Source organism: Drosophila obscura, unplaced genomic scaffold (genome assembly GCF_018151105.1).
Source record: "Drosophila obscura isolate BZ-5 IFL unplaced genomic scaffold, ASM1815110v1 contig_73, whole genome shotgun sequence".
Taxonomy (NCBI): domain Eukaryota; kingdom Metazoa; phylum Arthropoda; class Insecta; order Diptera; family Drosophilidae; genus Drosophila; species Drosophila obscura.
The window spans coordinates 8600786-8737210 of NW_024542865.1; the positions used below are offsets into that span (position 1 = coordinate 8600786).

The window sequence follows — 136425 nt, forward strand, 5'->3', positions numbered from 1 at the left end:
CAGTTATTTCCTTTGATCCAAATTCCATTTTTCCCATTTATTTTAGGAAAAAAGAAAACTAATTTCGCTATGTTTCGACTGCCTGACGACTCAAAATAGACTGAGAGGAAAATGTCTCGCTGACGCCTCGCTTACATGCACACGTCAGTGTAATGCGCCAGTAGCTATAGGAACTATAGTCGTCTCCCTCTTACGCATTGATTTCTACATATTGCTGTAAGCCATTTTGGGGGTTGTTTTTTGAGCTTCAACCAGAGAAACCAACAAAGTAGCGAGTAAGATTCGCTATGATGTTGTGACATTACACTTATAGTAAAGTATTATTTATTCTAACAAAATCATAAAAAATATTACAATTAAATGTTTTATTTAAAAATGAAAGGCTTAAAACTAATTTGAATATTTGCCAATGACGTAAGGCTGTGGGCTGTGGGATGCCAACGTAGCATATTTTTTGTAAACTTTTAAACTATTTACCTGAATAATTTACCTTACTTGAATAATCTAGTACATTTCGTTAAATGAGCAAAATCAAATTGGATTTTACATTTTACATTCATATTTGAATTTCTCAAAAAATGCACTTCAAGTGCGTGTTTAATTTGCTCACTAGCATGAAGGGCAAAACTAATTCTAGATAATTGTATGGGAAAAAACAACCTTCATAGGGCTGTGCAATGGGTTGGTAAAATCGAGGAACTGCTTATCAAAATTCCCTGGTGACTCAACTGACTCAAGGCGATCTTCAAATAAAATTAGCCACGGACTATCTTGAATTTTAATACCTTTTTGGGATTGTCCTCTTTGGTCATCTTGTTGCTGATATCCCTGAGAATATCGTGCAATGTCTTGGGGCGATCGTGTATGTTAAATTGGCTCTCCTGCTAGGAAGGGGGACAGACCGTCACGGGCACGATTCAGGCCTACTCTTCCTTAATCTTTTTGGCACAGGACACCACTTCAATTGGTTGGCACACGCGATAGGCCTCCCAAATAGGCCTGTATGAGCCATAAGGGCGCAGATTTATTTTTGCAGCCCTGGTTGTCAATCCTCAGCGAGGCCAGTTTCCATTTGCTTAGCACCTCCGGATCGTCGCTGTGGAATAAAGGCCGTAACAATGTGGATGCAACAGAGGACTGTATTGCCTCACAGATCGCCAAGTGGTTCGCTGTTCGAAACGCCACTAACTACTGCCAAGTAGAGCAGTCGATAGTCTCCGAAAGAAGACTCCGAGGCTTTGACTTTGAGCCCATTGAAATCCCTCCCAGACTAAGCCTCTGACCGCATCAGATGCTCCATCTGCCTGGTTTCACGTGTGTGGCAGTGTGTTTGCCCACCTTCCTCTGTGGCTGTCGCTGTCGCTGTGGCTGTGGCAGCTTCTGTGTGTTTTGTGTGCTCTGTGCTGAAAAAAGAATAATCGTATTTCCGATTTGCGATTTGTGATTAGCGTGCGATAAACACTCACCGCCTTCCTCCGGCCTTTGTTCGCCTTCTTTATGCCGCTACCCCCGATGCCCCACCCGTACGAAACGGATGTATCCTCTCAAGCCAGAACCGTTGGTTGCTTATCCCTCGGGAAGGGCTTCCCCGACGCGCACTCGAGCATAAATATTACACGTTGATTTCCAGTGAATTGGAAACTCCCATTTATTCGCATTCTTATGCGCATTCCATTGGTAGGGTATACCCTTGCCTGCAGTGGGTACTACAATATTCAGGGACTGAATATCTAAGCTCCCTGATCTAAGCTGCTGCTGCTGGCCCTCCACAGCCTGATCGATTCGAAAGGGTATTTGCTGCCTCGGACTTGGTAGCTTCCCCTTCGTTTTTTGTTTGCTCTTTATGCCGATTGTTCGAATTTTGTTTATGTGGTGATAAAAGTGCTTCCCTGCATGGCTTTCCACGGCCCGCTGCCGCCTGACCAAACGATGACGACTTGAAATTTCAATTAAACACACAAAAAAAAAAAGAAGAATAAACTTTGTACCCGCAGCAGTGCGGGGGGGGGAGACATTCCTGAATGGTTATTCATAAGCAACGCTACCACAGGCCATGAATCAATTCAGAAAGTCCAAAGTCCAATGGGTCTTGTGGCGTACACGGGAAAGGGGAATGGGCAAGGGGAGAACGGAAAACGTTGGGGCAAGTGACAGTCATTGTAGCAGAAATTATTCTGCTGAAATTTTATCAGTATTCACTTGAACTTTGTGCCCCTGCCACTGCCACTGCCACCCCAAGGGCTATGTCTGGCTAGGGTTGAGTGCGTGATTCCCCCGGGAAATAGTTCCAGCTTGAGATCAGGCGAGGATATCCCGACATCCCGTTACTGTGGAGCGGTTCCTCTTCACTCTGCTGGCGGCTATCTTTGCCCTCCTTCCGCAGAGTGTGTGCCACGGATGTGTCACTCGTGAGTCACGCAACCATCTCGAGGATGCTCAAATGCGTCTCATGTTGCTGACGGAGGTGGCAACATTATCGCCAGCAACATTATTCATTATCGTTTACCCGTCCAGCCTGCCCGCCAGCCCACCCGCCGACCAAGCCCGTTGGCCATTTCAAGTCGGTGACACTGCAACAGATACTCGTACTTCTGCTCTGCCTCAAGTTTTGGCTGGCTTCCTCTAGCTAAGGAAGAGCCCCAGCCCCAGCCTCCTCCACCCTCTCCCGAAAGTCAAAGCTCTGGACAAACTTTTGTGTGCTCTGAAAAAAATAGTCATAAAAGGAAAGGGTGGAGAGGGGAGGGGGCAAGAGCGAAACAGTGAGCAGGAATGGCAAAAGAGGCCAGGAACGGAACCAGACGTCCGACTCGAGTTTTGTGTCCTGGCACTCCAATCAGGCAGAAGGATTCAATGGAATGGACAATATACAGCACACAGAAATTTGATCGATTCTTGTGATGAAATTACATCACGAAATACATACATACATATGTACAGATGTATGTACTATCAAATTTTAAATGAACTTCTATTGGGAATACGCTTGCCATCATTTAAGGGGTAGCAAAGATTCGACTTCTGCCCCCCGGACACACAGATTGTTGCTGGAGTGGCCCGCAAGTGCAGCTGCAACATTTCAAATTTCGTATCCTGCCCGCGGACGGACCTACCCACCATAGGATACCCTGCCGTCCCCTCCACCAGCAGTGGGATTTTCATAGCTCGCACAGTTTGAGCCTTAAATATTTTGCATTTATGCAAAAAGCCAATGTCTTTCCCACTCTGGCAAAACTTCAGACTTGCTGTGACATTTTTGTATATTCCGCTTTGGGCCACCAACTGGGACTGAACCCTTCTACTGTATACATAAAAATGTACCTGCCTGTCTCAACGCATACATACATACATACATATGTACATATGTATACTTACAATTGTTGGGGTACATTTTGTTTGGGCAGCAATAATTTTTCGTAATTCGATAGCTTCCGTTTCGCGTTCGAACAGGAACTTCACTTACTTACATTACACATCTGCTATATGGAAAGCGCTAGAATCGAGAGGCACGAAATAGAGTGAGCAGAATTCTAGGCATAGCTCTCCCGCTCTGAGCAGAGCACAGTTTTGGTCTCTTCGCTTGTTTTATCTGTTAAGTGTCTTCGGGTTGAGCCGAGAGCCGAGACACGCTCGTGTCTCACAATAACAACCTAAAGAGGCACATTGGATCAAGCGCTCGCAGAAAGAGTCTGTACACGAGCAGAATAAAACAAGTGTCTGCGAGAAGTGTTTTTAGTTTTTAGTTTTGTTCGTGTTTATGCCCTAATAATATCTGGAAAATCGATCATGTACATATATAATTTTGCAGGTACATATGAATTGGAGCCCTGCGCGAATGCATTCGTTGTCGGCTACTTTCCAAATACTCTATACACCGTATTTTGTATTTGTTTGCTACCTTAAAATCAGCTTCACACGAACAAAGCAAGCACCAAGCACAACAAGCTTCGGTAAAAACGAAAATCGAACGAGCACGAAGAAATAAGAACGAGAGCAAAAGAAACAACCAAATACAGTAGTACTTGCGGGTTGACTTGGTTCTTCCAAGGATGTGTGCCGATAACGAGTCTTGTGATCGTTCATGCATTTTTCGATGTCTCTTTTGATTGGGGTCATTTGGTCACACGCAACTGTGTCAAATTAAAAAAAAAATTAATTAAACGAGAAGGAACGTGTGAGTCGCTTCTGGGGACGCGACTCTACTTATACCCGTACTCAGTCAGTATATACATTTTTGAGCTTATGATTTTTTAGAATTTTAGAAAAAAAAAAAATTAACATTTTACATTTTTTTGCTACGTCTGCTCTCTACATACATCTACATATACAATGTATATTCTACATCTAACATGTAGACTGTACATGTTCCAATTAGATTCTACATCTCCTCCGCTAGGGGTTGCTCGCGCACTGAACGCGGCAGAGTGTGCGAGCGAGAAGGAAAATGAGTTACGTTGTCGTTTGATGGAGGGGGGGCAGGGGAGCCAACTGAAAATTAATTTCTTCATTCTGGCTATAATTATGATCCGATCTAATTCAGATTCGGCAATCAGGTAGATATGGCCATTCTCTACGATACTGCGTTTTTAGTTTTGTCGTATCTTTAAAAATGTGCCTGCCACAGATTTTCGTCCTTTGTGTGGGCGGAAGGGGGCGGGGCGAAATACACTTGTAGCAGTGTGATATCACATGAGTCTGGAAACCAAATTTGGTTCCTCTAGCTTTTATCCAGGCGTCAAACAAGACGGACAGACGTACAGACAGGCATGGCTCTATCGACTCGGCTATTGATGCTGATCAAGAATATATATACTTTATGGAGTCGGAAACGTTTCCTTCTCTGCCTTGCACACATCCACTTTTACCACAAATCTAATATACCCCTTAACTCTTTTTTGAGTACGGGTATAAGAAATGGAAAACCCGTCTTAAAATCTTAGTGAAGAAAATGTAAATTATATGTAACAGGTTGATATTAAGATTTAACAGAGTTAGGCTTAACCACTAGCAAGGAATTCAGATTCTCCGCACTCCGCACTTAGAGAGCAAAAGACACTTATTCGTTCGCTCGTGGCGTCGTTGCTCAGTGAAAAACAGCAACAAAACAGAATTGCAAAGTCGGGTCTTTGCTTGAGCGATGAGCGAAATGAACAAAGACAGATTTGATCGGGTCTTTTCTCTCCCATTCGCAATGTGTCCGTAAATGTGAAATTTTTTCAGACAGCCCGAAAGTGTTGACTGTTTTTTGGGAGCTTTGGTTCTAGACATAAGTTTGTAGTGCACGCATAAGAGTCTCCATGGGGGCTGGGAAGTTCCGCTTAAAGGTCCAGACCAGGCCATAATCATGAAAAGTCAATAAAAACCGATTTTCATACACTTTTGTGCCAATATTATATTTTAATTTTGTGGAAAGGTAATTAATTCCAATGGCCATATGAAATGAAATTAACTTTGATGCGAAAACCTATTCAAACAAGCAACAGTTCACGTTCACCGATATTTTTACAGTCATGTTTTCTTTTACTGTCATCTCGTAGAAAAAAGATGATTCTTGATAAAAGTGTCTCCTCAAAGTGTCTCTCACATATTGAACTACCTTGAAAAATGGCCAGAAAATTTGTTCAATCTCGACTAACATTATATTTTTAAGCTTTTATTATCGCGCGGAATTTGGTAACGCAACGGCAGCAAGTCCTCCAAGGACTTTTGTATAACAACAGGTTAACAGAAAAAGTTTTTAAATTTAATATTTTTGAAAATGAACACCACTTACATGTGTATTTCATATAAATATATGCACAAAAAATGTTTATACAAATAGTCCAACCCAATTAGCAGAGTTTGCTTTTTCATTATCTTTTCAACATTTTGTCGTATGAATGTGACGTAACGCCAGAAGGGAACTGCCCATATGTTCATAAATATGTACATATGTAGGTATTCTTGATTATCACGAATTGTAAAGAAATGCCATATGAGTATTTATTTTGAAATAAATGCTTCATTCCTATTGCGTCTGTATTAGTTACAAATTTCGTTCACTAATAGAGAGAGAGAGAGTGAGAAATCTTGCCGCTGCAAACATACATTTATGTACATACATAGGTAAGTGTATGTTCCATTCAACAGTTCAGGTGGAAATTTCCTAAAATAAGTAAGTACTTACGTAACTAATTACCCACTAGCTACATGCAAAGGAAACAATATAGTAATCCCTCTCGAATTCCACAATTTTCCCAGCCTACAACTGCAATCTGCTAAGCAAACGCCGACAGATGAAAAGACGAAGTCGAAAAGTGAAAAAACTTCGGCTTTGTCTGCGCCCTGCCCTGGCTACAAATTTGTCGTTTTGTAGCAGCAACTGAATTATGTCTCTATATAGTTAATAATTTAAAATTCATAAATCATATTTATTTGTTCATATTTACATACATACATACATACATACATATGCATATGGGCATTGCGCACCTTATGCAGAACAAGGAATATCAAACGGAACGCAGCAACAGCAACCCGCGTACCTTCTGTCCTTGTTGTCAACATTTTCCCTCGTACGTACGTAGACTGCAGTTTCCATTTATTCCACAAATCTCCGACAAATAAACACATATGTATGTATGTATGTACATGCTGCATATACAGTAATTATGATATTGATAAGCGTTTTGTGCAATTAATAAAGCATCTAGCGATGGGTATTAAATACATATACATATATGTACATATGTATGTGTGTATTTACACATATTCATTTGTTGGGTTTTGCATCTGTAGCGTCGCGGGTTTTTCAAATGTGGCTTGGAAATGCCACAACTCAACTGGAGAATCGTGGAGAACTGGTTGTGGCTGGGGTGGTTCAGCCACCGGCAAAAAGTCTGGGGAATAATTCTGGATGCATGGATGCATATGTATGTACATATCTATGTGCATGCGTATGAAATTAATCATATGTAAGTGAAATGATTGTTCAAGAGTGACCCAAAGTGAGAAAGTTAGCATTCGTTTAAACTGGAAAGAGCCCTCCGTATCACTCCGTCTCGCTCGAATTGCTCTGCAGTCGAGGAATCTAATCGTGCACTTTATGGCCTGATAACTGAAAACTGCAACGGAATCAACAAACAATCCCATGCTCTTACTTATTACATATGTATGTATGTGCGAGAATGGGTATATATGTACATATGTATGTGGTAATTGTCGAATGAATACGTAGCTGAGTAATTATCGTACAAGCATTGGAAGGCAGGCAGCTGGAAGCGCAACAGAGACTGAGACTGAGATTGAGATTGAGACTGGAACTGGAAGCCAATGTGGAACGGGTTTTCCCTGGCCCACTACTGCAATCAATGAGTATCGATCGTGCTAATCGGCTGATCAATGAGGCAGGCCCCGCCCTCCCCTGCATCCATAGCTCTGTAGACCTGTGGAAAAGCCAAGCTTGGCGGGTTGGGGGCTACAGCACGAGGCCGTCGCAACGCTCAGCCGAGCAAATCGCATCGCCAATTGATAGCCACTAGTCGATCGTCAGCGTCCGAGGCGGCAGCTACAAAAGCCAGAACAAAACAAGCAAGGAAATATCAGCAAATTCGCAAAATGCTGCGTCTCCACGGATCTGGGATGCTGATGCACTTCCTGCTGGCACTGATTGTTGGCCAACTGCAGCTGCTGGCCTTCGCCCAGCGATGGGAAAGTAAGTATTGGCACTGCACTCTCTGAATGATGATCCAACTAAGGCTTACCCCTCACCCGTTACCCGTTACCCATTACGCGTGCAGAGACAAGAACTCACTTTGGGAACTGCCACACGGCGGACTATGGCCGCGGCACATGCGTCGATCCGGGCAACTGTGACTTCTACGACGTGGACAAACTGGACGCATCCAGCAAGCGGCAGTGCTACTCACGGCAGAGGCCAGACCTGGTAAGTGATGTGATGACTTGGTATTGATACTGATGCTGATACTGGACCTGATTCAGGTCTGCTGTCCGCGAGAGAGCAACATCATACCCGTGCTGGGGGTGCGCATCACCGACAGGGGAACCAACACCACAACCACGGAACGACCTTTGCTGCGACTGGTGGCAGCGACCAACCAGAATGGCACGCCGCAAGCCCGACCTCAGCCCCGACCACCCACCAGCCCGGACCAGCTGCCCGAGCATCCGTACTGCGGCACGGCATTCGCGTCGCGTGTGTTCGGCGGCACCGTGGCGGGCATCCTCGAGTTCCCCTGGACCACGCTGCTGGAGTACTCCGAGGAGGGCGGCAACAAGAGCCATGTCTGTGGGGCTGCCTTCATTGCCCAGCGCTGGCTGGTGACGGCCGCCCACTGCACTCACGTGTACTTCATGGGACCCGGGCGGCGGCTGACGGGCGCGCGGCTGGGCGAATGGAACAAGGCCACCGATCCCGACTGCATAACCAACTTGAACGGCAGGCGGGAGTGCGTGCCGCAGCATATTCGGGTGGACATCGATCGCATCCTGCCGCACGAGCAGTTCAACGTCAGGAATCTGAGCAACGACATTGCCCTGCTGCGGCTGGCACGGCCCGTCAATTGGTTGCAGATGCAGCACGTGGAGCCCGTCTGCCTGCCGCCGGCACGCGGTGCAGAGGCCAACCAGCTGGTGGGCTCCGCCGTCGATGTCTCCGGCTGGGGGCGAACGGAGAACAGCGAGTCGAGCAACTTCAAGCGCAAGGCCATGCTGATGGTTCAGCCCCTCGACCAGTGCCAGGCGGCCTTCCAAAAGGACGGCCATGTGCTGAGCGATAGCCAGCTGTGTGCCAGCGGCGGCATTGGCGTTGATTCCTGCAACGGCGATTCCGGTGGACCGCTCACCGTCGAGGCCAACACACCGCAGCGGGATCGGTTCGTCTACCTTGCGGGCGTCGTCTCGTTTGGGCGCGAGGAGTGCGGCGAGGCGGAGTTCTCCGGCGTCTACACAAGGATCAGCAGCTACATGGACTGGATCGAGCAGACCATACGAGCGAATCGCATTTAGTTCTTCCTTTGGGGACTCCCTCTAGCTTTCTATAAATATTCTTCATTTTATTTTTAATTTTAATGCTTTTTTTTTTTTTTGTGCTGTATTTATCTGTGTAATTCCGTGCGACGCGACGTCATGGTGTCATCGCTCACGTCACTGATTTCCGCCGGGGCGTGCAATTTGTCAAACATGTTGTGTTGTCGGCCTCCCCATATCGGCCCGGTTCGGATCGCAATCTAGCCGTAGATTAAATTTCTTTGCTCATGACACGCAAAAGTATATTGATGGCTCACCCAAAAAGGGCATGGGGCGGACCAGACCGGACCGGGACTTACCCAACAAGCCGAGCGAAATAGAGAGAGCAAGAGAGAGAGAGGTATGTGGGTTGAGATCTGAGATCATGCGGAGATCGCTGATGGCTGATCGCTGATCTCAGTGGAGTGAATGTATAGAAAAGAATTTGTACCAAAATAAAATAAGATTCACATGCCATGCAACATTCTGCTATAATTCAGTCAGATATCAGGTTGATATATCTGCCATATCTTCAACTCTAATTGAACGACTTTGCCTAACTCCAGCAGATGATTCCTTGCTTGTGTTGATCGGTATGTTTTAAGCACAAACGAAGCTATCTTTTGGCAATTGATGAGTCCATTGTATGGGGGCTCTCTGAGGCCATAAAACTTTCCACAGACTATCGTATCGTATCTTTACTTCGATTTCAGTTTATTATGCGTCGAATGTACATACATACAGACATACAAATACACATGTATGTATGTATCTAGCGACTGTTTCGTAACCAGCTACAAATAAATAACGTAATAAATACAGGAATAAACCTATGAAACTATTTCTAGGAGCGTGGAGCAATAAATTAGCTTACAAATAAGTCGAACAAACAAAAAAAAATATAGACAATATAGACGAGGAGATTTGATTGTTGCCGTCGATTGGGCGCCGCCGTCTCAGGTGCTGCGGCCAAAGATGAGCGCTCGACGACAGCGGTCCCGATGGTCCCGCATCTTGCCGGCGGGACAAGGTCGCGGCAGTTTCCGCGAGACGAGCAGCTGGCTGTGCAGGGTGCGGCTCTGCGGATTGAAGAAGATCAGCCGACGGGCCTCCGTTGTCCTTTCCTTTTGCGCCACGATGAGGCAGAGGATCAGCACGGCAGTGAGCAGGAGGCGTTGCAGCTTCATTTCTCGATGGTGGCTAATTTTTATTGAACTTTCTGTTGGCTGCTTGTTGCCTTGTTTTGTCGAGGTTTTTGTCGTGCTTCTATTTTTGTTGGAGGGCACGCGCGGTTGGCTTGGCTTGGCTCGGCTTGGAGATTGTTTCGCTAGCACTTCGCTTTTATGACTGGGAGCGTTTCCCGATGTTGTGCCTGTCGATATTCAGTGTCGATAGCCCACAAGACGGCGACCGCCGTGCACAAATCGATAAGATAAGCCCCCCTAAAGGCATTCCACAGCCACCGATAAGATAGACTCTCCCGGGCCGCATACTCCCCCATTGGAATATACAAATATCTATTGTGTGGCGGCATGGCACGGCCCCAGCACGGCCCGCTGGTCGGTTGCTATATACAAAGTTGTCTACGGTCTGGGCTGTCGTCGGGTCTTTGGACTGGGGCTCTCAGTCTCTGTGGGCTCTGGCTCTGTTCTGTAGACTGCCGCAAGTGGTCCCCCTGGTGGCTATTTTCGTCCCTTACCCATCTCGCTCTATGACGAAGTCGCTCGACGCACATTCCCGCGGCATGTGTCGCAGCAGTTCGACAGAAGTTGGCTGGGGCTTTCAGTTAGGACTTCGTCATACGGTGGTGGATCACTGACCAGCGAACGTGTTGTGTCGGCCCCCCCTTATCAGTGACGCCTCTCATCCGGTCTGAAGAAAACGAAAACGATTCCCCGGATACACACCATTCCTCGTTGCTCAGCCTGAAGTTATGCCATGCTCCATGCATTGAAATATTGAAATGAATGTAGAATGTAGAATGTCGAGCAGCTATGTCGCTCCTCTCCAACACTCTTACGAGTATATACATGTGTACATATGTATGCATCCCATGGATAGCATTTTGCACGCTTGTGAAATGAGAATGAAATGCGAGTTTTTCATTCACTAATTGTCTCCGAGTGTGTGACATGTCGATAAGGTCGTTTGATGAATCCGATTCGAAGCCGAATCACCTGCACGCTGATGGAACAGTCACTGGCACTCCCACCCTACTGCGCCCATTCGATTACATGTCCACCCCCAGTGACAGCCACTGCCACAGCCCCAGCCCCAGCCCCAGCCCTGCCCCTACATCTGACGTAGTATGTCCAATAATGCGTTGGGGTCCAAAGTTTCATGCGGATCTAGCCATTGGCTTGTCGGAGGGATTTGGCCGGCCTTTTCTTGGCACGTTCAAGTGATCGATAGAGCGGGCCGGGTCGTTTGCCGGCGAGCTTCTGGTAGATTCGGTTTAGATTTCGAGCACCTTCCGAGTAAACCTTCAGGTTATCCGGTAAATCGGCCTCCCCCACCTCCATTTTCATAAATAGCTAGTCTAGTCTGCTCTTTCATAATTAAGGGCTGTTTCGAAGTACATTTTTGTTAGTTTCGGAGTATAGTCGGAGTACATTTCGGATTAAAGTTCGGAGTAAATTATTTTGAATTTCGGATTAATTTTTTCTGCGTTGCGAAGTATATTCGGAGTAAAGTTTTGAGAAATTCGGAGTTAAAATTATCTACGAATTACAGTTCGGAGTAAATTTTTCGAAAATTTCGGAGAAATGTTGGGCCTGAAATTCGGAAAAATATCACTTCATTTAAAGCATGAATTAAAAAATAGAATCAGGGGTGCCACAGACTGTCAATCCGACCGAATTCCAACTGAGTTGGTTTGCTAGGTGCCACAGCATGCTGTCTCGGTTACTCGGTTGGTTTTAATATCTCTAGTATTATGTATTAGTATTAGCATTAAATACACTTTGCTCATTTTACTATCTGCATTAGAACAATTTAAGAATTCACTTGGTTTATTTCCATTTTACGAAATCTCTAGTCAAATCTCTAGTAGAATTGCCATTCGGTGTCGACGTCCAAACCCAACTCAAAGGTAAATCTGGCCACCTAGTTTTTCTGACAATTTAATTTTTTTCGAATGATATTATGCATTTAATGGTTTTAAATTAGAGATACAAAAAATATCTTAAGTTTACATCATTTAAATTTCCAGCAGAAAAAAAAGTGCGTAATTAATGAAGATTCTGAATGCTCAAAGGTATGAGCGAAGAGTGGCCAAATGCAAAAGTTGTTGTGGGTAACTTTATACAAAACAATCCTTCTCAGATCCCTAACCAAAAACAAGTAAATAAACAAAGACCAGCATATAACAAAATTATTTTTGAAAGACTACAACTCTGAGCTACAATTCTCATTGTTGTGCGTGAGCTCCGAAAAAAGTTTCCGGAAAATGAAATCTCTAAATATCCTGTGGCACCTACGGATTTTTCGGTTGATTTGACAAATCTCTCGAGTCAAAATCTCTAGAGATTTCTGTGGCACCCCTGAATGAGACGATTCATGTTAGGTTCTATTAATTCCGAATGGTTGTCTTTGGTTAAGATGTTGAGTTTTTTCTCAGATGATTTTGAGCTATAACTAAGGAATCTTTCCAATATACGAATATGCAAAGCGGATAACTTATTCTGAGTGCAAACAACAAATGTTATTTCGGAGTAGACTACTTAATATGGCTCTAAAGATTCTACATTTTGTCCAGCGAAGAGTCTCTTTTGATAATCTCATCGTTCCCGAATTAATTCGGTTCGAATCTCCCTCCCATTGGCCATTTGGGGACACTGTATGTACGAGGAAATCCTAGATAATGCGGCATGCAGCCATGCAGCCATGATATATGTATGTATGTATGTACGTATACGGCAGCGTTTACGTCCAGTCGGCATTATAATTGGAAAATCAAATATTTCCGATTCCACTCAAGAGGCTGATATCATAGACGCCTTTAGACCAGCCCCAGCCCCATTAGAACATGCCAGAGCCAAAAGGTTGGAGGCCTGGAAATCCCATGCGTAATGTGTTTTTAATTGATAAGATAGAGGGACTCCGAAGCGATGAGAGAGAGTTCATGAAACTGTCATTCGAATTCCCGATATCATTCAAGGGTGAGTGATATGCAAATTTATGCATCACACTTGTTGGGTGTCCCACACCATGTGTGATAGGTGGTGGGCTGTTGGTGGGGTGTCGAAACATATTTTCAAAATTGCGTTTGCATCGATGCATCGATGTTTTTGTGTGCATTTATCAGTAATTAACTGGCAGCAATTACAATGCCAAGACACGAGTGGCAGCCTGGAATTCCAATGCACAATCGATAATTCACAAAAATAAAATTATAACAAAAAATAAGGCACACACACACACACACAGACACTGCGTTTAATTCAACTATAGATATTTGTATTTTGTTTTTGTTTTTGTATTTTATTTGGTATTACTCGTAGGTATTTTTATGGGTAAGTAGTATGTGTAGTATTCTAGAGCGTGTGCGAGGCTGATAAATAACATAAATAAATAGAGCACGAATAATGCTGTTGGTTTGAGAGAGGTGGAGATTCGTTGCGATGCATTGGTTTGGTTTTGGTTTTGCTTTCAATTTTGGGCGCTTTCACTGGCTCATTCCCTTCTCAGCAGCGCACGCCATCTGCAAGACAGAGACAGAAACAATAGATACGATAGCACTTTTTGTCGAGTAGTAGTAATCTGAAAGCGGTTGACGCTTAACGCTTAACGGCTGACGGTTGACGGGTTGACATCTTCGCGTCGATTCCATGACCGGCGATGACGCACTCGCATACGACTACGTATACGTAATATTCACCTGCATTGTACGAAATGATGCGACGACAATTGCCGCGATGATCGTGCATGTGACACTGGGGGCATGGCTTCTCCATGCCATGCGTGGCCAAGATCTGTCCGCGATGGATGCCATTGGGGGCCATAAAGATGACACGACGCGACTCGCTACCCGCCGGTGCACAAACCACAATCACCGCGAGCAGACAGATCGAATACAGGAGCAGCTGATGAACGCGTTGCAGCGACATGTCGATCTCGTTTTGGGTAGTTTTTGGTGGGGGTTTATCTCCGAGAGAATGCGTGTCCGAATGACGAGAACGTGAACGGGTACGAGAACGAGAATAATTTGATTTGATTTGAGCCAACCGTAGCGATCCTCTAACTGGCGTGCTCAAATGCCGGCAGTTAACTGATTATATACGATTCAGGGGTAGCACTTCTTAAGTGTGGTTCGCTTGTCTTTTTCATTGAATTGATAAAACCTCAACAGAGACCGAGAAACCGAAACCGAAACCAAAACAGGGTGCTCCTTTTCAACAGCCAAACCCAACCACAGCTGGCATACCTTTTGGAAGTCTCGATCGACACTCGCCCTGTATGCAGCGCTTTGGGAATCTTATCTGGCGGTGCTCCGTCCTCCCTGTCACTTGCAATCTGTGTAATTGAGTGTTTCGCCAGACCAAGCAAGACCCAAACCCAGACCCGGGCACTGATTCTGATTCTCACCCGAAGATACAGATACAGATAAGTCTAAGGCTAGTAGCCGAGTGGCTAGTATATCAGATATCAGATCGTGCACTGTAGCTGATAATATCATCACACACGTTATCACGTTAGCCACAATGCATTTGCATAGGACGTGGCCCGGAGTCGCCCTAACCTTAACCCATTCCACACCTTAGCAGGCAGATGTGGCCAAGTGTGTGTGTGTGTGATGGGTTAATAGCTGGGGGGATTTTTCTATTGCTTTCTGGGAATGTTCAATCTGCTTTTTTTGGGAAAATTCTTAGTACAATAAAAAGGTTTCAAGGTAAAATAGGGAATGAAATAAAACGTACAAATAATAAAAAAAATTGAGAAGGAACGTTTGAGTCGTTTCTGTGGTCGCGACTCTACTTTTATACCCGTAGTATTACTTAGCTTATGATTCATGCAGAGTTTTAAAATAGTTTACATTTTATATTTTTTTGCTACATCTGTACATACATGTACCATTTAGATTCTACATTTTTTCTTTGCTGGATTTTCGTCCTTTGTAGTGGTGGAAGGGGGCGGGGCGTGTGTGATATTACATGAGTCTGGAAATAAAATTTTGTTACTCCAGCTCTTATAGTCTCTGAGAACTAGGCGCTCATCTAGACGGAGAAATGAACGGAAGCATTAATTCTTCGAGCACGGGTATAAAAAATAAATTTAAAAAAAAATATATTAAAATTATTAAATTAATATATTAAAATGAAGAAAATTAAAGACTAAAAAAAACTATCTCATGATTTCGAAACAATAAAATATATGTTAAAAATCTCTTAAAATAAAATTTTTTAATAAATTTAAAATTTTTATGGCGAACTTAAATTGTTAAGATCCAAATATATCCAACAAGTATATCCCAAAGAACTCTCATGCACATATAACCAATTATGAAAGAAAATAAATCACAAATCAAAGTTCCGTCTAATAAAACCCCTTGAAATTTAACGTCATTCGGGGCGGGGGATTGCTGGTAGATTGTTATTTTTAAAACTGAGTAAGTGAATGGGTTAATTGGTTCGCTATTTTTATTTTGAAGATCCAAAACAGGAGATACTGACAGCTAATAGCAATTGGTGCGATTGGTACGTTTTTATGGCCAGGTAATGCTCGACGTCGCTCTCCCTGTGAGTCGTGAGCCATGCCAAATTCTGTATAAATTTTCGGGGCGCGACCACGCGACTCCACACAATTGACAGCGATTAGGGGGCAGACGTTCCCTGTCGCATGGCCTGATGGCTAATTTTTGATGGCCTTCCCCACGTTGGACGAACGACAAGCGGCCTCAACGTCACGGATCAACATACGGCATAAGGCAATCGGCATACGGCATACCGGCATACGGCACATACGGTCTTTATCGGAGGTGCCTGAAATTTCCCGAAAATATGACTGCAAAACCCATCATCATAGTTGCCAACGGTGGGGGAGTAGGTAGGCCCCCCCCACACATTAATAGCTATATGAGTCAGACGGTGCTCCATTATCTGTTGTCGAGTTGTATCTTGTTGGTCGTACAATAATGTATCTAGACATCTGGAACACGTTGTACGTCCCATAGCAGTCCCGGAGCAGTCCCATAATTTCATCATAATGGCACGTGATGTGACGCAGCTGCTGACACCCTCTGGGTTCTGCTTTTGGGGTCAAGGTCCGTGGATACGGCTAAAGATCCCCTCAATGGAACCTAGGGTAATGCTCACAGCAACACAATTTTCGGCATACTTTTGGGCTGCAAAAGCCCACTCCCTCCCTCCCCTAACCATCTGCTCTTTTTTTTTGTTGTTTTTTCTTATCTGTATCTTTGTATCTGAAGGCAGTGTAGATTGGTTTTTCATTTCACTTTAATCTCTACAAAAAGAGCACACAAAAACAACAACAATTTTAAGCGTAGACATCACTGATTGGGGGTGGCATGGATGACAATGGCCTAGACAATCTGCAAGCGAAAGATTGGTTCGATTCAACCTATCCAACAATCCAATATCCACATGAATGGCAGACACTACTCACCCTCCGGCAACGGCCGTGATGATCGTGCATGTACCCGCGATGGCAGTGGCCGCGTCCCACATCGAACAGCATTCCCTTGCCCAGCCGATCCGTCGCATTCTTGTCCGCCTGGAGCGTTTGGTTCTCTTTCAGCTGGTTAAAGTATATCACCCGACCCGCTCCATGCCCGGGCAGGGGCAGTCGGAGCAGGAACAGCAGCAACACCACAAACACACCGGCCGGCAGCAGCAGCAATCGCATCTCGTTCCAAATGCCTCGATTGGACTGAGCGCGCAACTCGCGGCCGCCTGCCGTCTGGCCTGCCGTCCGGCGACGGCGATCCAGCTTATCAGCTCTGATTAGCCTCTGGCTATCTCGTAGCCTCTCTGGCTGCTCCATAGCTATCATCATCCCACACATTTGTGGCATGCCATTGGGCTGCGATGGTTAAAGAATCATTCGAATACTAGAATATCCGATGTACGTATCATCTGTGGGGTATTTCCACCAAGAAAGGCAACAACAGGCGGAGGCATCCACCCTTTAAGCCCATTTATCTTTGCTATTCTGGGTGCACCTTTAAAATAGGTAAAATATTTTACATGCCTTTGAGTGAAAAGGTTGACAGACCTTTTTGGCAAACGATTGCACTGTGGCACTTAAAAATACCTACAATATATATTTCGTGCTGCCAAAGATTATGAATTGCACCTATGGGATGCCACTCGATATGGGATGCTCTTGGCATAAAGTTCATATTTATATTACTAGCAATAATCACAGATGTATCTATGTTCGGTAATTATCTTCTCTTTGCTTAAATATTGTCTGAGTACTTTCTTCCAGAACCAGTGTTGGGTAACGTACTATGAGTGTTATTTTATATGGCATTTTTTATTCATCTAGTGTACATCTTCATCGACTTACATCACAAGGAGGAACTCTAGTTATTTCTTTCTACTTCTTCCATACTTTCTCTCTCCCCTTTTTCTGCTTTGTGGCTCTTTCCGCCTTTCTTTCTCTTTTCTTCTTTATTGATCCTTCTTCCGGTGCTTTCGTTTCCTTAGCGTGCCGTGGCGCCCGGCGCCGCACGATAGACACAATTGTCGGGATCAACCGTGATGAGTTCTGTTGGGATTGGAGGAGAGGTTCCGTTCCAGATTAGCTGTATGCATTATACTCTTCTTCTTCGACTCACCCTGGGCCACATCCTTGACGCAGCTGCGCTGCGTCCGTCTGCCGCGCGACTGTCGCCCGTGGCTGGGGCGTGGCTTCTCCTCCAGCTGCTCCTCCTCCGATGTGGAGATGGCCGCCGCCGCCGCCGCCGCTGCCTCCTGATGACGCCTCCGTGTCGTGGCCTGCACGGCACTCTGGGCACTCTGGGCGCTCTCCGGACGCCCATCCTGGAGGATGTTCTCGCTGGACGAGTGCTTGGGCGGCCGGCGGCGACGCTGCCGCATCCGGCTGAAGCTCTCTTCGCGGATGACCAGGGTGCCCGCCTTGCTGGTCCGCAGATAGTAGCGTGGCGCCATCTCTATGTCCCGCTCCTGGGCGTACTCCGGCGAGGAGTGGCGCCCACGTGACATGCTGAAACGCTCCAAAATGGAGCTGTGGGAGCGCCGGTAGCGCCGCTTCTCCCGCGGTCCCGACGACGACGAGTTGGCCGTGGTGGTGGTCATTGTGGTCGTGGAGGTGGATGGCGGCGTGGGATACACGGGCAGCTCCACCTCCTCCTCCTGCTCCTCCTCCTCCTGCTCAACGAGCGGCTGTGGCGACTCCAGGAATCGAACGCCACGCAGCGAGCTGGAGCGCCGGGAGCTGCCACTGACGCTGCCGGGCTCCCAGTTGGGCAGCTCGTGGGTATTGATCTCGATGCAGCTGCCGCTGCCGGTGCCCGTGTGCGAGCGCTCCCGGCTCCTGCTCGGACTGGGCGTGGCCTCGGCGATGTGCAGGCCATGAAAGTCATGCGCCAGGCTGCCGCTCAGATTGGAGGTGGCCGATCTCTTGCGGCGCCTCTGTGGCTCTCGCCACAGGCCCTGTCCAGGGCCCTGTGCATCGGTGGATCGATAGGTCTGCTCGCTGCTGCCCTGGGCGTCAACTAGAAGGGCTCCGGTGTGATCGTACAGCAGGATGCGTGGCAGGGCGATGTTGCTGCAACTGCGGGAGGTGCTCAGCTCCCAGTTCCAGTGCGGCGGCTTGCGTAACTGCAGGCTGAGCAGATTGGACAGCGGATCGGCCTCCGCCTGCTCCTGCTCCTGCTCCTCATCTGAGGACTGGGACATCCCAAGGCATCAACTGGAACTCTCTCTCTCTCTCTCTAAGAGGGTGGGGGGATGGATATGTCTTGGGGTCTTCCTTCCACCTGTTGGTTGTCTGTTGACTGTTTGATCTTCCTCTGGTTCTGATCTTCGCTTCTTCGTTGCTTCTTTTGCTTTGGCCTCTGGCCAATTAATTGTTTATCCCAACTATGTGTTCACAGTGGGCCCTCGCTGGGTTGGATCAGTCTTTTCTGTTGTTTGGGGCAGGCACTTTTTGGCACTTGATTTTGTTAATTTTTGAGAGTTTTTTTGGTTGTAAAATTTCAAGTTGGAGTTTTATTAGTTTTTTTTTTTTGAATTTATTTTGGCTTGTACTTTTCTCGCTCTTTTTTCGGTGTGTTCTTCCCCTGCGGTGTGCACTGTTCTCCTGCCCACGCTTTCAATTATTTTTGGCTTTTCCTTCACATTCACTCACTTGGCTTCTGTCTGTTTCATGTTCCACCACCCCATCTATTTATAGGCGGAATCGCTCCCTGATCTAGATGATCGCAGCTCCCATTCCCAGTTGCCAGTTCCCAGTTTGGTGCCCCTGTCCCTGCCCCATGCCACCCCACAGGCCTTCGCCTGCACCAAGTGACATTTAAGTGCGTGCCACTGTGCCACTTTTCAACGCTCCGCCGCACAAAGCACAAAAAACGCACAAAACTATAACCAAAACAGAGAATTCTGCTGTGTCCTCTCTCTCTCTCTCTCACTGTCTGTCTCTCTTTCGCTTACACTCGCACTCTGTGGCTTTTGCTCTCTCTCTCTCTCTCTCTCTCTCTCTTTCCTATGCTACACTCTGACGTGCCTCTCGCTCTTTTTTGTGTGTGTTCCGCGATCAGCTGTGATCGCTGCCAGCTCCGCTTTTGTCCGCCCGCTAACGCGATTCGTTGCCAACTGTTCGGCTTGGCCGCATCTTTGGCCCCAAGAAACAGCCAAACACATTTGTCCCTCTCCCGCCCCACCCCACCCCTGGCAATCATAGCTAACCCCACCCACCCAGCCTGCCCCTGGCTGATCATATTCATATATGTATGTACGTATGTATGTATTACCTGGGGGGGCATTGGGTATATGGGTGGGTAACTAAATATAAAGATAAAAACATATCAATTGTGATTTATCTGGATTATAGATAGATATACCAGCTGCAGGTATTATCTCTACTAATGGATAGCTCTTACACCCCAATGTGTGTATGCACGTGTAATGGGTATCTCTGTAGTTTTGTATTATGCTTTTAAATGATTTCTTGATTTTTGCATGCATATTTCACGCTCTCACAAACGAAGTGAATTTTCGTACAGAATTTTCTGTGTGTTTCTTTTGCGTTCATGCGGGGCCCCGTTCAACATTCTTTTTTGTTGCTTTTTGTTTATCTATTCCGAGCCACATCCCCCCTCGCTATGCCCCACGACCCCCCCTCCACATCCTGACCCACCCAAACTGAGCAAAATACACAGATATTTTCTGTTATGTTATTGGGAAATGCCTGAACATATGTGGCAGCCGTCAGTCGGTCGGTCGGTCTGTCGGTCTGTTGGTCGACTAATTTGCTCCTCGACTCTCCTCCCATTGCCGACAGATATTCTGCCATTGAAAAATGACAAACAAACCAAGGAGAAGAAATAACAAGAAAAAGCAAAATTCAAAAGGCAAAAAGACAAGAAAAAATATGAGAAAAAGCTAGAAGGAAAGCCAGCAACGAACATATGTACATACATACTTATGTATGATATGTGCGAGTATGTAGGCACATACTTATGTTTGTACGAGGAAAACGACAATTCGCATATTTTTCATCAGAAACAAATTGGCCGTTTGGGGCATATCGATGGACGAGAAACCAAGAATGATGGCGGGGATGCGGGGAGTAGTCGTGTCTTGACACTTGTGGATGAGTCAGCTGTGTAGGCATTTGAGCTATCGAATGGCTATCGATTACCCAGAGGGTATTTAGCGGGAATGCTGGCACTTAACACTGCTTAACATTTTCAGCTATCAACATCCATAGAAATCAATAGTCACCGCCTAAAGACATTTGCAATCGATTAAGAGCTTCGATTATTTATCGAAAACAGCCCGCTGATCGATTGTTTAATTCTCTGAGATTTATTCTTGAATTCTTTACGATTTCAATAGCAATTTTGAGGGTTCGGTTCTACTATCGAAAATAACTCTGCATAAAAATTCATTCAAATCGAATTGCGAGCCTATGGACTCATCCAAAATGCAGCAGAGTGCGGTGCGAGTGCCTCTTCCACCTCCTGGCATGACGTGTTTGGCATGGCAATGCGGTTGGCGAAGGGTGGATGGGGGCGGATGGGGGCGGATGAGGCGTGGAAATTATGTTTGCGGCCAATTTGTTGGCTGGCACGAGGAAATCTAATTTATGTAGCCACCGACATTGATGCATCGTCATGAGGCGTGAGCGGCAATTAACGGCAACAGCCCGAGAGTATGCCACACACTCGTGCCAGGCCGTGCCAGGCCGTGCCTCACGGCGGCACATGCTCTCGCACGCGGAGCCAGGGTCGGACGGAGGGTTATCGCAATTGATAAGCTTCCGCCATAGATTCTTCCAAGCTCGAAGCTCCTCCAGCCGCGACCACTAAGTGCCTGAGCAGTTGAGTGCGCGACAACGCAATGAATAGATCCCTGGCCATCCTCCTTGTGGTGATAATCGGCTGCGGCAGCCTGGAGCTGCTACAGGCCCGCACCGCCCCACTACTGTCTGCGGACAAAACGCACAAGCGCTGGGTGCGCCGCCGTGTGGCGCGCTACGATCCCGACCTGGAGATTGTCGAGGTGAAGGACGTCTACTATGTGCGGCGGCCCAAGAAGGTGGTGACCAATCCCATCAGCGAGGACGAAATGGACAAGCGAGTGCGTTGCGACTTCGAGCCGCAGCGCAGTGAATGTGAGTGTGGCAGGGAATCAGTTCTACGATCAGCCAAGTACTAATCTCTCCTGTCCCCCCAACAGGCCAGGACCTGCGCCCCACGACCACCACCACCACCACCACCACTGAAGACTCCTTGGATCGGCGCATCCGCTGCGACTTTGACCCCACGGCAGCTGATTGTAAGTTGCGTCTGGGCAGCGTTTATTAACTTCCGGCTATGGCTAAGACTTAACTTTTTGCAGGCCAGGCAGCAGCGACCACACAGCGAACGCCACGAAGCACCACACGAGCCACCACCACAACGAGCAGCACCACCATCGGCACCACAGCCAGCACTAGCACCAGCAGAAGCACAAGCAGCACAACCACGGATTTGCCACTGCTGCCCGAACTCACTGAACCCGAGGAGGTGACTGAAGAGGTGCCGGAGGAGGTGCCGGAGGAGGTGCCGGAGGAGGTGCCGGAGGAGGTGCCGGAAGAGGTGCCGGAGGAGGTGCCGGAGGAGAAGCAGACGACTACAGAGGCTGATTTCATGCTGCCCGAAGAAGATGAGGAAGATCCAGATGCCAGCAAGAACACCGATGCGTATGAAGATGGCACAGATGGGGACGTGGACGAGGAGGACGACTACGACACTGATGTCGATGAAACCACCGGTTCGATTGGCAATAACGACATAACGAGCGAGTGGAATATACGCTAATCCACGCGGAAGTTCGCATTCGCTCTCCACTCGCTTTAACGTACGAATATCTTCCTTGATGTGCGCCATTTGAGGCTGCGGCGCAATTAACTTGAATTAAGCGCGAAATTCCGGAGAGCTGAACGAGCTGAAATAAAATTGCAATGACGGAAATCAGTGTCTGTCCTAAGCGAGGGGAGATCGAACTGAAACATAGTGGAATTAAATGTTTAAACACATTTGGGCATCGCTTTGGGGATCAGTCGTTCTTTTTCTGTCAACTATAAATGCAGATAACTTTTAGAAACTTTATATTTGTATTTCTATCGGTAAATCGATCTACATAAATCGTTCTCGATCGATTGCTTGCTTAATGCTTATCGCTTAATGAGTCGTTGATGCATTATAAATCCCTGAATTCAGGAGATTTTTGTATGCCATCCATTCTGCCATTTGACTTCTAATTTAATTTCCCTTTCTTCTACCAAATGCATCCAAAGGATGACTCAGAATTCCCTGGATATGCCACAAATAAAGTGCCTGCAATCCATTATCAAATAAAAATAATGACTCATCAGGCATGATAGATATATGATGCCTGATGAATCATTTATTGCCCCGCATCAGATGACCTGAGCCCATCATATATCTGAATCGCGTGATTGTATCATTCGCTTAATCTGCTTATCATATTCTAGGCATACTTAAGCCTTTTCCCCCTTTGGGGGTCTCTGCTAGCATAGCCAATTGCCGCTGTGCACCGTGTGCCCATTGTGGGTCACTTCATGCCCCGCTAAGATGAGTGTAAACCAATTGAACGCATCTCGTACAGAGAGACTGTAGACTATATATAGTACTCGTACTCGTACTCGTACACGTACATGTACTTGTATGCCACATTAGTCAGTGCTTCCGGCTAAAAACAAACAAACAAACAATAGCGAATAGTCGAAAACACGACTTGAACATGCGCCAGTCGAGGGATGATCCCGGTGGCTTATCTGTGGTTATCTTTTTTAGTCAGGACAGCCTTGACCCGCCGCAGTGTGCCCAGTCGAGCGTATCTGCGTATTTTCGGGGGGTGTTCTCCGCCCAAGAGTCTCAGTCTAACGACATTTCTTTGCTCCTTCTTTGTACTTTTTGGCCCCCTTTGTTGATGCTTAAATCAAGTCACAATTGGGCACGATCTGGTGGCATTATTGTTGCTGTGCTGTGCCTTGCCTTGCCTTGCCTTGCCTTGCCTCTGTCGCAAATTGAATTACATTACTGCTGGGGGGGAATGGAGGAGGAGAATCGAGAATGGAAAATGCGAGCAAGTGACGCGCGATTGCGGCAACAAAAGGCCACCGAGCTCGTCAGAGTCGGAGGCGACTGAATAAATTGCCTGGCGATCGAGGAGGCCCAGGTCAGTGCGAACAAGTCGAGTCAACGCTGAGGTTCAGTCTGGTGCCGCCCCGAAAGCCAAAGGAACCCCGTCAATCAAATATCAAAAAAAAAAATGAATCATCTGCAAGGATCCCTGCTGCTGGTGTTGCTCCTCCTGGCCGCCGCCGCGCCCAGCCGGGCGGGGCTCTTCGACTGTGAGGACAAGGTGCCCGGCCTGAGCGATCTGAGTGAGAAGATCTCGGAGATCTCCGGCGGCAGTGGCAGCAGCGAGCACGAGGTGCGCGACTTCTTCAAGAACTTTGGCTGCCAAATCAAGCAGGGGGCCAAGAAGCTGGGCGAGAAGGCCAAGGATCTGGGCACCGAGCTGAAGGAGGGCGCCCAGAAGCTGGGCGAGAAGGCCAAGGTCCTGGGCAGCGACATCAAGGATCGCTTCGACGGCTTCCGCGAGAAGCTCTCCAAGGACTCTGTCGAAGAGATGTCCAAGGATCGCAGCTTCCTCGCCAATGTCGAGGTCATCAATCCGGACATCCTCAAGGGCGAACAGCAATGCGGCCACGGACACATCCTCGATGCCTTGGGCAACTGCAGCAAATTGAGGAAGTAGAAAAAGGGAGGTGCCACACCCACCCCCACTCTCCCAGTAGGCAGTCCACTAGGGACTCCTCCTTGTACATATTTTTTAAGAATTGTGAGCGACTTTTATTTTATTATTTTAATTTTTTTTTTCATTATGATTTTTGTCCTTTGTCTGAGTGCGTTTTTTTTTGTTTAATAAATAAAAAGAGAAAGTGAAAAATTGTTGAAAAATATTTAATGGGATATTCTTTGGGTGCCAATCAATCCACGGAGTAAGGAAACTTATCTGTGTATTTATTGGGTTAATATTTGTGGACTCTTTCCGATATATTCACACTATCTTAGGCTCCCACATCATTCCTCATTCAGGCATCTATTTGTTGTTGTTCCACTTAATCCATCAATTTGTTTTTTAATTTATTTATTTATTCACCTCACTCGGCGCCAATTGATCTTCTTCAGAGCTCTATAAATAATCCAAAGATCATTCTTCTTCTCGCTCTGGAGAATTCTGCGCTGCTGCTGACATTCCCTTCTCCATTTCCATTTCCCCCCTGCCCGTTGCCCCCCTCTTTCACTGATCATTCTGGTTGGAAATGCATTTCGTTGGTTGCTCGACGACTTTCTCGCAGATCTTGGATCTACCCCACACCCGATGCTCGATGGCCGCTGGCAGGGGCCAGAACTTGGTCAAGTGGCTGCCTGGCTGCCTGGCTGCCTGGCTGCAAACGGGTTTCAGTCGAGTTTGGGGTCTCAGCGGCGACACACACAGCGACCACAGAGCTGCCACATACCCATGATGATGATGTTGATGACTAATACCCAGATGTACCTCAGTGCTGGCATCGTCGTCTGCCTGTGCCTGTGCCTCGGCCAGCTGCAGGCAGCGGCCATACTCTGTGGCACGGAGGCCAAGTCTCTGGAGGATTCGGCCACGACCCCAAAGCCACCCAGCGAGGTCACAAAGTTCGTGCACAGTGTTCAGTGCACCTTGGAGAAGGCCAAGCCCTGGATCGAGAACATTGAGAAGGAAGCCAAGCTGCTGGAGGAGAAGGCCAGGGATGTGACACGCTCGCTGCTCCAACGGATCACACTCTTTGTCAATGTCCTCACGCTGCCCAAGCCAGAGAAGCCGGAGCAGGCAGAGCAGCCGGAGCAGCCAGACAACAGCCAGCAGGACAAAGACAAGGACTCAAAGAAGGAAAGCTCCACCACTGAGGGCATCCCCACTTCCCCCAGCACTGGGCCAACCGAGGAGACGACAACATCAGCTGCAACACCCGCGAATATCGAGTGGCTGGGAGACGATGCCAACGAGGTCGACAACGAGGTTCAGCACGGAATGAATCAGTAGTTTCCACACTTACACATAGCTGCATATATGCATATACATATATACTACTCTATATATTGGTTAATAAATTATAAAAGTAGTTTTATTTAACAATTAAATTTGGTGCCACATTTATTTTGGATTACTTTGCGGAAAACGTTCTCCAAAGAGCTCTTTTCTTCTCTGAACTCTTTTTCGCCCTCACATCTCTCTCTCTCTCTCTCTCTCCCGCTTGCATATGAATATGTGTGTATGTATATTTCCTGCTCCCGTTGGCTCTTCTTTTCTCATTTCGCTGCCATTCTCGTACCTGACTTTCTCTTCTCGTCTTTTGTCTGTTTATTCTTGACCAGAAATAAACAAATCCAAGCCGAAGCGAACCCTCAGCCGGTTTTTGCGTGTGAGTCACCTGCTCAAGAGAGAGGAGAAAGGAGTGGTGGAGTGGTGGAGTGGTGCAGTGGTGGAGTGGTGCAGTGGACGTGCAGCGCCCTGTGGCAGCCTTCAGTTGCCTGCAGCCTTTCGGGTGAAAATGTTGCTGCTGAGGACCTGCGGACTCCTGATCTTCAGCGCTTTGGTCATGGCCATGGCTGGGCTTGGGACTCCTGCGGAGGCCATCGTCTGGACGGGCCTCAACTGTTCGACGTGGGATCATCGCGGCTGCTGCTTCAGCTGGCGGCGGGCAAAGCCGCAGCGTATAAGGCCGCCCTGTGCCGCCCCAGCCGCCCCCAAGAGATCAGACGACAAGTCGCACCAGTCGCAAAAATAAAGTCACACGCACACACGCACACACACACACACGCACACACACGCACACATTCAAAACTTGATTGAGATTTATTATTGTTCACTTCATTGCTGTCTGGTTTGGGGGGCGGGAGGTCTGATGTGGGTGGGGTGTGGTGAGGGGGGAACATAACCGGTTGCCTAGACTCCGTCGCTATCGCCAGAGCGACGACTTCGATGCCAATGTTCGACAGAGCCGAGCTTCAGTCTCATTGCCCCACTCAAAGCGTCGAGATGAAATCGTTTGTGCTGTGCTCCCTGATCGCCCTCCTGCTGATCGATGCCGCCGTGGTCCAGGTGCGGGCCGACTGCGACGAGACCAAGAGTCCGGACGACAGCGACTTCAAGCACTTCTTCAAGAGTCTCGGCTGCAAGGTGAAGCAGGGTGCCGAGGATGTGGCCGAGGCGGCCAAGCCGTACACCGACAAGATCGGTGAGGGCGCCAAGGACTTTGGCAGCTCCGTGGCCCACAAATACGACGAGCTGAAGCATCGCCTCAGCGATGACACCTCCTCGCCGAAGCCGCCGTCGGCGGTGCCCTTCGATGCGCCCACCGAGAAGGTGCCCCTGGCTCCCATTGCACCCTCCCATCCGCCAGCTCTATAGGAAACGCCTCTGCAGCAGCGTACATTTCTTTGTTGTTTCTTTTTTTTTTTTGATTGTGATCCATACGAAAATAAATGAATATGTTTATTAAAGTGATTGTGCGCCGCTGGTCGTGATCTCTGGTTTTGCAATCGCAGTTGATAGGCAGCTGATCGGGGCCTGGATCAGTGCTTATCAGTTAGAAGCTAATTAAAGCCTAGGGAAAACAACTAAATCAAAGTTCAAGCAGTTCACGATGAAGGAAACTACTCTAGCGAGAGGGAAGAATCATTTAGATGGCGAAAAAACTGATCATTTAATGGTGAATGCAGCTCTCGAAGGTAGAAATCATAGGAGTAGATTGGCTGATCACAGCAATGGAGACTGAATGGAGAATTCCAATATTTTAAGCTGCTAACACTCAAGTTATGGTTTCGCAAACTTTTTATGGTAATTATTGAAGTGTAGGCGATTTCTGGGAACTCCAATATGTGATTCCCCATGTACTACATCAGCATATATACATATGTGTGAAAGATCTGCTCTAAACAAATATTCTCGACACTCAACCGACAATCAGCACAAATTATATGCCAGAGAAGCGATTCGGATCAACTACCATGACGGGCCCCATTTCAGTTATTTCCATCTGTTTGTTCTGTTTAGCTCCAACCTGTAATTTATGAAACTTTTATGCAATTTTTGCGTGTTTTTTGTTTGGGGATCTATGCCATATTGTGGCTTTAAATATTTGAAAGACATTTTTAAATATTTATTCAGCGCAGGCCCCCCCGTATAATCTCGTAGTTGCTGCCATTTCCAGGGTATTTCCACCATCGTTTCTACCTCTTGCTTTCCTTTGCTTGTTTTTCTTTACTCGAGATTTGTTGATTTTAGTTTGTCATTTCGATTGTTTACTTTGCGATCGTCTTGCCATTTATTTGGCTGATTCATTTATCATTCATTACCTATGCAATGTCATTCACGTAAATCACACGATATAACCTCTTGACGAACACCGCTCAAAGGTTGGCATACATTAGAATACATACATATAATGTATGCCAAGACGATATCTGCATGCCAATTGCCAACTTCCCATTCGATTGACTGGAATTGAACCCAATTAAATGAGAGTTTGCTTCCGCTGCCAATTGAAGGCGAGCATCGTCTGAGTTTTGTTTTAATTTATTTGCTGATCGTCTGAACTTTTGCTGGCGTCGGAAATGTTGCTGTCAGACTTACATAAGTCCCCGTATAGAGTCATCGCTGGGATGAGGCTGAGGCGACATTTGGCTGGACTTTTGCCACTCATTTTCATTTAAAACTTCCGCAAAAGTGTTTTGTTGTTTATACTTTTTTTTCTGACAGAGTTGAGCCAGTTTTTATTGCTCTATTTTTTGTGGGACTGTTAAACTAATTGTTCTATTGTTGAAATTACCCATAATTGCCAGCAGCCAGCAGTCCAGGCCAGCGGACAGTCCAGGTCTCGTTTGTCAGCCCCAAAAAAACCCAGAAACAATTAAAGCAGCAATCAACACGTTTGACTCACTGTCATAATCAACAAAACAAACTCGAAACGAGAATAAACACCAAATAAATCAGATTATCACATTGAAATGTCGAAATGGGCTGCCTGCCATAAAGGGGCAATCCGAATCGGATATCTCTTTGTCTGACAGATAGATCTTTATGTCTTTCGAAGAAAACAAAGTGGAAGCTGTTTATGTATGAATTTTAAAGCGTGTATCTGTGTCTGTTTATTTGCAGGATATTGAAACTGGCTTTTGGATCAGCCATCACCATGTTGCAGCGTCCCCAAAATGCAACTTCAACTCGAACTCCACTTTCCACTTTCCACTTTCGATAAGTTTCCGGCCAAATATTCGCCTGCCTGATATTTTCTTTTTCTATTTTCCGTTGTTTTTTTTCCACAGAACTTTGCAGACAGGCAGGTTGCTCATACGCACAGTTGCACCGCACGACTGTTGTCGGTTGTTGTTGTTGCTTTTGTTGTGAGAGGCCTGAGGACCACGGACTAAGGACCAAGGACCAAGGACTGGGGCCCGACTGAGGGCGAACGACAGTCATTACCGCCAAAGTTTTGTCGGCCAACGTACTTTCGAGACAGCCATCTCATGGGCATCGAATTATGACACTTTTAGTGGTTTCTGCTAACTATTCCAGGGACCCAACCAACGGGCGGGGGGGCATACGGGCGTAGAGTAGTGGCCCGGAGAGAGCAGACAGCAGACCCAAAACTGTCTTTGTATTTTAGCAAGTTTTGCCTTTTGGATTTGTTTGCAACTTTACTTCGATTTCAGGCAACAGCAACTTGCATTCATGTGTATGTGTGACAAAGGGAAAAATAAAGAGAGAGCGGGAGAGAAGGAGAGATATGTATATAGATACGTAAGGCTATTCTGCTGTTGGTTTTCGCTGCGAATATCGAGAGATTTTTATACCCGTACTCGGAGAGTTAAGGGGTAGAAGTGGATGTGTGCAACGCAGAGAAGGAAACGTTTCCGGCCGCATAAAGTATATATATTCTTGATCAGCATCAATAGCCGCGTCTCTGTCTGTCAGTCCGTCTCTTCGCTTAGTATAATTTGATGGTATTTATATGGAAAATACTGCAAAATGTCATACCATGATTTTAGAGTATTATCTGATTTTATATACAAAGTATTGAATTCTATTTTCTGATGGAGTTCCTTAGGAATGATTTGTATAAGAAAATGACCAAAAAATACACTCCACAAAGCCTTTTCAGAATATTTAAGTATTTTATTGATAATTCAGTGTTCTTATGGCGTTAAACTAAATTCTCCAAGAATTAACGCGATGCTGAATGCTGGAATGCACCGGCCCAAAACCATTTTCATGTTTTATACCCCACAACTTTGCTGCTTTCTTTCTTTGTGTTCCATCGTACTGAGTGTTTCCTGTTTCTTTTTCGAGCTGCTGCTTCTTCATCTATGTGTTTGTTTGGGGGGGTTTGTTTTCCATTTTTGGCCAGTGTTACAGTTTCGTGCGATGCTTTTTTACTTAAAAGTTTATCAATAAAATTATGACAGAAAACTTTTTAATATGACGCAAAAATAGTCGCAGACACACACTACCACACACATACATACATATTTCGCATGCGCTTGGGGACACTCGCATTCGCATTCACATTCCCCACTTTATTTCATAACCAAACAAAGACAAACTGACAAATAAATAACCATAAAAAAAAAGAACAGAATAGATATATATATTTATGCAGGAAGTCTATCACAGAGACAACTACTATCAGGCACTGGTGAAGGGGGTGGAAGGTGGTTGAAGGTGGTGAAGCTTCTACAAGTGTCAGCCCTTGAGCATCTTCAGTTTGTTCTTCTTCTCGACAGCCAAGCTGTTGGCGAACTGCTGATCCGCCTCGGCCTTGTACTCCTTCAGATTGTACTTGGTGGCCTGCGGATGAGTAAGGGATTAAAGATTGAGGATTAAGGATTAAGGGGCCCAAAGAGGGACTCACATTGAGGGCCACTCCAAACTCGCTCATCGCCAGGCGCTGCAAGCCGCGGAAGTTGCGACCCAGGATACGGCCCAGCTCGTAACGGGATATCCTGTATGCTTCTGTGGTTGTGGGTTCATCGCTGCTGCTGCTCCCACCCCCGCTCTCCTCCCCACTGACGGACTGTGTGGGGTGAATTGAGTGGCATGAAGATAAGTCATCGCTTTAAGAGAGGATCTGAAGAGTACTTACCGACTTCTCGGTTGTGCTGCGTGGAAGACTGGTGGGCTTTGCCGGGCCCGGATCGCTGAACTGCTCATTGACCGTGTTGTAAATGTCATTCAGGGTGTTCCTGGTGTCCGTGTATTGCTGTAGATCCACAAAAGGAGTATGTTTAGGATTATTCTATGACTTGTCGGCTGCTCGTACTCACATCCACTATAAGGTTTTTGGTGACGACCATTTTCTGGAAAAAGTCCCAGAATATGCCACGCTTGTGCCGCACATGGGGGGCGTTCGCGGAGCGATCCTCCTGGGCCATGGCCAGGCCCATTAACAGCAGACTGCCCAGCAGTATTACGTACACGGACTTACTGTGTTGCATGCTGAAAAAATATTAATAAGCGAAATAAATACAACAGCAATAGGAGTATCACTTTTAAAAGCAATTAAAAAAGCATTGAATTAAATAATAAACCTACTGAAAAAGTACTTTATTACACTGCATCCCACTGGATAACGTTCTGTGTACCTAAGCCCTGCTTAAGGCATTAATAAATGCAGTTGCATTTTTCATTTGATTTAGCATAATTGCATTAGAAAGAAGAAAATTTACCCGTCCTCCGCTCTGCTCTGCTCTGCTCTGCTGTCGGAAATTGCGTGACAAACAAATTTTAAAAATAAAAGTCAACTTTTTTCAACATCCCCCCACCCCACCGCACAGAACATTCCATCTACATAATTGTGTAAATTTTCATTTTGTTTTGCTTTTTAATGTGCGTAATTAGGAAAATTGCAAAAGTAGCTTAATAATTTTCTACATTTTAATTGTATTTTTGTCAGGGAAATATCGTATCCAAATAACCAAATAACCAAATATCCAAATGCCATTTAATACACCTGACAGTGTGTGACTGTGTGTGTGTGTGCGTGTGGTGTGTGTTTGTGTCGGACTTTTAAGCCTCTTGGGGCCAAAGAGTTAATAGAAACTAGCAATTGTGCCGCGGGCCACAGGGTGGGGGCAGAAGCCAGAAACGGTCTGCTTAATTGTTTGACCATAATTTTCAATGCAATGTGAAAATAACTTAAATTATTTCAATGCCAAAATTACCTCTGCTCTCCCGCTCCCACTACCTCTCTCTCAGTGCAATAAAAACAGTGTTATTTGCTGCATTTTGTGTGCCGTGCCTGATTATGCTGCAATTGAAAATACAATGACCTTTTGCCAGCCAATTGGAAATGGTGCTGTGGGAAAGCTTTGGGGGAGAATGCGAGTATGTAAATTTCAGGCTAAATTGATGAAATTATAGCTAGAATAAATTGTTAGCTAGAGCGAAGGCCAGCCGAAGCTTTAAATACACTTGTAAAATTATTTATTGTAGATGTCCCCCCACCAACTAATTATTTTCAGTACAAGTCTCCTAGTGAGACTAGTGCTAGCTAGTTGTCAACAAAAAAGAACAAAGAGCGCAACGGATCAAACACACTCTCTTCTATACATGGCAAACTTCTCTAAGAAATACGGTTACTCTTACGCTAAAGGGTATACAAATACATGTAGGTACAGTTAGAAAAAAAGCATGGAAACTATGGGAAACATTTCCACAGCTGTAGCTGCATTGATGCGCCTTCATTCCCCGCTTTTCACTGTACTTATTCGGTTTGAGAAATCTGGCTGGAAATGAGTGAATATATTGGCCTGGCTAATTGAGCGGCAGACAGGCGGACAGTCAAACAGGCAAACAGTGGGATGGATGGTTAGAGCCATTTGCCAGAAACGTTGGCACTTCATTTCTCTGATTGATGGGATAGATAGAACGAGAGAGCGAGCGAAAGAGAATGGAATTGGGATGCCTCGGAGAGGGGGGCATGGTTATAGCCCCATAAATATCCCAGTTTGATGGCTGATTGGAGTTGAGCAGCAAAACGAAATTTCTCAATCAGAGCCACAGCCAGAAAGAGATCTCCTTCTTCTCGTACGTACATACCTTGGCAACGAAGAGAATCGAATCGAATCGAATCGCACACTCAGTCTCCCTCTTCCTCCTAAACAATCGTTTGATGCTTTAATGCTACTCAAGAGCTCAAACTCTATTGCCAGGCCAATGATGATGCAACAACAACAACAACAACAACTACAGTAACGACAGTGGAACCCCCGAAAAAAAAACCAAGCATAACGAAAAAACTACTTGAAGTGAAAACTTTTGCTTTTTCGAGTGAGAGCTTTCCATGTACTTCTGCTATCCATTCCTTCTGCTGCCATAAAAATGCATGGCACACACACACTCACACTCACACGTATGCATATCTTTATTCCCATAGATTGCCTGTTGTACCGTAAGGCAATCATCAGGCTGGTAGGCAGCAGAGCGGTGAAAAAGAGAGGGAAAACACAAGAGGAAGGGCCAGCCGAAACTTTGGATACCCTTCCCCAGCCGAGACACTATGAACTCTTGGGAGAAGCATGGGAACTCTCAAAGAAGTGACGCACAAAATCAAAATTTCATAATTTTATAACTTAAAGTAAACCCATTAAGCAGGTACATACATATACATATATACTTATTAATGTATATACTTCCATTTCTGCAAAATCCATATACCCTCTGCTAGGTATATACATATGTATGTATTGATAACATCTTGAGTATACTTCAGCTCTGCCAGCGTCTTTCAAGCATAAGTTTTACTCTGCCGCAGCGGCTTTAGCCTCCGCTTCTGCTTCGGCCATCCCTCTGCTGCTCTCCTTCGTTTAGCATATGAGCGAAATGATTGCTTAATTGCCAAAATTCATTGCATAGATTGCCAGTGCAGAGTGATATATGTATGTAGTCAGAGGGAGAGAGAACGAGAGAAGCAGACAGATGCAGGGAGAGAGAGAGAGCCTTGCGGAGAGCGAAGTAGTGTATGCTATGATTTGTTTTTCCAATTCCCGACAGAATACAAGTAAATTGAGTAAATGACGAAGGCAGTGCGTAAATTGAACAAGCACTGAAATATGTACAACTTCTGCAGTAATTACTACTGTCTTAGGCATTCATATTAAATTTGATTCGCTATGCATCTGTGGTCACTCACTGCACTTCATAATTAACTCTTATTGAAACGCCACTGTCGCTATCATTTAAGCTGTAGCCACAGTAATCTGTTCACCCTCTGGTTAAGCCTCTTTCCCTTGCAGCGATCCTCTCATTTGTAGCTCTCCCTCTCATGGTGTTGGCAGTGCTTCAATTTCGTTCTCATTGTGCCGTTTTCGCATGCAAGTAAATATAACTGTTGTTTCGCAGTCCAACTCACACATCGCCCACACAAGGCAAATCAAGTAGACAAAAGCTGCGGCCACAAGCTACAATAAATAAAAGGTAAGGCAGTCTTGTAGATAAGCTTTTTCTGCTTCTCCACTCCTAGGCCTTGTTCCTGTTGTAACACACATTTACAAAAGTCTGCAATGCAACGAAAACAATTTTGGTTGCGCTGGCTGGTGTCTTTGGTAGCCTTACCTTTAACATAAAATAGTTTGCGCCCTAAGCTCTCTCTCTCTCTCTCTCAGTCGGCCTTAGAAAAGTTGTCGCTGCTCTCTCACACTCCCCGCTCGATACGTACCTGTTTCTTCTTCTTCGTTTTGTTTTCATTATCAGCGCTTTCGTTGCAATTGTTGTTGTTCTTGCTGTCTCTGCCTTTGCTACTTGAGCATTTTAATTATGCCCTAATGGCGCATATTAGCTGTCCCTGTCTCTCTGCTTTCATTGCTTCTGACTGTCTCATTACGGACCAACGGCATCGGTATTTGGGCAGCGCTCTCCTGCCCTTCGCTTTCTCTTCTACCGATGCAACTTTGCCCATTTTTCGACTAGATTTCCAGTTAAGTTTGTCTGCTCCGTCAGACCTGCTCTGTCTTACGGTGCTCCCCCTGCACTGCTCTCCTCGGCACTCCACTGTCTCAGGTAAATTTGCACTGGCCCGCAGCTGGGCAACCCCTTTTTTTCTAGCACGATTACCCTGTAAGTACTGCCAGAAGTCAGGCTGTTTAAACAAGAGTTTTGAATGGGTATGCCAGTTTCTTATTTCGCACAGGATCATTTTTCCCAGCTCAGTACATACATATGTATATGTTTCTGTACCTGTTTAAACATGAACCTTCATATGTACACCTACAATTAAAGGGTGTCCATAATTCTTTACCATACCTTCTATCTCTCTATCTGTCTTCCCATTGCCCTGTGCTTTTTGGCTTCCTCTTGCTTTCAGCTGATGGCATTTTCCTACCCCGCCACTACCGCTCGCCCTGCCCTTCTTCCACATTGCCTGGATTTTGCTTACTTTTGTAACCAGTTTTTCGGCAATTCCCGTTGCACTTTTGTGCACGCTTTGATTATTTTATTGCCCATCCGACTGTCCTGCCCGCACCGTTCCGCTCCACTCCGCATCCCTCCCTCCGTCCCTGCACAAACTTCATTTGAAATTAAAACTTTTTCGGATAGAAGAAGAGCGAAAATGGAGGGAGAGAGTGAGAATCGCATTCTTGATTATGTTTTCCAACGGGCTCATCAACTGGCCAACGGTACTTTGTAATTATAGTATCAATGGGTTGGTGTGGGTGTGGTGGGCTTGGGCTTGGGCGGATGGTTTGCCAGCGGAGGCGGAGGGGTTCACTGGAAAAGCCAAAAATCAATCAATTTTCTATGTCCGTCTGCTCTCAAAATATTTTTGCATGGCATTTCAATTAAATTTGATTTGATTCGATTCGATGCGATGCGATTCTCTTTCAAGCACACCAAGTGGATGTCCCTCTTTCTCTGTCTCCCAAGCTCTCTCTCCGCCTCTCTCTCTCTCTCTCTCTCTCTCTCACACTGTTTGCGTGAGTAAGTACAATTGCACATAAGATGGGCAAAGTGACTAGAAATGCAAGAGGGGGGAACGGAAGATAACACACAGTTATGTGTCTCGGAGTCGACCTTTTTATACCCTTCCAGATCAATTGTTGCAATGTGAATCGTGCCAATAACCAGAGTGTGACATGTTAAACTGTCAATTAAGTCGCTCTCTTTGCTCTCTGAGCAAGAACTTAATGCTGCAAATATGTGGTCAAAGTCATAATAGCCAAGGCAAATGCAAGGGTGTCATGTATGTATGTAACTAATGATACACACAGTCGAGCGTGTGCTCACAAGCATGCATAAGCACACAAAATGAGACAAAGAGATTGAGAGTGAGAGTGAGAGTGAGAGACATAGACATGGACATGAGAGGGAGAGAGGGAGCGCGACAATTGCTGCCTGGGATCTCTGCCTCATTTCGCATTTGCATGCTAAGTACCAATTAAACGGGACTTAAGAGCGATTTAAATGTCCTCGATATGTGGTCGACGCGTCGGCTGCGCTGCCAGCAGCGAAGTCGGCAGCGATTTGTGTGTGTGTAGCCCCCATGGGCGGTCTCCCACAAAATTTATGCTACACCTAAAACCCACCTACATATGGGTGACGAAAAGAGATTGTAAAATGGTTATGGTATAGGGTCCGGCCGAGATTATTGGACACTCAACCACTGGAACAGTCTCCCCCACAAGAGTTATTCTAATCAGGAAATCATCTGCCGTATATTATGTAGATGAGAATAGACAGTCTCCCACAGAAGTTTGGACACCTTCGAAATACTTAGTGGGGAACCTGAGAATGAATACTGCAGCGGCTTAATGGTAACAAATATCGACATGTACATCTACATCTACATGCTTGGATTTGTACATTTCTTTAATGGATCAAGCCTGAAAGTATGCTACGATTTTGTTTGTGTTACTTGTATTGGAAAAGCAAAGAACGGCCAATATTTAAATTCAGAATTTGTATTTCTTTTGCCAAATAATGGCATTATATTTTGCGAAATTTGAGTAGATTACACACCCATAGACAGCATTGCCTGTCCTCCCCCCAATAGATTCCTTTCGTTGAGTTTTAAGCTTGGCCTTCGCATTTGCAAAACTCGTCATGAAATGGAAGGTAAATAAATCCAACTCGGGCCAAAAACCTGAGGCCTGAGGTGGCCGTAAACCTGGGAGTCATAAAATGTGCGTTTATTGAAATTAAAACATGGCCAAGAGGCTACAGTGTGATGGGGCGGGGGGTGGGCCAGGTGTCGAGGTGGAAGTGATCGTAAAACTAAAACACAGACAGAAACTTGACCCAACAGAAGTCTTGCATAATAAATGCTAATAAAGCTTTATGACGATGTTCTATGCGGTGGGTTTTGCGATGGGTCGGAGGGTGGGAAAGGGTGACCCCAAGTTAACCCGCAAACAGCTGCCAAGGACGCCCCAAAAACACATGTGTGTGTGTGTCATAGAGGGGGGGAGGGAGGTAGGGGCTACCATCCATTCGCTTCCATGACTTTGGCGCCACGTAAAAGTTAAACAACACGAAATTCCATTAAGCGAATGGATTGCCATTCATAACTGTCCTCGTGTGTGCGTATCTCTCAGTGTGTGTGTGTGTGTGGGGGGGGGGGGGGTGTGTGTGTGTGTGTGTGTGAGTGTAAACAACGATATACCGACCAGGGATACGAGAGTTGCCTGCAAATGAAAGGGAACCCCATTTATTGATATCTGGCGGGGGCCGGGCAGGGCAGGGCAGGGTAGGCATACATATGTATCTTTGAAATGCAAACAAGAGAGGCAGAGAATAGATAAGGGTTGAGAGAGAGGAATAGAGATCGTTAACATCCTAAACTATATTTTATTCAAAATATATGCTCCATATATTCCACAGATCGAATAAACTGACTCTCGAATCCGTATTCCAGCCAAACCTCTTTCGAACCTGAACCACTTTCACAGCTGAACTGGAAAAACCATCAACAAACACCCCCTGTACTCCATCCATACCATATTTCCACCCACCCCACCCCCGGTGTGACCGTTCAGCTGAGCATTGCTTTCATATGTTTACTTTGGGCATCCCATAAAGGTGACCAGACTCTGTGATATGTCATTTATTTTCAGCGCCGGAACCGGGGCAACCGGGTACGCAGGGACGGGGAAGCGACGCGACGGTACGGTACCGCGCCCGCCATTTGTAAACTCAACCGGAAAATTGCTTTTCTCAGCGCGTACCAGCCCTGCCCACACTCCTCAGTATGCCATTGCAGTTTTCCCTTTAGTTTTGGCCCCTGCTAATGGCCGCACACACAAACACACACACACACACACACACACACACAAATGGAAAGGAAAAATATCATAAAAAACAAAAGGAAAAACTGTTTTGTTTGTGTCTCTTTTGAGGGGTGGTGGGGTGCGCACAGAGGGGGTGGCCAGAGAAAATTGTTTACAGTTGTAATTAAATTTGCAATCGTGGTGGAAGGGCAGGGGTTGGGGTTGGGGTTGGGGTTGGGGTGTTCCTCTTCCCCCGTATTTAATTGTTTGGCATTAACATTACTTCACAGGAAAATTCAGAGTGGATAGGGGGAAACATAGAGCAATGAGGGAGGACCAAGAACACCCAGAGCCATGGGGGAGGCGGCTACGTGATCGTCGAGTCGGGCTCATAATTCATATTGTACGTATACGCCCCATCGTCTTGGTACATTTTATGCGGCCGACTCTCCCGTTGCCTCTGTTGCTGCTTCTTGGCCAAGACTACGTGCCAACTTTCAAAAGGCGGCATCCTGCCGTTCAGGGAGTCCAAAAGAGAGTCAATAAATAAAACATACTCGTACATATTGATATAGAGAGAGAGGGAGAGAGAGAGAGAGTGGGCATTGCCGGAATATGGCGGAGTCTTTAAGTTAAAACGCCCAGAAGAAAAAAAGAACCTGCTTCTGCGTGTATATTACAAGCAAAAGTTTGTAGTCCGGAAAAGTGTATAAATTCCAGATGAAAATAAAGCCTTGCCCTTGAAATTCATATCTGCAAAGCGTATCTATGGCTCCGACTTTCGCAAAGGAACTTTCTCTATTTTTTTTTTTTAATTTTTCTTTCCTTTGCTGATATTTTTGTTGACCCTATTGCTTGCTGCTTCTAGTTTTACCGCAGCTGCATAAATACATTTGTTGGTCACTAGATTTCCCATTTATGAAGCGAACGGATAATTCTGCTGTTGCAACTGCCGCGTTCCCACGGATAGAGCAAAACACTCGCCCTGCTACCCTTACCGCGAAGAGAAGTCCATTGAAACTGAAATGTCTATGAAAACCGAAGAACAGGTAAGGACATGCCGTACATTCGGAAAAGTTAATTTTTAAGTTAACTTTTGAGCTATAATTTCATGTTCAGTAAGTGTATAAACACCGTTGGGAACTTGCCCATTGATTGAAGAATTTAATTCGCCAATAAACAGAGAGAGAGACCCCCTACAGCCTTCGAGTAATAGTTTTTATTTTCATTTTCTGTGAAACTGCAAAAATGAAAGAAGTGCCAACAAAAGATGAAACAAGAGTATTATGAAGAGTATCCATTTGTCGTTAAATGAAAGATTTAACATAGAAACACATTAAAGTACGAGTTTTACAGACTCTTGGGTAATGTGTAAGCAATTCGCAGAAAATAAATTATTGTTCATTCCTTTCCGAACTGTATTCTTTTGACAACAAGTCTACATAGGTTTTGTATTTGTATTATTTTGTCAGTCAATCTCAACCTGTTCGAGAACAGAACGAATTTCAGCTAAGCAAAATAGAAAATCGGGAAGATTGTATTCAATCTTCTGCAAAGTGCGTATTGGTTGGTTGACGTATTTCATTCTCCTATTACAGATGGAGATGATTGGTTTTGAAGTTCTCACAAGCGTCCCCGACGATCCGGACACGGGAAGGTTTGTCGGCCAGTCACGTTACTTGAAGCTGGAAATACCAGCCGTCGTGGAGGGTGTCCGTCGCTTTCTGCACGGCGTGGCCGTCAAGCAGACATTCACCGGCGATGTGGTGATGGAGGACGCTGTGGAAATGACTGCTAAAACTGTGCTCCACTACCGCGGAATCGTTAAGGTGCCGCGCGCAGCCATAGTCCAGTTTATATACCCGAAACACTTCTTTTTGCCAGAGTTTGAATAATTCCTAACCTACGCTTACTTGCACTCACACTTACGCATGCACTGCACACGGGAAATAATTCCTCATTCGTCGTGGCTCATCAATTTGTGCCCCTCCCCCGCCACAATGATTGTCGCAAAATTCAATAGACAAAAACAATTAAAATGAACCCTCAAAATGTAATCAAAAACAAAAAATAAAGGCCCCTCAGCAAATGCTAGTCAACTGGCAACAAAAAAAAAAAACTATCAATGACCGAAGCTTGAGATACACTTGCAGATTTAGCGGAGCTATTGGGAAACACACATACATATGTATGTATGTACGGTTGTGTATGATAAAGTGAGCCCTTCTTGAGGCTTCCTTCCCTCTAATAAAAATCAGGTTTGCTTCCCGCTCCCTTGGGCAAACATCTAAGCGATTGGGCTCTTACCTTTGCAAGGGTATTGAAACTATCAGCGATAATACTCAAATGGGTATACAATATAAAACACAAAACTCGACCTTGACTTTCATACAAACAAAATAAAACAAACAAACAAACAAAAAACCCCAAGCCATCAAGGTCGCGCATGGGTCTTGCCCAACTCTGTAAGTTTTTGGCGGTTTTCTTCATTAATTTTGACCAAATTCTTTGGGCCAATTGGTCGGAGCAGGCCCTAAATGGTAGCCGGCAAGACGGATCCAACATTGACAGGTGGTAATTGATGGCCCGAGGGTCGATTGGCTGTTGTTTTCTGCTTTTGGCCAGGTTTTCGTTGCGCTTTGATTAGCAGTCAATTGGCGACTTCAGCAATTGAAACTATTATTGGCCAGCTTTTGGGGGACAGTATGTGGGAGCTTCTTAGCGGCATTTAGTTGGTAATTGGCTTAAATTGGCTTGGAGGAAATAGACTGCAATGTGGGTTAATCATTGCCTTAAAAATTATGTTCTCCCAGAATTTTGTTCGCTCTTTCAGTCTTTCAGTCTCTCCCTTTGAGCTGCTTCTCATGATGTCAGCTCTATCAATTTGCACAAATTGCCTGTTGCATCTTTCATCTTTTTAGCGTTGCATAATCGACTGCAGTTGGGGGCAGTTGGGGGCAGCCGGGGGCACGTTTGGGCAGCTGCATAAGCTGTGAAGGCGAACACGAACGCGTCAATCTGCCACAGCCTGAGTGGTCTGAGGGGAGCGGTGAGGCAAGTGGAGCTCGGCAATTGGGTCAAAATTGTTTACACTCCGCTGCGCATGCGTCGCCGTCGCCGTCTCGGTTTTGGTTTCAGTTTCAGTCTCGGCGTCTCGCCGCCCCTCCCTCCGTCATCCATCGGCCTTCTTAAGCAAACGAGAGACCCATTCGAAACCGATTCGGAATCCGCCAAAAATCAACCTTTTTAACATTTTTATTTATTTGCTTATTTCTGTGTGGATTTTGGTCGGAATTTTGTTTTTGTTTATCTTTACGCATTTGTTTGGATCTCAAGGCCGTTGGAGATTTCGATGGATTTTGTTGAAATTTCCCATGATACACGGCGGTATCGCGGCGCACCTGTCTGGCCCCGAACTGGACCAAGCAAAACCTGATCTCTAAGAAAAATGCATTCCCATCGTGTTGCTGGGGTCAAGACCGAATTTATTAAATCCCATTACTGGTTTATTGAATGCTGCAAAACTTACTTCGAAGCGAGAAACATTTTTTTTGATTTGATTTTCTGGATAATCAAAAGAAGTGTTCTTCGCATAACTTATGTATGTATGGGGTAGTAGTTGAGTTTATAGATACAAATTTAGTTTCGAGTGAATTTTTGAGTTGCCAAAAAAAAACATATTCCGTTTCGGCACACGCACTCTTGCCCAATTGTTGTGGAGGGTCAGTCAGGGGTTAACGGCTTTACAGCGGTTGCCCAACACACAGCCACATAAAAAAAATGGACGTTGAAAAAATATTTCCAAAAATATTTGTACATAATTCGGAATGCAACACAAGAAGCACAAAAATCACACAAAAAGTACCAGCAATGTAAATGTTAAAGGCAAACACTGAAACTCACTTTCACGCGGCTCGCTAATCAATCGGTCAATCAATCAATCAATCAGTTCGGAAAGGGATGCACAATACCTCGAGGGCAACCCAAATCGAAAGTGGATCTATAGCACTCGATATCAACCGAAAACGCAATCGAACAAAAAATAAATCAATATCACTCGCAGGAAACCGATATCGAAACTGAAACCTTATTTGAATCTTTTGAATCGAAAACAGTTCTATAACGAAATTGTCGTGGCGCCGCGTTTGGAAAATATTTTTTGGCCGGACTACCTGGTTACTGGGTTTTGGCGCACGCGAAAGAGAACTAAGCGGCGGCCAAATTGTTTAAACTTCAAAAATAAGCTACACAAAAAAATGCTATGTAAGTTTGTAGTTGCCAGCAGCGGCTTCAGCGCCGAGCCGATATCGACCGAGGCAGCGCAAGGCGGGGCGGCCCGAACCGGACTGCGGCACAGTGGATGCCGTCCGCCTGTCAGCCATAGATAAAAGCCATACCGAACAACAACAACATATTCAAAATCAATGCAAATTAGTAGAAAAGTAATCCTTAATACTAGTAGGTGAAAATCTTGTGTACACAATACATGAAAGCCCCACCGAGCCCCACGTCAATGTGTTTTTCTCACTGCCGCAATGCCAGACATGCCCACTGTGCCAAGTCGAGCTTCAAACTGCAGGCAGAGACGTTAGCAGCGACAGAGGCAGCGGGAGAGCAACTCCAAGCCCAAAGCTCTCGTCAGAGAGCCGGCTGGCAGAGTAGGCGCTGCAAACGGCACAAGCTGCAAGTGCTGCAGAGGTGGCGGCTGTAAGAGAGTGCTGCCTGCTGCTGCTGCATTGCATAAGAGCCAGCAGCAGAGTCAGCAGCAGATCCGCCAGCAGAGCCAGCAGCAGATCCGCCAGCAGTGTAATGTTATGCATACAAGTACAATGCTCAGCAAAAGCATATCCAGAGATCAGAGATCAGGGGGTCCCTGATGCGCCCCAGACACGCATTCCTAATTCTTGGGCCAAAGAAAAACATAATCGCATGCGTACATACATATGTACGTATGGTATGTCTGCTGAATGGTCTTCATACACGGCCAAATGGTGTCAGGTGATTTTCCTCCTTCGTCCGAAAGTTCCTAGCTGTCACCGATCCCAACAATTAACAATGCAAAGGCATCTACAGTACATCTACATACATAGGTACATAAGTACATATCTATATGGTCTTCCTCGACCAGAGAGACTCACTCTATGAGAAGGTAAAGTGAGTTATAAACGTCAAACGGCTAACAAATAAACACTGAAGCACTTACAAAACGGTCGAAAGAAAGGGGCGTTGAGGAGGGGAAGCGAGCGAAACAAACGAAACAAATTGCAGGCGACAAAAACGATTTTGGGTTTGTTGCTTTTGTTGCCTTATGTAATAATCGCACTAATTGAAACGTTTTGTCAGAAGCAACGACTAAAAAACAACGCCAGCGATAACACCATCAAACACAGAGCCAGAGACCCCCACAGCCAGGCCCCCTCTCTCTTCGTGTGATAGTTTTTATTTTCATTTTCATTTTCTGTGATACTGCAAAAATGACAGAAGTGCCAACAAAAGATGAAACAAAAGCTATTATTAATGTTGAAGCACTAGTAGATGCCCTTCCCATGTCCAAGATGTACACATTTAAGTAGAGCTGCAAAAACATCAATGCTTATCGATAGTGATGATATATCGGGATGTAAGATTTAAACAAAAAATATTGTTAAGCAAATTTAATAGCCTAAATATTTTCCTGCACATGCTAATCATGTTGCTGGCCACGGATAATGATGATGAGGCCAACATTGACTGAGAGGAGATATAAGAATGGATATCTGTTTTAAAAACATTGGTGTTTGGGGTTTGTGATTGTGACTGCTTCTGCTAAATCCAACCAAAGTTTTAAGTAAAACTATTTACGTTATTCTTTTGAAAAAGCCGTTCGGGAATACGATGTGCCCGAAAACAACGAGGAAAGTTTTAGAACGAAGGGTCTTGCTTTTCCGCTGCTTAATCGTTTGGAAGTGCTATAGAAGAAGGACATGAGCTGCCGAGCCGCAATTTCTTTTGGAAAAGCATACGTAAATGTCGATATCGAACCGGCTATTGATGCTGATCAAGAATATTTGTACTTTATGGGGTCGCTCACATCTCTCCGTTGCACACATCCAATTTTACCACATATTTGCTCTAAAAAAGTAAAAACAAAACATTATCTGGCTTATATATAAGAAATAAATTTGTGCTTAGTTACATTTTTTGGCATGACGACAGGCTCTGCATCTAAATCGGGATGTAGCTCTGCGTTTCTCACTTTTACCACTATCGAACTATCGGAAACAAAAACCCCGATAGTCGAATCAGTGATGGCGCCATCGATACTATCGATAGTGGCTCGATGTTTTTGCAGCTCTACATTAAAGTATCCGAGACTTTTGAGTAATCTGTGAATTACTGTTCATTCCTTTCCGATCTGTATTCATTTGATAAGAAGTCTACATAGGTTTTGTATTTGTATTATTTTGTCAGTCAATCTCAACCTGTTCGAGAACAGAACAAATTTACAGCTCAACAAAATAGAAGCTACTCGGGCGAAAACCGTAAAAATTTCATTCATTGTGTCGCAAACTCTTCTGCAAAGTGCGTGTATAAACACAAGTGAAAGCTTGCGAACCCGTGGAATAATTTCATTCTGTTGTTACAGATAGAGACCATGGATTTTGAGGTTCTCACAAGCGTCCCCGACGATCCTGACACGGGAAAGTTTCCGGACAAACCATATGTGAAGCTCGAGATACCATCAAACGTAGAGGGCGTTAGGCGCTTCCTTCAAGGCAAGGCCGTCAAGGAGACATTCACCGGCGACGTGGTGATGGAGGACGCTGTAGAAATAGCCACCAACACTGTGGTGGACTACCACGGCACCGTAAAGGTGCCACATTCATCTATTATCCAATGCATATACCCCAAAAACCCCCTCAAACGCCCTCACCCGGACTAGACACTACACTTGTATTTTTATACCACCGCAACATATTTGGAACACTAACTGAACACTACTCCGTAATTCCGTATTCTCCCTCGTTCAATGCGATACAAGAAATCGATTTGAATAAGTCCTGCAAATAAATGTATTAAAATTAAGAAAAATTTACGTGCTGCTGTAGCGGAAGTCTCCTCAAAATAGCAATACCCAGCCTCTGTTAGGGTGACATTTTTTGCAATTTATTTTCGGATAAAACTAAACATTTTTTGATATGTTTATCATAGCGAAAAAGAAGCGAAAAAAGAAACCATAAGCCCACGGTAAAAAAAAATTATAAATAAAATTAAAAAAAGAAACATTTGCACTCCGGAAATGTGCTCGAATTGTAAGTTTTGGCCTGACATTTAAAAACCGGAACAAAAGTGGTTTGAATTTACAGAATGCGCCACGTGAGTGGATCGACCTGTTGGCTGCCCTGTATTTAAAACGGGGTATAACCTGGTCACAATATACCCCGCTATGAACCGCTCTAAGCTCTGAGGCGAATTTCCAGAGAAATTTTGCGGCTGTAAGTGGAATGCATGCGGATTCTATAGAAGTAAAACAGTACATCTGAGTGCAGAGACTAAGAAGCTGTTTCTTTGCTCCATTTGAAACTGAAAGTAAAGTGTAAAGTGCCAGCCAAAGGATTCCTACCATATACCATAAAATGTGCGATAAATTCCTTAACCAATTTACATGTTTTTCCCGCCTTTCCAGGCGCTTTGCTTTCATCCTGCCATCACCCCATTTTTTGTGTGATTAATTAAGTAAAGTGTGGACGTAGTCGAGCCGAGTCGAGTCGAGTCGAGTCCAGTCGAGTCGAGTCGAGAGTGAAGTTGGAGAAATGTAAACGAGAGCAAAATTGCACAAAATGGTCTCAATTAAGTTCGTTGATTCGCCTTCTGTCCCTGACTCTCTGTCTCTCTGTCGGTGTGTCCATCTGTCTTTCTGTCCGTTTTGTCCGTTTTGTCCGTCTGTGTGTGTAAACAAATAAATTTTTATTTAATTAAAATACTGAAAATAAAAGTAGCAATTCCCCACACACACCATGCCTCCCAGCGACACATTTGCAGATAAACTTTTATGGCATTAAATGCAAAAATGCCGACAGATGCAGATGCAATGCCCGTATGCCCTGCACAAGTTTGGGTGCATATGCCGCATGGTTTAGAATGAATCATTGATTCTTATGCACCACAGAATAATCCCAGAAATTTGTTCAAAGATCAATAGGATCTACAGAGGTTTCACCACATTAATTGGGTGAATGCAAAAAAGTTCTGAGTAATGAGATTTAACCTCGGAGATCTGCCACGTAGAGTATCCGAAGTTTTTAGTTCGAGCCGTGAATACTCCGTCGGAACCGGGCAAAGCCATGCAATCCCCTTGGTGCGGCCGGAGTCCCTGTGGGTCCTGCATTGTGTATTTGTTTTGGGCATAAATGAAATATGCATAACGTAATATGCAGTTGGTAAAATGTCGGTTTTTGGTATTTGTTAAAGTATTTTGTCGGCCTTTTTCATATTATTGTTATATAACCACCTCTACATCCACTCCACCTCACCTCACCTCACCCCATTCCAACCCAACCCAACCCAACCCAACCATCTCTCTGTCTCTCCCTCTCTATTTCTCTATTTCTCTCTCTGTGTTGAGGAGTTTATACCCCAATATTTTTGCATATTTTAAATATATTAATTTTGCAAAAACAACTAGCAAAAATAAAAGTGAGCCAAAGTCGAGAGCGTAAGCAAAATCAAATAGAAATGCAACTTTTTTGTGTTGCACTATTTTTGTTAGATTTGAAATTGTATCGCATTGTCCAGCAGCAAACATTTTGCTTCCATCTCTCTCCGTGTGCTTTTTGTCGCTTTCATTTTGTTTCGTCTCGTCTTCTGCATCTTATATATATTTTATGCCAAATTTGTATACCTTTGCCGAGGGTATATTCAAATTGTGTTGAAGTTTGTAACCCAACAGAAGGAAGCTTTGGCTCAGTCTGTAGCAGTTGGCTGGGGGGGTGCGCAAAGTTGTGCTCCGACTGAACAGTAGCGTGGTGTGATGCATGTAAATACAAGCGGATTATACATACCGCTGATCATATTAGGTATTGGTAAGTAAGTAACATCAGCTTGGAAGGTCTCAGAGAGAGGTTAACAGTGCGCTGTAACAAAGGCTGTTAACAAAGAGTGCTGCTCGAGAGCGGTAACATGATCCATTAACAGCGCTGTTGCTCTGTTACAGCTGCAGCTCGTTCAATTGAGGGAGCCTGCAAGAGAGAGAGAGAGGAGAGAGATTGTCTGAAGGAATCAAAGGGAATTTACCAGTGTCCAATATTCAGGTTTCTCCGAGCAACAGTAGTCTTTGTTTTTCTAATATATATTCAAGGCAAATACAAGTAAACCTCATCACAATCAAATAGGATCTCCAACTATATATTTGAAAACTACACACACTCCGAAATAAACGACGGTTAATACGGGCTTTTGACATTATTTATATTAATTGGTAAACAATTAAAGACAAAAACCATGACAGAACCGCAATATATCGCTATGTACGCATTGTTTGGGGCGACGGGCTTCGTTTGCGGTGCCCTTCTGCAGCAGGAGTTGTCCATCAAGAATCTATTCGATGCGGTCAAGCGGGATCCGTATGTGTATCTCAATCGTCAGAAGTTTTATCCTGTGGTACGTAAATAAAAAAAATAAATCTTGTGCCCCTCCAACCACCAACCCCAAACCCTCCTCAACAGCTCTCAACCTTCAGCACTGAGCACGAGACTAGACTGTGGAATCGCTCGGTTGGGCTGAAGGACAAGATATGCCAGTTCCTAGTCGCACCAATATTCAAATATTTTGTGCCAAAGCCGCTGGAGGAAGTGGAAGAGCCTCCCATGCCGAATATGATGGATCTGCTCAAGTACGGCTTGCCCAGTGCCGAAAATTTATTGGTGCACAAGGACTATATAATGTCGCGGGGCATTGAGACGAACAGCGCCACGTGGATATGCGAACACTTTCGCAGCGGATCAATGCCAGATGAGTCGTCCCAGTATCTTCGATACGACGATGTCTTCTTGCTGAGCACGGCCGCCGCAGATGTTGGCAGGGTGTTCACGCGGCCCATCTGGCAGAAGCTGGAGCAGTATGTGAAGTGGAAGGTGCAGCAGTGCGGATCGGTGTATGCCTACACGGGTCCCATTTACGCACCGAAAAACAATGCCAGCAATAAGTGTTGGCTGGAGTACAGGCAGTGTGCAGATACTACAGTGCCAGTGCCAGTGCCCTCGCACTACTTCAAGGTGTTGATCGTTGAGGAGTCACAGGGGCCCATGGCACCCGAACCCCCGACCGTGGAGCCAACCCTTGAGGCATATATCATCCGAAATGGGTGCACAGAAACATTTGAGAAGTTGTGCGACTATCGTGTCAGCATCCAAGACATCGTAGCACAGACTGGGCTGCGGTTCAGCACGGATCTGCAGGCGCCAAAGGTGCTTTCGAACAATGGCAAAATCGAGATAGATCTGAGCCTTGCAAGCATATCCGCGCCAATGCTAATTGATTAAAAAATACTCGCATATTTTTCTATTTCTCTAGAGCATTTCATCTTCGGTGCGCCGCTGTTGGCACTCGAACTGTGGTTTTTTGTGTTAAATAAAATGTATCCCAGCGTGTGGCAGGCAGAAAGCTGTCCAAAATACTCATGCTGACAATAAAATTTGATATTTAGCAAATTTGCATTTAATTGGGCCTTTACCAACAGCAAAAAAGGTGAATTAGCCAAAAGAATTTGTTGGCTGTTTGTTGGCCAGAGAGAAATCTTCGCCTGGGAAAACAGATGTCAAATGTGCATTGCCGCAAGACAAGTGAAAATGGTTTTGTGCTCACAGGCAATCAAAACTAATACAAATGCGGAATATCCATTCAGACTTCATTCAATTTTTCTCTTTGGCTTTGGCTTTGGCTTTGTCTTTGTCTTTGTCTGGGTCGTGCATTTATTTGTACATTTAAATTTAATCCTTAACAATCACATCAATTGACAGCACATTCTGCATGGACACTGGGACGCTGCCCAGGAACATGGGCGGGGCTACAGATCCCACCACAATCTGAACGCAATTGCTCAGCAGCACTTTGACCAGCGGCACGGCGGCCTCAAAGCGCCCAATGAGCAGTGTGCCATCCTGCAGGGTCACCTTCACCCAGCTGCCCAGCCATGGCCCCAATGAATAGATTGCTCCCCATTCGGTTTCCGTTATGCCAATTGCCATTCTGCTAAGCTGCCAAACTGCTAATCTGAATGCAAGTGTGAGAGATAATTGTGTGAGAATACAGAGAGCTCCTATTAACTTACCCCCACACGTACTTAGATTTAGTTTCGGTTTCGATTTAGTTTGTGGAATTATTTAGGCTCTGAAATGTGTGTGAATGATGACTGGATGCCTGGATGCCAGAAAGATGTGTAGCTAGTGGCCAAATATACTCGTATACATATATTGAAAATCATGCCAGGCCATATTCTTAGTGGAATGACAGTTTCTGTTGCTGTCATTGAAAACAGACAGGCACAGTCAGTAATGTTTCAGTGTGTGTGTATTGGAGATACACAAAATAGTTGCTTAATTTAACTCTCAAAAATAAGGTTACTATTGTGTTTAATTATTACATTTTCGCTTACTACCAACACTAAACAAATGCCAACAGTTCAGGCGCATACGCGAAGGAACCTTTCGGTGTGCATCCAGCGTACATTTTTGCTTAGCTCTTAAAACAAAAAGGTAATTAAACTCTACTAGCTCTAACCATAATTAATAGTTATTAATAAAATAATAATTAATTAATAATAATTATTAATATTTTTATTATAATTATTAATATATTTAAATATATGTACTATATAATTATTAATATAATAATAATATATAATAAAAGAAACATTAATAATAATTCTTAATATACTTTTTATTATAATTATTAATTAGTATTAATATATATAAAATATATATAATTATTAATATAATAATAATAATATATATTATTAGATAATAATTAATAATAATTATTAATTTTATTTTTATTATAATTATTAATTATTATTAAAATAATTACATAATTATTAATTATTAATATAATAATAATATACATAATAAAATAATAATTAATTAATAATTAAATATTTTATATTCTTTTTATTGCCTTGCAGCTATACAAAATGACAGTCCAAAATGAGAATAATCCGCTATATGCGCCCCTATACGAAATTATTCCCAACGTCCCCGAACATGTTGAGGTCGTTGCCGAGAGCTTTGGCTTGGGTTATTTGAATATTTTGCCATTTTTTGGCGAAATGATTGAGCTTGCTTTGCTCGGTAAAAATGGTGACCAGGGGAGGATTTTTGGCAAACTGGAAATGCTGACGGCCAAAGGCGAACTTATTCTGAGCCATTGCTGCGCGATTGTCTTCTACAATACATGGAGCGAGAAGGAGTTCCCTGTGGGCATCGTCAAGGTTCCACACCAGCATCTCTGCTCCATCTACTGGGAAGCTCCAAAGGACTCGGACTCATCGGGCACAGACTCTGATTCCGGGTCGCAGTCGAACACGCAGCAACAGTAAAAATTTCATATGATCCCATGTACACAAACATACACACATACATACATATTTTGGGTTTCTATGTTCAAATAAAAATTGTCGGCACCCAAGAATCTTTTTTTTCCTCCCACCCAAACCACTAGCCAATGCTTCACTTCCAGTGGTGGCCTTCCAGTGACCAACTGTTGCTTCCCACACCCACTTCCACCCACTTCCACTCGCTGCAAACACACCACACACTCGGCAAATCCACCACAGGACCGAGCATCGGAGGACCCACGAAACATGGGCACTCGGCAGCTCGGGGCTCAGTCGCTCGGCGCTGGCCACGCAGCACAAAGCACAAATGGGCGGCATTTCGCTTTCCACCGGAAGGATTTGTGGCACGAAGACTAGAGGGAGCCGTGTGGCAGGGCAGCTTGGGGGCAAGCAAGGTGGCGTGTCCGTTGGGTGGTGGGGGAGGTGGTACATAACAATGAAAATATAATTTTAGGGCCTAGTAAAAATCCATGGCCATGGATAAAAATGTTCGTTACGCTTCCGCACGCTGCCTTTTCTTTACAATTTCCAAACTCCAGGAACATAAAAAATTGCCAAAAACTATGCATGTAAATATGTATGTCTGTATGTACGAGTATGTATGTATGTAGTTTCGCTGGCCACACTGTTTTTTGTTTTGTTTTATTATTATTAGAATGGAAACCCCCTTTCCGGCCACTTCCCTGCAGTAGGGAAAAACTATGAAAATGAAAATGATATTGGAAGCAAGTCAAATTTAATTTCACGCTTTGCTAAGCCACGCGGGGGGAAAGCAGAAAGGAGTCCAGAGGAGCTGTAATAAAATGAAAGAGAGAGAGGGGATTCTCTTGGCTGCGAGGGTGCCAGAAACTGATTTGAACTGAAGGATCATCTCCAAACGGGCTGGCTCATCATCGGAACTAGATACAAATTCCCAGCCATTTGTGGATCCTTAATGAAGACTCCCTTTTGTGTGTTCCTTTTGCTTGCAGAACATTGAAAATATTAGCAGCCAAAATTCGCCCAATAAAAAATACCCAAAAGTAGTTTTTGCCCGAAGTGGAGCATCGCTTTGCTGCCAGAACTGTTTTGCCCAGTGAAAGTGAAAGTGGCAGATGAAAGTGAAACTAAATTTTATTTATGGGAGGCACAAGTCGAGGTCTGAAGAAGCGTAAGTGCTGCGCGAGTAGCTGGGGCAGGGGCAGGGGCAGGAGCAGGCGAAAGGGCAGGGGCGGCCTAACACAAAATTGCCCGGCATTATGGCAAGCAAATTGCAAAACACAAAGACACCAGGAGAAAGGGAAACAAAAGGAGTGGCGGAGGCAGTGGCAGAGGAGTGAAGAGAAAGAGAAGAAACAGGGAGAGAGAGAGAGAGAGAGACAGACACACACATGTAGCCGAAGCCTGGCTATAAACAATGAAATTTGTTGCTTACTTTTATGAGTTCCTTCCCTCAAAGAGCCCCCAAAGAAAGGAGCAGGGGGCAGGATTTAGTTGTGTGCGGCTGTGTGGCAGAAGGAGGTGTTGCAAGCACAGTGGTGGAGAGCGGTGGGTGGAGGTGGCACAGCATCAACATACTACTTGCCGTGTCCCGTTTGGCCGTTGAGTCCTTTTAGCCAATTTTAGTGTCTTACAATTTTCCGCATTGTCTCCGGTTTTGTGCTTATCCGCTATATGCCGCCCCTCCCCACCCTCCCACCTCCCTCGTAGCCCAACACACACATACACCCCTTTTTGCCGCTCTCTCTTTTGGCCACTTTCACGCCACTGTCATTGCTAAGCTTAAGTTGTTGGAGCATTTTTGTTGCTGCTGCTGCTGCTGCTGCTGCTGTTATCCCCGGTTGTTGTTTGGTTAAAAGCATCCTCCGAGCCAGGACACATCAACTGGCAGGACACACGCAGAGAGAGAGAGAGAGAGAGAGAGAGAGAGATACGTATGGGGCAGATGGAAAGGAGATGGCAATGCATGTAAGCGTTTTAGAGATGGTCACTTGAAGGACATTCTTCTCATACCTTAAATTAATTATGGTCGAAATTCTTCGAGTGCAATTCAGCAGTTTTCCCTTTGCTCGTTTATCGGTTAACGAAACTCATCGATAGTCAGTCACTTGGATTGGATTGTCTGCGGCATGCCCCAGCACCAAGCGGGTGCTTTCGTTCCTTCCATTTAGAATCATTTCCCTGGCTACCTAGTCCTAATCTGCTGCGCTTAGTTTATTGCTAGCCATTTGTTAAAGCCCACCAAGAGTGCTGTCAGAGAGAGAGCCAAAGAAGAGAGAGGGAGAGAGAGACAGGGAAGAGAATAACGGACAGAGAGTTTATGAGGCGCTTTGCTTAAAAGTTATTAACTAAATTGTATGCACTGGAAATTGAATGCTGCCTAGCAGCTCCCTCTCGCCCCGTGCCTCTCTCTCTACTCTCTCGCGGAAATTTAATCATCTCGAGTGCACAAAGCAAGAGCAAAGCCTAGAGCTAAAGAGATAAAGAGAGACGAAGAGAGAAGCAGCGGAAGGTCAGGTGTCCAAATGGTCAGGCTGCAAACTGCTGCCTTTTGGAATGGCAGAATGATAATCAGGCAAAGGCTGCAACACAATATTTTAGTGTCGCAGTCACAAGAGAGAGACAGAGAGAGAGAGAGACCAGCAGCAGCATAGAGCAGCATGCCACAGAGGATGGATAGACAACTGTGAGAGTCAGATGCCAAGCCGATCAAGTGCTTGCGTCTCAGGTTATCGCTTGCATCTCCTTAGATCTTGCCAGGGTAGCGGAGGGGGCAGCAGCAACACATGCTGCAATTACAAGCAGGACATCATGCTGTCCTGAAAGGTCGGCAGGGGGGGGGGGGGGAGAATATCCCATAACTTTTGTCAAGCGCCGGCCATGTTGCAGCACGCCACAGAGGAGAGACAGAGAGAGGTGACAGAGGGAGGAGGGCTGCACTCAGCAATGTTGTTGCCACTGGCCCATGATGGTCGACTGGGGAATGCAGCGCCACAAGAGAAAGAGCAAGAGAAGAGATACGACCAGCCAGCGAAAGAAAAAAGAGTTGAACGGGCCACGGATACACTCCACTGAGCACGAAACTCGGTGCATACTTTTGGGCGCTGCTCAAGATTTGACGGTCTTGGATGGTCTTGGATTTTATGCTATAAAAATGTTGACAAACTTCCCAAAAACTATATTTCGCTTGCTTTTTTGTTTGCAGTGTAGCTGGCCTGTAACTTGCTGACTTGACCAAGTTTTTGCCGCCTGCTGCCTGCCGCCTGCTGCCTGCCGCCTGCCACTGGCCGTTGCCATTTTTTGTGTCTGTTTTGGCGGATATGCGCTCTTAGCGAAAATTGCATTTGGCCAAATGAGTGCACTGCAGCGTGAGGAAGGGGAAGGGGAAGTGTGGCAGGGAGGCAGGACGGAGAAGCCCTAAGGAGTCACGGACCGACAAAAAACCAAAGTCCAAGACGACTCTTAATATTTCATCTTTCATGCTCATTTGCACTTATGGGGAAGAGGAGGATAGTCGCAGGCAGGCAGGACAGACAGTGGCAGTGGGTGGCAGTGGGTGGCAGTGGGTGGCAGTAGGGATAGTGGGGCTGAGTGTGGGTGAACAATGGAGGAGACCACACGGCGTGTAATCAAAAGAAAACGTTGCCGCAAGCTGCAGCTCCATTTCGCCAGTCCAGTGTTTGTCTCAACACACACACACACACACACACTCTCTCGCCCTCTGTGTCTGTCTGTGGTGTTTCACCTTCTTGCTGGCAACATTGATGACGTCTTTAGACGGGGCACGGTGCACGGTGTACGGTGCACGGTGTACGGACGGGGGCACCTGCTGCGAGTTATTTACAGCCACTGGAGGGCATTCGAAGCCAGGACAAGAGGAGCAGGAGTCCGGAGCTAGCAGCTAGGAGCTAGGAGCTGGGAGCTGGGAGCCCAGGACCTGCTCGTCCTTGTACAGCTATTACACATTGCCGGAAGCATTTGAATGTGTTTATGTGTAAGCGTCTATCGTATCGCTCAGCCGCCCCGTGGTCCTGCCCGTCCAACAGCAACTAAAATGTTTCCGTTATTAAGCTAAAGAAACACTTAACTTTTGCACAAGGATCGGCAGGAGTAGGAGCAGCAGCAGCAGCAGCAGCAGCAGCAGGACGACGTCGACGCCAGGTGCAATGAATATGCACAGTCAGAAGGAAAGAGCGGGACAGCCGCAGAGCGAGAGAGAGCGAAGGAAGGAAGGAAGGGAATGAGCCATTGAGAACACGAAACTTTTGAGGTGTTTAAAACGTTAATTTGCTTTAGATTTAAGCTCCCATCGCCCCCCCCCTCGCTCACGCTCTCCCTCTCTCTCTCTCTTTGGCTACGTTGTAACTTCTGCCTCTCTTCCACTGAGTGTGAGTGTGTGTGTGTGTGTGTGAATGATTTTCGCATTAACGCTTGCCACTTTGTTGGTTCGAGTCAACAGTAGAAAAAATGACTACTTGTTCTATGCTCCACCACCAGCAGTCCTGCTCCCAGTCCTCCCACCACCCCACCTGCCCACCTGCCCACCTTCCTTGCTTTCAGTGCCTTTTTTATGCTTTCCTCTTTGTTTGCTATTCGTGTCTGCACTCGAGCCGATGACTGCCAACTTGTTCCGAAAATTAAGCACCACCAAAAACACATTCTAAATTACACACAAACATTGCCATTACCATTACCAGTCAGGTTGGGTGGGTGGGGTGGGGGTCACGGTTTAGGGCGAATTTCAATGGAATTTACCACAAAACTTTATACAAAAATAAACTTTAAAAATTGTTAGCTTATTCAGTTGCAAGCACCATTCAATTTTAATTAAAATTCATTAATAAGATTCTTCAGCAAATTGTTAAAAAATGTGCATAAAAATGCCTGCACTGTGGTACGTGAATATTTATGGCATAAATAGTTTTAATTCTGTGAAATTAATAACCAATTAAATTCAATTAAAAAAGTAAATCATTTATGTTTTTAAGTTATGTTTAATAGCACATAAATAATCCGTTGACTCTTTAAGCAGCATTTATCGTGTTATTTCTGTGCTCAAAAAAATGCAAATAAAAACCTAAATAAATAAATTTAAAAAAAAAAACAGCTCTTGCATTTCCATTGCCCTATCTACCCATCAAAATAACATAAATATACATACATACATACATATGTGTACATACGTGTACATCTCTTTCCCTTAATTCATTTCGAGAGCTACACATTCCAGGACTCCTCTCTCCCTTCGCTCCTGCTCTTTGTCTGCCTCTTGAAATGTTTTGTGAGAATCAACTTTCATAATTAAATGGCAAGTCCGAACCACCTATTAGAAGTGGCCCTGTGTGTGCACCTCTTGCCACCGCTTGGCCCCGACACCATCGCGGGCACACCCCGGCCCCGGCCCCGGCCCCGGCCCCGCAACCCGCGTCCCGCACATGCATGCATAAAACAATTTAACACTTAACGTGGCCAGGAGCTGAAATAAAAAGCGCATAACTCATGCGAGAAGTCGACGGGGCAGCAGCGACGACGGCGCCATAAATTTCAAAAACAGCTACAAAACAGGAAGCAGCCGGCAGAGCAACAACAAGCAGAGCCGGAGTAGGAACAAGAGGGAGCCAGAGGAAGCCAGAGGAGCAGGAACAGCCAGAGGAGTAGGAGCAGCAGGAACAGAAGCAGCAGGAACAGGAGGAGCAGTGCAGCCAGAGGAGCAGCAACTGGAGGAGCAACAAGAACAAGAACAACTCGAGTGGAATGTACAACGGAAAATGGCGGAGACTGAAGCCAGGGCAGAGAGAGAGAGGGTGAGCCACGGTGCTCGCATACTCGCACAAAAAACAAAAACAAAAACAGAAAGCAAAACAAAAGGTGAGGCATTCAACAAAATTAAAAACGAAATATAAATAGGAGACCTTACCTTCAAAGTTGCACATACCCTGCGCATAGGGTGGGCGAGGGGGTGGTAGATGGGAGATTCTGGCCAGCAATGGACTGCAAAAATATTAACTACCTTTTAGCGCAAAAAGCGGGCCAAGCTGACGTCAAGTTTTGTAGAAAATTATGTTTTACAATGCGAAAATTGAATTTCAGTTTATTGTTTTTCGTTTCTTGTTGCTCGTTGCACGTTGCACGTTGCTCGCTGCTGCTGCTGTTCCTGTCCTGTTATTGCTCCTTCGCTTCGCTTTTTCTCATTTTTGTTTTACGATTAACTGTTAAATGCAGCCCCGACTTCTGCGTGTATCCAACCCACACCCACCCCACACCCATTCCACCCACTCGTTGTTGCAAGTCAACGACTTGGCCATGTGTAGTGGCAGTGTGGGATGTGGTTGAGTGTTTCGTTTTGGCCAACATGCAATTCAGAATGAAAGGAAATTTCGGAGCCTGCCAAATTGAACGGAAATATTTACGGGCCAGCAGCGGGGGGGGCGCGGGGCAGTAAGAAACGAAAGCAGCCAGGCGGGCAGGCAGGCGGGCAGGGTAGTCAGTCAGTCCTGTAAGGCTAGCGCACAGAGATCGTTCTCTTATTGGATAATCGCAGAAGAGAACGAGAGCGCGGGCCAAGATGCTCTCTTCGTGTGATCAGACAGACAAACAGACGCCTTGTAAGGTGGCGCAGCGATCTCCGAAGATCGTTCCACATATGGCTTGCGGGAGTGCAGCAACCACTTGACGATAGTCGCGTCTTGCTTGCACAGCCGCGACTTACGGCTGAAGAGAGTTTGTGCTTTGCGCTGAGCTGCTTCGGCTACTCTCTCTCTCTCTTCGTTGGTTACGATTCAAGAGAATACTCTGTTTGGTCTGGCTTCGTTGACTCTCTCTTCCCGGGTCCAGCTTCGTTGACTCTCTCTTCCCGCATCGGCTCTCGCCTTCGTTTTGCTTCGAGTGCATTTCATCCCTGCGACTCTCTCTCTCTCTCTCTTTTACATACTTTTCGGCTGGAAATATATTTGACTGCAAAACATAACACTAACAAAAAAAAACATAAATTAAACGCTAGGAACTACGGCCACCGGCACAGATCTCGCTGTCGGCTGCGCTCTCGACTCCGCGCCCGACTCCGCTCCCGGTCGCGACTGGCGGCGCCCCGCCGCCAACCGCTCGTCCAGAGGCGCAGCATCAGGCGGCCACCGGCCTTGCCCGGCTGGCTGGCGGCGCCAGAGGCGGAGTCTATCTGGCGACCCACGCCGCTCAGCCAACCGTTCTGGCGCCGCTGCACATAGGGCTGCTGGGAGGAGGTCTTGAAGTAGAAGCTGCCCTGCGCCCTCCGCTGCGAGTGGATGCCGAAGCGGGCACGACGGTTCTGGTCGCAATATCCGGCGGCGAACTCCCGATAGCTGCCGCACTCGTAGCCCACGAACGGGTACTGCGGGTCCATCGACTGCCGGAAGAAGATGGCGGCCGCCGAATGGCTGCAGGCAATGGGATCTAAAAATAATAAATGCGAAGAATAAACAATTGTTGCTGGTTTCTGGTTGCAGGTTGCAGGTGGCAGGTTTCTGGTTGCAGGGATCCCCACTCCACTCACTTGTGTTCTGCATGTCGCGCAGATTGGCGAACATCTTGCAGTTGGTCTGAGGTGCCCGTCCGCCGTTCGGGATAGAAGTCGGCGTGGCCGCACTTGAGGCTCGTGCCCAGCGAGCCGCCGGAGGTGTGCAGCACCTGAACGAACTGGGCATCGCTGGGGTCCAGGCGGTACTTGGGCGATACCTCGGCGGGCAGCGAGAAGAGCGGCCCGGCCGGATCCAGGCCGATGATCTGCTCCACCTGGCCCCCGAGCACCGCTCCGGCATAGCCGGCGGCATGGGCCCCCAGACTGTAGCCGGCCAGGGTGACGTTGCGGCGATGGAACTGGCTGGGACGCAGCTCCTCCAGGGCCATGATGATTCCGGCCACCGTGAGGCCCACATCGAAGATGGACATGGAAGCGCTCTTGTAGTCGTTCTGCGACAAGTTGCCCCAGTCCACGACGCACACGTTGTAGCTGGCATCGAAAAGAGTCCATGCTGTGGCGGGGATGGGATGGGCAGCAGAAAGAGAAGAAGAGTGAGCAGTAGAGTCCCAAAAAGATAGAGGAAACACCCCCAAGTGGCCTTACTCAGCAACAGCTCCTGCACCCAGTCCTTGCTGCCCTTGTCGTTCCAGCCATGCAGGAAGAGGGCCAACTTCTTGTTGGCATCCAGCTGTCGGAATCCCCGCAGATCTCCCAGCTGCAGCAGGAAGTGCACCTCGTTGCCAAAGTCCCTGTCCGAGCTGCGGGGGAAATCAATCATCAATCTGTTTCCAAGCGAGGGCTGGGCTGGGCTGGGCCACTGCGACTTACATGGTGCGGCACTCAAAGACAATGCCGTGATTGAGATGGGCCCGCTCCAGGCTGTTCCTCAGCATTGTCTCTTGCAGATAGCGAAAGGTCTTCATCATGATGCTATGGCGGTGGAAGCCCTGCACGGCAGTGCCATCGCCGAGGAGCAGCAGCCCGGCAATGAGCAGCACCAGAGCACCGGGCAAGGTCTGCCGCCGGGACACGTGACTGCCAGGCATGCAGAATACAAACACACAAGACACACGAAGGCCACAGACCGCAGAAGAATTTTCTAAGCCGAGAGAGAGAGTGAGAGAGGAGAGAGACCGCCTGGCTTGCCACTTGGCTGGCTACTGAAGACACCGAGCCGCTTGTAACCCAGCAGCCAACAGCCAACAGCCAGCCGCAGCAGCACCAGCAGCAGCAGCAGCAGCAGGTGATTATGATGATGATGATGATGATCATCCCATCCCATCCCAGCAAATGATGCTGATGACCCTCTGTGGCAGCTTCGTTCTTGGCTCGCTTCTTGTGTGTGTTTGCACAAGTGAAAGTACAACAAGAAAGATGCCGAGATCTATGCTGTGGGTCGACGCCACAGATACCCTAACAGATCGCGATGGTGGGAGGCTGAAAGCGCAGCAGCAATCTCTAAAACATATTCTCTTCGCTGGTAGCCGCACCCCGCCGGCAAGGGCAGCAGCAGCACAAAGCCTGTAACAACTCTTCGAATTCGACTTTGGAGTTCGATTTCGATTTCTTTCGGTTCTGTCGGTCTCTCGGGTCCACAGAGCCATCGTTAGCATCTCCATTCCCGCCACTCCACGCCACTCTACCGTACTCCACTGATCTTGACATAGAAGCAAAACGGTAGCTCATGGCTGTTCGGCTGTTCGGCTGTTTCGGTTTCAGTTTCGAGTTCTGTGTGGCTGCGAGTATTGCTGTGTTTCTCGTTTCTAGTTTATCTGTTGATTGTTTACAGCTGGGCAAACTCCATCAACAGAAATCGATAATAATAAAAACGCCCCAACTCACTACAGGGGGACACCATTCATTCCCATGCCCGTGGCTCGATCGTATAATATATATTTTTTATACTCGTTTATTCTTACTAGTGGAACCATAAACTATGCTGGGCGTTTTTGTCAGGCGCTTTCATAATGCACTGTGAGAAAAACAAAATCATTGAAGATATTTTTGTATACAAATTGGAATTTAATAAATAATTAATAAATAAAAATATTTCCGTAAGTTTTAAGCAGCTCCAAAAGATTCTAAGAAATAGTAACAAAAATTTCAACACCTGTTAAATAATTATCATACCCGTGGAGATTCTCACAGTGCACAAACCAAATCAAATAATTTACAAACTTTGACCCAAAACGCTTTTTTATGTGGCGCCCATAAAGATGTTCAGCTTACAGCAGATAAACCATAAAATCATCTATTATTTTTGTATATCACCCTCCGCTCCGCCGCTCTTTCTCGCTCGTGGCTTGTCTCTGTTGCTCCAGAGCAAAGCTTTCTAACCAAAAAATGTGTTGAAAAGGCAGACAAAGAGTGGAGAAATGAAGAAAGAGTAGAAAGAGCGTGGCTTACGCTAATGATGGCTAAGTAAAGTGCCAAATGAATTTCGTTTCATATTTTTTTAATCAGCGAAACAGAAGTCCCAGCCTCAGCCCCTCAACTCCCCACTCCACTCCACTCCACTCCACTCCGATCTTCTTTCTGTCTGCCTGTCTTCGATCTTCTGTGTTTTGGCAGTCCATCAATTTGCATATCTATCTGTGTATCTGTATCTTTGTGTGCGTGTGTGTGTGTGTGTGTGCAACACCTGTACGAGTATCTGCTCGTCTCTATCTGTCTATTTCGGTGTTTCTTGCCTTTGGCCTGGCCCCAATGTCAACTTTATGTTCGGCAAGAATTCCGATATCAATCGAGACCCAGAAAGAGACAGCGGCAGAGAAAGAGAGAGATAGAGTGATGGAGAGAGGGGGTATAGATAGATATTCCGATTGGAATTTAACTCAAAGTGGCGGGGAAATAGTAAAGCGAATGCGAAATGAATGAAGAGTTGAACTTTGCTTTGAAATTTCATTTAAAATTAAAATATATAAATATAACAGGGAGTGAGCGAGTCGGCCCACTGAAGGAGCATTGGTTAACAGCAGTAACAGCAGTAACAGCAGAGCAGCAGTAACAGCAGAGCAGCAGTAACAGCAGAGCAGCAGTAACATTAGATGAACAGCAGTAACAGCAGAACGAGAAGCAAGAGCAGATAAGCAGCAAAGGCAGAGGAAGAACACAGCAGAGATGAAGATCAGCAGAAGGAGAGTAGTAAGAAGATAATCGAAGCAGCTACAGAAAGCCCAACCCAATTATTCTTAACATGACCTGTGCAACGCGATTTAATATCAATAAAACTATACCTAAATAATATCTTACATACATACATACATACATACATACATACATACATCGATACGATTGTGATTGGCGGGATTATCGTTTCAGGCTATCAATATTCCAGAATTGAATACGTTTATGCTGCAAGAAAGAACTCATCTGCGCTCGCAGTTTCGTTGCAGTTAAATCAGATGCCAAAAGCGCTGTAAACTGTTTGCCGAATAATCGCAAAGTCGATCAATATCTAGGATTTTATATTGAAAATACCAGAATCACTAGCGACCAGGCCCTAGGTCTTCTTAATTGGGGTATATGAGTGATCCAAGAGCGATTTAGTCACGAGTAAATGTCTCATTCCGACTGAGCTTAGCACAGAGCTATAGCGTCTATAAATGTTATAAATTATTGGGCAGCAACCAAAACTTGTTGCATATTTAAAGGCGGAAGGCGGCCACTTTTAAGCCATTTTGTGTGACAATTGAGAGTGCATAACGCATACGCCGCTACTGCTGCTGCTGCTGCTGCTGCTGCGGATTCATTAAATGTTATAAACTCATTAAGACCTTTTTGTCTACGCGAATATGGGTGTATCGGTGTGGTGGAGCGGTGTGGTGTGGTGTATCGGTGGAATGGGTTCTTGTGGGTTTTGCTGTAATAACCGCAGAACATCTGCGAGGCCGCAGACAAAACCCCCACAAAACGTATACATGTGTATGTACATAGCCAACACCACCCTCACACACGCACTCACACAAATGGAAATCTTTGTGCAGAATTAATTAAGTAAACAATACGAAAATTGTGGAAATTGCTTTGAATGCGTCCCCAAACAGTACACAAACACACAAACACCGATGCACAGATGCACAGACACTCTCCACAAACAGATAACCATACACATAGATACACATACTTACACATATGCAAAAGTTATTGCCAGCAGCTGTTGTTGTTGCTACACATTATTATTATGATGCTGCTTAATAGGCAAACGAGTGTAGCCAGGGGGTATCAGCGATGGGGTGGCTGGAAGGGGGATCCCTTTCCCTTCTCCCATTGTCTGTGGCAACAATTAAGCCGTACTTTCGCCTTAATGATAGAGAGACACATGATGAAAATGGCCAGAACAAAAGGCGCGCAGGCAGGCAGGCAGCCAGCCAGCCTCTCAAGACTCTCTGAAGGAGTGAATGGGGGGGGAGGGAACAGAGCGAACCAAGACAAGCAAAAGAATGAAAAGGAGCAGCCCAAAGTGCGGCGAGAGGAAATGAAAAGAAAGTAAAGGAAATGAAATAAAAAGGAAAGGAAAAGTAGGAGCCCAACCCACACCCACCCCCTTGCCACCGCCATCTGTCGAGGGAAAACTTTTGATCATTCATGAATAATAAATGGGGGTGGTGGGAAAACACCGCCGCCTCCAACGATTCGCTTAAGATTCATAATTAATTCATAATTGTATGCCAGAGATTTATGCCATGAATCGCAGATACTTGCAATCGTGCAGGATTGACTCTGGTCTGACTCTGGTTGACTCTCCATGATCGCTGGCATCTACCAGATACTCTCGTACGCATATCTTTTGCATAGTGAGATGCCCAATCATCAACTCCTCCACTCATCCACTCCAGGCAGACGTTCGCCCCGCATTGAGCGGAGTTCAGGGTTCACATGTCAGGCGTGGCTCTCTTCCGGCACTGACTGCGATTCCATACGATTTCCTTTCGATTGTCAGTGCTTCAAGAAGGCGTATAAAGGGGGCGTGGCTGCTGCATTGACTTTCGATTTGTGGCTGCTGCTTCTGCTGCTGCTGTTGTTTCTGAGGGAAACTATTTTACCGCTCAATTGATTTTGCAATTTATTTGCGCGCATTATGCGAACAGCAATGGGGAAGGGGAAAGGGGATGGAGACTGAGACTGAGTTTGAGTTTGAGACCGGGAAGCCCACACACACGTGTGTACTGGGCCTTGGCAAACGGATACACGGATACAGGGATACAGGGATAGGGGGTGGCATTTTCAATTCTATTTACTCCCAATAATCATCATCAATGTCAGTTTCGCTGGCACTAAAATAAAAATAAAACTAAACCAAGCAAACAATTTTTGTTCACCCCCTCCCCACGCCGCGTTCACCTCGTTTGCTTCGCTTTCTGCCTTCTGTTTGTGCTCCTGGTAAAAGTAACGAAACGTCAACAGGATCATTGGCAGCATTGGCAGCATTGGCAGCTCTGACACACAGCAACACAACAGCAACAATGCTGCCAAGAGTGTGGGGTGGCAGAAGGCAGACGAGGCAGAAAAAGGGAGACAAACGCATTGAGAGTTGATGTTTATATCGATTGCTGGCAATTTCGTGAATTACAACAGACAAACACTTGCCAGAAAAGCAAAAAGAGAGACGGAGTGAATAAGAGGGAGAGGTAGAGGTAAAAAAAAAAAAAAAAACGAGACGAGAAAGAACGACACACCATTCAGTTATATTCGCATGGGGGACACACTTGAGACACGTCGCCAGCGACGTGAGCATGTTGCTCCATTCCATTCCCCAACTGCTTCACATTGTTGTTGTTGTTGTTGTTGTTGTTGTTGTTGCTGTTGTTGAAACTACCGTTGTTGCCATGTCGCTGGCGTTTGTTGAATTGCTGCCTCCATGGTGCCTGTTGTGGAGTGGTTTCGGAGGACAAGTATCGTCGGGGTCACCAATTCAGCAGTCACCAGTCAGCAGTCACACTATATCCTCTCTCTCTCTCTCGCTCTCTATCACCGTAAGCATCAACGTTACTGTCACACACACGAGGACAGGGAGACAGGGAGACAGATAGACAGACACAGCGACATAGCAGACACACATAGCGGGGACGGTAATCACAATGCTACTACGTACTCGTACTGTGTAGAGTCTCTCTCTCTCTCTCTCTCTGTCTCTCTGTCTCCCAGGCACAGGCGACAAATGCGCACATATCGATCTGCTTGGCTCGCACACAAAAACTCTCGCATTAAATCAGCTTAAAATTACTTTGCTTTCGACCAATTTTGTCGCCTGTTGCATGCCCCGTGACTGCCGTGCTGTGCTGCTCCGCCGCTGCTGTTGCGATTTTCCACGCCTCGGATGCCTTGGTGGATACTTGACTCTTCTCCTCGCTTCTCTAGTTCGCTGCTCGTTCCCCTTCACGCACACACACACGCAGTGTAGTGGCAAGGGCAAGGGAAAACGGGAAAACTAAAACAACAAATTACGCTAAATCAGTTTTTGTTCTTGCTTTTTTTGTATGTGTGTGTGTGTGTGTGTGTGTGTGTGGGTATATGTCCTTTATCTTTATCCCTTTACCACCCAACCCCGAACCCCACCCAACCCCAACCCCAAACCATCCTTATCCACCCTTTTGTTTTGTTTTTTACGCTGACGCAAGAAAGTGTTGCATACTTTTCGGCTGGCATTCGTTTTTATGCGCACGTTTCACGTGGCATGGCCATGCATGGGGCAGGGGCAGGGGCAGGGGCAGCCCCGTTATGTGCTTGATTGAAGTTTGTCTCAGCTTCCGTTTCCGTTTTCGTTTCCGTTGCGCTCTTAAAGTGTGTGCCGCGAAGCATTGAAAAATATATCGTATATCCTCGAATATACTAAATAACAAAAAAAATAAACACAACAACAGCAACAACAACAACAACAACAACAACAACACTCTGCGTGTATGATGTGTACAGCGCGGAACATTATGATTGCTTACATCATAAAGATTATTTTGTGGCAGAGTCTGGGGCAGCTTAGCGACAAATCCGCTTGTCGGGCAAACACACACACAAATGTGCATAGATACAAATAAAAAATTAACAACAACAACAACAGCAAACATGGCGGACAAACGGCAGTCGATCGCCGTGGGGAGGGGCGCAGGGCAACGGTGGGAACCGCGGGGCAGCAGGGCTTGTAAGCAGCTCACGCGCTAAGCTCGAATAATTTGCACAAAAATACACAAACACTTGCATAACATGCTTAAAAATAGATTACAATGGTATAAAGTTAACAATGCCCACACACACACACACACACACACACACGCGGGTGGAGGGGGGGGGCGGCTAACCTGCCACGCCTACCCAACCAACCCCCCGTATTTCTGCCGCTTACACAAGCTAAAAGTGAATGCGGGAGGGGAGGGGTGGGGAGGGGGTACTGGGGATTTGCTGTGGGATTGTAAATTCACTCGCGGGTCGCAGAACGCGCTAAAAACGCAAACAAAAATTTGCAGCTTTCTATCGCATAAATAAAGTTTAAAATAAAGTGCGAATGAAGAAGAACTGCAAAAGAGGGGCGCAGAAAGGGCGAGAGAACTGGGGAGAACTGGGGGGGGGCAACCGCAAAGTTCACACGCAGAGGCGTGCGCCACCACGCCCCCAAACAAACGTCATTTAAAAGTTATTTGGACGCTAGTTGGTGTTTATGTAAAAGTAGCTCAACGTTGCCTCAGGCCACAGCAGAACAAGAAAGCTCACAGAAATGGAAACATATCGAAGATCTGGACACCCTACACCATGTGGGTCCACTACTATACATATGTATAAAGTGCACATAAGGTGCTGCTACGGTTGCTAGGCAAGAAAACTTTTATGCTTAGACTTTTGCCTAGCAATAAACACAAATTTAAATAGAAAATTGCATAAATCTGATAATTAAGAATATATGTTTATGTACGAGTGTGTATGTATGTATTGTATCTATTATTCAACCATCATCCATACCCTTTCGATAGGGCACAAAGAGCGAGCGAGAGTTGGTTGCATAGATCCAGAAAGGGGCAAAGCCGAAAAAAAAAAAGTAGAAGGCAACTTCTGCTTTGGGATTTTGTTTAAACAAACATACACATAGCAACACATATGCACTTACATTGAGTAACACACTCACACACACACACACACACACCGACATACAATCATTCACACTAGCGGCACGCGAATGAGCACGCACATACAATGAACTAAACGCTACGTGCTGATTACTGCTAACGCAAGGATTTTCCACAGCACATATCCACATATCCACATATCCACATACCCATACAGACACACACCTTACCTACTATACGTATGTATGTGTGTGTGTGTGTGTGTGTGCAGCAGGAGTCAGCCTGAGGACAGCATCAGAGCAACAAAGCAATTTGCAGTCGAGTGCTAGCGAATGGCAGGGAAAGAGCAGACTCCGCGGCTACCCTGGATGAAGGAAATCGGCGAGTTATGCCAAAAGGGTCTCGTCTCAGTAGGTTTTCCCACTGGTTTCCAGATGCAGAAAGAAGACTGGTCGGGCGTTCCAATCAAAAGTAGTCATAGAAATCTGTAGGTAAAATTTCCTATAACTTCTCGCTGTGCTCTCTGTGCCCAGACAACTCTCAGCGCTGCGAGGCTTCTGTAGTACTGGGTATGACGAAAAAGGCGTCGCCAGAAATTACTGCAGGTCCTTATTGTTAGTTTAGTAGTTGTTTGCCGAGCATTTCACACGCGACACACACAACACACAACACACAAAACACAAAACACCCAACAACCAAACAAGCAACGCAAACAACCAGGCAAACACGCACACACACAGAGCCAGAAGAGACATGGGCAGGGGCGGGGGCAGGGACAGGGGTATTGGGTATGGGGATACAGAATGGAAGGGATAAATGGATGGACAGTGCTTGGCAAAATATTTAGCATGTGTGTAAGTTTTAATACCGCTGCTCGTTCGCTCTGTTCGCTCACCTTTTTGGCAGCATTTTCGGATTTGAAAAATCAACACAAACAACAGACAAACAAACAAGACCAGAGAAAAACAACAACAACAAACACAAAAAGTTTGTGGGGGAAAATGGGTCAAATGCAGATTTCTTTTGCAAGGAAAAACAAAAGAAAGCTTTCTTAGTGCCAGCAGAAGAGCAGCAGAAAAGTGTTTGGATCTAGGCTTTGGCTTTGGCTTTGGCATGTTTGTGGAATGGATTCTATGGATCAATGGATCTGTGGATGGTATGTTCTAAGTAAGCAAAAGAGGATGCTCAGTGGGGATTTGCTTTTAAATTTTGTATGCCTAAATTATAACCATATTGAGTGATTTTTATTGATGCGCTTTGGCATGGAAATTCTATCTTAAATTCGACAGTCTTTCAATTTTAATCCAAATATTGTTCTCTTAAAGGCAATAATTCTTTCGGCATTTATTTTGCATTGTAAGTACCCAAAATGAATGTACATTGAAGCCTGAATATGTATCACAGCTCATAGGTCATAGATACATAGATATAGATACATATGCACGCAGGTATGTATATACTTGTACGAGGATGTGTATTCTATTAATATGTAATGGCACTTGAAATCACTTAAATGAGCCCTCCAGACACACAGAGCTTCGAGAGGCAGACAAAGGGGCCGCCATCTCAGTCGACAGACACAATTGGCCTCTCTATGTAGTCCCTAATAATAAGGCTTATAAATCACACAGACACGCAGACATTGACGCCTACATATATGTACGTGCAAGAAACATGCTGTTTTGCCTTTTGATGTTTTTGGCATTTAATTTGTCAGTTTTTGGCGCCTGTGAAAGGCTGTGGCCCCAGCCAACAGCCAACAGCCAACAGCAGGAGGCATTAGGCATTAGGCATTGAGCATTAGGCATTAGGCAGCAGAGAATCCCCCCGCCAGAGGGGGATGGCCAACACATTAATTGGTAATTTGATACAATTTGCATTGCTTAGTTGCAGGAATTATTTTAATTGGCTGTAATTTTACGGTCGCATCGCACTGAACCGGCCAAGTGCCGCTGGCTTAAAACCTCACAAGCTGCCTGCCACATGCTGCCGCCCAACAAAGTATCTGTGTATCTGTGTATCTCTGCATACATCTGTGTGCGTCTCTCTGCGTGTGTATCCAATTTCGAACTTTGCAGATTGAACCCCAAAAGAGCAGCAACAGAATGCAGCAGCATTTTGGGTTTCTACCATTGGAAATTGCCTTGAAATTGGGAGGCTTTATTGGGGCTTCCATGTGGCTGGCCGTGGCAGGCCGTACCAAGCCGACTGTGTCCTGATTTTGTCTGGCTAATCCCTGATTTTGCAAGGTATCCAATTGACAAATTGCCAAAGGTTCTTTACCCATTTATGCAGCTTTGAGTTTTGAGTTTTTAGCTTTGAGCCAAGCAATCAAAAACGAAAGATAAATCTATAAAAATTGTATTGAATAATGCCATCACTTGCATCTCATGGATAATGCATGGATAAGGCATGAGGCAAATCATTTGGCAGTTGTCGCTGTCTTTGTGTCTGTCTTCGTTCTTGTTAATTTCTAAAACGTTTTTCTTTGCTTTTCCAGCCACACTTCACTCACTTTCTTTGCCACATTGTGTGGTAGAGCGGGAGTGCAAGTGGGTGTGGGAGTGCAAGTGGGTGTAAGTGTGGGAGTGCTAGTGGGTGTGGGTGTGGGAGTGGCTTATCCAATCATGGTCAAAACTGTTGCATACTTCTAGGCCTGCGTCTCCTATCTCTCGTCTGTTGTTTTTTTTGTGTCGTTCGCTCTCTCTCTCTCTCTCTCTCTCTCTGTCTCTTTGCGTGCGTCGACAAGCGAGCAATTAGCTGCCATTCATTCATTCCCCGTTGTCAGAAGCCAACACAATGCATGTGCCACTGTGCCCCACGTTGATGCTGCTGCTGCTGCTGCTGCTGCTGTTTGCCCCATTATATCGTCAAACGCCATTGACAGGCATTTAAAAAAGGACTCGACGCTACTCTCTACTCTCTCTCTTTCTGCTCTCTCTCTCTCTCCGTCACTCTTTCCCCATGCATTTGTATCCGAGCCAGAGGCTGACTTTGTGTGTGTGTGTGTGAGTGAGGGAATGTCTCTGGATCTGCATTTGAATGGCAGCCATGACTGCGGCTGTGATTGATTGATTGGCTGCATGATTTATTGGCTATTTAGTTGGGCCGTGGGGGTGGTGGGCGGTGGGCGGTGAGCCATTCGCACAGCAACAAATTAGCTGCATAAACCAAATTCTAAATGCTGCGTAACCCTGCACCCCATCCCACCACCCCACTCTCAACTGAATCAGCGCCCAAAAAGTGCCTGTCTCTCCCCCTCTCTCTTCTGCTGTCACTATTTCTGTGTCTATGTGTGTGTGTGTCTTTAAGCACTTAACAAAGTTTTGCGTAGGCAAAGTTTACCCAGCTTTTGGTTGGTGGGTGGCGTGGTGCTGGCTGTAGCGCGGACCGTTGGGCCACTCTAAACAAGCAATTGCAACTCATTAAGCGTTGACTCTGCCGCAACGTCAAAGTTTTCAGCAGGTAGCCGCCACAGCGAGGGGCGCCACAAAAGTTCCCAAAACAATCCGAAAGGCAGCGCGCATGGCCTGTGCCAGAACTGCTCGTTCAACTCCCCTCCGAGGTGCCAGACAACGAAAAGCAACGTTTTGCTGGGGGACGGAATCAGCAGCAAAAACAAGTTGGTTCTTTCCTTTTTGCCTTTGCCTTTGCCTTCCCCTGGCTCCGCCACTAACTAAGCAAACTTTGTGCTCTTCTAGCCATTGGTCCATCCCTTTCCCATGTCCAATATCCTGCGCCCCCCCCCCCCCGTGTTCCTCCTCCCGTGTTTCACTCCACTTTTTGTTGTGTAATTTGCACCTATCGATGCTGGGAAGTTTTTGGAATCGGAAAACGTTGCAGGGGGTGGGGGGAAAAAGGAAGAACTTTTTTAATGAAATGCCGAATGATATGGTGGCGGAGGGGGGGGTGGGGGCTATGGAGGGGCTGTAAATGGTGAATGCCAGAAGAGAATCGTTCGATTGTCTGTCTGTCTGTTTGCGTTTCTTGGGGCTGCTTTCTGGCCAATAGACTTCACATTAAATTTCACTAATAAAGCAAACAATGCGTGGCATTCAGCATTCAGCATTCAGCGGGGGTGGGGTGGGGTGGGGGGTGGACAGACAAGTAGAAGGTAGACAACAGATGAGAAATTGCTCTGAGAAAAACAGAGAAGAGAGAGGAGAGAGTGAGAGAGAGTGGAGCGTCTCCTGTCAGTGGCAGTCGCCTGTATGCTGAGGCAAACGTGCAACACTCATACGTCATGTTGTACGCGATGCGAGAGTGAGTGAATGAGAGACACACACACACACACACACACAGAAGCAGGACAGAAAGACAGAGAGAGAGGCATGGGATGGGGGGGTGTGGTGTGTGATGGGAGGGGGGGGGAGAGAGACAGAGCGAGACAGCAACGAAACACGCACAATGTAATGGCATTTTTATGTTGCATCACGTACTGGTCATAAGTCATGTTTAGAGCACTGACTGCTGCTGCTGCTGCTGCTGCTGCCACTGCCACTGCCACCAGCCCCCCCCCTCCCTCTCTGGCAACTCAAATGAACTGTAGCTAAATTGGCCCTGTCCCCGTGGCCACCCCTCGGCCGTGTCGCCTGTCCAACTGTCAGTCAGTCAGGCAGCGGGGCCAGCTTAAACGGATATTACAAGGTGTTGGCCAAACATTGACCGTACATGAGCTTAAAGCAAAATTAACTAACTAACAGAGAGATGTGCGAAGAAAGTGGCGGGGCGGTGGGGAAAGTGTGAGGGAAGAGTGGTGGTGGGGGGAGAAAATTGCCTTTGCTTTGGACTTAAATGCTGCTCAAGCGGATTTTCTGACCAAACAAAATCAAAGCGCGAGCCAGGCGACAAATTGTGGCAGCAGCAAAGGGCAGGGCAGGAAAAGGAAAAGGAAGTGAAGGAAGGGAGCGGGCAGAGAGAGGTGTAACGGGGATGTCTATATATGCAGTAGATATGTATATTTCAATAGATTTGTTGATAGTTCCTGTAGATTTCTTGGGTTCTGCTGCACTCTGCGGAGCTCTGTCTTGCCGCTTCATCAATTTAGTTTTCGCTGCCACATTAAAGGCAGCTTCTGGTGGCAGACACAACTCGACTGGCGACTAGTACTAGTCCATGGCCATAACATAATGTTACACACACCCCACACCCCACACCCCACCCCTTTGGGCTTGGCCTGCCGAGTTTTGATTTATTTTCCTTGAGCATTTAGATACAAAAGCCGCGGGAAGAGCCGCTCGCCGCTCGCCGCTTACTGTTGATGAGATGGGTGGATACCCAATGCCCTGCCCCACCCCACTCCACGGGTTCCAGCTCCATTCTAAGCATCTTTTCACTGCAGACAGTGTGGAGGCGTATGGGGGGCGTGGACCAGGGCCAAAATCATAAACCACATGGCTCGACAATTGCGAGAGGGTTTTGTGTGTGTTTGTCTGTGTATGTGTGTGTGTGTGTGTGTGTGTGGTTCGACGATAAATAATTTCCATGTTGTTCAGACATTTCCTTCCCCTCACTGCCCGTGCCTTACCATAACTGCTCTGTTCTGCGGTTGTTCTTGTTCTTGTTCTTGTTCTCGTTCTTTCATAATTCCGGAAGCTTTGATCAGACGTCAGTCGGGCCCTAAGCCTATTGCCGTGAAGCACTTGGCCACAGCCCACTGGGCCACGCCCAGCCAGAACCAGAACCAAAACCAAAACCAGAGCCAGAGCCAGAGCCAACCAAACGTACGCCCACCACTTGAACTTCGAACTCTGGCTGGGGACTCTGCGCTCCTTTGGCTGCTTGAATACTTTTCTCGTTTCTCGCTTTGCCGTTTCCCGCTTTCTTTATGCCTCCTTTATGATTTACGCAGAAGGAATGAATATTCCTTCTTGTTCTGGATTACCCCTTTGGGGTATGCCTGGATGGGTATATGCGCTGGATCCTTCCCTCTGCTTCAGTTGGGAAATATCTGAAGCAGTTACCTTTGAGCTCTGCCCATGGGCTGCTCCAGGGGTATCCCCAGCGTCGACAGTTTCTGTATTAAGTTCTCGGAACTTTAGTTGCTGGTCTCTTTGGTCTTTGGGCACAGAAAACTCTTTGGTCAATTGGACAGCTCCCGTCCCACCACCCCATTGTGGGTGTGTTTTCCAACGGCTTTTGTCTGTGTTCTGTGTTCTGCTCTCGAACTTGAATTTCATTTTGTGGCTCGCTGATTAATGAATTTGATAAAAAGAAATTTCCACATGGCAGCAGTGGGAGGGAGAGAGAGAGAGAGAGAGAGAATCTCTCTCTATCCACATTTTGCTAATTAACATGAGTTTCTTGCCCCTATAATGAATGCCCCCTACCCACCCCCTATATCCACTATATACATAATATATATATGTTTATTTCTGGGACATTTTCATTATGAATCAAATGATTTGTGCGCTGCGATAAGCGCACCTTTGGCCAGAGTTCAGAGTTCACAGCTTAGAGCTCAGGGAGAGCTGAGCTGCCAGAGCTTCACCCAGCTATTGATTCAAGATGAAGTTGGATTTTTTAATTAATTAAGTGGTTAGCTGTGCCAGTGGATGTGCATGGAGATCGAGATGTAGATGGAGCGACTGTGTGGCAGGGTCTGGGGGCTAAGCAGTTTTGCTGGCTCAGCAAAAGAAAACACAGGAGGGGGAGGAGAGCCAGAGGCCACACTCTTTTAGATGCGAATCACTTGGATTCATGGCGCCGGGAACAAATGCTGGTACAACTCCCAGGCAACTCCTTCTGATCAAGTGGGCCCCAAGGAGTCGTAAACATGGCCAGGACTCCAAACGTGTCCACACACACACACGCACACACGTGGACACACACACACACACACACACACACACACACACACACACTCTCGCTCGCTGTACGTGAGGTGTCGCCCATTTTTGAGTCCAAGCCAAAGGAAGACAAAACTTTTTTTCACGCAGCATAATATTTTTTTGTTTTTTGTTTGTTTTGGTGTGTGTTTTGCCTCTTGCCACCGCATACTGGCTGCGGCTCTGGCTGTGGCTGGGGCTGAGGGGCCCAACACTTGTTGGGCTCTGGAGACGGGGGCTGTCCAGGCCGCAGGATAAAACGCTCTCCGAGGACACTGTCCGATAAAGCCACTCCGCAGTGGATGATTCAACTCGTATGAATACTCGTATGCGTGCATTCATTCTAAGCAATAACATTAATATATATCCACAAGGCAGTAAGGCCTCGAAAGGCATTTACAGATCCCCCAAAACATGGCAAATACAGAAATACTTTTGTACCTGTACTTGAACATCGGAGAATCAGCACTCAAAGCATTCGGAATGATTGCTTCATGGGTTGTCACAACAATTTGCATATGCTCAGACAGCACACAGACGCAGACACTCATTCACTGGCATTCGCCCATTCACCCATTCAACCATTCACCCATTCAACCATTCATTCGGGCATTTGCAGATTAGTGTCAAGGCAGGAGAGGCCACAAAATCCAAAATCCTTTTCCCAAAAGCCCATGGTCCGTTCTACGGTGCTATGCTGCTGCATTTGCACGTGTCTTGGACATAAAATTGAAGCTCTCTCCAGTCCGAAACCCAAAACGATATTCGTGCCAGATATTCGTACCTTTTTGGGGATAGAGGAAGGAGCTGTGGGCTCCTGGGGGGGGGGGTCCTGTGCTCTGATGTTAGCTGATTCAGCAGAAGGCGAGAGTCATTTGCGGCAATTGCAGACTGGCGTGTATCTTACGGATGCGAATGTATCTTTTGTGCCCCATTGAGGCTCCCAAGTAATTGTTATGAACTTCATTCCGAATCAGTCGAATGTGTGTGCGTGCCTCGACTGCTGAGAGTTGCAAGGGGGACGGGAACGGGGGACAGGCAGGGACAGCGGCAGGGACAGGCAGTGGCCTTTCAGCAAATTGCTTTGATAATTGTTAACATCTCATGCGCGGCACCTAAGCTCCCTCGCTACACTCTCTTGGGTGGGCGGAAGGGTCTCCTGGGTCTCCTGGGTCTCCCTGCAACTGCGCCCCAGTTGGGCTGTCGGCTGTTGCATCACTGTGTGTGGTCCTGTGCCTGGGCGTGGCACTTAACACGGTAACTTGTTATTTTGTGGTTGACTAATTGCATGTGGGGCAGAACCCAGCAACGCACCAAAGGAATTCAAACCGAAATCACAATCAGATGGGCGCGGGGGTGCCTGCTGCCTGCTGCCTGGTGCCTGGTACATGGCAACATGAGCATCAGGATCAGGCAGCGGCAGCGGCAGCTGCAACTGCAACTCCAAATCCAAACAGGAGCCACTTGCTCCACAGTTGCCGACACGAGATTTATGCTGCCAGTGATATGCCCAAACAGGAGGAGTTGCACTGCCACTGCCACTGCCACTGGCAGAGCAGATCCGTAGCGTAGCCCATGAGGGGCCCATGATGTCCGAGTCATAATCCGAGCTACACTCCAGCAAAAGGGATCCATGGATAGCCACAATAGTTGATGTCTTTTTTGGGGTTCATTTTACTAGGGTTTCGAAGGCTTTCCCTGTGACCTGAGCGACAGAAAGCTTCTGGGATTTTTCCCAATTGCTGCCAAAGGGCTGCTCAAATTTCTCCCAGTGTTGCAGTGGGGTACGGTACCCCCCAAAATGCAATGCGCTTTTCAAAAACCGAGGACTAAATCAACGGCATGCACCCCTCCGGTCTCCGGTCTCCGGCCTCCCTTACCCGTGCGATGTGCAACTGTTCTGCTAGCTCATGTTTCGGGTATGGCGAGTGGGGTTTCTGGGGGCTGGTGGGGGCTGCCACTTCCTGCCATGCCCGGTGTGCAGACAGTGCGTATGCGTGATGCCCGGGCGTCCAACCACCCAGGCTCTAAAATATACTTTGCATGTGCCTGGGTTATGGCTTTTGCGGTTGAATTTTGCAATTTTGCAAATGATAAAGTGATCCAAGCGAAGGCTACCAGCCCACCCTGCACCCCTCCTTCCCCTTTTCAGTGGGTGTCAGCGGCAATGGTTCAAGTGGTCACAGCATGACCACCTCCCAAAGATGAATGAGCCATCGGCCACAATGCTGGATGGAATGGAGACTGTTGCTACACGACGACGGCGACGACTGCAGTTGAAGTTGGGTGCTGGGTGCTGGGGTTTTGCAGCGTGTAGAAGGCCAAGGCATGTTTCCGTTGGGTTGCTGATGCTGCTGCTGCTGCTGATGCTGGTGCTGGGGCACAAACACCGCACATAAAACAATCAGGCGGCGACCACAGGCTGACACGAAACGCCGGAAGAAGCAGCAAAATGAAGTCACAGACAGAGGCAGAGGCAGAGGCAGGAACACAGTCAGAGAATGGGTCCCAGGAACAGGGCGAGGCAGGAGCTGGCAACTGCAACTGGAACTGGGAAAAAGCATAGGACACAATTCATACATGAATGCCTTCATTTGTGAATGGAGGAGAGGCCGAGGTGGAGTGGCAGAGTGGCAGAGTGGTGAGTGGGGGAGTGCGGAGTCCGAGAGCGAAGGGAGTATGCAATCTAATCAGTTTATTTGCCTTTGGGGGAAAGTAATTGGAAGTTGTTGCACTCAATTACAGTTAATGTGCGTTTCGGACTCCGGACTCATGCCCCAATGAGTGCACTCATCTAAGAGGCGTTTCCCCATCGCAGAGACTGAATGCACCGAAAAGTATTTGTGGCTTTCAACGACTACACAGTTTAGTTTTACTCAATTACAGCAAACGAAGATGATTACAGGAAAAACATTAAAAAAAAAACAGATTACAGATTATAGATACATGTAGTATGTAGAATGTAGCATGTAGCATGTAGCATGTATTAGGTATCGACAATGATTCAGATTCGTGGCCTACAACTTGCTCTTGATGGTGCGCAGAATGGGGAACTTGTCGTGGCCGGTGCAGCCGCCGCGGAAATCATCGAAGCTCAGATCGAGGAGGGCCACGCCGCCGAGTCCCTCGCGCTTCACGTACTCGGCCTTGATGCCGGCCGTGTCCGGATCCTCGTAGCCCACCCACACGCCGTTCTCGCCGGCATCGTCGGCCGAGCGGTAGGCATAGCTGCCGAAGCGCTTGGTCGGATCGCCCACCTTGCGCAGCGGCCCATCGGCGCCCTTCAGATGCTGATTGGCCGGATTGGGCAGCTTGGCGCACACCTCCGGCCAGCTGAGGAGTCCATCGACCTGGGTCTGGAGTCCGGCCGGTGCAACGCCATCGGTCTCGACCACTGGGGGCAGGCCGGTCAGGCCGGAGTCCTTGGTCAGCTTCCAGGCACGGCCGTAGGCGGCGATGACGACGTTGATCTTGGAGGCCGGGGCGCGGTTGTTCACCCAGTACTTGACCTGGTAGTTGACATTCAGCTCGGGATTGCGCTCGTTCGCCTCGTAGATGGGGGCGGGGAAGTCGGCCACCTCCTTGTTGCGCTCGGGGGTCTGGAAGTCGTAGGCGTGCAGGTTCACGTAGTCCAAATTGTTGATCACGGCGGGAACATCGAAGAAAACTGCCAAAAAACAAAGCACAAATCGATCGATCAGTCGATTATAATCGATCTACTATCGATTGATTGATTGATTGATGGACACTTACGCGATGAGTTGACATTGGGCAGGACACTGAGGCCCAGGAGATAGCCATCGGGCCGGAAGGCGTTCTTCAGCTCACGCACCAGGGCGGTGAACTCCTCCTTGTGCTCCTCGGACTTCTCGTCGACGATGTGGTCGCCGCTGAAGATCTTCTTGAATCCCTTCCAGAACTTGCCAATGCTGCCGTGCACCTTCTTGGGCTTGTTCTTGGGGAACTGCCAGGCGAGATCGAGGCCATCGAAGCCGTAGGTCTTCACCAGCGAGTGGGCGCTGTTGATGAACGGAATGCGGGCATTGCTGCTCTCCAGCAGGGTCAAATACTTGTTGTTCTCCGGATCGACAATGTCCTTGTCGCCGCCCACACTCAGCAGCACCTTGAGGGCGGGGTACTTCCGCTTCAGGCTGGTCACCTGCCGGAACAGGCTGCTGCCCAGATCCAGGTCGAGCTTCTCGTTGGTGCTCACCAGCTTGTTGCTGCTGGGATTGATGCCCGCATATCCGTAGATCAAATGGCTGCAGTACTGCAGAGCAGGCTCCAGATCGTTGAGGGTTAGCTTCGAGAGACCTACGGACAGGGAAGGAGAAGAACAGCAGAGCAGTGAGCAGGGAGGGGAATGACAGTGACAGAGGCCCAACCCAAGCAGAAAAACAAAAATAAACCCCGTTTACATAATCAATTAACGCATCTCAAAGTGGCAGAGCCTCCCGTGACTCATTGACGACATCGACGACATCTGATTCCCATTTCCAATTTCCAATTAGCCAAAAGTCAACGCTTGTGTGGGTTTTACCGCTGGCCGAGTGGTGGCGGCGGCGGCGGCGGCGGCGGCTCGAGTGGGGGTCGCTGCAATTTACTTAAATTACTTGCAAAACTTCCCCCCCTACGCCCCGCGCAACCCCACTACCAATTAACGGGCTGTGAGAAGTGAGCACTTTTCAGCTTTTAGCATGCGGCTATGAAAAGTGAAAATCATCTAATGGAATATTGTCCCACTGCTTGTCTCTCTCTCTCTCTCTCTCTCTCTCTCTCTATCTATCTGGGAGACAGCGACAGAGAGCCCCAGCGATAACCTCCTTATCTGGTGCAGGCCGAGCCGAAGCAAAGTTCCCCCTCGATCTGGGTTGAGACACTTACCCTCGCGGACAAAGCTGGAGCCGTCGTAGTAGCAGAGCAGATGATGGGAGCCGGCGGCAGCGCTGATCTGGCCAATGGCCAGGCAGCCCACGAGCAGGGAGAGCAGGGCGTAGAGCTTCATGTCCAGCTGTAAAAAAAAACAGAGCCGCCAAAGGCAAGAAAGAGGAACAGCAGATTAGAGATAAGAAGCTGGAAGAAGCTCGACTCAAACGGCAAGGGTATAGAAATTTCTGGAACGAACTCGACTACAAAACAATAATTAATATTTCTTGCAATAAGAAATAATTAAATTAATTAATTTTAAGCATCGTTTGCGGAACTTTTCGTAGAAATCAAAGCAGCAAAAATTATAAGCAAAGATATTTAAGCTACAGAAAAAAAAAGTCTCAAGTCTGGAATATTCTGTGAATAAAGCGCTCAAGTCGTAGGATATCTAGGATTCACATAAATCACAATAAACAGAACAGCCTCACATTATGACACACTGGGGAAGCAACAAACAAAACACAATAGAAAAAAAAAACAAGACACCAGCAAATAAAAAAGTATAGCTCTAAAATAAATGTGTATGAATTATTCAAATGGCTTCACTGACTTGTGATCGCGTTAAACGTAAAACTGGAACTGTCCGAGAGTCGAGGTGATCCGAACTTTAAGTGAACTCGATGTCGAGAATACGAATACTCGCACCAGATGAAAACTAAAACTAAGGTGAAGACGAAAACGAAAACGAAAACAGAGCGAAGCGAAGCTTCAGGCTAGAGATGAGTGCGTGAGTGCGTATATCGTATGGATCGCTATACATCCCAAAGAATAAATGTAAAATAAACAAGTCTGGCACTTGGAGTAATTCTCCTTTCTGTCTTGCAAGAGTCACGCAGTGCCGTGAGCCTTTGCCCATCTCTACTATTAGAAGAGAGACAGACAGAGATGGGGAGAGACAAACAGTCATATCAGCAGCGACTGCGCAGCGGCAGCGCGAGCGATGAGAATGAAACGCGGCTTGAAGCCCGAATGTGGAGTGAGAGAGCAGTGCACTGAGCGGTGTGTGGGGGAGGGGGAAAAAACCAAAGCAAAGCTGTGAAACGAGGGGCGATTGAGAAGATAATAGCAAAGATACGATTTCACATGCATCAATCGATCAGCTCCAGTCTCCAATCGAACCTCGCTAAGCCGCAGTTTATTTTTTGTTGGTTTTTGTTTTTGTTTTTTTGCAATTGACAAAATGTTTATTTCTTGCTGGATTATATTCGTATGCGGCCCGTTGTCTCGTTCGCCGAGCCAGCGAGAGGGGTGAATGAGCGAGGTGTGAGGTGTGATGAAGTGTTTGTCATTGTTGTAATGTGTTGCTGTTGCTGTTGTTGGCTTTTGGGTCTGGTTGTTGTTTCGTTTGGCTTCCTTTTCGAGCCTGTTTCATTCGCCTACCGCTGTGTGCCGCTCGCTGCTCTTGTGATGTCATCATTACTGGGAATCGGTGGAGCAATTATACAATCAGGCCAGCACCAGCACCAGCGCCAGCTGCGAGCATTAAGTATATCGTTTGTGCTCGTCTGTGCATATATCCCCATTAAAGTGACAGTGTGGCGTGGCGTGGCGTGGCGTAGCGCGGCGCGGCTGGCTGGTGTTGGGGGGCTGGGGGCGTCAGTGTTTTCTCATCTTGTTTTTCTTGCGTCGAGGATAAATCTGACATAAAAATAAAATATCATCATGCATATAAATCGCAAATTGACAAAGTAAACCCAAACCAAACCCAACACCAAACCCAAACCGAGTTGGCTGTGTATGTTGATTTCTGTGTGATTTTTTTTCCACGATTTCAGCGCTAGAGCTGAAGCTGGAGCTGTGGTGTGGCTGTGGCTGTGGCCTTTGCTCTATTAATTTGTGTTAAAATTGATTTTAATAAATAAACACTTTGAATCGTTCAGCGTTTGCCTTCGTTTTCGTTTTCATTTTCATTTCATTCTCAAATGTTGACACACGGGCAAAAGGAGAGGCGGCATCGGCATCGGAATCGGTGTTTGTCATGAAATCGCCAATCGAGCGACTTTATCAATTTATGTCAGCCGGAGAGGTCAAATACAGACCCAAATGCTCGTGTGTATGCTGTCCGGAGTGGCTTTGTTTTTCGCTCGCCCTCCCTCCCTCCCTCCACCCATATTTAGTTTTAATTTGCTGGCGCGGCACTGCCTCTTCCTCTGTCCTGCACTCCCCTTCTCCACAGTTTGACAGCGACGTGACTGCGACTTATCTGCGGCTTGTGACTGAGGGATTTGGTTGGGGATTTTCGATGGGTTGGTCTCTGGGTTGGGCTAAACCCCTTACCTACCTCTCTCCCACTCTCTCTCTCTCCCTCTCGGCCACTCTGCCAACTAATGGGTCAACTGACTGAATGTCAACTCCATTGTGAGACTGGTGGGAGGCTCAGGCTCAGGATCAGGTTGAGGCTTATGGCCAAATGCTCTCGTCCAACGAGATACATTGAATGCGAAACTACGGGCTCTCAACGGGTTTTAATGAACTCCCTTTTGATACATGATCGAGGTTAAATGGCTGACTAAAATTCCTCAGTCAAAATAATTCCACTCTTCCCTGAATTGCTGTGGTGGAGAAATATGAATTTTATTATTCATTTAAATGCGCCGCATTTATTGGAAGCCCAAAAGTATGCAGCCCTTTGCGCCCTGCATTTCTTTGCACTCAAATATGAAACCGAACCCAAGAAGAACAGAAATAACATTAGCAGGGCAGACCGAAAGGAGAGATACCCTGCTGCATACAGAATTAGTTTTGTTGGTAAAATGTAAAGGTAAAAGTAGTGGTCTGATCATCATAGGGCGCATACCTTTCATCGCTTTGAAATTATCCAATTTTAAATCTGTGGAAATTAGCAAACTTCTCTGGATTTCATTTACTATTCTCATTTAAAATGTTGTACAAATTCAACCAAAAAAAAAACGATCTGGTCTAGCGATAAATGCCAATAATGTAAGTGGGCCGTAAATGTCTGTAATAATACATTTCCATATAATTATATTGCGATATTATAGTCTAAATTTAATGAACGACAACCAATTTACCCCATTGACTTATAATTTCATTAACTTTACTGTAAAAACCTATTTAAATAAGCAAAAGTTGACTTTTTCGGTATATTTTGGTATTTATTTTGCTTTTAGCCATGTTTTTTATTACTATTATCTCTTATACAAAAGATGATTAAAAAAATCTCGGCTAAACCGTTAGCCGTTTTTAACTGTTATTAACCTAGGAATTTATGTCCCGTGCGACATGTCCCGTGCGAATATTGTCTTAATTAAATTTAAAGAAAAACTGTGGACTATATTTGCGTAAAACAATAACCATTTTAAAGAGACACAAATGCACAACGTGAACAGAAATTTGCATATTTTTCCCTTGTTCCCGTTAGGGTTAGTCCAAAGGTGTGTTATAATGGTAAAACACTTTTGAAAATCCGTAATATTTTGACCTTTCTACCTTTTTACTTGAAATGCGTGCGACTTCAGAGAAATGCCCTGCATATGGGAATGCACATACACCAGATATTCCCTGTATATGTTTGCAATTGTAATTAAAACCACGTTAATCAAGTGAATGGATATATGTACAGTGTACATATGCCTCAGTGCGTGGGTGGGCAGAGCCGGGGTTCTGGCAGGTCAAACAAGTAATAATTAAGTAACAAAGTGAAAAACACACTCAAAAACATGACAGAAAAACGAGATGAACAAAAATAGTCCAATGAGGGGACAAGGATAAATGATTTAACAATCTTTAGAGGGTATAAACATACATGCGCATGTACATTGGTATGAGTGTATGTAAATATGGGGGCGTTGCATTAAATACATCCATTTATAGGGGAGTATTGTTGCTGAATTTTATTTATTTTTGTTATTAAATTTGTAATCAGTGAGAAGTAAACAATTATAAATGTTGATATCACGGGCTCTCGATTCCAATTTCACTTTGACTTATCTCTCCGTCCCTGTCTCTGTCTCGCTCTCTCTTTCTGATAGCTGTCGCTGTCTCATTTTCTGATTTCTGTTTACCCATCTCTCCGCTGCACAAATAGCTCTGCTGTGTAATTTAAACCAATTAAACACTCACCGAATAAACAAGCAAAAAAACACCAGCAGCAGCCACACCCCCTCCCACCGCACTTCCTTCTGGTGTGTGTGTGTGTGTGCGTGTATGTCCAGCCAACATGTTAAGTATGATTTACAAAATGGCTGCGTGCAGCAGCAGCAACAGCAACACCCATCATCAGCATAAATATAATAAAAAAACGAGAAGGAACGTGTGAGTCGCTTCTGGGGACGCGACTCTACATATACCCGTACTCAGTCAGTATATACATTTTTGAGCATATAATTTTTTAGAATTTTAGAATTAAAAAAATTTTATTTTAAATTTGTTTGCTACATCTGTTATCTACATCTACTATGTATATTCTACATCTAACATGTAGATTATAGATGTACCATTTATATTCTACATCTCCTCCGCTAGGGGTTGCTCGCGCACTGAACGTGACAGAGTGTGCGAGCGAGACAGAGATAGAGTAGCGTGTCTCTGGCTGGTGGAGGCGGGGGGAAGCAACTGCAAATTTCTTCATTCTGGCTATAATTATGATCCGATCTGATTCAGATTCGGCAATCTGGTAGATATAGGCATTCTCTACGATACTGCGCTTTCAGTTTTAAAGATGTGCCTGCCACAGATTTTCGGTTTTTGTGGGGGCGTAAGGCGGCGGGGCAAAATTGTGAAATAAACTTGTTGCAGTGTGATATAACATGAGTCTGGAAACCAAATTTGGTTGCCCTTGCTCTTATAGTCTCTGAGATCCAGGCGACAAACAAGACGGACAGACGGTCAGACGGACAGTTAGACATGGTTCTATCAACTCGGCTATTGATGCTGATCAAGAATATATACACTTTATGGGGTCGGAAACGTTTCCTTCTCTGCGTTACACACATCCACTTTTACCACAAATCTAATATACCCCTTAACTATTTTTTGAGTACGAGTATAATAAAATAAAATGGGAAAGAAAGCGGCAACGGTATTCATGAAAGACAGCTGCGGTAATCAATGGTGGTGGGTGGGGTGGCCATTCGCTACGAAAAACTGAAACGGAAATGAGCATCAAAGGCCACAACGGCATATCCTTGAACAATTGGAAACTGAAACATGAAACGTGGAATAGTGGAACTGTGGAGCTGAATGCAGAGCGATCGCATGCCTCAAAGGGATTACCGGATTGTTGTTGCCATGGGCAAATCGTTGTACAATATTTTCACAGCCAATTTGTGCGATTCAATTCAATTCTCTTAAACAAAACAAAATATGTAAAAAACCATTGAAAATACTTGTAACAAATGTAACATTTTATTTTTGAAAATGTTGCAAAAAAGTATTATCAAATTGTTACGCATTCAAAGATTAGTTACGGATCAAATATGAATGCCAGACAACTATTTGCTGACCATTGAAAAGTTAACCAGAATTACTTTCCCCCCGCCAATACAAAAATTACAATTATAATTCACTGGCATTTTTATATTTGTGTCATAAATCGATTAATTAATGTTTCTGTCCGGAGCTGTGCAATTTTCCCCGTTTTCCATTGCTTTGTTTCGGGCTCTAATTAAATGTGCAGCATATTTGAAATGTCTGCCATTCGTGGCATTGAAATTAATCGTTTCGTGCTCTATTTTGTTTTCAATTTTTTTATGCATTTTTTCTGCTATATTTTGGAAGCCGCAAAGACTCCAAGTTCTGGACAATTCCTGGGGGAAAGTGGGAGGAGAAGAGTGGCAACAAAAGTCGACAGGAATATCGACTTGACGTTGCAGTTGCTGTTGCTCTGTCATAAATCCAACGACAAAATAAAAACTGCATAAGGAATAAGAATGCAGCAAAAGAAATGGGAAAATGGGGAAAAATAAAAGAAAAAGACAAAGCTGAAAACTCGCAACAAAAAAATGGAAATAAAATTACGTGGAACAGACGCAGACGACGACGATGGCGACAGCAGTCGGATAAATATATGTACAAAACATATACTCACACATACATACATGCATATATCCGTACAAACACTCGAGTAGGAGTACGGGTATATGGCGGGTCCGTGTATATTTATTTTGCATGTCGCCTAACTTATATTTGTTTGTTTCTTTCGTTTTCGTTTTCTTTTCGTTTCTTTTCATGACTTTTGTACATTTTCCTCGTTTGTTTTTTTTTCGTGACGTTTTGGGATCATTGCATGGCTGAAATGCCAGTGAGTGGGTTGGAAAAGTTGCGCCTGGCACAAAGTCAATGATGCACAAAACTACGAGAGGCAGCAGCAGCAGCAACAGCAACAATGAAACATCGCCAGAAATGCCTTATAGCCGCGCAAAAGAACGAAGCTCAAAGCCTCTACCAAAGGAAGATAGAACAAGGCCCTAAGGAGCGTTGCTCGCGTAAGGGTATATGTATAGTGAGATAGCCAGGGTGCAGAGCATATTTGAAGCAGTCGAGCCGTGGAGTACCGACCATCAGGCCTGCATCCTACACTGAGGGGACGTTCTGGGCACGTGCACATTGCGCATACGCCTCATCGCACATCGGGGTGCCGGGAAATTGGTGGAGGTGTGGGGGGGCCTTATCTTAAACAAGTATATATATACTCGTATGCATATAAATAACTGAGAAATATTGTTTAATATACCACGCAGACAGAGGGAAGGGAGTGGAAGGGGAGCAGCCCTTGAGGAGTCATTGGAGATTGTCAATTGATCATAGGGCCCTATGAGAGGGGTATACTCGTATCAAATTGGCTGGGGAATGGGCCAATATATATTCCATCGTGATCCGAGGCATGCTTCGCTGAATGTCAAGGCCTGGCTACCCCCCACATGGCAGTAGTGCCTATGCCTGTGCCTGTGCCTGCCACATGCCCCATGGGATTTTGATCGATGACTTGGTCTGAACTGATTGACTGACTGGCTCGCACAGCGATTGACTGACTGACTGAGTGAGTGAATGATTGAGTGAGTGAGTGAAAGACCATCTACGAGCAGACCTAACAAATGATGTTGGCCTCTGGCAAAACAAAGGACTTGCCCCGTATCAAATCAGCCTCACTGGCGACTGGCGACTGGCCACTGTCCTGTCTGTCACGACTTGGTCTTGGACTTTGAATTATGGTAAGAGCGAAAAAGTTTTCTGGCTTAGCAGCAGGGTCAGGGGCCACGCACAGATAAGCTGCGATGTCGAAAGTTTTGATTGAAATTAATAATTTCCAATTGGTATTTTAGGCGGCACTTTCTACCCCCTCCCTTGCTTATCCTGCGGGCCCCTTTGAGGGCCAGAAGTTTTCAATTTACGCCAAGTCTCTTGGCCGTGTACAGTGGGTCATTCAGGTGTTGTCTGGCACTCCATTTTCATGCCATATCCTTGGCCTACTCGTGCACCACTGTGCCAAGTACTTTCCCCATTTGCATTGCCATTTCCTCGTACCCGTACCCGTGCCCGTACTTCTACCCGTCACCGTCTCCGTTTCCTTTTCCGACTGCTCTGACTATCCAAAACTAAAGTCTAAATATCCTGGCACGCCTCAACTGCTTCCTTCTGGCTGCTGCTGCTGTGGCTGTTGCTGCTTCTGCAGTTGCTTTGTCCGCAGTTGCAGGGATGGCTAAAAGTTTCCATTGGTTTGTTCCCAGCTTCTCATCAACACGAGTAAGGGTAGTGAGATGGAGCGGGGCCCTCACTTTAAGCCGGATATCGAGTCAGCCATTCCCGCAGTTGTTGCTGTTGTTTATCGTGACATATTTGTGGCATCCAATGGAGGGAGGAGCCGAGCCGAGCCCAGCCCAGCCCAGCCCAGGCGAGCCGAGTATGCAGCCGGAAGTATGCTTTTCTTTGGCTTGTTTCCTGTTCGTCTTCCCCATTTTCCCCGTCTCCAGCTGATGTTTGCTCCTGCTGCAGTTCCACACAGCAACATCTCCATCTCGATTTCATTTGCCTGCTGCTCAGAGGCAACTCCAGCGGACTCTGTGTGGAGGGGGGCATTGAAATTTCCAATCAAATTCAGTCAGCGTGAAACCAGAAATGTTGCCCCAACAGCTCCTCCGTGCTGCAGTGGCTTCAGCTGGCTTCAGCTGGCACAACTTTACTTTCCATTCGACAGCAAACAGCAAAACACTTCAAAAAATGGCGCACTGCATAAATTTCCATTTGTATTTGTATTCGATGGGAAAACAAAAAAAAATCGCAACATCGGCCATCGATAGCCAAGGGCTGGGGGCTGAGAGCCGCGATACCAATTATAAAGTGATAATCGAAAAGCCGATAAGGGGCAGAATCTCAGATAGGGTTCAATGTCTGTCTAAGTTTTCGGGTGGACTCAAAGCTCAATGCGGTGCGATGCGGTGCGATGCGGTGCGGTGCGGTGAGGCCTTCTGTTTTTGGTGTTTGCTTTGGCAATTTGCAGCTGCCACCCACATAGACTCACAGACCAACAGACAGACAGACAGAGGCCACAGTGCCACAGACAGAGGCAGACACACACGCACAGATACAGATACAGGTACAGATACAGGTACAGGTACAGACAGGTGCATTTGTGGTTGCACGCAAATTGGTGCAAGTTGCCAATTGCCGATTATCCCAGGCAGTCAGTTGCAACAAGCAACGAGCAGCGTGCAATTGGCAACTGGCAACTGGCAGCTCGCTTCTCTCTGCTGCATGCACCCCCTTGCTGCCGCATTCTTGGCTGCCTGCACACTCTAGAATTTTTAGAGCTTCTCAAACGCTGGCCCCCCCCTCTCAATGCATGCCCCAAAGGAGCTGGAGCAGGAGCAAAAGTAGAAGCAGAAGCAGAAGCAGGAGCAGGAGCCTGCCTTGCCAGCACACATCCCTCATTAGCCAGATTCCATTCGATTGATTGGCCGTCTTAAGATTTCCCCATCTCATTTGCCATTCAATGGCATTCTTCTTGCCAATCAACTGTTTCTCCTTGCCCGCCCACTTCACAGTCTGCTGCACCCGGGCACCCTTTTTTTTTTGTAGCCTTCCAAGGGGCATATCACACATTAGTGGCCTGGCCTCCTATCAATGCTTTAAATACATTTATTTATTTGAACATTAGCCAAAAGCGAACATAAATTAACATAAGGAAACTGAGGAACTGGAACTAGAGGACTTTTTAACTCTGTTTTCTGTTTGTTTGACTGTGGTAAATATCAGCTCGGAAGTATCGGCTGACTGTTCGGTTAATAAGTGGATATAATGTTGCTGACGGGCAGGCGAACGAGGCCCATGAAGCAATTGTATATAGTGTAGCCAATGATTATCGAGGCCTCGCAATCGCGTAGCACCAGATCGCGTCCGGCAGTTTCCTTGACGATTTGCCCGGTTAGCAAACGGAGCATAGTCCCATTCAATGGCTGGATCTCGAACTGGATGTAGTAACGTTGAACCAAACGCGGATTCTCGTTCAAGAAAATCCCAACGCTTGGCCCGGCTGGCACGTCTGCAATGATTTCGAACAGGTCCCCCTTGATGCTAGTCAAATGAAGTGACTGTAGACGGTGCATCTTAAACTAGAGTAGAAAATCCATAAACATACATATAACTATGGATAGCTGGGATATATACATATATACATTTGTGAACTTACCATTTTGATTTATTTTGAAATTATTCGTTTTTAAGCAGCAAATAAGTGGACTGACTCCGTTCGGAACTATACTGAATAGAGAATGGAAATTACAAGTCACACTTGGAGACTTGTTCTAAAAGGGCTTCTGGGTTTCAGTATGTACGTAGGTTGCTATACAAGTTTTGAACAATATTCTCCAGCAATACGAAACCTTACTTTACATTTCAAATGGTTTAACTTATTTTCGCAGCACTTTTGCCACTCAGGAGAAAGGCCTATAAAACCTGTCTTAATAAGCCTCTTTCGCTTGTTTATAATCAATAATTATTGATGTTTTTTTCGATTCGTCACTTTATTATTATTATTATTAATTATTATTATTTATTATTAATCTTATTTATTGAAAATTTTCTATTCTTAAATTTGGTGGGTTCCCCAGCTAGCATCCCTTTTTTACCACGAAGCGATCATGGAAAATCCTATTAATGGTCGTCATACTAATGCCCAAGGATGCCTCAATCTCGCGGTTTGTGACATGTCGATCTTGTACAATCGTTTCGCGTACAGCATCGATATTTTTGGCATAAAAATAAATTTTAAACGACCTGCACGAAGTTCGTCCTGCAGCGAAGGACGTCCGCGATAGAATTCGCGATACCAGTTTTCTAATTTGGCAATGCATGGTACTAAGATGATCTAAGCATTCTTGGCCTAAAAATCCAGCTCGAATTTGGCAGAAAATCATGACACAGACATTTTTATGTGTAAATTTCAAGTTTTCGCGAGATGAATATTTGATTTATCGTTGATCGACATCAAACGTGGTCGTACACGAACAAGTTGTATGTGGGTTTAATCCATAAAAGTTCAAACTTTTTTATGCAACTGACCAATTGGTCCAACTATGGCTAGAAGTGATCTAGGCCAGAGTAAAAATAGCACCACCCCTCGTATATGTATTTACGTATGAAAATGCAATGTATCGATAAGCGACACACTTCTCTGATTTGAATGCTTCTTTAAAGTATCGATAATTCGTTAGTTCCTTAGCTTCTTTCGCTTCTCTTTGCCCCCCATTTTTTGGGTTGGGTTGGGTTGGGTTGGTGCGTATGCATCGCAATCAAGTTGGAGGCAAAAAAAAAAACAAAAAAAGACGCGGCAAATGGGCCAAAAGAAACTTGAGCAATGACCATTCATTTTGTTGCACTTGCCTCCCCAACCCCCAGCACCCCTCTAAAGATGCATTGCAATTGTTTCTCTATTCTTGTCTTGTTCTTGCTCTTTCTCTTCTCCTCTCCTCTCCTCTCCTCTCCACTCCTCTCGTTTCTTTTCTTTTGCTCTTTTCTCTGGCAACGATTTCTCTTCTTCTGGTACGTTGGCTGGGCCATTACTTTTGCTTTAACTTGCACTTAGCCGCTGACAAAGCAGCTGCAACGTTGAGGCAGCGCCCTTCTATGGCAGCGGAAGGGTGGTGGGGAGGGGGGGGAACGTGCATCATTACTCTTGGCAAGGCGCAGTGGAGCGCATGAGTTGACAACTCCACTGTATTGGCCACCATTCCTGTTCAGTTCTGCCCCGTCCCAAAGGCGAGCGAGGGGACAAATATTGCACATGTCATTCGACGTGACCCCATAACAGTGCTGCAGCCAGCCATCGTTCAAAATAATATTTCCAACCCTCGAAGAGGCCTGCTAAAAGTTGAGAATGTTGCAAGCATTTTTCCCTCTTGCCAATGGATCATTTTCCATGCTAGATTTTCCGATAACTCCGTTTGCTTGGGCTTCTGTTGTAAAGCCTATTTCAAGCTAGATTTTGCGATAGCCTGCTTTGCCCTGTGCCTCGGCCGTGATTGCTTTTGGCCACATTGACATCTCCGAGCATTTTTGGCCATGACTTATTCATGTCAACCGCTGACAAACGGCGGCCAACAGCAGCTGAAACCAAGGGCTGCAACGGAAACGAAATCGAAATCGAAATCGAAATTGGAAGATGGAGTTGCAGTTGGAGTCCAGCAGATGGAAATGGAGATGGAGATGGAGATGGAGATGAAGCCGAAGACTGAGCCTTCAATCAGCAGCAGGCAGAAGGAGCAGGAGGAGAAGCACGAGAAGCAGCAGGAGGAGAAGGAGGACCCATCCCATTCACATGTAGGGTGCCAGGAATCACTTTTCCATACTAATGAACTGTCACACGCACAAGATTCTCTCTCTTTCGCACTCGCTGTGGCTACCGCTCCTTTGCTGTGTGTGAGTGTGTGTGTGTGTGTGTCTCGCTCTCTTTCTCGTCTGAAGTGCTCATATATCTTTCAGGCAGAGTCGGGGGCGCTTAAATTACACTAAATCACAGGCAAACAAATTGAATTTTAAGTTGGCCATAGAAAAACCGCAATGCAGCCGCCTTCTGGATGGAAATCACTTGAAAAGGCCACAAGGAGTGGTGTGTAGAGCAGGCTGGGGGGTGGTGGCTGCTGCGGCAGTCAGCAGAGGTCCTTGCCAAAATGACGAAGCATCCAGCAGCAGCAGCGGCAGCAGCATCAGAACTCTCTGGTCTGCTCTGCGGCCCTCCTTCAGGTGTCTTTCATCTTCATCTTATTGTATTTTTGAAGCAGACCTCACCCTGCTCCCTTTTGGGTGAACCAACCAACCAACCAACCAGCCAACCAGCCAGCCAGCCACCCGCAACAGACATTAGGCTGACAAACAATGCGGCCATCCTGCTCCTCCTTTTTGGCCGTGTTTGGCCAGATTGATGTCAGGCGGCAGCCAACACTCGAAATTGCACTTGGTGGCCAGCATCGGAATCCAGAGAGAGGGAGAAGGAGGCACAGCAACTGGCACTGCCACTGCCACTGGCACTGGCAGTAGCAGTGGAGCAGTGGATGGAGCAGATGCAGGACAAGAAGCCAGAGCAGCACTTGGCTATGCAAAAAAGCGGAAAAGTAAGGATTCAGCAGCAGCAGCAGCAGCCCTCGAGCAACCTCGAACCGGAAGCACCAGGAAGCGGAAGCGGAAGCGGAAACGGAAGAGGCACTAACCCAGCCACACAGCCACACAGCCACAGCCTCGTCTATGGCGTTGACACACTGTGACTAAGTGAAATTGTAGAACAAATTATGCAATTCTTCGGCTAGCAGCCATTAAAGACCCGGCTGAGGCCTGCCTGATACCTGATTCTGGGACTGACTTGGGGGAAAATCTGCAGATTTCAAATTGAATTTCAATTCGAACTCGAAATATAAAGCCGCGTCGTCTTTTTGTCTCTCTGGGGCATTCCATCACTCCCATTGGCGATCCTGCAGGACCCCACTGGCTCATCTTTGCCCCTCTGCACTTATCCCCCAGTCCCTCAATTCCCGCTTTTGGCGGCGTTGACTAACGAACACTATCAGTTAAATCTTGAAATTGCACTTGGCAAGCGTTCAACATGCCGCACCTTCCTTGGCGGCGCCACTCCTGGCCGCATCTGCATGTCCTTCTGCTTCTGCTGCTGCTCCTGCTCCTGCTCACCGCATTGGCATGGTTGACATGCAAACATGCAGCCAAGGGCCAGCCAGGACCAGCACCAGCACCAGGACGACACCACTTAGCAAAGCTGTCCCAAAGGTGGAGGGCTCCAGCTCCAGCTCCACTGGATTCTGCAGGGCAGGGCAGGAGGCATCCTAAAGAGTGAGATTCGGTAGAAGCAGAAGGAGCATGCGGGCGGGGGGCCAGGGGCCATTCTAAATTGCTTCGCATTACACGCCGTTCAGGGCGCGAAGGATGTTCGGGCTCTGCTCCCGGCTGCAAATCTTTTGTGCCTCTCCTGTCTTGGCTTTTTGCGCAATTTTCATTTCATTTTTTGGTTCGTTTTTTAACTGCTCACCGCAGATGCTATCAATATTTATCTTCCTCTTCCGCCGGCCCGTTGTTCTCTCTGTAGCAGCGGCAGCAGCTCCTTGGTGGCAAGCAAGGACAAGGGCCCTGGTCGTGCCACTGCCACTGCCACTGGCACTGGCACTTCTTTCACTGTGTTGTTCCTTCCCCCCGTTCCTTTTTTTCGCAACAATATTTTTCCCTGAGATTTCATATCATTTATCAGGCTCGACGACAAATTTGTCATTCTGAATCTGTCAATTTCTGCTTTATTAATATTATACGAGGGCCAACAACCAGGCCAGGCCAGGCCAGGCCAAGCGACCCTTCCTACTTGGGCTCCTCGTCTCTGTGTCTCCTTGTCTATGGCTGGAATTTTCACTTACAGAGATTTGATGAGACCGCCCGCCCGCCCGCCGCCCGAACCACAGAACCGCAAACGTCTTCGACTTGGACCCCCAACCATGCCACACCACACCACACATGCCACATGCTGTCGTGGGCGTGGGCATGGGCGTGGCTGTCAGGCAGTGGCAGTTGACTTGCTGCTAACAGTTGTCTCTCTGTGCCTGTGTGCCACAGAGTCACCTACCTGTGTGGCAGTGGCAGTGGCAGAGGCAGAGGCAACTAAGAAGAATTGTTGCCCCATTTCGATGGGACGGCGGCGGAAGAGTGAGAGGATAGATGGATGTGGAGGTTGCTCGATTTATTGCCATCAACCCCCGCATCCGAAATGGAAATGCTCGCATAATTCAGCAGATGAGTTTTTAGTTGACAGCTGGAGCCGGTAATGAAGGGGCAGGCGTGACCCCGGACACACCCAAAACCAAACTTCAGGCTGGGCTTAATTGAGCTGGTGCACAGGCAGTACAGTGAGCATTGGATATGAGTGCCAAAATGGGGGACAAGTGGTATATATTTGCATGTATAATTATATATTTTTTTTCCAGGATCCGTAGGACTTCTAATTTGTATAAAGAAAAATTATGAAATAAGAATTAAATTTTTGATTTTAATTTTAAAAATAAAATATCTAAAATATACATATGTATAATATAATTTATAATTTAAAGTTTCTAAATAATTATTTCTTTATCTTCGGGGCAAAGATTTCCTCGGACCCTACTTGAGCTCTTTCTACTCCTTTCTTAGTGTTCCCCCAATATTCAATATTCAGCTGCAACTGCAACCGCATTCACAGTTATTTATGCGCGGCCTTTGTAGCCAATCATCACTGTACCTAACCCAACCCGAGCCGAGCCATCATTTATGTAAATTGCCAAACGATTTCTAATCAAATTGAGCGAAGTGCTGTGAGAAATATAATGCCATAAACAGACTTTTTGGCACGACATAATTTGGCTCACTCCCCCCAACACCACCGCCCAACCGCTATATGTTTCACCCTCACCTGGTTGGGAAAGAATTGCAAACGTTTACGCCAGTGAATTTTATTGATGGCATAAATAACGAAATAAAAAGGGACACCGGAACACCGCAAATACAAACACAAGCACACACAGAGCCAGAGACAGTTAATGGCAGGTAAGGGTAAGGAGAAGGGCGTATGGAGGCCGTAGTATATATGTTGGACTGCGAAAGGACTACGACGGTAGGGATCGGGATCCATGCCATCAGCCTTTGGCCTACCCAATCGCCTCTGATTATGGCCAGCTGCCGGACAGGACATTGGCTAATCCGGCTGTTCATTGGGCATTGTCCTTGTCCCATGCATGTCCCATGTCCCCCTTCGCATATCAATTCTCCCCCTTGTTGAAATGTTGTTAAATTGACATTTCCTCGAGGTCTTTGCACCCCATCCTTCCCTCCTTTCGGATGCCTGCTCAACTTTTTCTAATAACATAAACATGCCACACACCCAACGAACGAGACAGCAAATAGACAGCCAACGGAGACACAGGAGCAGATAGAGATAGCGATAGAGAAAAGCGAGGGGGGAGCGTGTGGAGGCGGTTAGTGGAGCTCTTCCCGTTTTGCCGCCATAAACCAATCAAAGAATAATTCAATGAATTTTTATTGCCAAATTATGTTAAAAGTGATTTGAATGCGACAAATGCGACGGGCCATTTATGGAGATTATGATGATGGCAGCAACTGAAGGGGAATCTCTTTAGTAGAAAAACAAGTAAGAAATGGCGAAGGCAAAAGAGTGAGAGTGAAAGTGAAAGTGAGAGAAATTGGCAAATCTTTTGACAGCTTTGCTTAAAGCAACAGCCATTGAGCATTTAATATTATTCAGCATTCGCAATGGTTGTCCCTCAGACATATGTACACATATCCCTTATAGCCATTTGGCCTGCCATTTGGGAGTATTAATTTTATAGTTTAACCAGTTAAATAAACATTTAAATGCGCTTTTTAAATCCTAATATCCTTCACAACACATCACATCATCACATCCTTCTGCATCTTTCAGCCACATATCCCCCTGCCATTTGGATGGCAAAACTTTGGATCTTCATTGCAGTGCAACATTTTCTTGAGCCAATTAAATTTTTGAATCTTTCCGACAGCACAAACAGCTCCTACCCTACCCTGCCCCGCTCCCCCCTGAAAGTGTATCATTAACAAAAAAAACTACAACAACAAAGTATAATAGTTTTCCATGTGGTGGCGGGTGGCGTCGGTAGTTGGGGGCTGTCTGCTGTGGGATGGGCGCTCGTAGGTTGAAATATTTTTGGGTTTTGGCATAAAGTTTTTCTGATTGTTGTTCTTGGTTGTTCTGGCAACAACTTTCCTGTTGACAGTCGGCAGGCAGCCAGGCAGGCAGCCAGGCAGGCAAGCAGCGCCTTTCGCCTGTCTCTCTCTCTCTGACTCTATGTCTCTATCTCCTTCCAACGAACTGCATCTGTCTCCCTCGTTTGATGTGTTTTGCTTACATATTTTTCGTCAACTTGAGGGACAACAACGATGGATAGAAGCCTGTGCAAATTAATTTAAGCGCCGCATGCAACGAACTTGCACGCAAAGCAAAAGTCTGCTCTTCGCACCTTGTCGCTGTAGGGGGCAACGGAAGCGCCCACTGGAGGGACAGACACCTCTCCACTGTGGCTTAAGTTAAAGTCTGAGAGGTACACGTGACACGAAAACTTCACATTTATTTATTCTCTACATTCAAGTCAAGATCCTCCCTACGCAGAGGTTTTTTTGTGCCCCGAATTCAGAACCAAAACCAAAACCAAACCAAATTTATGTATAAATCATAGCTAACTCTCAGCCTGAGCTTGGCTCACGGAATCATCTCCATGCGTGATTACGTATACGCAGCGTTGCTCATTAGAATGCCACCGAGTTGGGCCCCGTCATCAGCCGTACTCGTTCGCGCTCCTGTCAATGATATCGCCCCATCCCAATTCCACGAAACAGCCAAAAACTTTTCACATATTTGCTTAGAACAGAACCGAGCAAACTCTCTGCAATAAATCATATGCAGTCCCTGTCCCTGTCCCTGGCTCTAGCTCTGGCTCTGGCTCTGTCCTTTTTCCAGCCGCTTTTCCCGACGCTGCCGCCGCCGAATACTGTAGTCTGTACTTGTTGTTCATCTTCACTAAATGGGAAAAGTTCAACTTAATTAGCGTTTTTGGGGGGCATAAAGTTGTTTCCTCCGTTCGTTCGTTCGTTTCTCGTTCTTTTTTTTTGGCAAATCGCCTCCACAATAAAAATAAAAATGTCACTGAGGAGACAGCCGCAAGAAGCATTTCTGGTGTGGGCAAAAGTGTAAATAACATTCAAGTTATAAAGGTAGGTAAACGGATAACCGAAGCAGAAGCAGAAGTTGGAGCACAGTTCGCAGATTGATTACTTTTTTTTTAGAGATTTATTTAACCTAAATTTGGGATGCATGGCAGGGTGTTTGTGAAGATATTTTAGGTATTTCTAAGGCAGATTTCTGTGCCGATCAGGTACATTCACATGGCCCAGAACATGGGCAGTTCCTGTGGCGAATCATCACTGCAAGTACTCGAGTGCCACACACCCCTACCTCCCTCCATTCCTCCCTCCCTCACTCTATCGTCTTACAGTCAATAGCAATTGCAATCCAAATCCAAAAGTTGTACGACCAAAGACCAACTTGAAATGGGAACTTGGGCTAATGTGGCACGCTGTCTGCTTACTCGGAATTGTTTTTGTTGTTGTTGTTGCTGTTGCTGCAGCTGCCTCGGAGCTGTTTGTTGCTGTGGATAAAGTGGGGGATCTCGGTAGCTCGGTAGCTCGATAGGACCAGCATTATGCAGGCTCGCCCAAGCACAAGACAACCAAAAACCAACAATGGCAAGAACAAAATGCAACAACGAAGAAGAGGCCAAGGGGCAAACAGCAGCAGCAGCAGCAGCAGCAAAAGCAGCAGCACAAGTAGAAGGAGAGAAAAATCAAATAAATAAACATTCATGTAGAGGAATGTTGCATGCAACCAGGCAGTCGCCACACACACACACACAGACATAGCGAGGACTCCACTCATTGTCCTTCCATGGCCATGGATGGCTCCTGCTGCTGCTTCCTTTCGGCTGCTGTGCCACAGTGGCTGTGTGGCTGTGTGTGGCAACGAAACGATGGGAGAGAAGGAAAGTTTTTGTGCCGCAAGGCTGCTTCAAATGTTTTATAGGTGATAGAAAAATATTTTGCGAACGTGATGAGAATTTATCGTTTTGCCATCGGGGGAGCAACATCAAATGGACTGAGCACAAAAACGAATATCGACAGCATCCTGGGACGGGGTGGAGGATGGAAGTGCCCCAGGATAGAGCCCCAGCAAAATATGGCATCCAGAGACGGCATCCAGGCAACGGGCCAAACGCTTAAATAAACTGACTGTAAATGATATGAGGGGCTGCTTGCCTGCCGCCTGAATGCAGTGCCCCACTCCGAGGCCCCACCCCCCACAAATAGAGCCCAAATGGAGCCCAAATGGAGCCCAAATGGAGCAACATTTCAGCGGGGAACGGAAACAGAAGTAACTCTCCCGTGGGACTCTGAGCGGGAGTTCCCCTCCACGATCACGATCATTGGCGGAACTTATTCATTTCAATCGAAGGAGCAGGCTGGTCCATCATTGTCCAAAAATGTGGTATAGCCCATTGAATGCTCGCACACCTGCAACTCCTTTCTGGAGCGTAGCCTTTGCCATGACTGCTGTCTGTGTGTCTGTGTGTGTCCTTGCTTGGCTTGCCCACTTGTCAATTAATTCCAGTTAGATTTTCTTTTCGAGTTCAGAGCTCTAATTAATATTCATTTGTCTCAGACTCGAAGGAGCCCCTTTCGCCCTTGTACTCCGCTTGCCTGCTGGCGACAGCAGATTGGAGCACAGCCCAAAGCCAGGAGCCAGGAGCCAAGCAGCCAAGCAGCCGAGCAGCCAAGCAGCCAAGGAGCCATGATATTTGCAGTTGAAGACAAAACGTTTCTGGGCCAGGGACTGACACATTTGAAGAACTTAACAAACCGTAAGAAATGAACATTAAACGGGATGTGGACGGATGGAAGGACTCTCGTGTGTGTGTGTGTGTGTGTGTGTGTGTGTGTGTGTGTGTGTGTGCCCAGGCTCCTCAGGCTCCTCAGGGTTCTCTTCAGCTCCTCTGGCTGTATCTTTGATTGTACTGCTGCTCGCATGGGTCTTGGGGGTGCGATTGGGATTGGTATTGGGCATTGGGCATTGGGCGTTGGGTGAGGAGCGTAGAGGCGAGGAGAGCCTTCTGGTGGGGTTGTGTGAAGGTCGCTGGCAGGTCAACGTCTCAGCCAGCAATTCAAATAAAGTCCTCGACAGCAATGAACCTTTACAAATTGAAACGATGATCCTTCTGGGGGCAAGACGACACATTTTTGACACTTGCGGTGCGAGTGGCAGCAGGAGTCTGCGGCAGGGGGAGGTCACTGGATGGGTCCCTGTTCTGTTCTGTTCTGCTCCGCTCTGGTCTGCTCTGGTCTGCTCTGCGTGTGGACATTGTTGACTTTTTGTTATTTGTTCGCTTGTTAACTTTAAACGCTGTAAATGGCTTTGAAAACTGCCAGAGACCAGTGAGAGATAACCCCGTAAAAAAGAAAAAGAAAATAAAAGAAAAGAAAAGGAAATTATGGGAGGGTTAGAGATGAAAGCGTGAGCCCCTAAATGGAAATGGAATCGAAACTACTGCTAGCTCGTGAGTCCATCAGCAGGACAGAGGCAGAGGTAGGGCAGGGGCAAAGGCAAAGGCAGAGGTAGAGGCTCACGGCGTGTTTGTGCCACCAACAAATTGGACACAAATAAAAATACTATTGACACAGTTTGTCAAAATGCCAACTGTCCTTTGTCCCTTTTGCCACTCTGCCTCCCCCTCTCCCTCTCTCTGTGTGTGTCCTGTATGTGGGTATTGTGTGTGAGTGTGTCCTGTTTGGTTCTGTTCTGTTCTGTTCTGTTTGCCCATCGAAATAAGCTTGATAGAGTTGTTATGGCTGCTGCCATTTGTGCTCATAGCTGTTGATTTGTTTTGGCTCCTCAAGGGTACTGGGACTGTCACTGGGAGTGGTACGGGGACTGGTACAGGGACTGGTACGGGGACTGGTACTGGGTCTGATGTCCGGGTTAAAAGGGGCCAAGAGAAATGAACAGTTCTCCGTTCTACGTCCAGTGGAGTGTATTAAATGTTTGTTCAAAAAGTTGCCTCCCCTCTGGCATCTGGCATCTGGCAGTACCCCCTTTACTACATCCCCCCCTCCCCAGCCCCCCTGGTGACAATGACGAAGTGTTGACAAATGTGTTAAGGGATTTGCGGTCGGTTGGGCTCCCTCATTCTCATTGATGCGCTCTCTCTCTCTCTCCCTCTCTCTGTGTGTCTATGGCCTTTGATTCGATTCGATTCCCTCATCCAGTGCTGGAGGGGTGCGGAGGGGCAACTGACAATTGCGCTCTAAAACTATATCAATGATCCACTGGCAGCCCCACTAAACATTCAGCAATCTTTAGCTAATAGAAAAAGGCTCAGCTCTAACTTTAGCTTTGGTTCTATTTCTGGCTCTGTCTTTGGCTCTTTCTTTAGCCTAGTCTTTGGCTATGTCTTTCGCTTTGTCTTTGGCTCTTTCTTTAGCTACTGCAGATGAAATTCATTTTTAATAAATAGCAAATGAGAGAGAGAGAGAGAGAGCAGGAGAGCTTCGATGCCATGGCCCTCTGGCATGCATTTTGATGGACATTTCTAAGCATCTTTCGTGCCCTCTGTTTTGTCCTGTGGTTTATCCAAATGTTAAGCTCGTCTTACAGTCCTGTTTTCAGATTGAGCATTTATATATGTGTAGATGTGTAGATATCTGGGTACAAGCCGCGTACCTACTTTGTGGCTTACATGGTCCACCTTAATCTTTCCATATGGCAGGGACAGGCTCATATGGTTGGTTGTCCGTTGGCCAAAACTGTATTTAACACTCAACAAAGACCGCATTAAGTGTCCAGGGGCTGGGCGTTAGGACAAAAGCACTGAAGGACCAGACCCAGAAGCAGCAGTAGCAGCAGCAGCAGCAGTAGCAGCAGGACCAGAGCCCAAACCAGGGCCAGGGGCAGCGGGCAGCAGGGGCAGTACTTTGGCGGTGGGTGGCGGGTGGGTGGACAAAGTTTGCCGGCATTGAATTGCATTTAATGCATGGCCAACATAATTTTAATGAGTTTTTGCTCTTAATCCGTTTGCAAGATGTTGTCAATGAGCCTGTGGCTCCTCCGGCTGCTGCCCCCTCTTGCCACACTGCTGGTGCTGCTGCTGCTGCTGCTGCTGCTGCTGCTACCCCTCTGCTGCTGCTTTTCGTTGTCCCCTCAGACCCGCGGCACTGCCAGCGGTTTTTATGTCCCTTCTCGGCTGCTTTCCGGTTGCATTTTTTCCCCTGTTTTACCATTTTACATACCCTTGCTGGCGGTATTTTAGTTGCTCCATAAAAGTTCACCCATAAAAGCCACGAATATGCGAGGGTATCGTCAGCTTCGGCCTTTCTTTCAGATACTTCTTTTTTTTTGTGTGTTTTTTTTTTGTTTGTAAAATTCTTTCATAATGCGCTGCCGTCGCGACGGCCTGTCAGCATGTGAGTGTCTGTTTGTCTGTATATATTAATGTGTGTGTGTGTGTGTGTGTGTGTGTGAGTGCTCATGTTTTCTTTCTATCTGCGCTGCAACAATTTCCCTTATGGCCTCTGGCAGCCTTGCAGTCACCGCTGCTCCCCTGCTCCCCTGCTTCCCTGCTCCACTGTTTGCCATAATTTTCCGCTTTTTTGCAGCATTTTAATTTGATTCGAGAGAACAGAAGGCTCTCCCAGATGGTCCTACCGCCCCTATTCTTTACTCTTTCCCATGGCCCAGCCCTTAGCCCCTATATATGCATTTTGTCAAGAGAGTGTAGCCCATTCGACTGTATCCTGTATCCCGTGCTGATGGCTCCGGACTCTGCCTCTGCCTCTGTCTCTGTCTCTGCCCCTGTCTCTGGGCTCTTTGGCGTGACACTTTTCCGCTTTTCGTTTGTTGCCAGCACTCGTCTATTATTCGTCTCGCTTTTGGGCATTTGCAATGTTTAATCTCGGCAAACGAGTCCAACTGCCAAAAGAGATTTCTACGGGGATGCAGGCCCAGTTCCGAGCCAATGCAAAGCAAAGCAAAGCAAACCCCAAGATGTTGGCCGAGCAGAAGCTGAAGCTCAAGCCGAAATACCGAAATCAAAATGATTGAAATGCCAATTAACCAATAAATGTTGTAGCTTTGGGGAGGGGGCGGTGCGGAATGCCCCCAATTCAAGCCTTCGAGCCAAATACGCAATCAAAGCGCATTTCCGGGGCAATGCTAAGAATTTTTGGCCTGTACAACGGCCTCTCCTGCTGGACCTGCTGCTCGGTCGATGGATGGATGGCGGCTGACTGTTGTGGTTGGACCCAAAATCAAAATCAAAATCAAAGCGCGCCAAAGCACAAGCACAGCCCACAAGGCAGAAGGAGGCGGTGGCGGTGGCGTGGGCGTGGGCGTGGGCGGAGGACGAGTAAAAACTGTTGCATACTTAAGCGGGCAGCGGGAAAATGTAAAATATTTTCAATTAATTCGCCGCCACAATTTCATTTCAATTTGAATCCCGAATTTTGGCAAAAGAATTAGAATATTTCCATTTGAATCTGTCTTTCATCTCGTTCAGCGTCTCACCAGCCCGAGCCCCCTACCACTCACCCACCCACCCGTTCGCCAACCCTTTTTTTGTGGTTTTCATTTAATTTTGGGCTGCCTCTTGTTTGTGCAACACTTGAGAGGCGCCAGGAGTCAGGAGTCAGAAGCGAGAAGCGAGAAGCCAGGTGCCCAGGACTCTGATTTCGAATCTCTTCTTCCTCCTTTCTGGCGGGGGAAAACTAATAACTTTCCCCTTTGCTTTTCCGGTTCTTGTTTATTCATGAGTTTGATTTCTGTGGCCGGCAAAGACTTCTGTAACTTTTTGAGCCGCTCAGGTGAAAGTTCAGCCCGCGGAGTCTTAGCGGTTGGAGCTAGAACAAAATAAAATAAAAATAAAAACCCAAGGAAACGCATTGAGGCCTGCAAAACGCATAATTATTGTGTGTACCCCCGGCCAGAGAATATTTCCATTGAATTTTGAGAGTCAACGAACCGAACCGAACCGACAGAGCCCAAATGACATTTGAATAAATGTTGAATTGTTAACAGACAAACGAAGCACAAGCACCAAAAATGAACTGAAAAAATGTACAAAAATATTTCACTCATATGCGTTTAGTTATAAATCAAACCCAATGGAATAGAATCTCCCCAGCCCTCATTCAACACAAACTCCTGAGCGTGAAAGCAACTTTCCGTAGTTTTTCCAGTATATATTAAAATTCATTTTTTTGACTACAAATTTTGTCGGAAAAAAACCGAAAAGGTAACAAAACAAAATAGTATCCAAATTTAAAATATATTTGTTTTAAAAATAGTTAATAAATTTTGATATTTTTTCAAAGGATCCACTAAAGCAATTATGACGTGCCCGATTGATGAAGCACCTGAGCCGCGTCCCAAGCCAGTAGCCCCGCAGACCACAATGAACGCAGCTGGCATTACTCTGATTGGCACCGTGGCCCCCAAGCATGAGGATCCCCTTGTGATCCGCGATTGCGTTGCCTACGCGGCTGGCAGCCAGGCTCCGCGCTACCTGGGTACCATCAATGTGCCACACTATCTCATTGATTCCATAATGCTGTTTTTGTAAGCAAGGATCGCTCCCGGAGCGGCCAATGTTCGATAGTAGCCCAGCCATCAAGCTGATCCGTTTTCAGGCTGCTATCCAAATAAAATAAAATCAAAATCATCGGCACCCATCCGAGTGCAATGTTACTTCGTTTTCTGGTTTAAACTTGGGCTCAGCCGAGTTGTTTTTCCCCGGATAATGCTCCAAAGGGTTGCCATAGAACACAATGCGGGCCTTTGGCCGATAATGGGAGCTTATCTTGGGGCGTATACGGTCACGGATACAGCCGTAGGCAAATACATACACACACACACAGGCACATGGGGCGTGTGGGGGCAAAATTGTATTATGTACGGCATAAATTCGCATCGTCTGCCATTTGCCACAACGACAACGCCAACGACATCGACATCATTGACATTCATTGGATTTGGTGGCCATTCGCACCTGATGCCACTCCACCCAGCCACCCAGCCACACATATACGGCCATGGGAATGCCACCATCACCTTTCGGTGGCACAAAGTGTTTTATGGTTATTCAAATGCGGCCAGTCGACGCGACCCCATAACCGTAAAATGATTTGCCAGCCAGAAGCAGCAGCAGCAGCAGAAAGGACATGGTACGCAGTGGCAGGGGCAGGGGTAGGGTAAGTGGGGGCCAGGGCGAGCCACTCATTATGCGCTGCCGCTTTATGGCGCCCGAAATCTGTGCTACGAAAATTGTATTAACATTTTATTATGACAAGGGCGGGTGGAGGATAACGCACAACATATGCAAAATGCTGTAAAACAATATAATGATGGCCAGACACAGAAAAGGAGAGCGAGAGAGAGAAAGAGAGACAACGAGAGTGAGAGAGCGAGAGAGCGAGAGAGCGAGACAGTGGTAATCATCTTTTGTCCTAAAATTAAAGCAGTTAAAAAGTGGAAATTGAATTGATTAACATCTACATTAAATTCAATTCAAACTCAACACACACAAAAAATAAAGTGAAACAAAAATAAAAATTAATCAGATCTCAAACGATTTAAAGTCAGCGGCCAGACAGGGGGGCTGGGCGGATTCTAATCCCTCTTTCAGTTACACCCACACAGTGTCGGGGCTTGGGGCCAACCACCTAACACGGATTGCCCGCCTCAGCCACCGCCACCGCCACCGCCATCGCCATCGCCACGTAGTCTGAGTTTGAAAAATGTTTTTAAAACACTTCCCATGGACACTCTATTAAAATGTAATTATTCATTGCTAGGCCGTTGCCACTTTGCACCTGACAGACCGCACCACAGCAACACCCAACCACCCAGGCACCACACCACCCCCCCTGAGCTGCTGCTGTTTCAATTTGGCCTTCTCAAGGGGGTCTGGCAGCAGGGGTGCTGCTGTTGCTGCTGTGCTCCTGCTCCCCCCCTGTTTAGCATAAAAAATCCCTTAAAATAATTACAGTTTTCAAAACTGTTTTGGGCAACCCACACACCCCAACCCACCCCATCCGTCTCCACTCCACTCCATCGCCTGCTTAGTGCCCTGTCATCGTCCTTGTTCTGTACAAATTTTTAGTGCCTTGTTCGTCGCGTTGCTTTGGCATTTATTAGCCGGCAGAGGGGTCCGTCCGTCCATCCGCCCGTCCGTCCGTCCGTCCGTTCGTTCGTTCTGTGTGTAAGGTGTAAGACGGCAGGCAGCCAGGCCAGGGCCAACAGCCAACAACAAGTGAAATAAAATGTTAAACAAAAGCAAACAACAAGCTTGGCAATATTTTTTATGCCACCCCCCCCTACTCAACCTATGCTCGAGACACCCCATCCCTGGTCGTGCATTAAATTAAATGATGTGAAAATAATGTTGGTGTTTTTGTTGGAGAGGGCAGCAGCCAAGGCAGCAAATGTGCAAATAATTCGAAATAAAGTGTAACCAAAGGCAGGGCTGGGCAGGGCAGGGCTGGGCAGGGAGGGTGCAGACAGACAGCCACATTAATTACACACACACACACACACTCCCACTGAGACTGTGGCCTACACACACACACACACACACACTCGAATAATTTCACGCAGCACATTACTCAAATGCAAAATAAGCTGTTTGCAGTTCCCGCTTCCCATTCGCATTCCCTTCCTCAATCTCTGCCTCTGTCTCTGCCTCTGTCTCAATGGTTTTTCCTGAGAGAGTTTGCCCCACCCCTGCCCAAGAGCTTTCTCTTATTCCGTAGGCGCATTAGCATTAAATTTATTTCGATTCATCTATGTCGCACGAAAAAACCAAAAACCCCTGCCAAATGTTGTCCTGCGACAAGAATACATTTTTTGTTTGCACTAAATAAATAATTAAGAGTTTAAAAACAGCAAACACATATGGAGTAAATGCTGCGTATTTTTTTTTATAGCTCACTCCGCTCTTGTGCTCTAATTTCTACTATAAATTGCTCATCCAGATCAGAGTTCTTGCACCACTGTGCTCAGTGGGCCACTGTCTCGCACTGTTGGCCACCACAGACCACAGCATTAGCCAGAGGGCACAAGGGGTGGGGGGGGGTTGCAGACCCAAAAAACAACAGAAATGCTAAGCAAATTATCATATCAACGCCGTTAAACAAAACAAGGAGATGTGAAAATGATGCGGCCAAAAGTTCACACGCACCCCCGAGCGGCACGGCCAAGGCGAAGGCAAAGGCGAACGCAAAGGACACGGACACGGACACGGACAAGGCAGAAAATTTAAATAAATCTTAAATGAAATTCACGACAAATGGCATGCAAATTTGTCTGGGGGAGGGTGGCCGAAAGGAGCTACCACCAACCCCAATCCCCAACCGGAGATGGCCCCTGGCATTGTGGAATTTTTCAGGTGAATGCCTCGGGGGCACCGGGGCTAAACAAGCCCCTGGGACAAAGGCCAGGAAGGAAGGAAGGATGATGGGATGGAGCGGGGCGGGGTGGGCAGTCTAACAAATCACCTGGCATTATGGACCAGGGCCTACCTGTGGCCTGCGACCTTGATGATGGGGATGGGCATGAGGATGAGGATGAGGCCACGGACAGAGCACCGGACATTTGGGCCTAATGTCATGAGCCAGCGAAGGACAGATGGCCGCATCATGGGATGGAGATGGAGATGGAGAAATGGAGATAGAGTTTCCATACGTCCAGCCATCAATTGGTTATCCTCGACTTGCCTTGGAATTATCCTGTTCGAGTGGAGGGGCTCCATCATTAATATCGGAGTGAAGCAGCTACAAGGTACGACTATGGGACCTGTCCGTTGTCAGAGCATAACGAATGCTCCTTTGCACTGGGAAATAAAATATGGCCAAAAGTGCAGCATGTCACAGGAATGCCGGGGAGTCACAGGCGGCCGGGAGGGAGTCTTAAAGATTCAACAGTGAGGCAGCCCCGCCACCCAACTGGCACATGGCAAACTGTCACCGAGCTTGCTCCCGCTTCCTCTCTCGAAGGACAGGAAGGAGCTGTCCAGCCCCAGCTGGCATCCCAGCAAGACCTCGACATGTGCTGACCAACTGCCCTGCCTGACTGTCTCTTCTCTCTCTCTCTGTGTCTGTGTCCTGGCAGGTTGATTTTACCATGGCGATGCAGTTTTTATTGGTTACATCGTTAGAGAGCACAAATATGTGAGTGTGTGCGTATGTGTGTGTGTGTGTGTGTGTGCCCCACCGGGCAGACATTGTGGGTAAATATCCTGCCAAGAGCAGAGTACAAGTATCTGAATGTTTGTCCCAAATGACAGGCAGACTGAAAGCTAACAAACAGAAGAGACACTCGACCGACCCTCAAGATTCCTACACTCTGGCCAAAAGAATTTCATAATCTCCAAAGGGCCAGCCAGTCGAATGATTGCATCTATCCAATAATCCAGCATTGAGTATCTGAGTATTCTGCTGTTTTGCGTATTCTGCGGCTCCCGATCGACGCTCGGCCACTTCAGTACTCTTCACTGCTGCTGGCTCTTTTGCGGCTAATTGTTTTCCACAGAATCAAATGGCAGAAGAAAAACAAATCGAGGGCTTTCAGTTCACTCATTAGCATATCAATTAAAGGCAACACGCACATGAAACCCACACCCAACACCCGACACCCGACACCCGACATCCAGGAGCCCAGACCAGGACGAAGTTTTCTTTGAGGAAACTTTATCCAGACGCACACGCATATGCAACACACCTATACACACACACACACACACACACACACACACACACATAGAAATGTCGTTAGGGCCAAAGCTGTTTGTTCAGTGTTTGACTTTTATTATTTTAGTTAAACTTCTTTTTTGACTCCTCTCTCGCTCGCTCTCCCCCACATGCGAAGACGTAGCCGAAGCGTCGCGTCGTGGCTGGGAGAGATTGCTGAACCCAAATGAAAGGCAGGACATGTCAAGTGAGTGTGTGTGTGTGTTTGTGTGTGTGTGTGTGTGTGAATGTCTTATAGGCTTTCTGTGTGAAGCCCTGGCCCTGGCTTTATTGATATCCTGCCCTAGCGAGCATCGCTGCCTGTCGTCAGCTGCCAGGCAAACTTAATGCCTTCCTGTCTGTTCCCCCGCCCTCTCAAACCTCTGCTCTGGTCGAGCAGCTCCTGTCAGCATCTTGTAACCATACAGCCATAGAGCCATTCATTCCCCCTGCCCCGGACCCTGCCCCAGCCCCTTTGCCTTGCTTGTTTTGTTCGTCCATTGGCCACTAATTCATCAAATTTAGCTCAAAACTGAAGATTAATGACATACGTGTGGCATATTACGAAACTTGGTGACTTGATGAAATTTATTATTATACTCCTGGCCTGATCTGATCCCTTCTGGCCTTCTGGCCTTCTGGCCCCCTGGCTTTAATGCTAGTCGCAGTCGTAAACCTCAGAGCCCTCCCCCCACGACTTATGCCAATTGTTGCAACTACTTGGCTTTAGTGGCGGCGTAAAGAGCGAATAAGGAGGCACCAGTCCAGCAAAAGCAATTAGCTGAGAGCAAAATCGCACAGAGAAAACTGACATTGATGCTGTTTATTCTCAACATTCGACAGCCCAACAGAAGAGCAGAACAAAACATTCGACAATTGAGGGAAAGCTCCCTAAGAGCTGTGACATATTAGTGAATAATTTTGAAAACGTATTGCTTTGGCACCTTAACGGTGCCCAGGTAGCGGAGTACCGAATTACAGGTCATTGCCACACACTCCTTCAGCACCACATCGGTGCCGCCTCTCACCGGATAGCCGTGCAGAAAGCGGCGCATACCATTCGATGTTGGCGGCAGTTCCAGCTTCACAGAAAAATGACGCCGAGCAAACCCGCTCTCGAATCGCGCATCCGGGCAGCTTGGCAGGAGCGTGAAAATTGGCTCCAACAGGAAGCCATTATTATCGCAAAGCGGCTCCCAGAACGTGCCAATGTTTTTGAATGGCATTGCGTCGGAATTCAGATCTGATTTGAGTTAGTTAAATGCAGCAATTAATAGAGAGGGAGGGAGAGGGAGAATTGCAAGGGATTCACTTACCCTTTTCCTTCATCGCAAAGGGCACGAGAGTTTATCCTTTGCTTGCTTGCTGATATTTTATGCGGCGGGGAAAATTTGCTGTTTTCCTGACAGCCTGCGAGCAATAAAAGAAAACTTAAAGTGTGGCCATCCGCTGTTTTCCAACACTACTGCTATATAAAGGAAATTCAATGAGAACAGAGCAGAACCTTTGACTTTTCTTTTACCTGTGGTGTGGTCTCTGGCCTCCTTGCTCTAACTAATTGATACTAATGATGCCTGCAGTCAGAGTAGCAGAAATGTGTAAATGCTTTCCAGTTGAGCTAGGCGCAGCGCTGCTTCAGAATTGATCGATTGTCTCACTTTGCGGATTCAAGGCGGCGCGCCGACCGCACGACCTACAGGCGACGATGAACCAACTGGAGCTCCAATAGTGCAGGAACCTGGACCCAGCAGCCGGACAAGTCGCGGAACACAATCTGGGGGTTCGAGGGCTAGGAACACGGCAACCGGGCGTCTCAGGCGCGAGATGGCCGAAATAATGGCGAGTCCGACGGACGGATTCCAGGTGGAGTTAGTTGGGAACGACATTATGCACTGGATATTGGATATATTTTTTTAGGACAGCTACCCGCATCGTCCACCTGATGTATCATTTCGTACTGATGAATCGTACTGAAGTGTACCACTGCAACGTTTCCCGTCACGGCTTCGAATGCATTGGCATACTTGTGGATAAATGGTCGCCGGTCCTGACAGTCGAAAAGCTTATCCTGTCGATCATGTCGCTGCTGTCAGACGCCAATCCAGACGACCCCATGGACATGGACATGGACATGGCCACCTTGTACAAGAGCAACCGCCAGCAGTACGATCGCAATGCCCGCAACTGGACCATGCTCTACGCCATGCCCAGACCTGGCTTTGAATCCTCCTGATTTGGGATTAATGTTCGCACACGTAGACATCAGTATATGGGTTATCCATAACCTTATCCAGGCTAAAGCAGACATATACATGCGCCAATCTGTTCTTATATTCATGTAGAACTTGCACTTACACTCGTATTAATAAAGGGATGCAAATGGAGCTACGTATTTATTTTATACGAGTTTTAGTACTATTCTGCTTTGCAGCTGAGGATGCTGACATGTGGTTTGGATCCAACTGAATTATGTGCCCCTGTCCTTTATTGGAACTCAGGGTTTGTGGGATATGCAAGGGGAGCAATGAACTTCAAGTGCTGCCCCGAGACTCTGACAACGCCCAGGAAACGAACTGCTCCCTGGTTTGGCACATCGCTGCAGTGGCTCAGCACAAAATCGAGACTGGCACCCACCGACTCCAGTATGCCGACGAGAATGCGGTCATACGTGATGTAGATCTGCACAAACTTCTTGATGTATTTACGGATCGCCTGGAACTGCACGGGCAAGGCGGCATTGTCCTCCGCCAAAACCTCCTCCGACGGAACGCCCGAAAGCACAGTCACAGTGCACAAATTAAGAGTGGGCTGGTCACCGTCAGCCATTTTGATTGTCTGCAGGGAGAAATGCCGTAGATATTATATTTAAATTACCCATACACAGATTACACTTGCAGTTGTTTGGTTTCGGACTTATGTCTATATTTTCCGAATCGAATTTGGGCAAGAATAGTAATTTAAATGGGCTCCGAATTCTGTTTTTTCTATGTCAAATTGACAAAACAATGAGGCAGCAATTTACGTATGAAAAAAGAGTTGCCACACTATAAAAAAAAAATACGCCACCAAGTACACAGATAAGTTGCACTACGGTCACACTTTTTAGTGTGTTTTGTTTTTTTTTTAATCCGTTAAAATTTAAAATTATTTATGGAGAGCTGTGGCGCTGGTGGACGACAATAATCGCTACAGATATTGGATAAATCCATAATCCAATTGTCTAATGGAATTAAATGTCTTGCTAGTGAATGAGAAGCGGCAGATTTAGCTTTCACATTTTTGGATGTTGCATTGGCATTCATAGAGCTCGTCGTATGATAATGCTTGAGTTTTTCCACACCCCGCATTCTTCACTCTGAATTTTTTCCTCTGCACTTTTCTCTAACACTTTTCTCCCCTATCGCAGTGTCCGGTACTGTCCTCGCACCAGTTTTTATAATTAATGCTCATGCAAGTAATTAAAAATGCCAGCGGCTCGCATTGTCGTGGCTAGTTTCTGGTGTTGTTATGGTGTGGTGTGGTGTGGATGTTGTTGCCCCGTGATTGCAGCAATGCAAATAATAGCAGCGGGAAATTAATTACGGGCTCGCATAGTCGACAAATGTAAAAATGCTTACAAAGAAAGCGGAGAAACAAAACCGTGTGGAAAAGCGGGTGGGAAAATGCCAGCAAAAATAGAAAATAATAAAAAAAAATGTGTGTGGTCCCACGCCCTGGAACTCTACTTGTACATATGTATATATGTTGTGAGTAGTGATGGGGGTATGACATTAGAATAGGGTAACTTATACTTATAGCTTTAAGCCATACTAAATACAACAATAAAGCGATGTCACGCAGCTATCAGTCGAGGCGGAGCACAGCCAACAATCTATTTCTGTTTATTTCTATTTCTATTTATATAACTAGTCAGTTAGCAAGGTCTAATATCATACGGACATTGGTATATGTGGAAACAGAAGAAAAAAGGGACAGGCAGCAGGCAGCAGGCACAGCGCTTGATGCTCTCCCTCTGGGAGCAACCATATCTTCCCTTGAAGAAGGTGAAACTTCCATGGGATCCTTTTATATATCCCATCCTCATATGAGCCGCATGTGCTTAAGCCTTCCCCCTCAGGCATACAGCGGAGAACTGAAGAATCCCTGGCCAAATATATGGACATCCAGAGAACTCATTCCGGCTGTCGGTAGATAATACACTAAGGTTGCCTCCATTGTCTGCGGGCTAAAATAATAACAACAAGAACAGGCAACGCCAAGTGGGAGAAAGTAGGAGCAAGCAGAAGCAGCAGCAATATGGAAGATGGCGGAACGTTAGAGAACAAATGGCTGCTATTAACATTTCATTTAGCTGGAAAACGCTTCTCTTTCTTTCATTTCCTATTTGACTGACCGACCGCCTCTTCCTGCTCATTTTTCCTTGTTCCCTGCTTCCCTTCCCCCCTTCCACCCTTCTACCACTCTTGATTTTTTTTCTACCATTTTTTTTTTGTTGCCAAACATTTTAATTATGAGAGCGGACTCTCTACATTCTCCCCTTGTGCCTGTCCGCCGGCAGCTGGTTATTGTAAAACAAACGAAATGAACAAAGTCCCATACACACATACAAACATACATATGTATGTATGTGCATACGATCGCCAAATGAAAAAGGGAACAAAATGGACATGTGGTCCCGTTCCGCGAACTCTGCGGTTGCCCCCAGCCGGCAGCCGCCCCAGAAGTCGCCTGCAAAAAGAAGGAGAACCAGAAGGAGGAGGAGGCGGAGGCGACCACGGTCTAAGCCAAAAGAAAAGCCAACTGCGACTGCCACTGATGATGATGATGGCAATGGCTATGGCGATGGCAATGATGTGGGCCAGCGGAAAAATATATGTGGCCGGCACACATGCTCGAGATGGCCCCGTGAGCAGATATAATCCATGAGTTAAAGGTCTACAGATCTGTGTGAAAAAAGCCAGTCAAAAATGTGAAAGAGAAAGCCGATGATTTTCACATTTCCACGGGCAGAGAGAGAGGCAGAAAATGCTGCTGTTCCTGGTTCACGTGCCCTCACACGCTCCTCACGCTCTCATCTCCAGAACAAATGCATTGTTTGCCTTCTCCCATCCGAGTGTGAGTGTGTGTGTGTGTGTGTGTGTGTGTGTGTGTGTGTGTGTGTGTGTGTGTGACATGTTAACGACGGCGCTCAAATGACTTTTGTGCGGTTTAAAAACCAAACCCAAAGCCTGAACTCTAACCTCAGCAGGCGCCACCCTGAAGCCACCCGGAGAACCCCCAGCCCAACAAGCCATCAACGTCGTCATTGCCATGGCCTCGCTCTCCCTCTCCCGCTCCCGCTATGGCTTGTTCGCTGCAGCATTTTTCAATTTTATGGTTTCCAGATGAAGTGCGTTCGACCGTAAGTAAATGCCATAGCCCGTGCCTGCCCCCAAAAAGCGCCGCCTCCTGCTCCTGCTCGCGCCAGCTGCAGCTGTCATTGTTTAGCTTTTTACCCTCATTCGGGCCACAAAAAAGTGGAACTCCCGCTCGGCCATCCTTCGCTTCATTTTTTTTGTTTTGGTTTTTGTGTGGCACGCATAAAGTTGCATTTCTTTTTTGCGGCTTTTTTGGGGCCTCTACTCTGCTGCCGGACTGCTTAGCCATTGGCCTGACCAATTTTTTCGAGCTTTTTGTTTGGCCTGGACTGCTGCTCTCTCTCTCTCCGACCGAACGACCGACCAAACGACCGACCGACCGAATCGTTATGAGTTATATATGGCACTTGGAACCGGGGGCCCAGGTACAGCTACAGCTACAGTTGGAGAGGTGGGAGGCTAACTGAATTGCCAAAGCGGCTGTGAACATTTCGTTTTAATTAAGAGGTGAGGCAGCCGGAGAAACGGGGGGAATCAGAGAGACAGAAAGAAAGAGAGCAAGAGAGTGGGCTTCTCTGTGTTGTCTGTCTGCCATTCTTTTGTCACATTTCTGATCCCCGAAACTAATTGAAGTCTGTCACTTTTGGGCTTCCGCAATTGCAGTCAAAATTGCAGACAACAAAAAGAAAAAAAAAATGGTTTGTATTTTTGGTAAGTAAAATTCATGAATTCCCCGAATAAAACCACAAGTACATGCCAGTATATTCATGGTGAGTAAAACCATTCCAGAACAATTCCTATAGCTATGCTGGATAGCCCAGCTATGCCAGAACTGCTCTCAGTTGCCCTCTTCCCTTTGGCAGCACTTTTCTTTAGCGTTTCCCTTCGTTTGTTGGCTGTTGCTTGGGTGTGGCTCTCACCTGATGGCCACACCTGTCGCCCATTTGCTGTCCGGTCCGGTCCGGCCCGGCCCGGTCCTATGGTAAATGCATTTTTAATGCCGCTAAAAGCAAATGCACATTGATATAAAATTTAATAGTTATTTCTATTTAAATATTGTAGTAGCAAGTGGGGAAGTGAAGGGTAGGAGCTGGAGCAGGAGCAGGAGCAGCCCACCAGCTGAAGGATAACATAATTCTTAATATGAATAAATCAGAGTCAGGGAGTCAGAGATCCTCATAAAAATTTCGTGTTTGGCCAAATGCAATAAGAGTCAAGCGAAATGACAATCCAGCCAGCAGTTTGCAGCTTCCAGCAACAAATCTGTATCATGCATCAACGTTGACACAATTTGTTGTAGTGCTGCTGCTGCTGCTGCTCTGCTGCTGCTCCTCTTGTTTGCCGCCAGAGTTGTCAGAGTTCTTGACAGAGTTGTGTTGCCTGAATGGCGTGCAGCAATTGCACAACATAAAGCAATTGGAAGGGCAGCTGCCAGCAGGCAAACGAGAATGGAAACAGAAGAGCTGATGAGAGAGCAGAGCAGACGGGTGAACAGAGATGGATGGGGGGAGAGACTGTACTTCACTTAAGGTATTCATTCCACCGATCCAAGCTACATTGCATCATGCAGAAAGCGGGCAACCTTTAACTTTGATATCTCAATCGACATTTTATGTGCTGATTTTTACATATATTAAAAAGTATCTGTACCAACCGGAAAGCAGATTAAAATGTCTATTAAGCGGTCTTTCGGGAACCTCTGCACCAAACCTTAGCCATCTTTCTGCACTTTGTTTCGTGGCTATAATTACTCGTACAACTCAGGCAGAAATAAATGGCTAAGGGAGCCCAGGAGCATGGCATACAGCTACCCTTAACAGTTTGCCCCCTTTGCCGCTTAACACGTTGACATCTCACGGGGCTGACTCTGGCTCTGGCTCTGGCTCTCTCCTCTGGCTGCTCCTCAGTTTTCGTTTTTCTCTCGCTGTCAAGCTGCCTCCTGTTATTTGTTGCAATTTAAGTGACTTGGAATTGCAATTTATTGTTGTGCCTCACCTCACACCCAGCACACAGCACCCAGCGCCCTGACGTTTTCCTTTTTGGGCTGTAACTAAAGAAGCGGAAAAAAGGCGGAGGGTGGGGGGTAAATTGTTGCGAAAGCAAAAGAAATATGAGAATTTAGTGTAATGTTGTTTTTATTGCGGGAGAATTCATGTGCAGAATGCGTAGCAGGGCACTAGCAGGTCTCCCCGCTGCATACACTTAGCGCTACTCCCCTCGAAATCTACCACACCCCCGTCTAACAATGGAATCACCTCACTCGGATCACCTTTCGGAACAAGACAAGCAGCCATTTCCCCATAAGCGGTTCCTCCCCCCAAACAAGTGACAATTTCTGCTTGAAAATTAAGATTAAAATTTTATGATTAAAATAATTTTTATACCCGTACTCAAAAAAGAGTTAAGGGGTATATTAGATTTGTGGGAAAAGTGGATGTGTGTAACGCAGAGAAGGAAAATTTTTCGACCCCATAAAGTATATATATTCTTGATCAGCATCAATAGCCGAGTCCATATAGCCATGTCTGTCCGTCCGTCCGTCCGTCCGTCTGTCCGTCTGTCCGTCTCGATGAGCGCCTGGATCTCAGAGACTATAAGAGCTAGCGAAACCAAATTTGGTTTCCAGACTTATGTGATATCACACTGCTACAAGTGTATTTCAGAATTTCGCCCCGCCCCCTTCCGCCCCCACAAGGAACGAAAATCTGTGGCAGGCACAATTTTAAAGATACGATAAAACTAAAAACGCAGTATCGTAGAGAATGCCCATATCTACCAGATTGCCGAATCTGAATTTGATCGGATCATAATTATAGCCAGAATGAAGAAATTTGCAGGTGCTTCCCCCCGCCTCCACCAGCCAGAGACACGCTACTCTATCTCTGTCTCGCTCGCACACTCTGTCACGTTCAGTGCGCGAGCAACCCCTAACGGAGGAGATGTAGAATATAAATGGTACATCTATAATCTACATGTTAGATGTAGAATATACATAATATATGTAGATGTAGATAACAGATGTAGCAAAAAAATGTAAAATGAAAAATTTTTTTTTAAATTCTAAAATTCTAAAAAATTATATGCCCAAAAATGTATATGCTGACAGAGTACGGGTATAAGTAGAGTCGCGTCCCCAGAAGCGACTCGCACGTTCCTTCTCGTTATTTTTTAATTCTAAATAATTATATGCTTAAAAATGTATATGCTGACTGAGTACGGGTATAAGTAGAGTCGCGTCCCCAGAAGCGACTCACACGTTCCTTCTCGTTGTGACTAGTGCCTAAAACATAAATAAATCTTGCAGCACTAGCATAAAATTAAATAAATAAATATAAATATATAGTTAAGACGAACATATAATATGAAGATACATAGAATCGAAAGGGTAGTGCTTCCATCTTCTATAGTTTAGAGCCCATCAATGGTCGGTTAAACTTAGTGTAACAATCTTTTAACAGGCACTTGAGACCGTTCATCTATGTATAGCATGTACAGATACGTAACGTAACGTTACGCAACGTTAGATAGTGTGAGAAATGACTTCTTTTATTGACCAGGAAAACGTTTGACTTGGGTTTATTTTGCCATTCGAATTTTGATTGTCCTGCGTTGTGTGCGACCGGGCAGGGCATTGTGTCCCTTTTTTGTGCTTCGGATGCGATATTGTAAATTTCTTTATATTTGTCAAGCCAATTGAAAAGTTTTGCGCAACTTTGTGTTTATTTAACACGCCCTGCCACAGCCACACAAAGCCCACATGCACGAGGCACAGCATAGGAAAGGACAGGACATCTTCAGAGGCCAAGAAAGTCAGTGAAAGAAAGTGAGACGGTGTGGCGCAGTGGCAGTGGCAGTGGCAGTAGCAGTGGCGGCTGTCTCTCTATTATTGAGGCCGGACTCCCCAAAGTCCAGGGGACAAAAAAACTTTCCCTGGCCCGGGACATAAATAAGGAATTGTATGGTAAATGGCCACCAAACAACCGAATGGCATCCAAGCAAGCAAACAAACAAACCAACAAGGAAACCAACAACCGAATGAAGGGAAAACATCGTGGAAAATAAAGCTGAACAAGTCCCGGGAATTATTTCGTAAAGAAGAAGTGGAAACAATAAGCATCTGTGAGGGGGGGGGGATGGAGGAAGAGGGACTGGTGCCAAGTGACCACACAGTGATTTACGCTCATGAAATTGAGTTGTGGCGCAAATTATTTATGAACAAAGCAAAAGCAGAAGCAGAAGCACACCCAGGAATAATAAACCCGAAGAGGAGTACAACAAGGGAGGGACAGACAGACAGACAGACGGCCACAAAACGAGGATTGTGATGTCGCCTCTACACTTGGAACAATATGCAGTTTGTTGTGGAATCGGTATCGAAGTCAGACCCCAGGGAGAGACCCCCCCCCCCCCCCCCCCACACCCCCACAAGAGGACTCTGACTGGCCAGCCCCTTCTGCGGACAGCTTAGTGCTCGAGGCATGGGGCTCGCCATTGGCATCGCATCGCACCGCTATCGCCAGGAGCCAGGAGCCAACTTTTTCTCCAAAAAATAATTTATTAGCGGCAAACGAGGAAAAGTTTTATGAAAATTCAAAAAACATAAGAAAACACACAGCAAATACACAAAAAAAAAAAAAAAAAAAAAAACAAAACAAAAAGCAAACGAAACAAAGGAAAAACAAGTGGAAGTACGAGTAGAAGTAGAAGTAGAAGTAGCTTCTTTACGAGCATCCCCACATCCACCCCCCCTCCTTTTGGCCAGCATTTCATTGTCAGTCGAGCTCCGTGCGCATTGTTTAATATTTTCCGACTCTGTCAAAAAGTTGTTTGGGGGGCAACTCCGAGTGTTCGAGTGAGCAAATTTATTTACTATCATGTCCGCCAATGAGCCGTGTCGTTGGTTGGGGAATATCCACTATATGATGCCGTTTGGCTGCTGCTTCAGCAGAGGAATCCCTCGAAACAGAGAAATACTAACGCTGTATGGCATTCTTCTACCAATTATTTAATGTATGTATATATGGTAGATAGTGGAGTTCATTCTTCAGTTATCCTGCCTATGGGTTAAGGGTATTCAGTGCTCGCTTTGGGCACCAAAAGCCGAGCGCAGGTTACTCTGGTTATTTATTGAATTTGGCACACAATTGCACAGAAGTTACCCAAAACCCTCCAACTCACAGCACACGGCACACGGCACACGGCATTCCCAGGCCCCACGCATTCAATTGCTGTGTAGAAAATTTATGAAATTTGTTTGCCTGCGTGGCGGAGGGAGGGAGGGAGGAACGTGGGCGTCAAAGTTTTCTTACGAGTATATCTGTCGGGTCAGGGATGGGGAATGGGACATGGGACATGGGAAATGGCACTGGAAGTGGAAGTGGAGCCATGGAGGTGCCAATGACACTCGCATTACGCGTACGCCCTGTCCCATGCAACAACTTAGCTTTGTTCTAAATTACGTATACGCAGTGTGGAGCGGTGCGGTGCGGTGCGTTCGATATTATAAGCATTTGCAATGCAAATGGAATATAGAATATATGTATGTATAGGCAGGTAATGCCAGTTCGTGTGTAAGTATATTTTTAGAGCAAAACAATTTCCGTTGCTTAGCAAAAACCCCAACCCCAACCCCAACCACAATCGCCCACCCCCACCCCAGCCCCATCCTCTGTGGCATTGTATGCAAATGAGTAGAGAATGTCGTTGAAATTTCTCATGATAATATAGCATTAATGAGCGGCATTATTTTCCCCAGTGTATCCACATTATGAGTGTATATCTGTGTGTGTGTGTGTGTGTTTGTTTGTGCATTGTCTGCCAATTAATTGAGCGAAACCTTCAATGCGAAATATATATCGTAGAATAATTGCAATAATTAAAACCAGTTTCTGGTTTAAGCATTCCCCAGAAGCAGCCAGCGGCTAGCAGCCAGCAGCCAGCGGCCAGTGCCACAAATATTCGATATATTAAATATGTATTATGTAAAGAGTAAATTCTCGGGAATCTTTCGAGCCTGTTTTCATTATTAGGATTTCTTTTTCGTGGGCCGGATCAACATGCGCACGTAGCTGAGGGAGCCCGTGGGCCCCGGCACGAAGGTCTTCCACAGTATGCCCTTGTAGTAGCCAATCTCATGGCCAAACATTTTCTGGAAGGTGCCAAAGAGGTTGCTGAAAAGAAACAGGGAGTCCTCAATCTCAATCTGCATTTGTGCCAGTCAATATCAATATCAATATCAAGGTACCTCTCGATGCACTCGCGGCCATACCACCATGCACCCGCATGTGTCCTGGCGCAGTTCTGTCCGTTGTCGTCGTTGTCCTGGTCGAAAGTGGTGAACTTCTTGCCCGCATGGTAGCGCAGCGAGTCGCCGGCATCGCCCTTGTAGGCGCCCAGCACATAGAGCAGATACTTCTCGGCCTCGCTGCCAATGCTGAAGTGATCGTAGATGGCGAAGCGCTGCTCCCGCGTCTTGCTGCGCATTATCACGAGTAGCTCGTGGTGCTCGCTGTTCGTCAGCCGATTCAGCTTGTCCAGCCCAATGAAAAACTCCGAGTTGAGGGCCCCAAAGCCAGCCTTGTAGTTCTGCCAGTCGCGATTGAATTCCTCGCTGCCATCGAATCTGTAGGCGATCACCAGCCAGCCCCCGCCACGCTCTTCCTGGTCACAGCTCACGAAGAACGGCTCCACATCCTTGGCCACACGGATGAGCACCTGGCCGTGCTTCTGGTCCCAGCAGTTGCGGGGCGTATCATCGCTGGGCGCGGCCGGTGCCAAGGCCTGTACAATTGCTGGGACGGGACGCAGTCTGGCAACACGAAGGAGCACAGATGACAGATTCAAGAGCAGGGAATGAACTGAGGCAGTACTTACGATCGGGTGCCAAGTGCCTCACTGGGCGCCTGGTTCCTGTACTCATCGATCAGCTGCTGCAGCTCGCCCAGCTCCGCCTTCAGTGTCTGCAGCTCGTCCGCCATAAACTGGATGCTGAAAGGAGAGGCTCTGGCATAAAGAAAGCATTTCCATTGATATCACGCAGCACTCACCGCACAGCCAGGCCGCCCAAGGTGCTGACGGGACAGTCGGTGTCCTGGCCAGACGGAAAGTAGATCAGGGAACAGCACTCAGGGAGCATTAGCTACATGTACTCACATTAACACCGTGTAGGAACGGCTCCATCGAGTTCCTCATTATCACGGAGGACAGAGACTGAGACAGAGGCTTCTCTGGCATTGTGTTGGTGCTGTTGGTGGTGGTGGTGGTGGTGCTGAGGCAGGCCAAAGCCGTCACGAGCGCCTCCAACGCCATGCTGATCCAATTGGCACACTCCACTTGCGCTCGATCGCAGATTGAGCCAACGACTGCGACTGCGACGCAGTTGCAACCGCCCCGACAGTCAGTCGCTGCTGCTGCTGCTGCTGCTGCTGTTGGCTGGTTGGAGATGCTCCCCCATAAATCACAGGCAGTGATCACTGATCACTGATCGCAGATCACTCCCAGTGGCAGCAACTAGATGCTGCTTTCATATAAATGATAAGACAGAACTGCGCACCACTGATCGGATCGCGTTTAGCAAACTCGTTTGCAATGTGGATGCAAACAGCAGCAGCAGCAGCAGCGGCAGCGGCAGCAGGGAGTGAAAATAAATCTAATTGCATGATGACCTTTGTGGGCAGTCGATCGACCAGTCAGTCGATCAGCCCCCCCAGCCAGTGGCCAGTGGTCAGTGGTCAGAGCTCAGTCAGTGAGACATGTCGCAGATGCTGCAGCTGGACGCCTTGGTCATGGCCATGGCGTGCCTTACCACAACGCAAACGGATCTGGGCGGTGGACTGGGCATGGTGCCGCCCACTCTGGATAATTCGGTGAGTCATTAGAGGGGAGAACCCCTTCACCTGCTGCTCTACATCTCACTCTCTCTCCCTCTCTCTCTCGCTGTCTCTATGGGCAGACCAGCTGTCCCATCTCTGCCTTGAGTGGCCTCACCACACGCATCCAGGCTTTGACCAATGACATTGCGAGTGTCAAGGAGCAGATTGGCGGCCTGCAGGAGCAGCTGGTGGATCTGCGCAGGAGTGGCGGACCCGCTGGCTATCCAGGATTGGGCTTGGGCTCACCGAACGCCATCGGGTCGCGACTGTAAGCTGTGCAGGGCTGGGCGGCTGACTGATACATTAATAGACCCGACTCCCATCTCTCTAGCCTGGATGTGGAGCCCCAGCTGCTGGCGGCCCAAGGCCCCGTCGCGGGGGGTCCCACAACGCCGAGCAACTGCATCAAGCAGCAGCACGGAGTGGTGCGGATACGCGTCCGTGCCAATGTGGAGCCATTCTTCGTGTTCTGCGACCAGAAGGTGCGCGGCGGCGGCTGGATCATGGTGGTCAACCGATACGATGGCAGCGAGGACTTTAATCGCAAGTGGGCCGACTACAAGATCGGCTTCGGGCCGCTCACCACCGAGTTCTTCATTGGGCTGGACAAGCTGCACCAGATAACCAGCAGCGACAACTACGAGCTGCTGGTGCAGCTGCAGAACCGCAAGCAGGAGCTGCGCTATGCCCTCTACGACCACTTTGGCATCGGCAGCGAGTCGGAGCAGTACCATCTGAATGTGCTCGGAAAGTATCAGGGCGATGCCGCCGATGCACTGAGCCAGCACACGGGCAAGAAGTTCAGCACCCAGGACAGGGACAACGACGAGAGTGAGGCCAATTGTGCGGCATCCCAGTCGGCGGCCTTCTGGTACGGCAGCTCCTGCAACCTGAGGTGCGTACCCCCACCCCCAGAGTTCCCCTTCTCCCCACCTCACCACCCACAACCGACCACCGACCACCCACCAATGGCTTTCATTTGTTCTTCCTTGTTAGCAATCCGTTTGGCTTGTATCAGCGCCTGCTGGAACGCGATGTGGACGGGTACAAGGGCATTCTGTGGCGCGGCTTTCTCGATGGCCCCAAGGGCTCCCTGAAGATAGTACGCATGATGGTGCGCCCTCGCAGCGGTTCCTCCTAGAGGGGCATACAATATACCAACGTAATAAATACGGATTATATATTTTCACAATTTTAACGCATAACAAAGAGCCCAACAGGATACAAATACAGATAAGATACGTAAAAAAAAACAAAACTGATTATTGAAACATAAAATATATTAAAGAAATTCGATGTTAGACTTCGTTGAGCTTGTCTGCCCCCTCTGTGGTGGTGGTGGTGGTTGTGGGTGTGGTGGTGGTTGTGGTGGTTGTGCGTCTGGTTGTGGTTGTTGTTGTTGTTGTGGTGGTTGGATCCTCGTAGCCCTTGACCACCAGAGCATCCCCAAAGACGGGCTTGAAGAAGAGCACAAAGCGGGAGTAGCGGCGTGCAGAGCCCTGTGGGTAGGGGAAGGAACAAAAAACGAAGCTTTTACTCAAAGCTTAAAGCTCAAAGTTCTGCCAAAGCTCGCGACAAAAGCTCGCTCTCTTGGAAGTGCATTCAGATGCGTTCTACTTTATCGCTCTTACCATGATCAGGCGTGACAGCGACTTGGAGATATTGGTGATGGTCTGGAAGGACTTGCTGAATAGCTCGCCGGGCAGCTCGAACGAAACGTTGTCGCTGCTGATATCCGCGGCATCGCTCAGGTCTTTGCTCCCGGCGCGTGCCCGCCTGCGTTTGCTCTGCGAGAGATAGAGATAGAGAGAGAGAGAGAGAGAGAGAGCGATGAGTGTGAGTTAGCCAACAAAGATACACAGACAGAGACAAACAGCCAGCGGGACAGACCCAAAACCAAACTCACAGCCATCCCAAACCCAACCCACAGCTGCCGACAAGGCCATGGGAGCCATGGGAGCCATGGGCCGCCAGCGAATTGAACACCAACAAAAAAAAAAAATGTTCGTTTTTGTGTGAATGTTTTTCCTTTTATTCATTTATTTTGGATCGCCATAGAGTCGTGGGTTTTGATTGATATCGTATAGTAATCGTATTTATATATGCCGAATGTATGTACAAACATGAAACAATGCGTAAAGTTGAGCTTAACTAAAAGGTGTGACAAAACAAAAAAGGTATAGGGGTATAACGATTCGAGCGAGGGGGGGACAAGATTCCACGAGATTTTTGCTCCGCATTCACGCCGCATTCCATTCCATTCCATTCCATGCCATCCAGGAGTGTGAGTGAATCTAAGTATTGGTCGAAGGATAACGATAAATTACAAGGCTCAACCAGTTAGCGCTCATTGCTCTCTCTCTCTCTCTCTCTCTCTCTCTCTCTCTCTCGCTGCCTGTGACTCCCATGTGCTGCTTAGTAGCCCGCCTCGTCAGAGTCCGGCGATGGTGTCGTTGCACCACCAATGCCATTGACACCGCCCGAGGAGCCCTGCAGTATGGGGCCGGAGAAGCTCAAGAACTTGGAGACAACATTGCCCAGGCCGGCATTGGCATTGCCATTGCCCGCCGAGGAGCCACTGAAGGCGGTGATGGTCGTCAGGACGCCAGTGGTGATGTCATTGGCAATGTTGCCCAGCGAGCGGATCTTGGGCGAGACGACGGCCGTGATCAGGGTCTGGAAGTCCTTGATGGGCACCGGCGACTTGATGTCCCACTGCTTGTTCTTCTCGATATTGGCGCGGTCCAGCTGCTCGATCACGCGCGTCTTTGTGTCCAGGAAGTTGTCGATTTTCTGAGGGCAAAACACACACACACACACAAAAATCGATCATATCATATCTATTGCATCTAGCATCTGGAGGCGATCAAATGCAGCTATACTTACACCAAAGACGAAGCCGAGCACGGCATTCTTGGCCTCAAATGTCGCATCGGGTAGTTTTCTTTTGTTGCGCTCTTGGCCGTCGCCCAACACCTCCTGGAAAAAAGGAATCGAATCGGAGAACAGAGATTGGCGGGGGGCTTCGCTTCACACAGTCGGCATCCACTAGCTGGACCATGAACTTTCAATACGTCTGTTGTTGTTGTTGTTGTTTCTGTTTTTGTTTTTGTTTTGTTTCTTGACTAATTGCCGTTCATTTACGAGTATTTTGTGTGATTCTTTGCCCCAAAAACTGACTTCAAGTTTAATTGCTGGTGGCAAAGAAGACAACAACAACAACAACAACAACAACAACAACAGCAGCAGAAAATGCAAGAAATCAGCCGAAAAAAAACACACACACACACTCGATAATCTCCGACACTTAAGGCCGGTTCGACTTGACCCAATTTGAGGCTGGCTGGCACAAGAAAAAACACACACAACACACACATTCATTCACTCAAAAAACATTCATACATTCAAACGTATTCATACATAAATAATTATATCACTCATACTCATACTCATGCTGCTGGTGCTGGTGCTGCTGCTGGTGGGGGGCTTTGGAGTCTCGACTCGAGCACGGACCTCGATCATTCTAAGCCGTCGATAACTTGCAGTACTTTTGGCCCGCTTCTCGATCGACCCCACCGATCCGCACTTAGCATTCAGGCCATCATCGGGCTCTGGCTCTGACTCTGACTCTGGCTGGCCGGCTCCAAAACATGCGATATGTATGCAACTCGAAGCCGAAATCGACTCATTTCAAACCAAAACGCATAATCCAAGCCCCAAGACTGTACGGCAGCAAAACGAAACGAAACAAATCAAAACTGAACCGAAACTATTCCGAGCCAATGCGATCCGATCGGAGCTCTACTAAGCTGCTGGGCTGGTGCTTAAGTGCAATCGGATGTGACTCGGCGCGTACTCAACTCTCTGTACTTGCGACCTCTGTATTTAATTTTCATTTTAATTTTGTTTGTTTTTGTTTTTGTTTTTGTTTTGTTTTGTTTTGTTGTGACGTCATTTGCCCTTCTCCTCGTACTCTCTTCCCTTGCCCACAGACTCTAACGAAGTTATGCAATTATTTGTGGGGCAAGTGATTTGAATTTCAATTCGCAGTTCGGGAAAATCACTCAGAGCTGACTCAAAGACCAACTGCTCCTCCTCCTCCTCCTCTGGCAGAAAGAACTTTAGGTGCTGGGAAATTTCAATCAAGAGCGCAACATGCACACATATCTAAATGGGTTATGTCGAGAGCTCGCAGACTGCCAAACAGAGTGGTAATTCTAAGGAGAGTTGAAGCACTTTAGGCCATGGTTAGACCCAACCCTTTGTGCCCACTTCTATTGTCATTTTTTGATGGCCGAAATTTGTGCAATTCATTTTTTGAATGTTGTTGCATTGTTGCATGTATTCGAGCAATAATTTAGCAAAATCTTTGCCCCATTGTTCTGCCGTTCTCCCACTTGAGATTACCCAATTTGCGGTCCAGTGCCTCTGGCGGCACCAGCCCACATGGTTGTTGTTTCTGCCTATGTCTAGTTTTTGTTCGAAAACCTAAAACATTTGCCTGGCAATTTATTAGTTTAACAAAACGCTAAACACATTACGCTGCCTGTTACCCCCTCCCATTCCACACTCCACACTTCCCACTCCAACGTTTCATTGTCTTTGGTTTTTTTTGGTTTTGTTTTTGTTTTTGTTTTGGTTTTTTTCTGAAGTGACAAACAGTTTTCAAAAAATAAACGTGAGCCATGATTTATATATACCACAAATCAGGTCAGTTGTTGAAAGCGCGACACGGGACTTGAACAACGGTGCAACGGTGAGGGGCAAACGGGAAGGGCAGCCAGACAGACAATTGATGGGCCTCAAAGAGGTAGCTAGGAACTGAAAGTTAAACCTAAACAAATCCTATATATATTTTAGAATATTTTTCAATATTTAAATATTTATATTATTATTTGTAATAATAAATCCCATCTGTCATTGTTTTTATTCTCCCACTATTCAGATTCAGATTGAGAACTTTGCGGCTGTTCCGATTCCACTGGAATGGACTCCTAATTGATTTGGCAATTGATTTGTGTGGATTCAATCAAATGTTTACAACACATTGTTGAATCAATAAGCACGAAGAAGAGCAAAGAAATATATTAACAAACTGTGAAGCCGCGGAAACGTTTCACAACCCTGGAAATCAGCAGAGAGAGAGCGAGAGAGCGAGAGAGAGAGAGAGAGAGAGTGAGTGCAGAGAGGGACAGCGAAGACAAGTGATGAGGTCTCCGCTTGGACCCTCTCTCTTTCTCCTCTTCTCTTTCTCTTGCTGCTACTGCATCTCCCTCTCTATCCCGCCGAGGCGTTGGCTTTGGTTCGGTTTCTGTTGGGCTTTTGGGTTTTTGGTTTTTTTTTGGGGAATGGTTTTGAAATGTTAACGTAGGTCGTTAACAAGTTTCGTCGCGCTCAAGGTCGTCATGTCTGGCGTCTTGTATTCGGCAACGAATTTCGGATTCGAATCGATTTCTTGTGCGATATTCGATATTAACATATTCGCAATGAAAATGGCCCATAGAGCTATGGGCGATGGGCGATGGGCGATGGCTGTGCCAGAAGTCGGTTCAATGCACCAGGCCGCAAAAATTAGCAGCGGCTTACACAACAAAAGCAACAGAGCCACAGAGCCACAGAGCCACAGAGCCACAGAGCAACAGAGCAACAGCGAAATGTGCAACAAGCCGCAGAGAGCCGCAGGCAAAATTCACTTTCACGCCCCAGCTGCCCCCAAGGAGACGAGACAGACAATCAAGTTTCCCCATGCCACCCCTCGCTGTCTCTCTCTCTCTCTCTCTCTCTCTCTCTCTGGCTGTATGTTGGCATGCTGTCTCTTTCTGGTCTGACTTCCTTGTTGGGTGGCTTACAGTTGGGTGGATGGGTGGATGGGCAGATGGGCAGATGGGCGGATGGGTGGATGGGTGGATGGTTGGATGGTTGGTTAGGGGCTTTACCTCTGCATTGATGGGATTGAGGTCCGGGTCGCTGCTGCTGAAGCCGCTGTCCTGGAGCGTGGACTCCAGCTCGGTGTTGAGCTGCTGGGGCGAGGGCGCCGATAACGATAGCGTTAGCGATAACGATAGTACGGCCAGCATCAGCATCGTTTTGCACTTTGTGTACTGCATCTTTGTGGACTTCCTTTCGTTGTAAATTCTGCAATTAACCAAAAGGAAAGACTTATAAATCGTTTGGCACACAATTTAAATCCGATTTTCGCGGTTACTATATTTTATTTTCTGGGGGGAAACTAGAAATATTTCACCCCATTTTCGAGGCTACACACCAAACAAAAACACACAGAAACTTTAAGCTCTCGCAGGCGAGAGGTAAACAAAAACCAAACAAAACAAAAATATAACCAAGATGTTGAAAAATTGTTTAAAGTGTTTGGAACGGGCTGAGGTTTTTCTTGATTATTTTTCTTTGATTCGATTGCTGAAAGCCGCGCCGCCAGATACGCGATACTAGCACGTTCACTAACTTTAAGCAAATGACTGCAGACGAAAGTTACTTCAATGATTTAGCAGTGGCCAAAAAATCGGTTACACAGCCCACGGCGCCACGGCGCAGGCGCAGCCCCCGAACGCGTCGGAGCTTTTTTTTTACCGCGCTGCCTGCTGCCTGCTGCCTTGGCTGTCTGGGCTGCCTGAGCTGCCTGAGCTGCGATTGCTGCTGCTACTGCCGGCGTCAGCGTCTTCAAACCCGAAAATAGCAGCAACAAAAACCACAACGAAATCCATCCAAATTGAATTTTATTGCGGCGCTAACAACGCCAGCGTCGACGTCCGACGTCCGACGTTCGACTCAAGCGTCTGACCAACTCGTTTTTGAGCGAAAAAAAAAGCGCTCAATAAAGTGCAAAACCGAAGAGCTGTTAAGTCACTCTGTCTGTGCTTTGGCTGTTTGTTGTTGGCTGCTGTTTCTGCAATGCGCTTTTAATTTGTACTTTTTGGCTTTCAATTAAAGCACAGCCACACACAACCAGCCAGCTGGGAGGCAGTCGGCCACAGGCACAGGCACAGGCACAGGCTACTCACTCGGCTATGGTACTGTTGGTTATACGATGCGTATGCGCAATGGAATTGTGTTTAATGCATTCTCAAGCACTCTTCGGATTGGATTGTCATCACTGCCGAATGGCGCTAAGCCGCTTACATAAGGGTGCGAGTGGACAAATTTGTTGGTTGGTTATTTTCCACTTGGACAGGTTTTGGGACAATCAAATGGAAAGGAAATGGAATTAACCATTATAAATGTCTTCTATAAACCATTTGATGGCTGTTGGATCAGCCACAAGTGTTTGGTAATATTTTCTACCATACTTTAGGGCGCACAAATAGAATAAATATCTCTGAAAGTAATTCTTGAGCCTCTGGCAAACCTTTTTAGAGACAATTGTTGGATGCACATCTAATAGAAATCCAATAGGACTTTTAGAACATATATTTATGATGGTAGTTATAAGTATTTTTGATGGAGTTTTTTCCATTCAAATGCAGAATGTGGGGCGCCTGCTTTAGGGCGGGAAATCTTTGCTGGCATAATGCAAATTGCAGTTCCACACCCATGAGTGCAATAAATTGTTCCTTAGAATTATACACAACTTCTCTGCAATCGAATGACGATCGACTACGGCTACGGGCAATTTAAAGTTCCCACTGAAGATCCTTGACTCTTAGAGCTGATTAAATTAGCGAAAATTTATGCGCATCCAGCAGCAGAATGTAGCCTCGACAATGTGCTAACTATGTAAAATGGCATTTTAATGCGCCTTTTTTTTAACGATTTATGACCAATATAAATTATACATATTTATGGACTAACTGGAGGCTAGAAATTCTCGTAATATATGTTGGAAAATAAAAAAAAAAACAAACCAAGCTAAGCCAAGCCAGGCCAAACCAAACAAAACCAAGATCGAAAAAAAGAGAATACGAATACAAAGTAGAGAAAAGACAAGTCGTTTTCCTTCAGACGCCAGAGGGAGACCGATAAATTGGAGTCAAAGTGCGCGTATTGAATTCAGACTTAAGAAACTTAATAACTGGAATTGCATAGACTCAGATACGATACGATACGATACGATACGATATCCAATTCAATTCAATCCAATCCAATCCGTTTCGATGTGGCCCGCATGTACATGCATATCTTTACTCGTATAATTAGTCACTTCGATTGTGGTGTGTGTCCGTCCATATGCTGGCCTGCCGGCCTGCCGCGAGCTAAATTCTGAACAATTAACTAAATAAATCGCAGCCAATTTCGATTCCAATTCCAATCCAATCTGTTGCTGATTAAGTCAATTTTTGAGATTTAAATTGGGATAAAGTGCCGTCTATCAAAATGAATTCATCTGAAGTGACTCTGAGACGGTGTTTATGCTAGACAATTGGATTATTAATGAGCGTTTCTTGCTGTAGAATCACATCACATTAATAAAGCTTCTCTATAAATAAGTAAAATAAATGAAAGCAAGGATCATCGTGGGTGAGTTTTATGAGTGAGAGGATCAGTCAGTCAGTCAGTCAGTCAGTCAGTAAGTCAGTCACTTAATTACGAGTATGCTACATGTCACGATCTTCGGTTCCCATTCAGATGGCATCGCAGACCGAAATTGCCAGTTGACACTCGGGATGGGGCGAAACCTTTCTAATTAGCCCCGGACAGCACTTAACCCGTTTTACCCTGTCGCTGACTCTGACTCTGAATGAATATATATGTATGTATGCACGTATGGGTCTTGGGGCTGCAGAAATCAGGTGAACCGCTTTATGGAGTCAACAATTTGCTTATCAATGTGCGAGCAGCGGACTTAATCAACGCCTGGGCTCAAGGTCGATTCGGTTCGGGTCTGGGAACGAAACATAATCCTTAATTGACATTAAGAGGTGCTGCCGCACCTTGCCCCAGCCCCAGTCCCAGCCACAGCCCCAGACATGGCGACTGGTTGCTGGTTTTTGCTGTTTTATGCAACATTTTATGGCCAGACGATGACAACAAAAGTGAAGCCAAAATAAAGCAAAATTAATGCGCGCATCCGTTGAAATGACAATATAAAAAATGTACAAATTTCAGCAAGCTCACAAAAACAAAAACCAAAAACCAAAAACCACAAACTAAAAACCACAAGCCGCAAAAAAATAAAAACAAAAAAACTACAAAAACTAAAAAGGGAAAAAGGCGAAAAAGCCAAACCCAAAACCCAAAACCCAAAATGCAAAGTGCAGGCAGCACGCACAACTGTCATCGTTTTTGTAGGTCACAAGGTCGGACCAGTTGACAGAGCGCAGCCAAGTAGAAGATCCAACTCCATCTCCGTCTCCATCTTCATCTCCATCTGCGTCTCCGTCCTCCACACAGACCTCTGGCAGGTGTTTCTTGCGGAGAACCCGACTGTGCCCTGCTGTCGCTGCTCCTATGCCTGAGTGCCTCTTACTTTTGCCCTGCTTCAACCTTAGCCAAATTAACTTTCAATTTTCAATCTTGTTTGCCGCTGATGCTGCTGCTGCTGCTGCTGCTGATCTCGTTCCATCGGCAGGGAATACAAATGAGAAAGAGCTAGAGGAAAGCCCCAGAGGGAATCAGAGAATCCCCAGCTGCAGGCAGGCCAATCTTCTACTCATGCTCGTTGCTGGACTAGTTGCATTCAATCAGTCGCTGCACAATTAACAAATTATAATTAGCCATGGAAATTCAATTACAGTTTGTTGTCTTTGGGTATTTTTATTGGCTATTTGTGTGTGGCTGATGCTGATGCCGATGCTGTCGCTGTCGCTGTGGCGCCTCAATTAGAACGCCATAATTGCTGGCCAATCAGTCAGTCAGTTAGTCTCCCGTCTGCTGTCTGCTGTCACCCAGAGCGTGGCTCATAAAATTTATGACAGACTTTGTTCTGCTGTTGCATTTTATACGAACTAATCTCGAACTAAGCCGCCGCCTTGTCACACAGCGTACGAGAGTACGTACATGCTATGCGAAAAGCATTTTGACTTGGCCAAGACCCCAAACGCAAAGCGTTGCATACTGGTGCTGGTGGCTCATAAAGCTGACATAATTGCACTGGCCGATAAGGTACGAGAGTTGATTTTGATGTTGATGTTGATGTAGTTGTTGGATGAAGTCGTCCTTGCCCAGCTGGCGTCGACCCCAAAGTCGACCCCCCCAGAGCCGACCCCAAAAATTAACTGAACTGAACTGAACTGAACTGGCTTTGTACCAGATCTTCATCGCATTTTTGGTTCGAGTTTTGGTTTCAGTTTCAGTCTCAGTCTCATTTTCGTGTAAAATGCCAAATGGCCAACCATTTTGTTAAGGAAGGGGCAAGGGAGCTGCCGCTGCCGCTGCTGCTGCCGTTGCAAACAAGTTGCGGGGCAGACGCATTAAATTTGTACTAACCAGTGGCAAGCATAGGCAACTTGTTCTCCAGCTGAATTTTAGATGTCGAATACTGAATGTTGAATGCTGGCATAATGTGGCGGCATTGCTTAATGTCTGCCTGCCTGCCTGCCTGCCTGCCTGCCTGCCTGCCTGGTCACATTGTGCAACGAGTGTCATTATGCATGACTTTTTTCCGAGAGTGTGGCCAGGGCTTCAGGCATTAATGTCACATGTTCATTCATGTTCCATGGTTCTTGCCTCAATGACTGGGCACGCAGAAAAACAGGGGCCCACAGACCAGGCCAGACCAAGTAACTCCGCCACTTAATAGCTACAAGCTACCATCCATATATCCATATATCCATATAACTATACAATCATATATCCATCCTTATCCATCCATTTGTGGGCTATTAACATGCTCAGACTGAGACTGAGACTGAGGCTGAGAGGATGGGGCGAGATTTGAGCTTCGTTAAGCCGCAACAAACGAGGCTCGTTAACGGCTCGAGGAGAAAGATGCTCGTGTCCACATAAACTGCTATGGCTGCTGGGCCTTTAAGCGGGGCTCTAATGAACCGTTGATGGCGGCCTTACGCAAGCCACTTACCATCTACAGTGCCGCTGGAACTAGTTCTGTGGCATTCCAGCCCAAGATGTCTGAGGATACCCCCGAGCAAAACATACCCGCAAATAGATCCAAAGTCCAGCTTAAGAAAACAACAATGGAATCACCACTCAAGATTAGCTAGCTATTAGCTGTTATCTGGTTCATGGAACATGAACATTAGCACTGAGCAAAAAGCAAAAAGCAAAAAGCTAATTTCCTTTTGGCAAATCCTTCAGTTCAGAAGTACAGCAACGTTTTGTTCCCAATCGCCGCGCCGAGGCAAATTTAATTGGAAAAGGCGTTGCCAGTTGCCAGTTGGCCTGGCCTGGCCTGGCCTGGCCGGGCCGGGCCATTCACCGCCAGACAGGCAGCAACGGCAGCACACCGGCTTGGATCGTTCTTGGAACGCAAAGGTTAATGCTGGCTCGCGGTGGATTCTGGCGGGGAATTTGTGCTGCTTATTAGCCGAGTCATGTGGCGTTTGTTTGCTCACTGATCACAATAATTATAGACGCTCGTTGGCACTAATAAATCTTGCTACTGTACAGTGTTACACGCTCGCGTACGTACACCCCATCTTGGACTCGCGAGTCGCGGTCAGCGTCGGAGTTGGACTCTTCGATAAGCCGTCGAAGGTCGATGCTGGAGAGCAGCCTCTACGTATTTTTAATAATATCATTTTTCGTATATGTTTAAGTACTCGGCCGAGTGGCGTTTTTGAAAGGCATTTCAAATTTGATCATTTTGTTTAATTGCCCATTCGAAGTCCGTGCAGAGAGAACTTGGCCAACGGCCAATGGATAATGGCCAATGGATAATGGTCGTTGCCGCTGGCCGGCGCTGTTAAATGAGCCGTAAAGTTGGAAATCACTTAGGCATTTGTAGGCATTTGTGCAGCGCCAATCGACGGTGCTACCCTTTGGGTAAACAGCTTCAGGCTTTCGGCTTTCGGCTTCAGGCTTTCGGCTTTCGGCTTCAGGCTTCAGAGGTTCTTGAAAGAATTCAAATTTGACTTTTCAATAAAATGCAATAAAAGAACCCGTTCAAAGCTCACTCTATACTCTATGATGCAGCCGAACTCCATGTAGTTTTAAGCACCTCCCCTCTGCATTTTGACATTAAATAAAATGTGTGAAAATACGCCTAATACAAGACGTTCCCGTACGGACTTTAGCGCTCATAATTGACACATAAAGCCACGCACAGATGGCGCGCTGCGGAATCGTACGCAGATTTCAAAATTTACATAATAAACAGGGCGATAAATATTTCATTTATGGAGCAGACCCAAATCCAAATCCACATCCAGATTCAGATTCAGATTCAGTGAGGGCATTGGTTTATTGCCAATTTGATTGAGTTTTGTGCGGCAGGGGGGGGGGAGGTTTGCATAATCAACGGTGGTGTGGGGTGGGGAGGTGTGTGTGTAAAGGCGAATAAAACTCTCATCTGCCGACAAATCAGAGCATTCATTTCATTACAAAAATCTATGCACAAAATGAAATGCTGATGTCTGCGGTTTGTGGTCAATAAACTTATTGACCGACTTAGATATGACACCTGTACATAACTCAACATGCATACAAACATACAAACATACATACATACATACTGATGTGTAAACTGATGTGTGGATGGATGTGTGAATGTGTGATATTGAGACGCCCCCTCGCTGGTCTGCCTTCGACGCGTCCAGCCGTCCACTGTGCTCCACTTTCATGGCATTTACTTTCGCTTTTTTTTTTCGTTTCTCTGTTTTGGCTGCTCTTTCGCCTCTGGCGGCCCAAAACGATCACACACACATACGTGTGCCTTCGCCTTCGCCATCGATGGGCACAAAGCGCCGGCTGTGTTGTGCGTTGACGGCTGTGGCTGCCGTTGGGCTAAGTCAGGGCTTATCTCGACCCAGCCATCGCCATCACCATCACCATCACCATCGCCATCGCCAGCGACTCTTGTCTGTCAACGACCTTGAGACCGTTACCGGTTTCTTTGGGCCAGGCCAAGACGGTCCGTCCAAATGCGTGGCTAGTTGACTCTTGCATGTCGCTGTCTCTGTCGCTGTCGCTGTCGCTGTCGCTGTGTTTGTGTGTCTCTGCCCATCTTCAAACATGTTCCGCGATGGCTGGGGGTCAACCCACTTGCAAGGGGCTTAACCCCAACAAATTCTTTGAATTAATTCACCAAAGGCTATGAATTCAACGAACTCTAGACTCGTGCTCCTCTCATTCCAAGCTCCTGCCTGCAGGGAGGCTCGGTGCGAGTATTTTATTTGTGTGTGCAAGTGCTTCAATCATGACTAAAGCACACACAATTCATAAGCGAAGCGAATTAATACCCAATAAAATACCTCCTTTCTGGTGGCTCTTTGATTTATGTGGCAATTAACTGTATGCTTGTGCTGGGGCGGAGGGGGGCTTGGGGGTTGCCAAATTTCAGCAGCTAAAGCGATTAATAGGAGAGCGCTAATCAGTGGGGCTGCCCCTGCAAGCGCTTTCAGGCCCGGGACTGACCTATGGCCACAGCGCAGCAGCAGCAGCTTAGCCCAGTTAGCAAGTTCGTTGCCTAAGTCTTTTGTTTGGCACACATTACCGGAGCCGGTACGAGGGGGGGATTTCGGTGCGCTCTTTTCCCTGCACTCTCCCTGCACTCCTGGCTGCCATATATATATATATTTCATATACATTTATTTAAGTGGAACTTACCCGTGAAAGAAGTCGAACAGGCTCTGGAGTGGATTAGCTGGCGGAAAGCTTAATTGCAATGCGAACTCGGAGGCGTTTGGACAGCACCCAAATATATAATTGAGTTCATTAACAATTTCAAAATGCACACCACACACAAACAAAATGAAATAAAACAACCGAAAAAACCGAGAAACCGGAAGAAAAAACAATAAACAAACAAAAAACGTAAAAAAGTTTTCAAATTAAAAGAAAAAAGGCGACAACTAAACGGCCCGCAAAATGTCACTTGGTCTTGTGAAAGATTCACGCATAACTGAAAGCCGCCTCGGAGTCGAGTACGGAGCCCACTTGGGGCCAGGCCAAGCAGCAACCACAGAGGTAGGGGAGACGCCAGCCAACTGACCAAGAGAGAGTCAGTGAAAGAGACAGAGAGAGAGCCAGACAGAGAGCAGGCGAAAGAGGAAAAGGAAAGCCAAGCCAAGCCAAGCCAAGCCAAAGCGACAAGTAAAAAGCGATTTAATAAAACGTGCAATCAGTAGAAAGTGACACAAGGCCCGCTTCACTGCCCAAAGTAGTTGCTCCATTGGGCAAAAGAGAGCCAAGCCGAGACCAGCAAAGAGCGAAAGAGAGTGAGTGCAGAAAGAGAGAGAGGGAGAGAGAGAGAGCAAGAGAGATGCGCTGCCAAGAGTGGAATTAAATCCAAGACTACAACAAAGTTGGAAAAGCAATTAGGAAAAGTTACGGCTCTAGCAATATTCTTTGATAAATAATTCACATAATATTCCAACGTATTCCCAGCGGTTTATCCCCCTGCCAATACTCCATACCCCGGCTTCCATCGATGGCCAGCTCAATCCGTCTCATGGCTGTTGATCTGCCCTGAACTTTGATTTTGCCAAATGAACTCTGGCAGTGTGCGTACAAGGTGCAGCAGCAAGGCAACATGGGCTTGGTGACCCAGCCAAACCCCAGCCCAAGCCCATATTTCGTGTGCTTCCGCCTTTGTCTGCTTCTCGCTGTCCATGGAGTGCGTGCCCGAGGATCCTTACACGAAGATGGGACTTACGCGTGGGCGGACCTTTTCGGGCGGTGGCGGGGGAGGGGGTTGACTGGTGAAATGCCTCAGCGTGGACTGGACTGGAGTGGGACGCTGTTGCATCACAGACGCTGGCCAGGCCAGCACAGGCGGTTACGGCATTTGATTTAATGCCTGTTTTACGCTTTCTTGGCTGCCCAAGTGACCGACAAGTCGCCGTCTGTTTCTTTCTCTTTATTTAAAAACTAACCAAAAAAAAAAAGATGTGTACAAACAATATGGTTATAGCAATTGCACGTTAAAACGTTGAACGGTTGCGAAACCTAGCTAGAATGGCTCGTCGTAGGCGTCGTAGGCCCATGATCGTTTGCTGGCCGACGGCTTCCAGTGGTGGCCGCCGCCGCTGCTGCTGCTGCTGCTGCTGCTCGAGAAGACGCCTGTGGAGGCCTTCGAGGCACCGCCCAAGGCGCCCAGGGCGGCGTTGAGCACCAGACCCAAGGCACTGTTCACCAGATGGGAGGCCACCTGCTTGACAAAGCCGCCAGAATCGAAGCCACCCGCGGCACCGCCGCCCTCCTTCTTTTTGCGCGGCTTTGGCAGCTCTGCGCTGTCGTGGCGTTCCTCAGAAGCCTCGGCGGGACGAAACTTGGCCTCCAGGAAGCTGGAGAGCAGGCTCTTGGCGAAGGTCAGCGGCTGCGGTGGTCCTTCTTCCTCTGGGTCCTACGAAAGGGACAAAGAAAGGGCAGAGAGGGCGTCAAAAACCATTCGTCAGTGTGGCAGTTTGGGAGTTAGTTGAACAGTTAGGGGTCAGGGTGTGGGCGTGGGTGTGGGTGTGGGTGGGGTGAGGGTGAGGGGTGTGAGATGGATGGATAAATACTGCGCTTAGTGAGGCCACCACAGTGCCCAGGAAGTTGCCCAGAAACTGTCCATTGTTCACCTAAATGTTTGGAGGGAACGAAGCTGGATGAGCTGGAATTCTGCTGAAGAAGATCAGTTAATCTTACCGCTCCACCTCCGCCAGAGACGCCCTCGAAGGCGGTGCCCACGTATTGGCCGAGGACAGTGCCAAAGTTTTTGTTGCCGGACAGCAGGCCCGCCAGCAGCGAGGTGGAGCTGCTGATCAGAGTGTCAATGTCCAGGCCACCAGGCTGGCGAGAAAACACAGAAAACACACAGCTAGAATTTAGCGGGGGATGGGGCCCAAACAGGCTGCGGACTCACCCCAAATAAAGTGGAAACGACGCCAGTGAGGGCTCCAATCAGGGCGCCCACATCCGAGCCGCCTTCGCCCTAGAGAATCAATCAATCGTGTGAGATGGGGGCAACTCTTGAGGGATTTTGACTGCTACTCACGCCACTGAGACTTCCAATAATTCCGACCAGACCTCCACCGCCTCCGCCTACGCCTGCACCGCCGCCGGCACCGCCATCTGCTCCATCCTCTCCAATTTCTTCCAGCTCATCATCATCGTCGTCGCCTCCCTCCTTCATCAGTTCGGTGGAGTCAGGCTCCACGTCTTGCTTGGCACTCTGCTGCTTGGCCTTCGGATCGGAGTTTGGCTTTGGCTTGGGTTCGGGTATGGGTTTTGCTTTTGCTTTTGGCTTGGCTCTCCCTTTGGCTGTAACATTTCGCGACTTCAAGAGCCCGTTAGTTGGGTTAAGACTAGACCATGTCAGCAGTGGGTTAAGTGGGTGGCAGAGCCATGTCACCATGTCACCATGTCAGGGGAATGGGGTTGGGTGGGTCTTTGGGTTAGTCACACGGATCGCGGATCGCCCGCTTCTCTACTCACTTTAAAGTCCAGCTCCTCCACGTCGTCCCGCAGGTCGTCCAGCTCCGAGTCGGCGGGCTCCTGCTCCTGCTCCCTCTCCCGCTTCTTGCTTTGTCTCTCTGGCTGCTGTTCCACCAGATTCTCCCGGAAGTCCTCCTGGAAGTGCAAGTGATCGGTCTTGGATTAAATGCGGGCCACAGTCCCCCATCCCATGCCACGGCGTGGCACCTACCTCTGTCAGAATGGACTTGATGATGCGCATTTCGTCGGGAAATTGTCGTTCCCCCTCCGTCTCCAGCGCCACATCGTCCCCTTGGACGGCTCGCTTTTGGATGACCTTCTGCCTGGCCTTGGCCAGCACCCCGTCCTCTGAGGCCTGCTCCAGGAGATGGCTCAGCGCCTTCTCGATCTTCGCGTCCAGGTCGACCCTCATTTGTGGCACCTGCTTGAGGATCTGCCTGCGCAGCTGGCCCAGCCGCTCCCCCAGCTCCGGCTGCTGTCCGCCCGTGATGTCCGCCGAGAGCTCCTGCTGCAGCAGCTCGTCCTCCTTCTGCTGCGCGGCCAGCTCGCGCAGCTCCAGCTGGAACTCGTGATCATCCTTCGTGCTGGAGAGCACGTCCAGGGCGCTGCTCAGGATGTCCAGGGCGCGCTGGTCCCGCGTCAGCTGCTGCTCGATGGCATCGATCTTGGGCATCACGCGATCGCCGCTCTGCGGCAGATCTGCATCTGCTTCCGTCTGCATCAGCAGCAGCTCCTTGATGGCCTCCACCAGGTGCTCCTCCATGAGCTGCTCCGCCTGGCGGGCTCCGTTCAGCACGCCAATGCCCGTGAGGGCCCTCAGCTCCTGCCGTGGCAGTGTGCGCTCCAGGCGGCGGTAGGCGGCCACGGCGCGCCGGTAGTGGGACTGCAGTTGCATGCGGCTCGGCCGGCTGCTGGCCGGTACGATCAGGAAGAGCAGGAGCAGCACTCGGAGGTTGTC

The 136425-nt window shown here is 46.8% G+C and overlaps 21 protein-coding genes and 1 long non-coding RNA gene across 33 annotated transcripts in view; 9 read left to right on the plus strand and 13 right to left on the minus strand.

The window, feature by feature from the left end:
• The first annotated feature begins 7503 nt into the window (after positions 1-7503).
• On the plus strand, positions 7504-9252 carry LOC111082305 (serine protease easter). The gene is made up of 3 exons (XM_022378496.2): positions 7504-7690; positions 7776-7921; positions 7978-9252. The coding sequence occupies exons 1-3, from the start codon at positions 7594-7596 to the stop codon at positions 9001-9003; spliced, it is 1269 nt and encodes a 422-aa protein (XP_022234188.1). The 5' UTR covers positions 7504-7593; the 3' UTR covers positions 9004-9252.
• Positions 9253-9700: 448 nt separating this feature from the next.
• On the minus strand, positions 9701-10357 carry LOC111082308. The gene has a single exon (XM_022378498.2). The coding sequence runs from the start codon at positions 10188-10190 to the stop codon at positions 9960-9962; it is 231 nt and encodes a 76-aa protein (XP_022234190.1). The 5' UTR covers positions 10191-10357; the 3' UTR covers positions 9701-9959.
• A 3113-nt stretch (positions 10358-13470) lies between these two features.
• Positions 13471-14430, minus strand: LOC111082306. The gene is made up of 2 exons (XM_022378497.2): positions 13883-14430; positions 13471-13705 (listed from the first exon to the last, which is right to left on the minus strand). Exons 1-2 carry the CDS (start codon positions 14109-14111, stop codon positions 13689-13691), a joined length of 246 nt encoding a protein of 81 aa, XP_022234189.2. The 5' UTR covers positions 14112-14430; the 3' UTR covers positions 13471-13688.
• Positions 14431-16439: 2009 nt separating this feature from the next.
• Positions 16440-17019, minus strand: LOC111081292. The gene is made up of 2 exons (XM_022377317.2): positions 16627-17019; positions 16440-16552 (listed from the first exon to the last, which is right to left on the minus strand). The coding sequence occupies exons 1-2, from the start codon at positions 17014-17016 to the stop codon at positions 16544-16546; spliced, it is 399 nt and encodes a 132-aa protein (XP_022233009.2). The 5' UTR covers positions 17017-17019; the 3' UTR covers positions 16440-16543.
• A 610-nt stretch (positions 17020-17629) lies between these two features.
• LOC111081240 lies at positions 17630-19438 on the minus strand. Its single transcript, XM_022377250.2, has 2 exons — positions 17804-19438; positions 17630-17733 (listed from the first exon to the last, which is right to left on the minus strand). Exons 1-2 carry the CDS (start codon positions 18885-18887, stop codon positions 17669-17671), a joined length of 1149 nt encoding a protein of 382 aa, XP_022232942.2. The 5' UTR covers positions 18888-19438; the 3' UTR covers positions 17630-17668.
• A 2079-nt stretch (positions 19439-21517) lies between these two features.
• LOC111081251 (YTH domain-containing protein 1) lies at positions 21518-22804 on the plus strand. The gene is made up of 3 exons (XM_022377260.2): positions 21518-21825; positions 21891-21989; positions 22053-22804. Exons 1-3 carry the CDS (start codon positions 21552-21554, stop codon positions 22511-22513), a joined length of 834 nt encoding a protein of 277 aa, XP_022232952.2. The 5' UTR covers positions 21518-21551; the 3' UTR covers positions 22514-22804.
• A 1077-nt stretch (positions 22805-23881) lies between these two features.
• On the plus strand, positions 23882-24623 carry LOC111081274. The gene has a single exon (XM_022377296.2). The coding sequence runs from the start codon at positions 23991-23993 to the stop codon at positions 24480-24482; it is 492 nt and encodes a 163-aa protein (XP_022232988.1). The 5' UTR covers positions 23882-23990; the 3' UTR covers positions 24483-24623.
• A 568-nt stretch (positions 24624-25191) lies between these two features.
• Positions 25192-25896, plus strand: LOC111081260. Its single transcript, XM_022377272.2, has one exon. The coding sequence runs from the start codon at positions 25251-25253 to the stop codon at positions 25806-25808; it is 558 nt and encodes a 185-aa protein (XP_022232964.2). The 5' UTR covers positions 25192-25250; the 3' UTR covers positions 25809-25896.
• An 875-nt stretch (positions 25897-26771) lies between these two features.
• Positions 26772-27272, plus strand: LOC111081283. Its single transcript, XM_022377307.2, has one exon. The coding sequence runs from the start codon at positions 26805-26807 to the stop codon at positions 27174-27176; it is 372 nt and encodes a 123-aa protein (XP_022232999.1). The 5' UTR covers positions 26772-26804; the 3' UTR covers positions 27177-27272.
• A 2702-nt stretch (positions 27273-29974) lies between these two features.
• Positions 29975-41587, minus strand: LOC111081268. Its single transcript, XM_041595613.1, has 5 exons — positions 41556-41587; positions 31091-31262; positions 30910-31026; positions 30679-30840; positions 29975-30614 (listed from the first exon to the last, which is right to left on the minus strand). Exons 1-5 carry the CDS (start codon positions 41570-41572, stop codon positions 30510-30512), a joined length of 573 nt encoding a protein of 190 aa, XP_041451547.1. The 5' UTR covers positions 41573-41587; the 3' UTR covers positions 29975-30509.
• LOC111081304 lies at positions 33743-40105 on the plus strand. Of its 5 annotated transcripts, none has more exons than XM_022377329.2 (3): positions 33751-34241; positions 38895-39075; positions 39625-40105. In XM_022377329.2, the coding sequence occupies exons 2-3, from the start codon at positions 39052-39054 to the stop codon at positions 39919-39921; spliced, it is 321 nt and encodes a 106-aa protein (XP_022233021.2). In that variant the 5' UTR covers positions 33751-34241; positions 38895-39051; the 3' UTR covers positions 39922-40105. The 5 variants fall into 5 exon arrangements, with proteins under 5 accessions (XP_041451550.1, XP_022233021.2, XP_022233029.2 ...); XM_022377337.2 differs by having other exon boundaries at positions 38934-39075; XM_041595614.1 differs by lacking the exon at positions 33751-34241 and adding an exon at positions 34779-34823.
• A 5775-nt stretch (positions 41588-47362) lies between the features above and the next one.
• On the plus strand, positions 47363-48703 carry LOC111082261 (nuclease-like). The gene is made up of 2 exons (XM_022378437.2): positions 47363-47665; positions 47731-48703. The coding sequence occupies exons 1-2, from the start codon at positions 47507-47509 to the stop codon at positions 48544-48546; spliced, it is 975 nt and encodes a 324-aa protein (XP_022234129.2). The 5' UTR covers positions 47363-47506; the 3' UTR covers positions 48547-48703.
• An 829-nt stretch (positions 48704-49532) lies between these two features.
• On the plus strand, positions 49533-50672 carry LOC111082301. Of its 2 annotated transcripts, XM_022378495.1 has the most exons (3): positions 49533-49622; positions 49685-49758; positions 50184-50672. In XM_022378495.1, the coding sequence occupies exon 3, from the start codon at positions 50193-50195 to the stop codon at positions 50595-50597; it is 405 nt and encodes a 134-aa protein (XP_022234187.1). In that variant the 5' UTR covers positions 49533-49622; positions 49685-49758; positions 50184-50192; the 3' UTR covers positions 50598-50672. The 2 variants fall into 2 exon arrangements, with proteins under 2 accessions (XP_022234187.1, XP_022234186.1); XM_022378494.2 differs by having other exon boundaries at positions 49556-49758.
• A 6850-nt stretch (positions 50673-57522) lies between these two features.
• Positions 57523-59135, minus strand: LOC111082288 (lipoprotein lipase). The gene is given in 5 exon segments (XM_022378475.2): positions 57523-58022; positions 58123-58192; positions 58194-58600; positions 58693-58847; positions 58918-59135. Coding segments are annotated over 5 exon segments (1275 nt in total). The 3' UTR covers positions 57523-57597.
• A 16675-nt stretch (positions 59136-75810) lies between these two features.
• On the minus strand, positions 75811-78555 carry LOC111082282 (chitinase-like protein Idgf4). Its single transcript, XM_022378467.2, has 4 exons — positions 78450-78555; positions 77855-77981; positions 76724-77284; positions 75811-76637 (listed from the first exon to the last, which is right to left on the minus strand). Exons 2-4 carry the CDS (start codon positions 77973-77975, stop codon positions 75988-75990), a joined length of 1332 nt encoding a protein of 443 aa, XP_022234159.1. The 5' UTR covers positions 77976-77981; positions 78450-78555; the 3' UTR covers positions 75811-75987.
• Positions 78556-78971: 416 nt separating this feature from the next.
• LOC111081988 lies at positions 78972-80394 on the minus strand. The gene is made up of 2 exons (XR_002608690.2): positions 80181-80394; positions 78972-79537 (listed from the first exon to the last, which is right to left on the minus strand). It is a non-coding gene; the product is annotated as an uncharacterized LOC111081988 (long non-coding RNA).
• Positions 80395-86977: 6583 nt separating this feature from the next.
• On the minus strand, positions 86978-87657 carry LOC111081970. The gene is made up of 2 exons (XM_022378143.2): positions 87546-87657; positions 86978-87468 (listed from the first exon to the last, which is right to left on the minus strand). Exons 1-2 carry the CDS (start codon positions 87546-87548, stop codon positions 87139-87141), a joined length of 333 nt encoding a protein of 110 aa, XP_022233835.1. The 5' UTR covers positions 87549-87657; the 3' UTR covers positions 86978-87138.
• An 18972-nt stretch (positions 87658-106629) lies between these two features.
• LOC111082255 lies at positions 106630-107490 on the minus strand. Its single transcript, XM_022378431.2, has 3 exons — positions 107274-107490; positions 107068-107161; positions 106630-106994 (listed from the first exon to the last, which is right to left on the minus strand). Exons 2-3 carry the CDS (start codon positions 107078-107080, stop codon positions 106660-106662), a joined length of 348 nt encoding a protein of 115 aa, XP_022234123.2. The 5' UTR covers positions 107081-107161; positions 107274-107490; the 3' UTR covers positions 106630-106659.
• A 9575-nt stretch (positions 107491-117065) lies between these two features.
• Positions 117066-118477, minus strand: LOC111081938 (ryncolin-2). The gene is made up of 5 exons (XM_022378110.2): positions 118261-118477; positions 118155-118198; positions 117982-118095; positions 117353-117916; positions 117066-117278 (listed from the first exon to the last, which is right to left on the minus strand). Exons 1-5 carry the CDS (start codon positions 118414-118416, stop codon positions 117134-117136), a joined length of 1023 nt encoding a protein of 340 aa, XP_022233802.1. The 5' UTR covers positions 118417-118477; the 3' UTR covers positions 117066-117133.
• Positions 118478-118798: 321 nt separating this feature from the next.
• LOC111082326 (angiopoietin-4) lies at positions 118799-120275 on the plus strand. Of its 2 annotated transcripts, none has more exons than XM_022378523.2 (4): positions 118799-118973; positions 119060-119247; positions 119290-119874; positions 119976-120275. In XM_022378523.2, exons 1-4 carry the CDS (start codon positions 118860-118862, stop codon positions 120118-120120), a joined length of 1032 nt encoding a protein of 343 aa, XP_022234215.1. In that variant the 5' UTR covers positions 118799-118859; the 3' UTR covers positions 120121-120275. The 2 variants fall into 2 exon arrangements, with proteins under 2 accessions (XP_022234215.1, XP_022234216.1); XM_022378524.2 differs by having other exon boundaries at positions 119311-119874.
• A 723-nt stretch (positions 120276-120998) lies between these two features.
• LOC111082327 lies at positions 120999-132933 on the minus strand. 6 transcript variants are annotated; one of them, XM_022378527.2, is made up of 4 exons: positions 132657-132933; positions 124916-125114; positions 121866-121958; positions 120999-121772 (listed from the first exon to the last, which is right to left on the minus strand). In XM_022378527.2, exons 2-4 carry the CDS (start codon positions 125084-125086, stop codon positions 121395-121397), a joined length of 642 nt encoding a protein of 213 aa, XP_022234219.1. In that variant the 5' UTR covers positions 125087-125114; positions 132657-132933; the 3' UTR covers positions 120999-121394. The 6 variants fall into 6 exon arrangements, with proteins under 6 accessions (XP_022234219.1, XP_022234221.1, XP_022234218.1 ...); XM_022378529.2 differs by lacking the exon at positions 132657-132933 and adding an exon at positions 125473-125562; XM_022378526.2 differs by lacking the exon at positions 132657-132933 and adding an exon at positions 125443-125547.
• Positions 132934-134001: 1068 nt separating this feature from the next.
• The window catches only part of LOC111082346 (keratin, type I cytoskeletal 9), a 2427-nt gene continuing 3 nt past the window's right edge, over positions 134002-136425 (minus strand). Inside the window, exons 1-7 of the mRNA XM_041595528.1 lie at positions 135679-136425; positions 135468-135623; positions 135028-135240; positions 134896-134964; positions 134679-134822; positions 134552-134611; positions 134002-134394 (exon numbers count right to left, since the gene is read on the minus strand). The exon at positions 135679-136425 is cut by the window's right edge and continues 3 nt beyond it. Coding sequence (XP_041451462.1) covers positions 134002-134394; positions 134552-134611; positions 134679-134822; positions 134896-134964; positions 135028-135240; positions 135468-135623; positions 135679-136425 — 1782 coding nt within the window. The remainder of the gene's footprint in view (positions 134395-134551; positions 134612-134678; positions 134823-134895; positions 134965-135027; positions 135241-135467; positions 135624-135678) is intronic.

Bases quoted from the DNA above. Each gene is read 5' to 3' on its own strand.
- LOC111082305 (XM_022378496.2), top strand. From the start codon at position 7,594: ATGCTGCGTCTCCACGGATCTGGGATGCTGATGCACTTCCTGCTGGCA. The intron at 7,691-7,775 runs GTAAGTATTGGC...TTACGCGTGCAG, and splicing joins CTTCGCCCAGCGATGGGAAA to AGACAAGAACTCACTTTGGG. The intron at 7,922-7,977 runs GTAAGTGATGTG...GACCTGATTCAG, and splicing joins CACGGCAGAGGCCAGACCTG to GTCTGCTGTCCGCGAGAGAG.
- LOC111082308 (XM_022378498.2), bottom strand. From the start codon at position 10,190: ATGAAGCTGCAACGCCTCCTGCTCACTGCCGTGCTGATCCTCTGCCTC.
- LOC111082306 (XM_022378497.2), bottom strand. From the start codon at position 14,111: ATGTCGCTGCAACGCGTTCATCAGCTGCTCCTGTATTCGATCTGTCTG.
- LOC111081292 (XM_022377317.2), bottom strand. From the start codon at position 17,016: ATGATGATAGCTATGGAGCAGCCAGAGAGGCTACGAGATAGCCAGAGG.
- LOC111081240 (XM_022377250.2), bottom strand. From the start codon at position 18,887: ATGTCCCAGTCCTCAGATGAGGAGCAGGAGCAGGAGCAGGCGGAGGCC. The intron at 17,734-17,803 runs GTGAGTCGAAGA...CAATCCCAACAG, and splicing joins CGTCAAGGATGTGGCCCAGG to AACTCATCACGGTTGATCCC.
- LOC111081251 (XM_022377260.2), top strand. From the start codon at position 21,552: ATGAATAGATCCCTGGCCATCCTCCTTGTGGTGATAATCGGCTGCGGC. The intron at 21,826-21,890 runs GTGAGTGTGGCA...TCCCCCCAACAG, and splicing joins CGAGCCGCAGCGCAGTGAAT to GCCAGGACCTGCGCCCCACG. The intron at 21,990-22,052 runs GTAAGTTGCGTC...AACTTTTTGCAG, and splicing joins TGACCCCACGGCAGCTGATT to GCCAGGCAGCAGCGACCACA.
- LOC111081274 (XM_022377296.2), top strand. From the start codon at position 23,991: ATGAATCATCTGCAAGGATCCCTGCTGCTGGTGTTGCTCCTCCTGGCC.
- LOC111081260 (XM_022377272.2), top strand. From the start codon at position 25,251: ATGATGATGATGTTGATGACTAATACCCAGATGTACCTCAGTGCTGGC.
- LOC111081283 (XM_022377307.2), top strand. From the start codon at position 26,805: ATGAAATCGTTTGTGCTGTGCTCCCTGATCGCCCTCCTGCTGATCGAT.
- LOC111081304 (XM_022377329.2), top strand. From the start codon at position 39,052: ATGTCTATGAAAACCGAAGAACAG. The intron at 39,076-39,624 runs GTAAGGACATGC...CTCCTATTACAG, and splicing joins CTATGAAAACCGAAGAACAG to ATGGAGATGATTGGTTTTGA.
- LOC111081268 (XM_041595613.1), bottom strand. The intron at 31,027-31,090 runs GTGAGTACGAGC...GTGGATCTACAG, and splicing joins CCAAAAACCTTATAGTGGAT to CAATACACGGACACCAGGAA. The intron at 30,841-30,909 runs GTAAGTACTCTT...CACCCCACACAG, and splicing joins GCAGCACAACCGAGAAGTCG to TCCGTCAGTGGGGAGGAGAG.
- LOC111082261 (XM_022378437.2), top strand. From the start codon at position 47,507: ATGACAGAACCGCAATATATCGCTATGTACGCATTGTTTGGGGCGACG. The intron at 47,666-47,730 runs GTACGTAAATAA...CCTCCTCAACAG, and splicing joins GTCAGAAGTTTTATCCTGTG to CTCTCAACCTTCAGCACTGA.
- LOC111082301 (XM_022378495.1), top strand. From the start codon at position 50,193: ATGACAGTCCAAAATGAGAATAATCCGCTATATGCGCCCCTATACGAA.
- LOC111082282 (XM_022378467.2), bottom strand. From the start codon at position 77,975: ATGAAGCTCTACGCCCTGCTCTCCCTGCTCGTGGGCTGCCTGGCCATT. The intron at 77,285-77,854 runs GTAAGTGTCTCA...CCCTGTCCGTAG, and splicing joins CTCCAGCTTTGTCCGCGAGG to GTCTCTCGAAGCTAACCCTC. The intron at 76,638-76,723 runs GTAAGTGTCCAT...GTTTTTTGGCAG, and splicing joins GCCCAATGTCAACTCATCGC to TTTTCTTCGATGTTCCCGCC.
- LOC111081938 (XM_022378110.2), bottom strand. From the start codon at position 118,416: ATGGCGTTGGAGGCGCTCGTGACGGCTTTGGCCTGCCTCAGCACCACC. The intron at 118,096-118,154 runs GTGAGTGCTGCG...CTCTCCTTTCAG, and splicing joins TTGGGCGGCCTGGCTGTGCG to CATCCAGTTTATGGCGGACG. The intron at 117,279-117,352 runs GTACCTTGATAT...GTTTCTTTTCAG, and splicing joins GGCCGCGAGTGCATCGAGAG to CAACCTCTTTGGCACCTTCC.
- LOC111082326 (XM_022378523.2), top strand. From the start codon at position 118,860: ATGTCGCAGATGCTGCAGCTGGACGCCTTGGTCATGGCCATGGCGTGC. The intron at 118,974-119,059 runs GTGAGTCATTAG...CTCTATGGGCAG, and splicing joins CGCCCACTCTGGATAATTCG to ACCAGCTGTCCCATCTCTGC. The intron at 119,248-119,289 runs GTAAGCTGTGCA...ATACATTAATAG, and splicing joins AACGCCATCGGGTCGCGACT to ACCCGACTCCCATCTCTCTA.
- LOC111082327 (XM_022378527.2), bottom strand. From the start codon at position 125,086: ATGCAGTACACAAAGTGCAAAACGATGCTGATGCTGGCCGTACTATCG. The intron at 121,959-124,915 runs GTAAAGCCCCTA...CCTTTTTTCCAG, and splicing joins TCAATCCCATCAATGCAGAG to GAGGTGTTGGGCGACGGCCA. The intron at 121,773-121,865 runs GTAAGTATAGCT...TTTTGCCCTCAG, and splicing joins TGCTCGGCTTCGTCTTTGGT to AAAATCGACAACTTCCTGGA.